The sequence below is a fragment of the Musa acuminata genome, chromosome BXJ2-5 (genome assembly GCF_036884655.1).
Source record: "Musa acuminata AAA Group cultivar baxijiao chromosome BXJ2-5, Cavendish_Baxijiao_AAA, whole genome shotgun sequence".
NCBI lineage: Eukaryota > Viridiplantae > Streptophyta > Magnoliopsida > Zingiberales > Musaceae > Musa > Musa acuminata.
This window is the reverse complement of record NC_088342.1, coordinates 39,299,496-39,439,765: the sequence shown is the minus strand read 5'-3', so window position 1 is coordinate 39,439,765 and position 140,270 is coordinate 39,299,496. Positions and strand designations below refer to the sequence as shown.

The 140,270-nt window shown below is 36.6% G+C and overlaps 14 protein-coding genes and 1 long non-coding RNA gene across 21 annotated transcripts in view; 7 read left to right on the top strand and 8 right to left on the bottom strand.

Annotated features, from left to right (window-relative positions):
• The window catches only part of LOC135584281 (phosphoinositide phosphatase SAC6-like), a 34,340-nt gene extending 13,059 nt beyond the window's left edge, over positions 1 to 21,281 (bottom strand). Inside the window, exons 1-14 of one of the 2 annotated variants that reach the window (XM_065109392.1) lie at positions 21,165 to 21,281; positions 20,731 to 20,864; positions 20,571 to 20,660; positions 17,218 to 17,382; positions 14,837 to 14,920; positions 11,300 to 11,427; positions 11,132 to 11,223; positions 7,081 to 7,138; positions 5,029 to 5,085; positions 4,907 to 4,940; positions 4,727 to 4,807; positions 4,430 to 4,536; positions 2,553 to 2,639; positions 2,353 to 2,430 (exon numbers count right to left, since the gene is read on the bottom strand). In XM_065109392.1, coding sequence (XP_064965464.1) covers positions 2,353 to 2,430; positions 2,553 to 2,639; positions 4,430 to 4,536; positions 4,727 to 4,807; positions 4,907 to 4,940; positions 5,029 to 5,085; positions 7,081 to 7,138; positions 11,132 to 11,223; positions 11,300 to 11,427; positions 14,837 to 14,920; positions 17,218 to 17,371 — 960 coding nt within the window. In that variant the 5' untranslated portion in view covers positions 17,372 to 17,382; positions 20,571 to 20,660; positions 20,731 to 20,864; positions 21,165 to 21,281. Of the gene's footprint in view, positions 1 to 2,352; positions 2,431 to 2,552; positions 2,640 to 4,429; positions 4,537 to 4,726; positions 4,808 to 4,906; positions 4,941 to 5,028; positions 5,086 to 7,080; positions 7,139 to 11,131; positions 11,224 to 11,299; positions 11,428 to 14,836; positions 14,921 to 17,217; positions 17,383 to 19,851; positions 20,140 to 20,570; positions 20,661 to 20,730; positions 20,865 to 21,164 lie in introns of those variants that run through there. The other variant, XM_065109391.1, reaches the window with a different exon arrangement.
• A 2,928-nt stretch (positions 21,282 to 24,209) lies between these two features.
• On the top strand, positions 24,210 to 27,251 carry LOC135612756 (G2/mitotic-specific cyclin-2-like). The gene is made up of 12 exons (XM_065109390.1): positions 24,210 to 24,493; positions 24,605 to 24,668; positions 24,748 to 24,838; positions 24,924 to 24,980; positions 25,068 to 25,113; positions 25,192 to 25,344; positions 25,454 to 25,594; positions 25,785 to 25,874; positions 25,978 to 26,199; positions 26,303 to 26,401; positions 26,482 to 26,660; positions 26,769 to 27,251. The coding sequence occupies exons 2-12, from the start codon at positions 24,614 to 24,616 to the stop codon at positions 26,917 to 26,919; spliced, it is 1,284 nt and encodes a 427-aa protein (XP_064965462.1). The 5' UTR covers positions 24,210 to 24,493; positions 24,605 to 24,613; the 3' UTR covers positions 26,920 to 27,251.
• An 884-nt stretch (positions 27,252 to 28,135) lies between these two features.
• On the top strand, positions 28,136 to 40,657 carry LOC135612755 (uncharacterized). The gene is made up of 10 exons (XM_065109389.1): positions 28,136 to 28,292; positions 28,397 to 28,455; positions 28,525 to 28,565; positions 29,575 to 29,606; positions 30,737 to 30,765; positions 36,354 to 36,390; positions 37,610 to 37,666; positions 37,998 to 38,074; positions 40,042 to 40,115; positions 40,360 to 40,657. Exons 1-10 carry the CDS (start codon positions 28,209 to 28,211, stop codon positions 40,377 to 40,379), a joined length of 510 nt encoding a protein of 169 aa, XP_064965461.1. The 5' UTR covers positions 28,136 to 28,208; the 3' UTR covers positions 40,380 to 40,657.
• A 753-nt stretch (positions 40,658 to 41,410) lies between these two features.
• On the top strand, positions 41,411 to 53,723 carry LOC135612754 (probable serine acetyltransferase 2). Its single transcript, XM_065109388.1, has 10 exons — positions 41,411 to 41,869; positions 42,470 to 42,667; positions 42,775 to 42,834; positions 43,089 to 43,184; positions 43,297 to 43,321; positions 47,992 to 48,086; positions 49,867 to 50,033; positions 51,746 to 51,819; positions 51,909 to 51,968; positions 53,381 to 53,723. The coding sequence occupies exons 1-10, from the start codon at positions 41,660 to 41,662 to the stop codon at positions 53,425 to 53,427; spliced, it is 1,032 nt and encodes a 343-aa protein (XP_064965460.1). The 5' UTR covers positions 41,411 to 41,659; the 3' UTR covers positions 53,428 to 53,723.
• Positions 53,724 to 59,792: 6,069 nt separating this feature from the next.
• LOC135612752 (protein ROOT HAIR SPECIFIC 17-like) lies at positions 59,793 to 67,206 on the top strand. 2 transcript variants are annotated; one of them, XM_065109384.1, is made up of 11 exons: positions 59,793 to 60,169; positions 60,245 to 60,307; positions 60,406 to 60,496; positions 60,716 to 60,792; positions 62,752 to 62,840; positions 62,991 to 63,177; positions 64,243 to 64,424; positions 65,375 to 65,477; positions 65,672 to 66,003; positions 66,092 to 66,669; positions 66,809 to 67,206. In XM_065109384.1, the coding sequence occupies exons 1-10, from the start codon at positions 59,996 to 59,998 to the stop codon at positions 66,543 to 66,545; spliced, it is 1,752 nt and encodes a 583-aa protein (XP_064965456.1). In that variant the 5' UTR covers positions 59,793 to 59,995; the 3' UTR covers positions 66,546 to 66,669; positions 66,809 to 67,206. The 2 variants fall into 2 exon arrangements, with proteins under 2 accessions (XP_064965456.1, XP_064965455.1); XM_065109383.1 differs by having other exon boundaries at positions 59,863 to 60,307; positions 66,809 to 66,948.
• Positions 67,207 to 68,033: 827 nt separating this feature from the next.
• Positions 68,034 to 69,363, top strand: LOC135612753 (NAC domain-containing protein 22-like). Of its 2 annotated transcripts, none has more exons than XM_065109387.1 (3): positions 68,034 to 68,329; positions 68,400 to 68,677; positions 68,764 to 69,191. In XM_065109387.1, exons 1-3 carry the CDS (start codon positions 68,164 to 68,166, stop codon positions 69,049 to 69,051), a joined length of 732 nt encoding a protein of 243 aa, XP_064965459.1. In that variant the 5' UTR covers positions 68,034 to 68,163; the 3' UTR covers positions 69,052 to 69,191. The 2 variants fall into 2 exon arrangements, with proteins under 2 accessions (XP_064965459.1, XP_064965458.1); XM_065109386.1 differs by having other exon boundaries at positions 68,035 to 68,329; positions 68,400 to 68,680; positions 68,764 to 69,363.
• Positions 69,364 to 71,436: 2,073 nt separating this feature from the next.
• On the bottom strand, positions 71,437 to 72,585 carry LOC135612750 (basic endochitinase-like). The gene is made up of 3 exons (XM_065109382.1): positions 72,268 to 72,585; positions 72,036 to 72,192; positions 71,437 to 71,954 (listed from the first exon to the last, which is right to left on the bottom strand). Exons 1-3 carry the CDS (start codon positions 72,551 to 72,553, stop codon positions 71,588 to 71,590), a joined length of 810 nt encoding a protein of 269 aa, XP_064965454.1. The 5' UTR covers positions 72,554 to 72,585; the 3' UTR covers positions 71,437 to 71,587.
• Positions 72,586 to 73,104: 519 nt separating this feature from the next.
• LOC135612749 (serine/threonine-protein kinase BSK1-like) lies at positions 73,105 to 82,479 on the bottom strand. 2 transcript variants are annotated; one of them, XM_065109380.1, is made up of 9 exons: positions 81,746 to 82,472; positions 81,497 to 81,632; positions 80,590 to 80,723; positions 77,632 to 77,737; positions 76,116 to 76,201; positions 75,067 to 75,255; positions 74,079 to 74,243; positions 73,847 to 73,960; positions 73,105 to 73,626 (listed from the first exon to the last, which is right to left on the bottom strand). In XM_065109380.1, exons 1-9 carry the CDS (start codon positions 82,094 to 82,096, stop codon positions 73,372 to 73,374), a joined length of 1,536 nt encoding a protein of 511 aa, XP_064965452.1. In that variant the 5' UTR covers positions 82,097 to 82,472; the 3' UTR covers positions 73,105 to 73,371. The 2 variants fall into 2 exon arrangements, with proteins under 2 accessions (XP_064965452.1, XP_064965453.1); XM_065109381.1 differs by lacking the exon at positions 75,067 to 75,255 and having other exon boundaries at positions 81,746 to 82,479.
• A 5,409-nt stretch (positions 82,480 to 87,888) lies between these two features.
• On the bottom strand, positions 87,889 to 89,362 carry LOC103985784 (expansin-like A2). The gene is made up of 5 exons (XM_009403614.3): positions 89,182 to 89,362; positions 88,981 to 89,090; positions 88,738 to 88,916; positions 88,504 to 88,636; positions 87,889 to 88,436 (listed from the first exon to the last, which is right to left on the bottom strand). Exons 1-5 carry the CDS (start codon positions 89,303 to 89,305, stop codon positions 88,188 to 88,190), a joined length of 795 nt encoding a protein of 264 aa, XP_009401889.2. The 5' UTR covers positions 89,306 to 89,362; the 3' UTR covers positions 87,889 to 88,187.
• A 6,886-nt stretch (positions 89,363 to 96,248) lies between these two features.
• LOC135612747 (protein S-acyltransferase 10-like) lies at positions 96,249 to 103,660 on the bottom strand. 2 transcript variants are annotated; one of them, XM_065109376.1, is made up of 11 exons: positions 103,355 to 103,657; positions 103,156 to 103,270; positions 101,104 to 101,178; positions 100,923 to 100,994; positions 100,696 to 100,830; positions 99,732 to 99,765; positions 98,727 to 98,836; positions 97,856 to 97,942; positions 97,536 to 97,619; positions 96,616 to 96,681; positions 96,249 to 96,516 (listed from the first exon to the last, which is right to left on the bottom strand). In XM_065109376.1, exons 1-11 carry the CDS (start codon positions 103,437 to 103,439, stop codon positions 96,342 to 96,344), a joined length of 1,038 nt encoding a protein of 345 aa, XP_064965448.1. In that variant the 5' UTR covers positions 103,440 to 103,657; the 3' UTR covers positions 96,249 to 96,341. The 2 variants fall into 2 exon arrangements, with proteins under 2 accessions (XP_064965448.1, XP_064965449.1); XM_065109377.1 differs by lacking the exon at positions 97,536 to 97,619 and having other exon boundaries at positions 103,355 to 103,660.
• A 230-nt stretch (positions 103,661 to 103,890) lies between these two features.
• Positions 103,891 to 105,304, bottom strand: LOC135612748 (uncharacterized). Its single transcript, XM_065109379.1, has 3 exons — positions 104,818 to 105,304; positions 104,547 to 104,732; positions 103,891 to 104,459 (listed from the first exon to the last, which is right to left on the bottom strand). Exons 1-3 carry the CDS (start codon positions 105,244 to 105,246, stop codon positions 104,163 to 104,165), a joined length of 912 nt encoding a protein of 303 aa, XP_064965451.1. The 5' UTR covers positions 105,247 to 105,304; the 3' UTR covers positions 103,891 to 104,162.
• Positions 105,305 to 106,606: 1,302 nt separating this feature from the next.
• LOC103985786 (ubiquitin-like domain-containing protein CIP73) lies at positions 106,607 to 124,839 on the top strand. Of its 2 annotated transcripts, none has more exons than XM_009403618.3 (18): positions 106,607 to 106,787; positions 108,222 to 108,342; positions 109,483 to 109,600; positions 111,630 to 111,737; positions 113,358 to 113,476; positions 113,600 to 113,680; positions 113,767 to 113,916; positions 113,989 to 114,058; positions 114,145 to 114,299; positions 119,892 to 120,056; positions 120,141 to 120,212; positions 120,287 to 120,404; positions 120,470 to 121,117; positions 121,215 to 121,339; positions 121,418 to 121,663; positions 121,828 to 122,463; positions 123,685 to 123,837; positions 124,354 to 124,839. In XM_009403618.3, the coding sequence occupies exons 2-18, from the start codon at positions 108,223 to 108,225 to the stop codon at positions 124,426 to 124,428; spliced, it is 3,159 nt and encodes a 1,052-aa protein (XP_009401893.2). In that variant the 5' UTR covers positions 106,607 to 106,787; position 108,222; the 3' UTR covers positions 124,429 to 124,839. The 2 variants fall into 2 exon arrangements, with proteins under 2 accessions (XP_009401893.2, XP_009401892.2); XM_009403617.3 differs by having other exon boundaries at positions 106,608 to 106,787; positions 121,412 to 121,663.
• On the top strand, positions 109,609 to 111,049 carry LOC135612746 (uncharacterized). Its single transcript, XR_010487074.1, has 2 exons — positions 109,609 to 110,199; positions 110,534 to 111,049. It is a non-coding gene; the product is annotated as an uncharacterized LOC135612746 (long non-coding RNA).
• An 830-nt stretch (positions 124,840 to 125,669) lies between the features above and the next one.
• Positions 125,670 to 132,685, bottom strand: LOC103985787 (uncharacterized). Its single transcript, XM_009403620.3, has 12 exons — positions 132,499 to 132,685; positions 132,179 to 132,398; positions 131,578 to 131,778; positions 131,431 to 131,501; positions 131,153 to 131,315; positions 129,978 to 130,571; positions 129,289 to 129,669; positions 129,084 to 129,159; positions 128,940 to 129,003; positions 126,596 to 126,731; positions 126,001 to 126,114; positions 125,670 to 125,930 (listed from the first exon to the last, which is right to left on the bottom strand). Exons 1-12 carry the CDS (start codon positions 132,618 to 132,620, stop codon positions 125,865 to 125,867), a joined length of 2,208 nt encoding a protein of 735 aa, XP_009401895.2. The 5' UTR covers positions 132,621 to 132,685; the 3' UTR covers positions 125,670 to 125,864.
• A 7,568-nt stretch (positions 132,686 to 140,253) lies between these two features.
• The window catches only part of LOC103975170 (E3 ubiquitin-protein ligase ATL23-like), a 414-nt gene continuing 397 nt past the window's right edge, over positions 140,254 to 140,270 (bottom strand). The window contains exon 1 of the mRNA XM_009390080.3: positions 140,254 to 140,270. This exon is cut by the window's right edge and continues 397 nt beyond it. Within this exon, the coding sequence (XP_009388355.3) occupies positions 140,254 to 140,270 (17 nt within the window).

Sequence of the window (140,270 nt, the reverse complement as noted above, 5' to 3'; positions counted from 1 at the left end):
CATAGACTATGATTAAACCAGCAGTGTCCATTACAAGTTTTAAAGTATTCAATCTAAATTAAACTCCCACATTAAACCTAAAACTGAACATTCCAATTTCCACATTTTTTGCCATCTAAACACTCAGAAAAGAATATCCACTAGTCCTCCACAGACCAAAAAAATACACAACCAAAAATCAAACCTGAAGCTTCACAAAATAAAATCCTCATATCAGTTGGAATCCAAAGAAAAAACTTAATATTCAGTCTATATTGGCAACTCACAGTTTTTAGAGTCAATTTGAATTCATGTTCTCTAATTTGCTATAATTTCATAATTTTTCATCAGTAGCATTCTTGAAACCTGACCTGATAACAATTGTTTTGTCAATCAAAGCACTTCAGGTTAGTTGGTTCAGTAATTAATCTAATTCTGGCTGACCCATAAATCGCCGTTTCCCTAGACCAGTACAAAACGGGTGGAATGTACCAGTCCAGGCATGAACCGGTACATGGATTGCCACCATTTCAGAAGGTCTGGTCCAATCCATTTAAAAATAAAAAATAAAAAGTTACTGCTTCAGTTAAGGCTTGCAAATGTGAACCCTCTTCTCCGTGCACAGGTAGCATGGAATCACGAGCAGTAGCGGTCATCCACCGCCACCTACCTCCCTGCTGTTGTCCTTTGCTGCTGCATAATGCCTCGCTGCCCACAGCATGCTGTTGACCGTGGGTACACTTTCTCCTCTTCTCCTCATCCACCACTTCCTCTTCTTCCTCCTCCTTTCTCCTCATCTTCCTCCACTGCTTCGTCTTCCTCCTTCTTTCTTCTCCTCCACCTCAACTTCTTCCCTCCTTTTCCTTCCTCCTCTTCATCCACCGCAATATGTTCCTTCCTCTTCTCCTTCTTCTTCATATTCAAAACTCTGGTATGTACAAGTTTACATACCAATAAGGAACATATTGCCAAAAACTTACCTGATAGTCCTTGGTCTGACAAGTAAACAAGTTTTAGTACCAACTGCCAAAAACTTACCTGATGGAAATTTAGACCCATCTGACCCAATGTTAAACCCAAGTTATTAGTAATAGACACATCCAGCCTTGTGAGCCATCACAATTCTTCTCTCATTTCCAAGTTATTAGTAATAGACACATCCAGCCTTATGACTTCAAGTAGCCTGACAAGCTCTTAATAATGTTATGGGCATCTTATGACCTACAATTAACAAACCAAACAGTGTGAAGAGGAAAATCAGATTAGCACAAATGATAGCCACTTATCAAATAACAACTAATAGATGCACTCTACGACAGATACATAAATGAAGAATTCCTGTAGATTCTGCCAAATCCACCACATTCAAGAAAAAAATTAGGAAAACTAGACTACATGATTGTTTTCCTCAAAGGATCGACAAGTGTGAAGGCCGATACAACAAATTATTTTCTACATTCTCACTGCAATACTTTAATGGGTTCAGCATTTTCTATTATTTGTAAACTTATAGATAGATGGTTCAACACCAAACTTCTACATGTGCTTTCACAACTGAATGGTGACCACAATAAGATCCAAAATCTGCAAAAATAATGTCATGTGTGCTATTGTAAACCACATTGTCAATGGGTGCAAGCGCAACTAATCCACCCCTGTACTAGTCCATATGAAAGTTTAAAAATACTACTATAAATAATAGAGAAGTTGGGCACTACGATATGCATTTCCATCTACTGCATCACAAAATTTGAAGGCACAAGAGTGTGATCCATCAGATGTTGTGTTAGCCCACAACAGCAGGATCCCACTATGTGACTGGTTACCAGTAGGAAAAAAAAATTTTGAGTATTTGCAGCTCAATGGGGCCAGCAATAGACCAAGTATATAAATTCATCACCAATGAGACTGAGTTTATTTATATGGACACCTAGGCTTTAGGACACGGTCATCTAAAGTTTTAGACCCAACCCCATCAGATGTTGACCAACTCTTAATGAACTGATGAGTACACCATCCTCATTATGGCATCTCTGTTACCACTGACATTATCCATTCTGGGTTCATGCTGGCATCCGTATTCTGGATTCATGCAACAGTCCCATGCCAACACAGTTCAATGGTATTAATGTATGCCATGATGCAAATTCCATTATGCTAACCTAAAACAGAAAAGAACTACTACTCTAACAAAGGCGAAAGGCCTACTACTTTTAACAGAAAGATTAAGAATGCGATATTTAACTACAAAACCAAACAGTTTGAGTTCATGTTGCACAGATTATCTTATTCTTTGACTGCATTTACAGATTTTTGACAAAAGAAAATGATTAAATATAAAATTATAAGATAACTATGTTACAGTAAGATTACCTTGTTGACAAGATCAACAGCTAAGACTGAACCATATTTATTACTCAAATCCAAGAAGTGACGTTCAGCAACACGACACTGTCAAAGAGAAAGGATAGGATAATCAATGCAGATTGCATTTCATAGGCAACATAATATGATTCCTTCTTCCTAGAGAGCTAAATGTAAAACAAACAGAAACATGGATATATAGCTCTTACCGCTTCCTCAGGCCTAACAATCTCAAACTTAGGTTTATATGTCAAATCAACAATCTGCTCCCATAGAAATGGCATGGACCCTCGAACCTACAAGCATGAGTTACAGTACAAATCTCAGAAAGTATGTAAAAAATTCAAATGGTATAAAATAAAAAATAAAGGACAGACAAATAAAACTAGGCATATGAAGTAACTAGATAGCTGAAATCAAGTTCTTTTCCACGAAGAATTCTGCATAAGATACTAATTGATTAGCCACAAAGAAGAAAGCCTAACACCTAAGGCTAATCTCAAAAACTTTATCTTTCGACATGGAAATATCCTGGAGTTTTATGGCATTCTTGAGTTGAAAAAGAAAAAAAAAATTGTATCACCCTAGAACCTCATCAATTGTTTTTCATGCTTTTAGGTAGGGTTCACCATACCAGCCCATACCACTCAATATGAGCAGTTCATACTGGTCTGACAGAGGACTAGTACACAGATTGCCCTTTAATGGTCGGCATCATAACCTGACCCCCTATCGAGCAATACAGGGTTTGTATCGAGCAGTAACAGTCAAAATCTTACCGTTACTGACTTATACCAGTCGATAATGATCGGATTTCGATCGTTACCGATCAAGGGCTGGCATCGCCCTATTTCAGACATTCAAACTGACTATTTGAACCACAAGAAAGGGTTTTTAATCCCTTTCCTCCCCCCTCTTTCAACTCATATCACTCTTTCAATATCTTCGACTCTCTCAAATTCATTCTCACTCACATCTCTCTCTCTCTCATTCTCATATTTTCACTCTTCTAAACTCAACAAAGCAACGATTTTTAGATTTGATTAAATTTGAGAAGATTAAGAGGAAGATCCCCCTCGATCAGAACATGGCGGAAAGAACCGAACAACATCGAGTCAGACCGCTCGAGGAACTAAAGACACCTAACCATCACAGTCGTCCGCCCAACGTGCAAAGGCAAACGGGAAGGAGAAGATAGTAGCATCAACCACACCGTTGGAAAGATTGAGTCAGGCAACGAAATACCTTCTCAATCGCATTCAACAACCTGCTCAATCCAGAGTCATGGCAACGACGTGCACAACAATGCCTCAACCCGCTCAATCACTATTCTTTCCTAATTTAGATTATTTTCGCTAAAATTATACTAAATTTATATTTATTTCCAACTTAAAAACCCTACTCTAACTTTTTTTCTATTTTTCAGGTATTTTGGAAGCTATTTTCGATGTTTTTTGGGTGTACCATCAGTACCCCTCAATACATACCATTGGTCGGTACATCGGTATGAACCGAAATTACGAACCTTGCCTTTAGGATTATATGTAAGCACTGTTTTAATGTAATGCTTTTAAGATCGAGTGCAAGTGCTAAATGCAGTGAAAAGTACAACAGCACCACTTGAAAGTACCGCAACTTTCGTACTCAACCAAGCTGCCTGAAAACAAACCTGAGAAAACATGTTCTCTTTGACCCAATTTAGTTTCACTTTAGAGTGGTTGGTTCACAGTGGAATCCGATTCTGATAGCACCATTTGTATTTTGGAATAACAGACTGAGCCTCCATGGCATGCTGCAAATCTGGTTAATGACACCATTCATATCTTGGCTAATTTTTCTTATGTAATACTCTCCTGTACATTTAGGGAGAGTAATCAATGTACAAACTGACTAGAAATATTTGCTAGGACTACTGAGTCTTCTTTTGTTTAGGGACGGGAAGGAATTCCCTCTTTTCAAAGGTTTTTGATGTGCTGACCTCTAAAGCACAGGATGTACCCACTTTTTGAATTAATATAGCCTCTTTCTTTTTTGGAAAAAAAAAAATCACTTTAGAGCAACTAAGACAAAAGAAACTTGAACTCACTTGGACAAAGGATGCTGTAAATCCATTTGATTGCAATATCTGTTCAGATTCAACAAAATTTGCAACATAGCCCTCCATGTCGGCTCCTCTTCTCCACATCCGAGTACCTTCAAACAAAATATAGCTTTAACAATATATCATTTTATTGCAAGAGAACAAACTAAAAATTGAGAAAAGGTTGAGCCCATTAGATAATGTGATAAGATTACTGCAATTTGATCTTTTCTTCTTGGTCAATTTGTTACAGTTCAAATAAAAATTCCAATTACAGTCTCACTAATTATAAACAGCAAAAACCTGTTCTCCTTGTGCATCTACGTGCAATTAAGGTAACATCAACTACTTTTCGACCAATAGCTGCTTGGAAATTTTGGTAACCTGATACACAGTTAAGGCTACTGAAAGAAAATATAATAAGCTGCTTTAACCTTACAGTGTAAAATTAAAAAAACGATGATCAAGAAAATATCAGGATACTTCCTTGAATGATAGGTAGCACATATGAATCCAGCTGCAGGAATATTGTCAAAGTATTACCATTTGTTTGTTGAAAGGAACATGCTAAATCATTGAAGAATTAGTTAAGAAATACATATTACCTTGTTATCAATGAGTGCTTCCAACATGTAGCTATTCCAAAGAAATCTAGGTTCTGCCTGCAAAATAGATTTATTAAAGTGACAAAAACAGCAAGTAAAATCTATTGTTGCTGACTGATATACCTAGAACAAAGCAATCAAATAGCATAGACTATAGAGAGTGTATATAGAGCATTCATATATACAAAAAAAATTAATAATATGTCACCATAAGGATTTATACATGACAAATATCTACCATTGCTGCTCACGAAAGACCAAAATAAAGATTATGATGAAGCCCAAGCATAAGTTATAGATTTAAAGATCATTTAAATTAAACAGATTAATTGTTTGACTGTTTGGCCCAAACATGTTTTTTTTTCACACCAAAGAACCAATTTTTGAATAGGCTTCTGTTGTCTGTTGTATACTGGTAAATACTGCTCATACCGGGCAGTACACACATGACTGATGACACAACAAATTTTAGTTCATGATCTCAGTTTTGATATGCCAAATGGGATCATTCCAGGCTTAATCAGTTAGTAGCAATGACAACGACAACAAACCATAATTTTATTATCTGAAGTCAGCTACATATACCTTTTTTTTTCTCATTGAGCTCTGTATATAGCAATATCCTTGGTTGAATCAAGGGCATTTAAATCTTTATTTGTAGCTTCTATTTTCTAGTAGCTTAATCAGCTAGTAACACTTACTGAAGAATTCACAAGGACACCCAATCAAGGAAGATGTTGAAATCCAATTGACCTTGTATGTAACTCAAGGACATCCTAGGCTCCTAGCTTCATTTCCAAGCACTTCTGAACTTTGATGATTCTAACCTCTTTGGCACATCTGAAGTTTGTCAATTTTTTCCCTTTGTTGTTGAGACAATTGTTGTGTCCATGGATTCAGATAACGGTCAGCATCGGATGTAACAAATATATTTAGTAGTTACTAGTTACTCGATCGATCAGATTGATATTGGATCATATGATTGAATACTGGTCAGTCAGTAATTTTTTTAGTATTTTTCTGGTGATACAGGCAATATATTGGCCAGCTAGATTATGAGAACTGGTAGTTGACTGAGATTTACATTCCTGGTTACTAACTGTTAAGAAATTGCATTGAATTGAATCTCACGTTATTAAGTGCATTGGTTAACTAATTGTTAAGAAAGTGCATTGAATTGCAACTGATTAAGTTTTTTTTTTTTGTATTATTAGTATTCGATACTATTTAATGGTGATCAAGGTGCTACTCACACCCTGTACTTGTCATCATCTACCATGTTTCTAAATTCTAACTTTCTACTATGATATTTATTGATGGTAGCATGAGATCATAGGAGAAGAAAACGATGCATCTTAATTCAGCATATTTCTTCACTTCAGGATTAAGCAAGATTGTTGAAAAATTGCAAATATGATGTTCTTCACAATTCTGCAGGTCTAGGTGACAAAGAATGTTTAGAATACTATGTAGATCAGTTCAGACCTGGCCTAAATACGACCCATGGACCTTCAGGCTGGTTGCTAATTTGCACGTGGTCTTCAAGATCTCTAATTCTGACTACATGGAATGAAAAAGCAGGCTGTGCATAGCCTGTGTAGCTAATAAGGTAGGAAAAGGCGTGTGATTAGTAGAGAAGGATTAGAAGAAGAGGGAAATAGACCAGGTTGGCCAAGGTAAAAAACAGCTACTAATTCTTTCCCCTTTAATTCCCCAAATATAAAAGAAGTATTTACAGAACATCCATAGACTAAGCAAACATCCAAAGACCATTCTCAATCACGACCCTTAGGATAGAAAATATTTCTAACTTATTACTTGAGCTAGCTAAGCTAAACAAAAATGTCCTAATGGCTAATTCAACTCAACTCCTAATAGAAAAAGCTAATAAATGCTCTTTACAGTGTCAAAAATCAATTTGCTACAATATATAACACTTGTCGCCATAAAACCAAATCATAATAAAGATTGTTAAAGGAACTACAGTAAAACTAGATGAGCTGAAAACCATTGAAATTTGTAGGTTATATATCAGGGTTCAAACATCCAAACCTGTCTCCAAAGAGGAAGCAGCTTAGACTCATTGCCTAACTCATGTAACCTCTGTAAGCTGTAAGTAAATTACAAAACACAAGCATTACAAAACATCAAAACAAGATCTAGTGTGGCTTTGGTTGGTTAAAGTCTAAACTAAAAAAAGTTTGAAAAATTAAAATTACTATAATTAATATACTTAATATTTAATAAGACTAGTAAAAAAAAATGCAGGACAAAGCACTATTGTTGTATACATTGCATGAATGAGTTTTTTGGGGGGAAGCATAACCAGCATGGTGATCACTATAGTCAAAAGCACATTTGTGGTTTAGCCCTTAAAAACATGAACACCAAATCAATTTAGGATTTAGGACACCATATTTTCAGAACATAAAATTTATGTGATTCAGTTAATTGTAGTGTCAGTAGGAAATGACCATAATTCAACTAGTTGACCGCTTAGTGGTAAAAATATTCAAACTATAATTTTCCTAGGAAGGCTCAAAAATCTCAAATGAAAACATACTTATTCATCTGAATCTGTACCAATATTCAATACATTAAGAAATCCATTTTACTTGTTAGCCTAGCCTCAAATTATCTAGATCTCATTCATGGTTGCATAATGCACGAACACAAACACCCCCCTTAACCTTTTTCAAATAGTCTCCTGGTATAAAAGTTGATTAGTATATACTAATGAAGCAAAAATACTTTGTGTCCAAGAGTTAACCTGATAGCAATCATCAAAATGCTGACACTAAAGAAACACCAAAGTAGACAATGAGGACACAAATAAGCTAAGTAAGAAGTATAAAACCATAGTTGAAAAGAAAGAAGATTTACAGTATAATGCAAAAGATTAGGCTTATCCAAGACTTTGACATGTTCTAGACAAAAATAACAAAAAATGATCACAACATTCTTGGTGACAAAGCATAAATTAGGATAAGATGAGAGAAAATCATTCAAGGTGATTCAACTCATCTATATTTGAAAATAAAAGAATCTCAAAATGTATCAAGGATCAGCAAGGAACTTCAAAAATTTTGAAAGGTCCATTGCTTTGTTAGATGAAATATTCTTACTAGGAGATAATTTTACTAAGGGCGAGCCTTGGTACAACGGTAAGGTTGCTACTTTGCGACCCGAGAGACCAAGGTTCGAGTCACAAAAATAGTCTCTTTAAATATTTAAAGGTAAGACTATGTACATTGATTGACTTAGTGCATGAGGCTCCATCACTATAAAGAACATAGATGAACTAAAACTAAATATAAATTAATCAACTCTTGACTTAACTTAGATACCTGGGCTACATCACTATAAAGACTAACACCTCATTAAGATAAGACCTTAATGCCAACACAAGAGATGACTTTCAAAAACTTATTAGGCAAAATAATCTCATTTTGGGGGTGTTCTAGATGGTGTATATCAGTACCATTGGTTGTTATAGTTCATAGGATCTATCAGATTAATCAGAAAACCATCAAAGGTTGGCTTAGTGTCAAAGATTACTGTTAGAAATGTAAAATAGAATCCCCCACCTTTCTAAGGGTATATAGCACAACAGGGATTGAACAAAGAAGAAACTGAAGAAATTAGTTTCAAATGTCCAATAAATTGACCACCTCAATCTGAGATATCTGATATACACCAAAAAATATTGTATCTCTGGTTTCTTTAACTTTGTTGATTGAGGATTGGTGAGGTTCTTTGGATCATGACCAATCTGAGAAAAAGAGAAGAAAAATGAAGAGAAGACAAAAGAATGTGGAAACAGAGACATAAATTCATATGTAATATATTAATAGTTGGTAAATAGCATATGATAAAACAATCAAAAGACACATAACATTGTGCAGAATTATCTTCATATTAAATAATAGCATATATAATGACACATAACAAATAGAAAGCAACAAGTTAATAAGACTCTAAAAGTCAAACACCATAAATATATAATAAATAGAATAAATTAGAGCATAAAATAAAATCATGAAAGCACATACAAAAAGTTAAATTTTTATGTAGTAACGAGTGATCATGTCATCAAATTTTCTAAATACTAATACAAATAAAAACAAACAACTTTAAACTCAAAAATATTTTTATACAAATTAATCAAAAGTTTAAAACATTGAACAAAATAACCAAACATTTCCCCAGAAACCCAACTCTCCATATCACTCACATCCAACCTATCAGATCTGAATTTAATGTGTTATTATGAATTATCATGTTGTCAGTCCCAATTATCAAAATCTTGCATCCAAAAGAAATGGTCAGCTTACGATTGGCTCAGAACCCAAAGACCTTCCACTCATTCTTCCACACCAAGTCAAAGAAAATAAAAAAATAATAAGAAAGGCCAATCAAGGAAGTGGATAGTTGCCTCAGAACCCACAAGAGTTCCTTAATACAGACAAGTTTCTTTTTTGCCAATCAGTATCAACTATCAAGTATATACTCTTGGAATTAATAGGTTTCAACTTTCAATAGAACCATCCCTAATAGACAAGGAATTGAAGGAGCATACTATAAGCAAAGAAAAAAAAAAGGACTGTGTTCATTCTTCCCTTACTTTTATGGTTGGTCTTGTCTTAGTCCTATAAATTCAGATAAGTGGTCATGTCAATGTATCTTTTTCTTCCGAGTTCTGTCCACTCTTAACAGTTTTCCTAGCTCTTTAGTCTAACGACTTCTGATAACTTGCTCAAGGAACACCTTATCAGTATCGTGCAGGCCAGGCATACCAGTAACTGTGCAGACTGGCACACATACCTATTGGTACCAGCATGCTGTACTACAGTATGGTATGTTGGTGCATACCAGTTTTCCCACGAAAAAAGCCAGAAAAAAAAAAAAAAAAAACCTTTTTAGTATTTTTCTCCTAATTTGTTGGTATATAAATTATATTTAGATAAGAATTAAGTATATTAAAACAATAAATGAATAGAAAATCCAGGTTATAAGGGGGCAAAATTAAATTTATATTTTTTATTAGGAACTTTAATCACTAATCTAGAGCTTGATTACCACTAATTGATGATTAGGTACTTTATTGATTGGTAATGATTTTCGATCGTATTGGTTGATACCAATTATTCCAACCGATAACAGGCCAATTTTCTGCATATCGTACAAAACAGGATGGTCCAACCCAGTAAGGTCAACCGATGGATGGTACGTACCACCTGCTTCGTACTGTTGCAAGTGGTACATCAAACCTTGAACTTGCTATCCTCTTCACTGAACCAGCACGACCAAGACATATGCTACCAATTCTGCTACCATCTAATTATATACAAACAGATCTGACACATACAAGTATACAAGACGAATTTTTCACAGGTTGCTAAGCCAAATTCCAAGAAACACTTGCGTCTTCCTTGCATAACTTAAGCAAGAAGTTATTTGGTAAGCTATTTAAGTCAAGACAAAAAATTAAGCCTTGAACCATGGTATGGTTGCTCATTGACAACCTAGATGGATAGGGTGTAGGTCATTGAAATGGTTTATCAGCAAGTAAAGTTAAGACTAAATTGACCTTTCCAGAAAATGCATTGGCAGGAGCCTAATGTATCAAGGCCTGCTGCTGAGGAGGGGCAATTGTCACCACCATGACCCTTGCTTGGGGAATGACAATTACAAGGACTCAAAGAACACTAACTAAACTATCCTTGTTACTTCCAAACTCCCAAAAATCCCACTTCAAAAAACATGAAAAAAGAGTGGAAAAGGAAAATCTTAGATAATTGGGAAAACTCTCAACCTTGTTAAACACAAATCAATGAGCCATGCATGTCACCCATGTATTTTTTATCATAAAGTGAGATAATTTTGCATATTCTGTTTGTCACCAAAATTCCAATAGAATATACATTAATCAGGAATTGGTTTCTCAAGTGATTCATAGGTGTGTCTTAAACTAGCTCTTTATGTAGAAACAATATAAAAGAGATTAACATGTCAACAATATTACAAAGGAATTATTTTATCCAGCTCAAATAAAAATAAATTAACAGCCACATAAATAGAATTAGTTAAAAAGAATACTCACCAGAGTGTTAAATTGACATCATAGGAGAAGTACAGACCTGAAGTCCCCTCTGCAGCATTTAGAAGAACAGAGAACTCAGCTTCCATCTTTTTCTGTCAACATACATACTGACTAAGTCAAAGATATATAACGTAAATAAATCAAAGAAACTATAAAAATGTTTTCAACCTGCTCAGCAGAGGAATTATTCAGAGAATGATTGCATGGAAGAATTTGCATGCCTGAGACCCTGTAAATAGCATGCCCTAGGTAAGATCCAACACTTTCAAGCTCCGTTATAACCAATAAGTATGTTCCTGCAGCATGCAAATTGAGTAAGTTAAAAGGAATTTCTTAATGTGACAATTGCAAGTTAGAAAATAATTTTATAAAAAGAAAATTGCAGTTAATACAGAAAACAAGGGTGCAAGACATTATGAAAATATATCCATACGACTATCTCCCAACAAAATAAGGAAGAAAACAAATTTTGCAAAAAAAAACATTCAAGAAATCATAGACTGACGTTACCAATGAACTGGTACATAAGATTGGTACTACCAGTTGTTACACCAGGGTTTACCACATAGTTCAGGCCCTAAACCAGGCCTGAACTGGGCACCAAGTTCACCCGGGGTGTCCAAATTCAAAAGAGGACTGTATAGCCCTCTTAATCTAGTCGAACACAAATTAAGTCATCAAGGATAGAAATAACTTTTGGATTTACCTAATTTTGAAGAAATATCCCATCTTCAATTCCAACTCTCTCCCTTAGAATTTGAGCTTCTCTTTCGACAAATTCTTCAACTTGCAAGATATTTGAGTGGGATTTGGAAGGGTTTGGGGTAGATTAGATGAGGGAAGAGGAGAGCGGGGAGGGCGGCTTGCTGGTTCGGGGAAAAAGGAGTAAAAGAGGACAGAGGACTGTTAAGCCACCTTTTACGGCTCAAAAGATATCCATTCAGTTAGACCTAGTTCCATCCTTAACGATTATGGGTTCAATTAGACGAAGAGATTAAAGGGATTTCTACAGATCGTATATGATCACCACCCAAGTAGGGCTTCGTTCACAAAGATCAAGCCCCAAATCATGCGGATCTAGGCTTAAGTAATATGTAGGAAACAACCATAATATAGGTCTTGTTTAGGATTCCGAATGGCCAAAACCATGTAACAGACCCATGCCAGTGTACCATGTGTATGACCAGCACTTGTTGGTCCAGCCAAGGACTGGCACAGGCCCAGTACCTGATATGTCAAACCATGTGAAAAAAATGAAACCATCTCTAGACAAAATGAAGAGAACATTATCAGCAAGCAACATATGATCAAAACCAAAACAGTTTACCAATAAAAAGAAGAGGATCTCCAGTGATGGATTTGATCAGCACCTTCCATTACATGGTCATCAGAGACCTTTGAAGATTTGCAAGCAGCTAATATGCTCATAACATATATGAGTTGGATTAATTACAACCACGGTTTTCAATTTCGATGTGTACCGCCCAGTACGGGCGATATGTCCCAGTTCAAGAGGATATTGGTACATGGATCATCCTCTACCGGGAGATACCAATGTTTTGACTGGTACCGAGGCATACCGACCAGTACCGCCAAAATTTCAACTAGTACAGAGGCATATCGATCGGTACGCCCTGGCATGATAGATGAAAGTATTTTTAAGGTTTTATAGTGTACCGTCGGTACGCCCTAGTATACCAACGGTACATACTGGTATGTATCATACCGAGCAGAGCTCGGTATATCGATACAGACTAGTATTCAAAACCCTGATTATAACCAAGGTTTTAATTTTTAAATACCTATCGGTGTTCCAGGTCAATAACCATCATATCAATTGAATGCGGTAACTCAAAAAAATATTGAATAAAATCAGGTTCCACATCACACATCTATCATTGATCAAGGGTCACAATTACAACCACCAGTGACATTGCTCATGTTCAGCAATATACTACTATGCTCCAACATTCTTACCAGCTTTAGTCAACATGTGATCTGATCTAGAACTACGGCCAAGGTAACCATAATTGCTAAGGATGATTCATACTCTAAACAAAAGTGAAAACAGTGAACATGATGGTGTTACATGACCAAGAATTTAAATTCAATTTATTGCTTATTTCAAGAACCTACCTGACTGGAACAGTAACATTATACATACTGATACTGCCCGGTATCCTTAAATGAACTAAGAAAAATAAAAATTAATGGTGTTGTACTAGTATCTAGCTCAATAAATTCAATACCCATACTTGGTTGGACCAGTAAATATTGGTCCATTCTTGTCGATATTGTTGATCATTGAAATCTTGAGCATGACTACCACATTTGAAAGTAAAGATCAAGATAGCTAAAAAGGAATTTATCCTTTACATTGACGTTAGTAGCAACAACAACAAAGCCGTAAGTCTCAACTATTTGGGGACTTAGTAGCCATAAGATTAAATAATCCACATCTAAAGAAAAAAGACAGTAATGCAAGTTAGATGACTGATCCATTATATAGCATGCATCAGGATATATTCAAATGTGCAGCATGATAAGGTATGCAAATATTGTAGTAAAAAGGATGTCCACTCAGTCATACGGGAATTGAAGTGCAAATTTGAGCAGCAGTTATAATGCTCTGTGTAAAGGGAAACTGCAAACACCCGTTCAAAGGCTTAGTTTTTCAGGGGAAGCCCACCAAAGCAGGATTTCGGACAGTAGCAGGGGTGTCGAATCAAAGAATTTAGTTCAAGCCGATGATAGCATGTCCCATGCCAGTCATGTACTGACATAATACAGCATGGCATCCTTACCAGCAGCACAAACCAATATTGTATCCAAGATCATACCAAACAGACCCCTTGATGTAACTGTGCTAGCAGAAAAACAAATCAAAAATCTCTGTAACTCAAATCGACAAAATGTATAGTGCTGTAAACAGTTCACATGACTGCATCCTACAATATCACAAAAAAAGTTTTAGCAGATTATTTGTTGATGTTGATATTGTCTGAAGCGGGTACTCAACTAGCTAAAAGTTGCTTTTAGACCAATGTTGGTCCTTTACAACTGGATGTATGATAGCCTAGTGAAGTTGTTTTTCAATAAATTAACAAGATATGTATATTTTTTGGCACTTTCTACTGTTCATTCTCCTGTTGGAAAAAAGAATGCACAATATATATTTTAAACTTCCATGAATTGCACTGATCTTGGCCCAAATTATTTTGCTAAATGAAATTCTTTGTTTTTGTTTATTCACTACATCTAATATTTCCCTTCTTCATATTGTCTTTTTTTTTTTGGCTAAAACACTAAATCAACAATCCCATCCAACTGGTCCCTCTAAGTCTCAGTCCTTTATGTCATTTTTGATCCAACACTGATCCTATCCCTGGAACATTCATTAAAACATGCAATGCTTTTAGCCGACAAGATTTGACCATGTGCTTTGCCATAAGCACATTTTCAAATCTTTGTGGCACTTGAGCTTCTATTAACTTCCTGCTTAAAAACAATGTCCACTACCATGCAAGAAGAACAATTGACACTAACTGGATGTCCACACCAAGTATTCCTCAGACAGACATAGAATCTAAGTTGTACAATTCTTTTATATTATGCCATCCTACAATGAAGAAAATATTATGAAATAATCAAATGCGCATGACAAGAATAGCAAATAGTCAATGCTAGTGATGGTAATGCACATACCTACTAAAAGCTTAAGCATGCCAATCACACCAAAGATAGTACGAACATTTGGAGATTCCGTCGCACTGCATTTTGAAAGCTCACCTGTTCATAGCACGACATAAATGAAACCAGATGAACCTTTTCTTTATTAGTTTAAACTTTAAAATTTGTAACTTCCTTAGTATAACCCAAGAGCCATTAAAAAATTTGACTAATTAGTGATACATAATAAGATCAAAATAATTCCAGTACTAATTAGTGATAAACAACTTGGTAAAAGAATCCTTGGATGGAAAAAAAATTATGACCATTTTTGCTATCAGAGATGATATAGGCAGACGAAGATGGAGAATTGGAGAAGCTACCGGATATCAAATAGAACTGATAAAACTCAAATGCAGGGCCACCGCAATGGATGACACTTTTACTCAATCATGTAATTTGACCCTAAATAAAATGACAATGCACAATTTAACAATTTTACATGATATACATGTGCGCATATGGACATGGTTCACAATTTCATATAGTTACAAACTTACAATTGTGGCATAAATGTCATAGAGAATTGTACAGCATATATAGAAAGAAAGTTTTGATGAATACATTGGAGCAAAATGATAAACACATCATGTTGAATGTGTTTTCAAGAGTTGGAATAAAAAAATAAAAAGAAAAAATAGTTGAACATTAAGTGAAGTATTTCATTCAGTGAATGATCTTCACCATTTCTTAATCTACTCACTCTTTATTTCATATCATAGTGAGCAGTAATATGCTATATAAATCATATGGGGACCAAAATTTGATTCTTTCCGAGTAGGGAAAAGATCAAATAAAGAGGCAAATAGTTATTAAGTGATATGATGAATATCCTATGCCAATCGAGACCTGACACATGGATCCGATAATGACAAAAAGCCAATGGTGCCTCCCACGTTAGCATAAATCATAATGGAAAGTATCAAGTATCAACTATACTAGAAATAATTAAAGGATATTTTCCCAACCTTATATGGTTAAGATGTCTAAGACTTTATGTAGAAGCCTCTCCGGGTACGAAATGAAACAAGTTTTGACTCCATAAGAGTCCCTCAAACCACCTTGGTCTTTCAACCCTAACCTCTGGTACACACTAACTTCAATATTGGAAGGCCCTCATTTGGCATGCCCCTGGCACAAGGTTTGTAGGAAGCATCCAAGTCAAAATTTCAAGTCGAGGTCTAGACCAAGAGCCTGGCAAATCATCTACTTCAAGAGAACTTTATCTCAAGCCGAGCTTCCTCAGGAGGTTGGCTTGGATTTCCACCATCCGAGTTCTCATCAGGTTTTCCACATTGGGATTTGACCAGATATATTCATATCTTAAAAGCAATAGGAATCAAAGATGAAAGCCAGGTCAGATCAATTTCTATGTATCAGATTGTCGATCAAATTTGATACTAACGGTCAGATTTATAAATCTACTTGAATCTTAATTGAATCTTTATACTAATCATGTCTAGATTTAAATAATGTATCAATTTCTTGAGCAAGCATTAGTCACATTTTATGGTGGTGTATTCAATTATTTAAGGACTTCTAATTTACTTTGATTCTTACTCGACCATTGAAAGCACCAAAAGATGATTTGATAGGATGAATATCCATCTCAAGTACAAAGTCAGTAGGCTGGTTATTTTCCACCCAAAGTAGAAATAACTACAGCTATTATAACTATCTATGTTGGTTGCTTTTTCTAAATTTTATCCTTATCTACTATTCTAAACAGGTTAGCATGCATGAGATCAAGTCTGTAACAGCCATTACAACTCGGGTAAATCACTTGGATGCTTGTTAATGAAAATAAAAGTGCTTTATATAAGTTGTATAACAAGACTACAGACTGTAATTTTAAGTTCTGAATTCCTCTATATTATTGCTCCACAAGAGCATGATTGTTGTAGTAAAGAAGAAATATATCAGAATATACCATGTCTCACTTGGTTTACTTCCAGTAGTTTCCATCATTTAAGCTCTTGTTGCCACCAATCAAAGACACACAGCAGCAGTTTTCTCACAACATATATAACTTCATCGATGATTGAAGGTCAAGAGTTTGCTATCTGTAAAATTTTCCTCACATCACATGGATAGTGAGGTATAATGGTCAAGCTAAAGAACAGTTATACTATAACGAATCACTGTCTTCCCATATTACAAAGACTCATATGGTTTGTGTATTCATCAAAAGTGAAAAAGAATATTTCAACCATCTCTGATGTGGGCATATATGCACACATAAGATGATAAGGGATTAAAAAAGGAAGTCCTGTTACCATGCTTATGCTATTTCAAACAATATTAGGGAGTGAAAATAAAGGAGTCAGCAGAACAACAGCAGGGCATCAAGAACAAACCTATTAAGTTAATTGATCCGTCAAAACGACTGATTGACAAAAATGACTCGGCAGTGCCATCGATTGGTTCAAGTATATACTTGTCTGGGAATTGCCATAACCTCAATCGTGTGTAAAGCTTTTTCTCAGGAGTGCCCCTATTTGTATCATTCATGACTGGATATGCTGGAAAGTAAAAGACAAGGCATAGACATCTCAAGTCATTTGGTTACACGAGGTCCAAAGACTCCAAACTAATTCAATAATAGCATAATCCATTGAAGAGGAAAATTAGTACATGAAGAAAGTAACACTAGAATAGCAATTCAACTCTGCATATATCAAACTGCAACTGCAACGACCTAGTCAGGGCAAACTATGAATCTGAAATTCCAACCCGAAACGCCTATCAATAAATACTGTTTGATGAATTAGCACATATAAATGAGAAAAATATACAATCAAGACTCCAATTTGCACTTCCATTGTTTCATGACTAAAGAAAAAATAAAACCACAACAAATATATGATTACTTGATTGTTAATGTAGCGCATAAGTAATTGGAAATATTGGAGAATAAAATGGTGGCATTCAATAATAAAATAATAATGATCTTAAGTTTTAACTTTTAAGACACTTGAATCTAATATAAGTTACCAATCTCCAAGTCAATGCTATCATATTCCAAGGCAAGACATCAAATTTCAAAACCAAATTCTCAAATTCCCAAACAAGTTCTAAGGCACCATAAATAATAGCATTTTGTAAATTGTGTCCTTGTAAATTGAGGTCATTCATTAATTAAGGTTGTTGAGAGCCAAACTAATTAATAAGATAGGAGATAGTTGAGATATTATATGTATAAATCACCCATAAGATGAGAGAGGGAGAAAGTTTGGGAGGTAAATCATTGTAATTGAGCTTTTAGCTCTTTGCTATCCTAAAAAACGAAAAAGGAAGTTCTCTGTTCTTATAGCTTAGATTTCCTCTCACCCTCTTCCCCTTCTTGTTCCACATCATTTGCTATCAGAACCTTGCTATTCTCCTGGTCTACTTCCCACTTCTTATCGGAAATAGAGAGGACAAAGGGCAAGGTGGCAAAGGAATGATGGGACATGATAAAGATGAAAGGGATGAATAAATTGAAGCTCTACAAAGACAAGTTGAAGACCTTAGAATGCATCTTGAATGTCAAGAAGACCATGGCTCTAGAAGCTCAACACATGACCATGCAAGTGACGGGTCCAGGATCGTGAAACCCTTTGCATATAAACAAGCTACAAGAGTGTCAATTATGGCGGGATTTCTACATACAAACATCAATATCAAGATTGATTTGCTGGAGTTCCTTGGCCGATTTCAACCTGAAAAGTTCTCAATTGGCTCAGTGACTATGAGAAATTCTTTAAGTACAGGAAGTTGTCAAATTCCAAAGCAAAATACTAAATTTCAAAATCAAGTTATCACGTTTCCAAAGAATCAAGTTGCATGGCAAGTTTGGTTATAGACACGCTCCATTGTTCATTATCTGACAGGGGCAGAAAAAAAGTTCAATGTGATGATATCTGATGTTGCACAATTTTGACATCGTTCAGTCTGATGTTGCATAATTTAAAAATGTTTTATAACTTGTCCTTGTAAATTGAGGTTATTAACTGAGATTGTTGAGAACTGAAGTATTATATTCTATAAAATGTAGTTCAGAAAATTGAGATCCTAAATGTACAATAGAGGAGAGGAGGGGAACCTGGGAGGCAACCTTGAATTAGCATATAAATCATTGTAAATGAGTTTTAAGCTCTTAGTTATCTGTTATCCTAGGAAAAGGAAAAAAGAAAGTTCTCTTTTCCCTTATCCCATTGCAGATAAATGCAAATTCACACTTCAAGAATTCAGACAGCAAACCCAAGAAAGTAAGAGAAGATAAATCCCTAGAGACTAAAATCTAAGAGAGGAAACAAGAAATTCTAGCAAACATATGATTTTTTTATCACAAACATAAAGGTTCAGCGAGCGAACCCACAGAGAAGAACAGAAATCTCGACAAATCAGAGAGAGATCCCAACATAGACAGCATAAACCCAAGAGATGGAAAATTTTATATAAGAACGAATCTCCGGCAAACATACTAGTTCTTGATCGCAAACAGAGAGACAAATCCCCAAGAATTCAGAGGTCCGACAAGAACCAGAATCAGACAAATTCCAATAAAATAAACCGTTAAAGATGGAAGATCAAAGGTCCGACAAGAGCAAGACTCAGAGACACACATAAAGGTTCAGAAAGCGAACCCATAGAGAAGAATAGAAATATCGAAAAATCAGAAAGATGTCAGAAAAAAGAGGGAAAATTTTAAATAAGAACAAATCTCCGGCAAACATACTATTTCTTGATCTTAAACAGAGAGACAAATCCCCGAGAATTCAGAGGTCCGACAAGAACGAGAATCAGACAAATCCCAATAAAATAATCAGTAAAAGATTGAAGATCAAAGGTCCGATAAGAGCAAGACTCAGACACGCACACACGATTTCCCGATCTTAAACAAGAAGGCAAATCCCCACTTCAAGAATTCAGAGAGATCACAAACCCCAAAAGAATTTGAACCTAAGATAGGAGGAGATCAAGATCGAGGGTTCTTAATCGTTGGTTACCTCGAGGGCGAGAGAAGAAGGCTTAACGAGGCGACAGTGAGGGCGCGGGGGGCTGGAGAGGAGGAGACGAGGGAAGGGGAAGAAGTATAAATAGGGGCGGGAGAGGCGGAGTTGGAGGGATCTGAACGTGCGGGTTTCGCGGTGGGGAGGGCCAGCGATCCGCTAATGGGAGCGTCCGCTGCGCAACGCCGCAGTCCGCTTCAACGGAACATGGGAACGACGACGGCGCTGAACGAAGGTGAAGAGCTCACCAAGTGCCGGTCGTGTCGTGTGCGTAGTCGGATGCCACGTAAGAGCTCCGAACTAATTAATTATGTGATTGAAATTGGGTCAGACGTCAAACCGATGAAAGCCTTAATGGATCAATTAATTAGGTGATTGAAGGTTCTGAGTTTGTTGTAAACGCTTAGTGCACAAATTATGTAATCTTTGAATCTTCTAAAATGAAATTGATTGAAACGTATGTTGAATTATTTATCTAAAAAGAAACAAATATACGAATAAAATGAAGAAATTTGAGTTTCTTTATTTTTGTTAACATTCTTAATGACAAAATCAACTTCAATCAATTACTGCCGCAAATAAAATGAAGAAATTTTTTGGGAATATTTGAAGCTATTACATTTGAAAAGAGAAATATGGGGAAATACTTTAGAAATCAGAGTAACACTAATCGTAGAGAAACAGGGAAGTCGCAAATGTACTTAAAAAGGACTCACTTTCGCACGCCTTGCATTAACAACACAGGTGGGAACTGGGTACCTCTCTGCATGTCGAACAGGATCATACCTGGAAGGGAAGTAGTTCACCTGAAAGCAACAATCGCATGAAACAGTTGGACAGAATACCTTTCGAGGAAGTAGAAGAAACTTAGATTACCTCCTCATCCCTGTGCATGAAGTTCCTGAATCCATCATGGTGGCCAGAAGGCATGAGGCCAAAACTCCAGTCTGAAGAAGCTTTTCATCTGAATCATGGACTTCAGGCACTGTAATTGCTGGACAGAAGGCAAGCTGCTCATTTACAGAACCCCAAAAAGAATCATCAGCAACGACTCGAACGATCCAAACCTTCCGCGATACCCAATAAAGAAGGAAGATCAATGAGAACAGGTGCACGGATTAAACAAATCGGTAAAAGATCAGAACCAAAACAATGAACTCGAACCATTCGATTTACAGCGAAAGATCGAGAGAAAAAAAACCAGGGAGACCAAAGATTCGACGATCATTCGACTTCCTTAGTTTGGGGAAGAAAAGAAGAATAGAAGATTAGCTTTGATCCCTCATGGGTGGACGGAGTTGATACCCTACCGTGCAAGGATCCATCTCAATGCCTAGTGGTTGCTTCCCTCGGACAAGAACGAGGGGGAGAGACGAACCCCGGTGTTGTCGATCGCCAGCTTCCCAAACGGGGCAGGCGAGTTCGTTAAATATGTTATCTCAAGTCACTCTGGGTCGAATCGAGCATGGGTTGGTGATTTGCGTGTCCTCGGATCGGATTCAGGTTTCAGGACAAATCTGGCGGGGCCCACGCTTAAAATATTGTCGATGAGCAGTAAGGCCACTGGCACGTGTCAGTTTTTAGTGGGATATGGTAGCCGTCTTCTGTGCATGAATGCCAGTATCGGATTTGCCTGGTTTAATATACTTTGTTCGAGTGCCGTGCGTTGGGTCGGACCGCGTGTCATTTGGACGCGTTTCGCTTGATAGTGGGCTCTTGCTGCCGTATTTTGTGTTGGCTCGCGCGTACTGGATCAGCTGTATTCGCTTTGCGTTGAATTGGATGTGGGTTTGGTGAGTTGTGTCGGGTAGGGTTCAGGATTTAACTTAAACAAGTGGGAGCATGAAATGAAGGAAGTCGATGAGGTAATCCATGGCATCACTCGACGTGGATGGAACCAAATATGGCAAAGTAATTACGTCCGTTGAATGTGCCATCTGTTGGTGGTTTTAGCTCTTGGTTCTAAGTGCGTTTGAGAGAGGTTGTTTGATTAGGTAATATGCTGTTTTTAAGTGTACGTAAAGTCGAGATAAATATATTGGGCTAATTATAGATTAATTTATATAATTAATTATCTTTAGCATCGATCCATGTACTTTTGAAAATTACATTATAATTCTTACAAGTGAAATATCATAGAGTTTGTTACTGAACACATGTAATTAATTATCTTTAGCATCGATCCATGTACTCTATCTCACTTCGATTTTTTACTAACCACATGTGACATTTTCATTAATAGAATCGATCGTGTGAGAAAAAATAAGATTAAATATTTTATTTTTTAAATATAAAGATCCTAATGTAATTTTTGAAAATACAAATATTAGGATCTTAAGGGTAGCTAATTATAAGAGTAGTTTATAATTAACTTAATTATATTATAATAGATATGTTAAATTATTAAATATAAAATATATAAATAGATAAAAATAAAATAAAAATGAGATAGAATCATATAAAATAGCATGAATATATTTTTCATGCATTTATGTATATATATTATGATGAGATAATGTATTTATGTATATACATTATGATGAGATGATGTGACTTGATAACACAACCAATATTTTTTGAATATGTAAGATAATTTTATTGAATAATACAAAATAAATTCTTAGTGTCACGATTCACGATATCTAAAATACTTATGTTTGAATTAACTATAATACTTAAGTGTTTGAAATGGAATCATTACTCTAGAATAATAAAAATATCTAAAATACTTATTCTCTTCCCCTCTCAACATGGGATCAAGTTTAAGATAATGACATTTCAATCAAACTGAATTAACAACAAAACAGGAAGACGAAATTTAGAATTTTTCTCATACTCATTTCAAAAATGCATCAACTCTAGCAAAATTTGCAAGAGAATGAGCGTCTCCTGAACACATTCTAATTGCAATGCAGTGGGCGTAAGATGACATTGTCAGATCTGAAAGAAGCATCACATTCCAATTGCACTCCACTGTTTTGAGTGTGTTGGCTGCAGCCATTGGGAGGGAAAGTTGTCCACTGTGCAGGGAACACAGGCTCCTCCTAACACTTCCGAGTCCCAAAGCTTTTACTTTCCCTGGTCAGCTTTATATTCTGGTAATAAGATCTTTTATTGGTGCCTCTTCATTTAGTATGAAGAGGTTTTCCCATTCTCTTCCGCTTTATATATATATATATATATATATGTATTATTTGAGTGAAATTCAAAGAAAAAGCCTTTTCATTTTGAGATTTTGCATTGGATTGGTCGGTCCGCAAAATTTACCGATCCATAGTTTTAGTTTTACAGTATTTTTTTATAGATTTATGATAATTTTTAGAGAGGTGGTAGGTAATATAGATTTCAAGTTTTTACATATATTATTAATCATAAACTAATAATAATATATATTTAAAATAAACTAATTATATATTATTCTTATAATTAGTTATTTTTAACGATTACTTTTCAAAAGTTACTTTGAAATTATTATATTTACGAAAGTGAAATATTTAACCCGTTACTCCAACAAAACATATTTTTATCCCTATGATATTATCTTTTTAATTTTATATGGAGATATCAATATTTTACTTTCGTAAATATAAAGATCTCAATATAATTTTTGAAAATAAAAAATTTAATATGATTAAAATATTTTTTATAAAGGTTTTAAAAATATTATAATTATATTTAAAAATATGATAATATTATATAAAACTAATATAATAGTGAAAAATATTATAGATGCTTAATTATCACTATTATTCATGCTTAGTGCAAAATTAACCTAAATATTCTAAACATTTCAAGGATAGAAAGGTAAAAACAACTTTGATGTTATGATTACCAGTTTGACATGAACAGTTGCTCTGCCCAATGAATTCAAATCACCATATTGGCCCCACAACTTTGTGGAACTTTTCTCATTAAAAAAAATTGTTTCATTTATTTGATGAATTTAAGTCAACAATAACAGTTTCATCTGATCCTGAAATGAATCTTTTTTGGATTTGTTATAATTAAAAATATTATTTTTGTTCTTTTTGGGATGCGTGAAACAATTTGATATGCACAGTTGAACTGCAGCTTTCCGACACGCTCCTTGGACGACCGGGACAGGGCATCAGACGGCTGTCAGTGAACGGTAAACATCGATTACCCTATGGGACCACCGAGCCATGGCCGTCTGATGGACCCCCGAATTCCCCTCACAGAAAACCATTAAAGAAGGAAACGCCGAACCGTTGCGTGCGAACCCATGAGAATTCGAAACGCAACTAACCGTTGGAAGGTCGAGTGCGGTGTATCCGTCCAGATGTGATCCGACGGCTTTGATCTACCGGCCGTTGGCTTTGATCGCCACCGGGGGAAGCATATCCGGACATCGGCCCCTTCTTCACGTCCAAAGGTTCCTTCTTTTCCCCCTCGACCCTCTCCTTTTTGTTCTCTTCGAAACCCCATCGAGGAGAGAGAGAGAGAGAGCGAGTTGTCGAGAGCGGGATCATTAGGTCGGCATCGATCTGCCCGATCCCAGGGGGACGCAGCTTGGTTCAAGCCCTCGCCCCCCAATCGGAACTCACGGCGAGCTGAGGGCTGGGACCTCGGAGTCGCGAATTCTACTCTGTCGATCGCAGCGAGGAGGGGAATTTGGAAGGTTCCCATTCGTTTCTTGGTGATGGTTTTGTTGGTTCTTGGCGGATCGATCCGTGAATCTTCGAGCTGTCTTGGTTTCTTGGTTTATCTTGTAGTTTCTTTTGGTTTCCAGGTGAGGGAAATGGATAGAGTTGACGAGAACAGCCGGGGCATGATGAAACCAGCGACTTTCCGAGGTTCTTGCTAGAATTCACTTCAAGATTCTGATGTTTGGATTCGAAATCTCAGCTGAAGATTTTCCTTTTGCCGTCACAGATATGGGCGATCGAAGAGCGTTGAGGGATATAAGGAATTTGGTGGGAGCGCCACCGTATCCTTGTGTGATCAACAAGAGGGGATTGACAGAGTAATGCATAAAAAATCGATCTTGTCTTCGACTGATTGTTTTCTCCTTCCTATCTAATTTCTCTTGCACTCCTTCGATTCCACAGAAAGAGTAATTTGGATGATAAGAACCCATCGTTCGTGGCTCGACGGCCAGTGACAAGGTTGGTCTGAGACCGAGTTAATTTTTCTTTCCCATCCTCTTATGTTCCCTTGTCTGGCTTTAACCGGCTGATGTGTTCGTTTCCTAGAAAATTTGCGGCTACATTGGCAAGCAAACCACAAGCTTATCGCCAGGTAATTTCGCGCGATTAAATGATCAAGAAATGTACTATTGTTGCTCTACAGAGATGCTTAATTTTGTTTGTGGGACAGCATGAGCAAGTGGGAAACGAGAGCCAGCACGAGATGTTGCCACCATCTGTATCAAGTTCAACTGCTTTGGATAGTTCTATTGCCATCGATGTGGATAATTGTAGCTTAAGTGACGACATAGAGTTGCCCACGGTAGAAGAGATGGAAGAAATGGTCTGTCCCAAACTGCTTAGCGTCTTTTGATGGGAAGAATTTTAAGTTCATGCAATTGCTATAAATGTACTTCATTTATGAGCCATTTTAATTGCAATTAATGTTGTAGGATAACTGCGATCTCAAGGAGGTCGAAATGGAGGATATCGTTGCTGAGACTGTTCCGGATATCGATATCTGTGATTCAAATAACCCACTTGCAGTGGTTGAATATGTAGAAGAGATATACAACTTCTATAGACAAACCGAGGTGAACTTTGACCCCCCAGTAATATGAAAGTTACTTGCAGTGATTTATTTGAAACAATGCATTGATCGATCTGGGATTAAGACTCTAAATGCTAATTATTCTCACTTGAAAAAAGCTACTAATCGAATCATAGTTCTTTTGCTGACATGATTGCCATTACCTGACATGCAATGAATGCATTCCTATACAGGTTACAGGTTGTGCGAGTCCCCAGTACATGTCCCACCAATTTGACATCAATGAAAAAATGAGAGCTATTCTCATCGACTGGCTTATAGAGGTGAAACATGACATTGAATATATACTATATCCTCAAGAATCATTATGTCATTGGTCACTAATTTTATATACTCCATGATTATTCCTGAAACTTTCCTCCACAGGTGCACTACAAATTTGAGCTGATGGAGGAGACTCTCTTTCTAACTGTAAATATCATAGATCGGTTTTTAGCGAGACAAACTGTGGTAAGAAAGAAGCTTCAATTGGTGGGAGTTACAGCTATGCTTCTTGCTTGCAAGTACGAGGAAGTCTCTGTCCCAGTGGTAGAGGATCTAGTGCTCATCTCTGACCGAGCTTACACGAGGGATGAAATACTTGATATGGTAATAGTCTTTTTCATGCTTGTGCAGTCATGGCAGGCTGGCTGCCATAAATAAAACTCTGGAATAGCTGAACAATTGTTTTTTATTTAACTTTTGCGAGCAGGAAAGGCTGATCCTCAATACATTGCAATTCAATATGTCTGTGCCAACTCCTTACGTTTTCATGAGAAGGTTTCTCAAGGCAGCCGACTCTGACAGAAAGGTAAAGACTTTCTTTTGTTTGGGTGTTAACACATGTATGCATGTATTGCACATATGGATGACACACTTTCGCAAATCCAGCTAGAGCTTCTGTCATTCTTCATCATAGAGCTTTGTCTGGTCGAGTACAAAATGCTCAAGTTCCGCCCTTCTCTGTTGGCTGCTGCTGCAATCTACACTGCTCAGTGTTCTCTTAGAGGATTCAAGTATTGGACGAAAACTAGCGAGATGCACACTGCCTATTCAGAGGAGCAACTCCTGTGAGTTCCCGTCTGTGTCCCTTGTTCTTCATTTGATTGATCTCTTTGTGTTCCTCCTGGATTCCAGTTCTAACATGTTTATTTCATTTATTGATGGTCGTGTCTCAGCGAGTGCACTCAGCTAATGGTGGATTTCCACCAGAAGGCTGGTCTGGGGAAGCTGACTGGGGTACACAGGAAGTACAGCACCTTCAAATATGGACACACAGCAAAATCAGCACCAGCTCTCTTTTTGACGAACACTGGTCTCCAGTGCTAATTCTCCGCTGGCGAATCCTAACTTTAACATGACCGATTTACATGATGAACCCAGTGCTGGGTGCAACAGAAGTTGCAGAAGCTGCAATCGAACTGTGGGAAGTCAGTTCATCCCATGAATTCTTCTCTTATTTTGACTATGGGGAAGTCAGTTCAGCTGATAACTTTTAAGTGCTTGTTCTGCTTTCTACATTTGATGTTGAGACTGTGCAAAGATTTCATTGCCGAATGGAAAAATAAGATAATTGGCATTTGTAAAATGTCTTCGACTTTACAGATACATCTTGCTATTTTACTGCGAACAACAATTAGCAGGAAATATGAACAAATGACCAAGTGATTTTTAGGTTGCTTCTGATGAAATTTAGTTCTTGTTGCTCGTTTGTTTGGATGATTAGTTTTTGTTTGCTATGTTCTGAGCTAATGAATGGCCATTGATTGCATCGTCCCGCTTCTAAGAGAAATGGGTTCTTTCTCTCCTCGTATATATACATATTTTGATAGAGAAGTAGAGAGAACAAAATTTCCTCCTCTTCTTCGGACAAAGGAAATTGTAATCATTAAGATTTGGAAAATTAAAGAACTTTTAATTGTTAAGCTTTGGAACTATAAATCACATTTTCATATATTTCTAGCAGTTTTCTTTTTTATTTAATATTTGGAAAATCCTTGATTTGATAGTCAACACCTATTTTTTCTCGTCCTATGGACTTATTTATTTATCGGATGGATCTAATTATAATATTTATATAATATATTATAATATTTACAGTAATACTAATATAATATTTTTATATTTTATTATAATATTTTTATATTATATTATTTGTAATAATACTATAATATAATATAAAATATTATGATTGGATCGGTTCACCCGTTAGTTCTAAAGGTATTCCTGATATTAAACAAAAAAGATTGCATTTTTAGAGAATTATGAAAATAGGATAACTTTTCTTGAGAAATCATCCTAAACTTAAAATAATTTGTGATGGTAAAGAATAAGCTTGCGTATTTATTGTCTAAAAGGAAAGCTTTAATCTTTTTTCCCCAAAAACAACCTCGCATGTTTGTCTGGGTATGTCCACCACGCTTTAACAATCGCACAACATCACATCTTTATGCTTCGCACAAGGACCAACATCAGGGACGTATAAGCGCGCGATCACATTTCTTTAGGATTCGCGCGTGGGTCGACACCCAAGGCAAGAACCCAAGGAGATTGGACCGTCCCCTATAACTATCGGCCCATCACCACTCTCTCCCGTATTCTTGTCCTCGGGGAGCGGGATGGAGAACGCTGCGGTTCTCAGGGAGTGGTTCGAGCGAGTCGATTCCAACCGCTCCGGCAACATCACCGCCCTCCAGCTCCAGGTCCGTCTTCTCCCTCTGCGCTCTCTCCCCAAACCGCAATCGCCTCCTCCTTTTTCGCTTCTTTTTCGTACCCTAATCTTGATCCTGGATGAACCGCCGGTCAGGGAGCACTCTCCGTCGGAAACCTCGACTTCTCCCTCTCCATCGTTCAGCAGATGATCAGGTCCTCATCTCGTCCCCTTTGGTTCTAGTGCCTCGCTGGGACTTGGTATTGATGTTTCTTGATTTGCAGAATGTACGACTTCGATGGAAATGGGACTATGAACTTTGAAGGTGGGTTTGATCCATGCACGAGTAGAATTTCCTTTGCCTTTTTTTCTGAATTGATTAAACTGGTCATTTCCATGGGTAGAATTTTGTTTAGTTCCATGAGATGTTCTACTGCTTAGCATCTAATTCGATACTGCAGTGACCAACTCTGGGATCATGCTTAGTCATTTAATTATCAATTTATTCACAAAATCTTTAAGGACACATAAGTCAGTTGTGTTTTCAATGCTGATATGGTCTCACTTACAATTTATATGGCTTGTAAAGGGACACTTTGTAGTTACATGGATGTAGCCGAGGACCCTTTGTAGTACATGAGTGAGAAAGGATTTTTGGTGGTTGTTGGGTTCTTAGAATCAGGATCGAGTTTGATCGGTGTACAATATGAATTGTAATGAATCTAATATGATTGCATATGTCACAATCAGATTGTTATGGATCAGAATAAAATATGTCCATAGTTGATCTGAATGAGAATCAGAGTTATGTTACAATTTGTTGTTACCCCCAAATCATTACCTTGCAATTTTGCTCCATAGCTTACCACTATCAGATTAAATTCTATACTTATTTGATGTATACATTTTAAAAATATGTAAGACTATATATTTAAGTTGCCTTCGAACAAATCGGATTAATGTTGATCATATCTGGCCTAATTATTGGTTGGAGAATTGGATCGATCAGTTATAGGGTCAGATCCATATTCATGTTATGCTGAGTCAGATTTTGTATTCAATCGGGTCATGTCTGATCAATTGACAAGGCTACTCAGAATTTGAGGATGTTAAATTTCACAAACTACTGAATTTATTTTTTATATTCATATGTTGATAAGATGTTTCATATTTGAGTATGCTAAATTGTACAAACTACTGAATTTCTTTATTGTATTCAAATGTTGATAAGATGTTCCATAAGTTCCATGGTCTTGCTCACTTAATGTTGATATGGCATATTGATGTTTGAAAAAGTTCCTTCATTAATTGAATCCATGATGTTTGTTTCGCAGAGTTTGTTGCACTTAACAAATTTCTTCTCAAGGTTAGTTCTTCCATCAGTTGAGTTTACAAAAAGTTTATGGTAGAATTTCTATGATGTGAAATTGGACAGGACATAAGGCTTTATATCCGCAATCCTATGTTTTTGTTCATGCGTTTTATTTTTATGTATCGTAACATGTATCAAACCTCTTTTGCTGATTTTTAGCATCATTAGGCAAAGAGGGACAGTATCTTGTGGAAAATATAGTTAAAACAATTTTTTTCTAATTCTAATTATTAGCTTCCCTACATTGGCATGGTTTGATCTGAACCGTAGGACATGCTTGACTCATCTAAGGAGACCATTCCTGTTTCTGATAAACCTTAGGAAAGGACTTCTAAATCAGATGGTTACCACTCGCCTAACTTGAACTAACAGGGTGTTTCAGTAGAGTTATTGGGCTAGATTACTAAATCATGACTTATATAAAATCATGTGTACTGGCTTTGTTTACTAATTAAAATTGTTTTGGAGTGGTTTACCTCTTTCCTGCTTTACTAAAGAAGAACTTGTCCAATGCACACTCTCCCCAACGTGGGGTTTGAGGATAGTTACTTGATGCAGTTAAGCTACTTTGGCACCAAGGCTTGCCCTCTGGTTTCCTGCTTTACTAACTTATCATTTTTTACATTTCATATTGTTTTCTTTTACAATTAATGTGAATATATATTTTTTTGTAGTTTTGACTGGACAATGAATGTCATGTACTTCAATGAACATTTTGAGTGCTATGGTTTCATTAATTTTCGTGAAAATCTCCAACTTAGTTCATGACAACAGATTATCAAATCAAAGTTTTAAGCCTTTGATTATGAAATGATAAACAACAATAAAATAAATCCACTAGTTTTTCTTCAACGGATCTTCATTTATTGAATCAAAATTGGGTCTATTATTAGAAACATTGATGTTGCTATTTATTCGATATTTTCTTTACTACTAATAAGTGATCATAATTTATTGTTATTTTGGGCTAAATTATCTTGTCTAGTCTGCATATCTAACAGAAGATGTATTGTGTCTCAAATATGCCTCATGACCTTTTTGTGTATTATTTGGGAACATCATAAAGTATTTTTATTGGCTTTGGTGCTTCTGTGTTGATTGGCATTGTTTCAAATCTCTTGTAGGTCCAAAATTTATTCACAGTTCTTGAAAGGTATTGTACTTACCCTTCTACATGCTGTTCCCTTTTCAGTACTGTGGTTGGCAAAGCCTTAACTGACCATGCTATAATTTTTTCAGTCCCATTGTAATAATATTGCAAGCTGCTTTGATTCTCCTAGATCTCTTATTGGGTCCATTAATTTGCTGCAAAATACTGGCCTTTTTTAGAAGAAAAGTTTATAGCTTTTTTTCTGTACTTGTCAGGTTCTTTATACTGTGGTGAATAAGTAATATGGTTTTAAGTACAATAAGGTATGATGAACTGTGGTAACCTACACATATGTTCTTTGAGCTGTTTTAGGTGCAAAAATTGAAATTCAGTTCTTTAATCAAATTATCAATAATGGAAAAACTCTTAAATGGCTTGTTCCAGTAAATTTCTTTTGGGTTTTAGATGTTTCCGTGTTGGAAGGTAAAAGAGCTTCCATGTACAAGACAACAAGGTCGAAAACTTAGAGGGAAAATAAAAAAATCATTTCGCACTCTATGTTTTTAGGCATTTGACGCAGTGCATAATGAGCATTGAATGCTCCCAAGTTCCAAGATAATATATTCCAAGTTCAATCCTATCAAATTTCAAGAAAATGGTTCGTATCTTGAGATAATTATGAAAATTCAAAACCATCAAAGTACAATGCATCATGAATTTAATATGTATTGTAATTTGTGCTTGATTTATAGCAAATTATGACTTATTAATTAGGTGGTTGAGGGATTCAATGTATAAGGGATCTATAAAAGGGGAAAGAAGAAAGATTGGTGGGGGATTCTAGTTTTTGAAACCTTATCAAACTTTTGTATTTTGAGTTATTAGCTCTTAGTATCTTTTGAAATGAAGAGAGTTCTCTTTATCCTTCTATATCTCACTTCATTTCTCACTCTCTCCTCTTGGAGTACTTCATTCTTATGGTAACTAGAGCCTTGGTTTAGCTCTTAGTTTATTTGTTTCACATCATTTGGTATTAGAGCCTTGCTACGCTCTTGGAGTACTTCATTCTTATGGTAACTAGAAAGGGCGATGCGGCGAAAGAATGATGCAACCAAATAGAGATAAAAGGGATGCAAAAATTGAAGCACTACGTTGATAAGTTAAAGAGCTTACCATGTGCCTCAAACATTAAGAAACCCATGGCTGTAGAGGCTTAAGCTATGGTTATGCAAGTGATGGATTCGAAGATATAAATCCCCTTACATCTAAATAAGTTGTAGGAGACTTATCCATGGAGAGGTTTTTTCGTGCAAATGACAACATCAAGGTTGACTTGCTGGAGTTCCTTTGTCGACTTCAACCTAAAGAGTTTCTTGATTAGCTTAGTACCGTTGAGAAATTCTTTGACTACAAGGAGATACCTGAAGACCGAAAAGTAAAATTAATTGCTATAGGCTTTAAGGTTATGCTTCAATCTGGTGGGACAAGGTGCAAGAGATGCGCCTTCGGAAAGAGAAGATGAAGATTTCATCTTGGGAGAAGATGAAATCTTGACTTTGTGAGAATTTTCTTCCATTTAATTATGTTCAAACTCTTTTTTCACAATATAACAATCTTCAGCAAGGTAGCAAAACCGTCATCAACTACACTGAAGAATTTTACAAGTTGATGACCCGAAATAACACTTAAGAGACAAAAGAACAACTTGTTGCAAGATCTGTCGATGGCCTACGAGTTATGATTCGAGATGAAGTGGAGATGTAACGACTATGGAAGTTATCTGATGCTTATCAATTAGCGCTAAAAGTTGAAGCAAAACTTGCTAAAAGTGGAGCAAAGAGGCATTCTAATGTTCCTCTACATTCCTCTACTAAAGCTAACTCTTCTCGTGGAACAAAAGCTAGCGGAATTTACTCCTAAGCCTTTAATCCGAAGGCAAGGAAACAACTTCCTTACTTTAAATAAGTTGACAAGAAAAAGCGAAGAAAGTGGAGTTGTATTTATGTCAGGTACTAAAGAATGCATGCAGCCCATAGAATTTCTTGGTAAAGTAGAAGCAATTTTGGAGGAATTCAAAGACATCTGCTCTGAAGAACTTCCTAGTGGTTTGCCTCCTCTTTAAGACATTCAACATCGAATCAATCTAACTCTAGGAGCAATCATTCCAAACAAATCTCATTACTGGATGATTCCAAAAGAATACGAAGAGTTGAATAAATAAGTTATGGATCTACTGCACAAGGGTTATATTGGGGAAAGTTTAAGCCCATGCGTCATTTTAGCTCTATTAACTCTAAAGAAATATGGAACTTGGCGGATGTGTGTTGACAGTCAAGCTATCAATCGAATTACCATCAAGTACAGATATTCTATTTCATGTGTGGGGGATATGTTTGATATGCTTACTGGTGCTAAACCAGGATATCAATTTTTTTCTAAAATTGATCTTCGAAGTGGTTATCACAAATCCGTATTAAACCATGAAATGAATGGAAAATTGCATCCAAGACTCGAGAAGGTTTATATTAATGACTAGTTATGTCATTTGGACTTTCAAATGTTCTGAGCACCTTCATGCGGGTAATGAATCAAATTTTATGTTCTTATATTGGGAAGTTTGTTGTTGTTTACTTTGATGATATTATTATTTATAGTCTCAATAAACTTGATCATATTGAATATTTGAGAACTATCCTATCAACCTTGAAGGTAAAAAAGTTATATGTAAATTTTAAGAAGTGCTCTTTCATGACCTCTAGCCTAGCTTTTCTAGGCTTCATCTTAACCCTTGTAGGTATCCAAGTGGATTCTGAGAAGACTAAAACTATCCATACTTTGCCAACACCAACATCCCTACAAGATGTTTGGAGTTTTCATGGTTGGCATCCTTTTATCGTCAATTTATTCAAAATTTCAGTACTATTGCAACTCCTTTAACTGATTGCATAAATAAAGAAGTATTTCAATGGACACCGGAGGCAAACAATAGTTTTGAACTACTAAAGGTGAAATTATCCATTGCTCCTGTTCTTACATTATCGGATTTTCTAAAATATTTGAAGTTGATTGTGATGCCTCTCATGTGAGTATGGGTGGAGTACTTAGCCAAGAAGGGCATCCGGTTGCATTCTTTAATGAAAAGCTTAACAATACAAGAAAGAACTATTCAACCTATGATATTGAATTTTATGCTATTGTTCAAGCACAACAATATTAGAGACCTTATTTAATCAAAAGAGAATCTATCTTAAATTTTGATCATGAGGCTCTTAAACATACAAATTCTCAAGCAAATCACAATAGGTGACATGCAAGATGGGTGACATTTTTACAAGAGTATACTTTTGTCTTAAAGCATAATAATGGAATATGTAAGAAGGTTGCAGATGCACTTTATCGGCGATAGACACTTCTTAATACTATGTGTGCCCAACTAAAAGGATTTAATGCAATAAGAAATACTAATGATGAAGATTTTGAGAAACATGAGAGTTATGCACGAAGAGTCATCATGGAGATTATGTTATTGAAGATGGTTTTTTCTTTCGTGGAATTCAACTTTGTATTTCTAAATGTTCTCTAAAATAGTATATTATCTAAGAACTACACTTTAGTGGATTAGAAGGTCATTTTGGGAGAGATAAAATAGTATTTCTCATCAAAGTGAAATGTTTTTGGCCTACAATCTACGGAGATGTTACACATTATGTGAAAAGATGCAAAATATGCCAAACTTCAAAAGGGCAAACTCAGAATCTTGGTGCATATACTTTTTTACCAATTCCTAATGCTCCCTGGGAAGACATTAGTATGGATTTCGTGATTGATCTATCGAAAACTCAAAGAGGTACAAATTCTATTTTTGTTGTTGTTGATCAAATTTTCAAAATGGCACATTTTATTCCTTGCAAAAAGACTATGGATGCTTCTTATATTGCTAACCTTTATTTCAATGATGTGGTCAAACTTCATGGAATTCTTAAATCTATCACATCACATAAAGATATTAAATTTCTTACTCATTTTTGGAGAAGTTTATAGAAGAAATTTGGCACCAACCTATTATATAGTAGTGCGTATCATCTTCAAACAAATGGATAAACTGAGGTTGCCAATAGAACCTTGGGCAATCTGCTACGATGCTTTGCTGCAAAAAGATCAAAACAATGGGATCTCATGCTACCTCGTGCTGAATTTGCTTCTAACTCTATGGTTAATCGTTCTACGAGCAAGAGTCCATTTTAGATTGTTTATGGTCGTATTTCACCTTATTATCTTGATCTTGTTAAGGTATCTGAATCACCTTTATCAAGTTCAAAGGGAGAGGATTTTGCTATTATCATGACAAAAATTTATGAAGAAGTAAATAAGAAGCTTGAAGCTATCAACCAAGTTTACAAAAAAAAGGCCAACAAGCATCGTTGTGTGCAGATCTTTGAAGAACGAGATTTTGTTCGGGTCTTCTTGAAAAAAGAATGTTTTCCGGCAAGAACTTACAATAAACTCAAAGAGAAGAAAATTGGTCCTGCTGAGTTCTCAAGAAAATTAATGACAATGCTTATAAGATTGAACTTCCTCCTAACGTTCGCACTCACTCCACATTTAACATTTAGGATTTATCAGTTTACTATGAAAATAATGATGACAACTCATGGACGAGTTCTTTCTCACATGGGGAGGATGATGCAGTGCATAGTGAGTTCCTAAGTTCCAAGACAATGAATTCCAAGCTTAACCCTATCAAATTTGAGGAAAATGGTTCATATCTTGAGATAATTATGAAAATTCAAAATCGCCAAAGTACAATGCACCATGAATTTAATATGTATTGTAATTTATGCTTGACTTTTAGTAAATTATGATTCATTAATTAGGTGGTTGAGGGATTCAATGTACAAGGGATCTATAAAAGGGGAAGGAAGTAAGATTGGTGGAGCATTCTAGTTTTTGAAACCCTATCAAGCTTTTGTGTTTCGAGCTATTAGCTCTTAGTATCTCTTGAAATAGAGAGAGTGCTCTTTGTCCTCCCATATCTAACTTCTTTTCTCATCCTCTCCTCTCTTCCTATTTGTTTCACATGAATATTATAATTTACTATCTCATTTATTGATAATGACACTTCATATTTCATATTTTCCAACACATAGGGATGGTTATGCAATTATAAAGACTGTTTAAATCAAGGTATGCAATTTCGAATAATACCGCCCGTACCAGTCCGTCAGGTGATCGGTACACGGACCTTCCGTTATCGGATGGTATATATATATATATATATATATATATATATATATATATTTTTTTTTTTTTTTTTTTTTTTTTTTTTTTTTTTTTTTAAAGGCGACGTCGCTTCGCCTCGACGACGTCGCCTTTTATAAAAATATTTTATATATAAAAAATTATATATATATATATATATATATATATTGAGCGGTATACCGCTCGATATACTGTATCGTACCGTATCGAGCGAATGTCGAAACGTTGGTACGGTACGATATTTCAAACCTTGGTTTAAATGTTATTGTTTGTATTGAAGATTGAATTATGATTAATGAAACAAAGAATAGAACTATTTTATTTTATTTTTTGTATCCGTACTTCATGGTCAACTACTCGTCTTATTTTTCTTTTCTTGCTTGGACTTATAGGGGCCGTGGATATCTCAATCCTGATGATGTTTACGAGGTTTGTTCTTGTGAATCTCCTATTCAGAGTGTCATTCTTTTTATATGCATCTAATGTTGTCTTACAACTTTCTATGAATCTATAGCATGTATGCTTCTTTTCTTTTTGCTCAGGAAATAGTAATCAGTTTTTGAAAATCTTCTTTTTTTCCGTCTTGAGTTATGTTGATTTATTGTGGAGTTGTAACTTAGCTTCTTTCCTAATGTCTTGACTATCAGGCAACTTACTTCTGTGTTCATGTATACAAACTTTTCTTAATAATTTCATAGTTTATGTTTGAAATTGTTACAGGCATCCTCTGCTATTTGACTTGATAGTTTTCAGAACTCAAGGTTAAATAAGTTTCAGGATACAAAATTTGGATTGTGTTTGTTGTCACTTATGAGTTCTGTTGTTTCACTTTCACTCATCAATTAAATAACAGACATTTATATCCCATATCCTTAGTGACATGTTTGAAGGCCATTGTTTCGACCTCATCACTAAGTTGCTACTTCGTTTCAACCTCATTACCAAGTTGTACTATTGTGGTTATTTAATTACTACCTGAATTCAGTTTCAATTAGCAGTTACCTTAGTAAATGCTTGGGTTAACTTGCAAGTCGTAGATTTTATTTTTTTTGTATTACCATGACAGTTCACAATGTCAGGAAATTTTTTTATTCAAATAGTTGGGATTTACAGTATTGTTAGTTTTTATTTCTGGATATTATTTTGAGAAAGATCCTCTAGGCTACATCATGCTTTCGGTTAAATAACAACCAGACATGTTTCTCTTGCTTAAGTTTAACAAAATAGAGTGGACACCAGGATCAAAATAAAAATAAAGCATACAATGATGAGTCCCTGCTACATTCACAAGATAGTCTTGATCATGTTATTCTCCATATGGCCAAAGGTATACCTACTTTTGGAATTTACGTGGAGGAAACAGATTGGAAAATAGTTTTAGTGTGATTGATCAATAAAGATGTTATATGCGACCAATAAATTTTATGTTTTAATATTAAATTTTCAAATCTCAAAACCTCTTACATATTATCAGTAATGCAATGAGTGAAGATTAACACTGTTCATGACCATTCTCTGCAGTTATTTACACTTTCATCAGCATGCTATTTAAGCATTATATTTCATTTATTTCTCGAGTTGTTTTCACCTTGAAACAATGTATATTTTGTTGTTCGTTTGTTATCATTTGTTTGAAACATTCTTGTAGGGACTTGTCAGACTTGGCTTCTCCCTTGATTCACCTTCTTTTTTAACAGTCTGTGAGGTACAAAACATGCTTTATTTAACATCTTTGAATGGTTGAGAATATTTTCAGTTAACATTTTTTTGACACCAAATACTTTTTCACTTCTTTTTTAACAGTCTGTGGTGTACAAAACATGCTTTATTTAAAATCTCTGCTTGGTTGAGGAGATTTTCAGTTAATATTTTTTGACACCAAATATTTGTAGACAGTCTTAGGTGTGTAGGTTCTTAAGGAGCAGAATGTCTAGTTTGAGCCACTGATGTGAAATTTTGTTGTTGATATTTTGTCGCTGATATTTTGTTGCTATATATATTTTTTATATTACTTTCTGCTTGATCATTTGTTTCAGAGCTTTGATAAGAACAAGAAGGGAATGGTTAGGTTGGATGAGTTCATCTCGCTTTGTATATTTGTACAGTCAGCTCGGTATGCATACTCTTGTAACTGTTATGAATTTAAGCAGTTTGATAATCTTTTTAGCATTAGTAAAGTTGTTTTTTCTTGAGCAAAAAAAGTTTGTCCTGCTTATTTGGTATACCAAATTATGAATCAATTCTGGAATATTAATGATAGCATGACTTATTTAATTTGACAAATATATATATATATATATATATATATATATATATATATATATATTACTGTTTTGGTGCATGTAAAGTTCCAATATGCTCACTGCCTGTCTTTGCTAAATGTCATAATGGAGATAACCAGTTGACTACCATGTATGTTGAACTTGCATAATGGAAAACTCATGAACTAGTTATGTACAGTACATTTGTACCTAGATATGATGTCCAAAATTTGAAATGTGTTAAATCCTGGCAACTACAAACAAAAAATTATGTATGATAACATATACATGTATATATATGACAATTTTTAAGACCTAGAGATGTTATTTAAATCTGAGTTCCAAGCATAAATGGTTAATGTTGTTGTTTCACATTAGCCATTTGGAGTATAAGAATCTTGCTGAAGGAATGTTATTGCATTATATTTAACGTGTTTTTTTGTATGCATGTGTTGTCTATGAATCAAATTGCAAGTTCTGTGCCTGTTTTCTTCCATTTGAAACAAATTTGAAAGATAAATTGGAGCTACAATGAACTTATGCTATAAAGTAACATAAAAATAATATTGAAAATTTAATGGCACTGAAGTTGTTGAATCAATAAAGCTAAATGGTGGGAGACATTTATGTTGTTAACTTGGAATGGTTTGGCTTATGGATTGTTTTTCTGGGTTGAACTTGTATACCTGGTATCATAGTATTCTTTTATTGATGAATTAACATAATTAACACTAAGGAATATTACTGTGCCAAGGACTAACATGCACAATGAAGGATGTGAGGAACTATAAGATTCAACAAGAAAATTTACAATATTAGAGGGGGCAAATATATTGAGGAACATAGACGCTAACATGGATAATGATGGCAAGAAAAACAAAAGATACTATAGTGTCATGTATACAATAACTATGAAATAACTTATATAAATAATGTATATATTAAGCAAATAATTTCCTAGAAAAAATTTTGAGTGATTTCTACACAGACAATAAATATTTGAGAAACTAGTTAATAAGTAAAAAATTATTAAAAGCTGAATTTGAGAGACCAATGTGCAGAAAACTCAAATTGGCTTTTTGGGGCAGGGGGTGAGGTTATTACTTGAATCACGTACTTTTAGAACAACTAATGCAAAAAAAAAAGGAAAAAGAAAAACTGAGAGTGGTTGGTTGAATTCGAAGTCATTAGTAGGTTGAGGTACTAATGTGCAAAACAATCAAAAAAATGAAATGGAGAGGTATTACTATACAAAACAAATTTCTGAAGAACAGACTACCATTGGTGAATCTGAAGTTAAAAGCCATTTGAAGCCTGAACCTTCACAACTATATATATATATTTGATGATTCATTTTTTTATACTGTTCCACCTCAAGAACCAAGTGGAAGTAATTCTATGTTGCTATGCTGCCTTACGAAACAAGCGAAAAATATATACCATATAAAAATATTGCATCTGGCAGACTGCAAAGAGACTATAGAGTTTCATTCTGCTTTTAATAGAAATGATCATTTGTTAGAGAGAGCAGGTTAACCTAGATATGTGCATGATTGATTATTATTCGTTAGTCTGGTTCATTTGAAAGAACTGTTTCTCAATTTTAATGTTGATGTCTTCTTTTCTAAAATAACTCTCATCATCTAATGTCAGCTGTTAAAGCTTCCAGGGTCTAGTGGCACTCTCTGTGCTTCTTTCTAATTAGATGGGACTCTTTTGTGTGTGCTCCATCAGTGCGAGGTTTTGCTATAAGTTTATAGCATGTGGAGTGGTATTTTATATCATGCAGGTCAGCTAATTCATTTGTTTTCTGTTGCAGTAATTTGTTTAACTCCTTTGATACAACCAAGCAAGGCAGAGTAACATTGGATTTCAACCAGTTTGTGTACTGTAGTGAGTAATTCTTTTCTTGTTATTTAGCATGCAGGTCAGCTAATTCATCTGTTTTCTTGTTATTTCAACCAAGATTAGAAATTCATAATTTTATGGGCTTGAAAAGAATGTTATTTAGGTATGTGTATTAAACTTACAAATGAAATTTACTGTGAGCTAAATAAAACAGAAATCGTGCACCAAGCTTCTTCCTTTAGATTGTATAGCACCGTCCTCATTGGTTTCATTGTGCTTTTGTGCTCAGCCGCCAATTGCCGGATATAAAACTTGCTGATGTGGCGAAGGTCAGTTGCTGGTTGTGGTTCAATCTACTGCATCTCCTTGTAAACTTCTTGTGTATCATTTATCCAACAGTGTAATATAAATGCACAGCTTAGATTCTTGTTTGTCAACATGATGACAGTAATGTGGGCGGTCGAAACCTTTATTTATCTCGTAGTAAACTAAACTATAAACTAGGGCCTTGTATTTATTTCATTGCGGCATCAACAATCTACTCCATGTGGCGCCACTTGGATAAAGGACCAATTATATTTCTGCTATTTGGAATTGGCCCAAAGGACTATTACTCTTGTTGGACATTGTGAATTGTTGTTAGCAGGGTGTGTTCTATTCTTCATCGGAGGTCAGAGTGGTCATCCATCGACCATCCATCGTAAACGATGATGGTGATGCTGAACTTTCTTCGCTACATCAATAGCCAAAGTACCTGTGCATACAGTGGCGCGACGCCGTGGCTCGCATTAATTTCTTCCTGGCATGATCATGCATCTTGGAATCCCTCGATAGGGGCCGGTACCATGGACTAATCAGAAAAAGGAACATATATGAGACAACTCGTCCCCTCCTCCACCATCAGCCCTTGTCTTATTGTTCCTCCCTCCCCGCTTACCTTTCATTCTGATGAAGCGACAAGCTCGCGGGCTTTATGTCGATTAAACGAATCTCCCTTTGTCGATAAAGGTTGAGAGATTCCCGCAAGTAGGCTCTCCTTTCCCATTGATCCCTCACACGAATGATTGCGGTGCGCATGAGGACGTGAGGCTGCAGTTTAGTGTATTTGTTGCGTTCTACACCGCTACTTTTGTCTTTTCGGCTTCTTCCCTCCTATGATTGTCCACAGATCGGGTGGGGTTGCGCAACAGAGATTCGGGAATCAGACGGCCCTCGTCACTTCTCCATCACAAGAGCCGCGATGGACACATCTGATGCAACCGCTTCGCTTCTTATCGCCAAGAGATGCTCGTGGTCAAAGATCGACCGCGCCGGGGCCCGGCCCGTGCGCGGGGGTATTCACGTCACTTAACCACGAAGGTCGGGGAGTTGAAGTCGGTCGGGTGCGGTTTCATTACCCGCAGCTTCATTTTCCTCCTCGGCTTTCGCGGAAGCGCGCGGCCGTGCGGTGCGACGCGACTGGATCTCCATCCGCTTCCTCCCTAGTGGGGAAACCCTAGAGATTTGGGGGAGTAAGCCCGAGCTCTTCCTTGTTCTTCGCTTCTTCGTTCTTGGGGCTTGAGGCCTCCGTCGCTGATTGGTCTCCGAGGATGGCTTGCCGATGTGTTGTTATCCAAGAAGTGGAGGAAGGGGAGGAACTGAAGTCCAAGGGTAGGGTTTCATCAAGAAGATGCCGCACGGAGATGATGTTTCCGATGTATGCGATGGGGTCTTTCAAGCCGAATTCCATTGCTCGCACGATTCTTGATACCGCCGGCGACCCCATCTGGGACTCCGTGAGGGCCGCCGCCAGATTCGAGGTCATAATTATTAGCTCTTTTTTATTTTTTTTCCTTTCTTTTTGGGGGTCTGGTACGGTGTTTTAGACTTGAAAGTGGGTAGAGAGAATAGAGTTTTGAATTCGAAATTAAACTTTCTGATTTACGCGATTTCAGTTCATTTGGACCAGTGAACTCACTATCTTATCTTCGTCCTAAGGGTTGATTTTGTTAAAGGAATTGTTTTTTAAATGGAAAAATGATCCCAAGTCCACGTATTGCATTGTGTGTTGAGTCCTTTCTGGGTTCAGCAAGTAATCATGATTGTATATTGTCATGACCAGTGAACTAGTTGGTGAGCGGCTCCCTAAGTTCCAATTGTCGTTCCTTTTCAGTCTGTTGAATCCCATGACGTTAAAGGTGAACGGAATCCATCTACTGCTGTCATAACTCTAAACGTATGTGTTTAACTGTGAGCACACTAGTTTGTTTCTTGGGCAAGAATCTTCTTATGCTTCTAGCTTCTGTTTCATCTGTACTCACTGAATATTCTTCTTATGGTTCTTATATATGTTCCTGTGGTGCATTGATAATATCAAACTGTCCTTGTCACAATTATGAGTTTGTTTTGAAAAATTTCAGGCCGACAAGGAGCAAATTTTGAGCAGTTTCTTGTATGCTAGTGTCTTGTCCCATGATTGTTTGGAGCGTTCTTTGGGTTTTGTGCTTGCCAATAGACTTCAGAATGCGACACTTTTGGCTACTCAACTAATGGATATTTTTGATGATGTCATGATGAATGATCGAGGTATTCAACGTTCAATTCGCCTAGATGCTCAGGTGATCCCTTTATGGTGTGATGGAAGCATCTAAGTTCGTCTTTTTGTTTATGTGACCATGTGAGAAATGTTTTGCTGACAATAAATAGCTGTGATTTTTCCTTGTAGGCATTCAAGGACAGGGATCCTGCTTGTGCATCATACAGCTGGGCATTATTGTACCTTAAGGTAGAATGTTCTTCTATTGTATAAGTGAAGAATTTTCAGGAAGTAAAGAAGAGTAAACCACATATATTGGTTTAATGATTAATGGGTTGTTCTTTGTCATTTTGTTTTTGTGCCTTTTGTTGTGTTTTGCTTTATCTGGTTTTGAACACAGGCTGATATACAGCCATGTAATTTTGTTTGTTCTACTGTACTAAGTACTTTTCTTTATCAATATATTGCATTAATGACTTTGATGCTTGCTAATTCACTTTCAGGGCTACCATTCTTTGCAATCATATCGGATAGCACATGCTTTATGGAACCAAGGGCGCAAAATTCTAGCCTTGGCATTGCAAAGTCGAATTAGTGAGGTGATTCATACTACCTATTACTATATTCTTTTAGATGCATTATTGATACCCAAGATGTTATTATGGTTTGCCCTCCTAATAAATTTCTTTTGGATGTGTTGTCCTCCTCTAGGTTTTTGCTGTGGATATACACCCAGGTACTGATCAATTTTTAAGATTATTTTGTGGAAGCCATTTCATTTATTTCTTTTAATTATTTGCAATTATTAGGGGTTATGAAGATTAGATTTCTTACCTAGATCTATGTTGGTTCTTTTATTTTCTTTTCAATTTATAATTTTTATGCTTAACATTATCCTGTGTTTTTTCTTGTATTCTCTACCTTTTGTTCCCCTCTTTTTTGTTTATTTTTTATTTCATTTTTGTTTTCCATTAAGGTGATTTACATCTCCTTTCTTCTTCTCCTTTTTGCTTTATTTGGCAATCTTTGCCACCCTGTTAAGGTGATTCATATCAGGCTTCGTAATTTCGTACCGTACCAGAGTATCGAGATCAGCTCGATATGGTACGATACGAGCGTACCGAGCAGTATGCATACGCTCGGCACACACACACACACACACACACACACACACATATATATATATATATATATATATATATATATATATATATATATATATATATATATATGTGTATGTATATGTATGTGTATGTATATGTATATGTATATGTATATATATATGTATGTATATGTAAATATATGTATGTATATGTATATATATATGTATATATATGTATATATAGTAAGTTAAAAAATAAGAAAAAGGGTGATGTCGTCGAGGCGACATCGCCTCGTTTCTTCTCCCCGCGAAGCCTCGGCGACGTGCTTCTTCTCCCCGCACAGATGAGAAGTCGCTGACGACGCTGAGGCCTCGTCGCCGACGATGTTGAGGCCTTATCGCCTCAGACGAGGAGGAGGCGTCATCTCATCTGCGGCGTCTATCGAGGGAGAGCAGCGCTGGATCTCTAGGTTCCCTCTCTTCTTTGACGGTCGAAATCGATCGTTACCGATCGATTTCAGGCGGTAACATGGCAGAAATAGCCCCAATCGACAGTACCGTCCCCAATCGACAGTACCGCCTAGTAGCGGGCGGTCCGCATACCGGTCTACTGGAGGACTGGTACGTATCGCTCGGTACCGGCAGTATCTTTCAAAATTAAAATCCTTGATTCAGATAACCTTTGTTACTTCATTTTCTTGGTGAAACCATGTTCATCCACACTAGTGTTACTATCACTAGTGATGCTATGTTATGTGAAGCTTTACTAAGTGATATTGGATGGGAAATGCTTAAATTGATAGACATTCTTATTTGCTATGCTATTTATCCTATGGTATAGTTTCTGTTTAATGCCAAACACGAGTTAGCAATTAGATATGAGTGGCTTAAGTTGAACAATGCCACCTGATTATGTTTTTTTTATTAATCTATTATTGTCTGAAAACATTGGATATCAGTTAGCTGCTAAGAATACAAGTGTGATAAAGGAGATTCTTGGAGAATCTAAAGGTAGACGTGTAGCTTTAAGAGATGGTGGTGGTGTAAGGAAATTTAAAAACACAACTATTAAAAGATCTTGTTTATAGAACTATATAACCTAGGAAAAGTTTTTAAAATATATAACAACTAAAAAAGGAGTACAAGAAACTTTTAGTATGATAGAATATAAGTCACATGTTAATTTTTATAATAAGCTAGATATTAAGGATGGGGAAAATGATATTTCTGAATCTCTGAAAATAGAGAAAAGGCAAAGATTTAAGTAATATTAGGTGTATAAAAGATGAAAATTAAAAATACTTGTTAATGATATAGAACCTAAGGATTGATGGAGAAATTATTTAAAATATTTAATCTGCATTCTACAAACAACTTAGCTTTAGAGATAGAAATAGTAGTCGGTTTAGTAATCATATAATTGTCCACAAAATTAGAGCAAATGAGATTAAGGGAACTTTGAGAAGGATTAAAATACATAAGAGTGTACCTGATGACATTCCTATTAGAGTGCTAGTTTAGAGATAAAGTGATAGTTTCGTTGACTAATTTATTAAACAAAATTTGAAGTATTAGAAAGATGCATGATAAATAGAGGAAAAACTTTCTAGTACTAATTTGTAAAAATAAGGATGACATGCAAGGTGTCTCTAATTGTAGAAGAGTTAGGATATGAAACTAATATTTCCAAGAATCAATCTAGTTTTATATTTGAAATGAGAACTATTTATTTAATAAGATAATCAATGAGAAAGTATAGAAAGAAGAATAAAGATTCATAGGCTGCTTTTATAGGCTTAAGAAAAGCCTACAATAAAGTTCATGGGTTTTAGAAAAGAAATATGTATCTAACTAATTTCGTATTACCATAGAATTATATCAAGGATTTACTTTTAGTCCTTATCATTTTGGCAATAGATAAATTTGTTATTTATAGGATAGACCATTGTGGTGTATATTATTTGCCAATGATTTAGATGGGTGCTTGGGCACTCGGGCGAGACGAGGCCAGGCCCAAGCACCTCATGTGTAGACTTAGGTGAGGTGAGGCTCGAGCGTCTCATGTGTGGACCAGGCGGCACACTTCAATAAGGCGCTGCTTGGGTGCTCGTTGGAACCTAGGCGTCGAGCACTTCGGGCGAGTGTCTGGTTCAAATAAGCGAATCGAACCAGACTTTATGCAGTTTCTTACCCCACCCTTCATGCTTGCACGACCCCAAGCCAACCCTAGCACTGCTTTTGCCTTTGCCGTAGACGCAATGGACCGAGCCTTCCTCTGTCGTCGACGGACGAGTCTGACAACCTAGCAAGAGCCCATAGCTTCCGTTCGCTGTCGCTCCGTGTGCAGTTCCTTCCATTGTCGAGGAAGAGGACTGCAGGTTCCTTTGCCACCGACGAATGCCCTTTGGAGCTTCCGCTCCTGCCGCTACTATTGTCCGCAGCCTCCGTCGTTGCCACTGTTGTTGTCTGTAACTTCTGTTGTCATCGTTGTTGCTGTTTGCGGCTTTTGGCGTTGCTGCTACTGCCATTCGCAGCATTGCCGTAGATGTCTTAAACTAATCCTTTGTTGTTGTTGTTGTCATCTTCTCACCGTTGCCTTTTCACCACTGTTGTTGTCACTTTCTGTCGGTTTCCACGGTTACTGACCCTTTTATCCCTTTTGTCACTATTAACAGCTCTTTTCTCTCCTTTAACTACTATTAACAATAAGTAATATACTGTTAACAGTATATTTTTAATTAATATCATATTTTTATTTAAATAATTATATTTTTAATTATATTATATTTTATATTTTATATTTTAATATTTCAGAGTGTCTCTCTTTGCTTGGGCGAGCGCCTAGCGCCTCAGACGTTTTGGAACCTTGGCACCTAGTGCTTTTTAAATCGCTGTTATTTGCCGGTGATATTGTTTCATTTGATGAGATTTTAAATGAAACTGATTTAATACTTGAGTTATGAGACAAATTTTATAAATTAAATGTTTTAAATAAAGTAGAATTAAGACTTAAACATATAGGATGTAATTTCGGTAACTAAAAGGAGAGCAAGAATGTAGTTGGATGAATGGACAAGACGTTCCTATCCTGAATCAATCATTCAATATATAAAGTACAAGCTACGTGGTTGATTGGAGTGACATTGGGACATTCTGTGAACACTGGTTTGGACTTTAGATTATAAGAAACTTTTTATAAGACAACATTAGACCAATAATGTTTTGTAGATTTGAATGTTGGGTGGTTAAGAAATTACATATACAAAAAAATTTGTATTGCTTAAGATGGTAATACCAAAGTAGATGTGTAAGTTACTAGATTAGTAGGAAGAATCGATTAGACGATGTGACTAGTGTAGTGGTGTTAAAAGAGGTAGATGGAGACCTAACAAGACATTATTAGAAACTATAAGTAAAAATGTGAATCAGGGAAGTCACTGTGTGCTTGGGCGCTCTCCTAGATGCTTGAGTCTTTCCTTGCTTGGGCCCCTTGATGGTGCACTAGGCAGGTGCCTTCAACTGGGCACAGCCCAGATGCGCGCCAAACCCTAGACATTGGGTGGCTCAGGCATGTGCTTAAACATTGGATTGATTGAACCAGATGATACTGGTTTGATTGAACCAGATGATTGATAGCTTAACCCCACCCCCCATGAGAAACCTATTGCTAGCTAGCGATGGTGAACGACTTGCCCTCGTGACACGTCGAACAACTTCTGTTTGCAGCGAACAACATAAAGCCGTTATGCTGTGGAAGATATAAATCTCAACAATTTCACCATTTTATATTTTCTGTACAACAACAACCAAGCCGTGATGCTCCGACTATTTGGGGTTATGTTTGTTTTCATAACAGAAAAAATATTTGATGATATGTATTCTGATAATGCTTTGTGTAAATTCATTTACTTTGGATCAAATGATGGAAATACACTTGTTATGACACAACAAAAGATAAGAGGATATCAAATGTATCTCTATTGTTGAGTTAAATTTGTTGACTTTATCCGATACAGAGTTCTCTTATAGATGAGTTGCCTAATATTCAACTAGAAAACTGAGCTTAGGTACCATGTGTGTAATGGAAGTGGAATTTGTAAATTATTCCTTTTAAACATATTGTAGCTTATCTGGTATTATGGCTTTTTATGTTTACATCAAGGAACTCCAGACAACTTTGCTTTATGCTATATGTGATGGATGTTTCTTGTATTTATATTTCCTTTGATTTCTCGGAACTTTGCTTAAAAAACACAGTTCTTTTAGCTGCACGTGACCCAGTTTCCATACTTATTTTTTTTCAGCTGCAAGAATTGGTGAGGGAATATTATTGGATCATGGAACAGGTTTAGTCATTGGGGAAACTGCTGTTGTAGGAAACTGGGTTTCTTTAATGCAGGCAAGTGTGCAATTCCGCCCATTCGCTAGCTTGTGTTGATTGATGTATTAGGCAAAACAATTTTGCTTATCTTCTGAGTGATGCCTCTCTACTTCTGCATGTGGTTGTCAAGCTGCTCATTCTAAATAGACTGATATGTAACTTGGAGAACTTTAGGATCTAAGTCTCAGGCAAAAAGTATTATAATTCTGTTGTGGTAATGCAAAGTTTGTTCCAGGATCAAAACTAGATGACAATGTTGTAGCTTGATTTAGCAACAATTTAAAGAAGCTTGTTCTTTTGGTGACTCAAGTGCAAACCTTTTCCTCACGTTGTTCATTTACATCGAATGCAATTTTTCTTCATTTTTTTTAGTAATTTTCTCAATACGTTTATCGACTTTATACCATGTAAAAATTAATCTTCTCACATCAAGTTGACACATTTAGGTGCTTAGGCTTGCTCAAATATCCTATGGCTTTATTCCAGTATGATGACCAAGAATTTTATCATTATATGGTAGAATCTTTGATCAAATGTGATGAGAAGCAAGAACCTAGAATATTACACCTGAAAAATATAGGTACTGAATGATGCCTATGATTTAACTTTGTACTTGGATCTTTTCTTTGAGCGGACTAATTCTTTCAACTTTGAAATATAAGATGTTAAACCATAAAATGTGACGAAGAGAGAAATAAGATGTGCCTAATAAAATGTAATCAATAGAACTCGGTGTTTTTGTGTAACATGCATTGATAATATTATTTGAGAAGAAAAAGAATATGGTCCATCAAACCACCATATGATTGCAGTCGGGCATGTCTGTTAAAAACTTGGAGACTGTTAAATTATAATTTGATTTTGAACTTGGAAATGGAAAATAGCTTTTTGGGCAGGATAACTGGGTTAACTGTAGGCCCTTTGCTATGCAGAACAAACAAGGAAAGGGGTAAGAGTTAGGATGTTCCCGAGCATGGATAGATTAAGGATGTGATTATTGGTTCTTCCTGCAGTGAGCCAAAATATTGAGCCCATTTGGAAGGTGATTAGAGTTTATTGATATAAACAAACTGATGATGAAACCCTTTCGATGACCAAAAAATATAATTTTAGTACTAAGAATTCTGGGAGCTTGTAAGTGGCATAAGATGGTTCTGTTTAGTATGAAGGCTCCAAGGCATGCATTCATTCTTTTGTTGGCAATTAGAGGAAGAAATTTGTGTACTTAGGTTGAGGAAAATGTTTATGCAGATTCAGTCAGCTAGTTTTTCCTGCGAGGAATGTACTGAAGGCATATGTCATATATTTTTTTGTCGTAAAAATCTGGGAGCTTGTAAGTGGCATAAGATGGTTCTGTTTAGTAAGAAAGCTCCAAGGCATGCATTCATTCTTTGGTTGGCAATTAGAAGAAGGAATTTGCTTTCTTAGGTTGAGGAAAATGTTTATGCAGATTCATTCAGCGTGTTTTTCCTGCAAGGAATGTACTGAAGGCATTTGTCATCTATTTTTTGGTCATGAAATCACAGGAAGAATTTGAAAAACTTGCTTCTGGCTGCCAATATGAAGAGGAAATATATGTGATTAGTTGATCAGATGTAATGGTTTGAGGCTAAATGGAAGTTGCCACTCACATACCAAAAGACTACAGTTTTGAGTGTTTGTTATTACTGGTTCATTTTTAATTATTATGTTCTCTCTCTTTATAGTTGTTACTAATCTGCTTATGCTTAAAATAGTTTAGTTCTGTTGAAGGCTATCTGTAAATTAATTTATTAATCTACTGCTTATCTGGTTTCAGGGTGTTACATTAGGGGGAACTGGTAAAGAAGTTGGTGATCGTCATCCCAAAATAGGTCAAGGTGCTTTAATTGGAGCTAGTGCAACGGTTCTAGGGAATATTGTCATTGGTGAAGGTGCTATGATTGCTGCTGGTTCTCTTGTGTTGAAGGATGTACCTGCGCACAGGTTTCCTGCTTCATTCAATGTGGATGTCTTTAATTACCTTCTTTAAGCAATTAATAATATTGTAATTGTTTAGAAGGGAATTTTTGTTCTAATTTAGTTTTATTTTTTTCTTCAGTCTATTCCAGGCAACAAATTGACTTAAGTGTTGTTAGTAATGAACCTTTTGCTCATTTGTCTTGTTCAATTTTGTTTCACTACATGGTATGTCATATTTACATTGTTATATTTGTTGATTGATGTGTATTTCATTTGAGAGCTTAAAGTTCGAAAGGCAGAGGGAATGATACTTCAGGAATTGACAGAATAAATGCCAAAGCATTGTTCAAAATTTTTTGATGGATTCATACATTGCTGTTGGTGAGCAATAAAATTTATGAGTTATATTAACAACATATTAAATCATTCATTTGTTAGGTAGAACTTCATTTGTGTCTGTAAATGCTCAGATTCAAATTTACCCATCAAAAATAGGAATACTTTTAGTTAGCCCTTCATGGTCAGATACTAATACTATTAAAAAAAACCTTTAGGGAGGTATCTGTGAAAAATGTCCTATTAATAGCACATAAAGTTTTCCCATTTAGTTGCTTGCTTTATTTTGGTTTTGAATTCTTTTGTGGATCGTATTAGTATTGTATACATGATTTGCATGTCTCTTTTTATATTTAGTTTTTTTTTAACTTTCTGAATAAACATTTATATCAGTAATATCCTCTAAGGTTGTCATGCTTTTAATGCATTTAATGTTTGGAAAAAAATTTGAGGCAAACAGAATATTTTATTTGATGAAATTTTCAGCATTTAAATAAGTAAAATATTTGGAATTATTATGAAAGTCATGGGCCTTGTGCAAACTTTGATCTAGCCAAAAAAATCAAGAATTCACATTCTTAATTTTCAATCAGGACAAATGATGTCATTGGAAAGCAGTGAGGATAAGTAGGTGGGACATGTATCCATATAAATGTTGTTCCCTTCTGGAATTTCAATTATGGTGTTTCTTCTATTGCTAATTGGTTTCCAACATAGCCATCCAACCTGCACATGAATTTTGAGGTTTGACCATGCATCGGATTCTGAATTGGAACTTGTCAATCTGATATGCATCATTGTCAAATGTTCCATCAAGTTCTAGGTGATTGTTGGATAAGAAATATACTTTCATAAAGTTTTCTAGTCGGATCCAAATTTATAATAAATAACATTTATCCAGTAGATGGACATATAAAGCAAAATTATGATAGTTGAAACTTTTGATTTCTTATCTCAGAGGCAAATTTTGTTTGTCTTTCGAGATGGCAATTAGCTGGTAGATTGACTTGATTTGAATGCTCACTGGTTGTGTACTTGACCTACAGAAAAAAACTAGTTGTACTTTACTACTTTTTCTCATTCACTTATGACTAACTGCTATTACAGATATTGGAATTCAGTTGGTTATTCATTTGCATGACAATGATTTGCATTTCTTGGCTACAACTTGTATATTATGTATATTTTTGGCCTTACAAGTAGCAATTGCCAGAAATATAAGGTTGATATGTTCAAAGTGTGTTTAACAAATGCTGCATGTCAATGTTACCGTGTCAACAATCTTATTTTGAGAATATGCAACATAAAATTAGTTTGGTTGCACTGTTTTTTTTTTTTTTAATGTATCTAGCTTAATGTTACTTGAAAACTTGATACCTTCTGGTTCTCATGATCTTAAGCATGGCTGTGGGGAATCCAGCAAAAATTGTTGGGTATATAGAGGATGAAGAACCATCTCTAACAATGAAGCATGGTAATAAATAAAAAATGCATTCTTTGGTTTTCGAAGAAGCTGAACCCAATTCTGTGTTATAATGGTGATGTTACTTTCTCTAACTGCAGATGCTGGCAAAGATTATTTCGAACATGTAGCTGCCAGTTCCAGTGATGGACTGAATAATGGTATTTTTTTTCCTTCAGATTGTAGTGTGCTTTATTATTAATATTGTACTTGCATCTTTCTGCTTGTGTCGAGTAAAAACTGAAGTTTTTATATTACAGAACTTGTTCAAAACTGAAGTGATATGATCATCATGACATATTGATGTCTGTTACATGAAACGTTGTTACTCATGAAGTAAGAGGTATCTTCGTAGATTGAGTTTTTATGACAGAGAAATGACTGCTTTGGAGAACCTGACAGTTTTACTAATAACATTACATCTGCATTGGTGCATTTTTTTTTTTGCGTAGACATTTTGATCAAATTTTCTGGTCCTGTCCATTTAGTGTGATGCAGCAAACTTACCTTACTGTGGTCTTGTTTATAGCATGAATATGTAAAATTTTTATGGAAACCTGTTTCATAGATCAGGAAATGCTTATTATTTAATTTTTATTCCATAACAATTGCACAATCAGACTCCAATTTTTACCCAAAGTTTTCCTAATGATTTATGGATTGTAATCAGATACAACTTGCAGATGAATCTCTCCTTTTGAAAATTGTGTTGACATCCTAACTTAAGTTGTTCCAATGACATCCTAAGTTACTTTTCATACTTCATTCGGATGTAACATGTCTGAACTTTTTTTTTGCTTGATAATTGTGTGCTTGGCAGCAAATGTTTGTTTACATCTATATTACCATATATTATGAGAAGTGAAGCATACATGCCCCAGGTGTATCTGGCCTTACATCTCATGCCGAGGCAGTAGAAACACTTCCATCATGTGATCTCATTTTAATGTATTGTAATGAATAGAATTGAAACACAGAACAAAACCAGTAATCTAAACAACCATGAATGCTTATTCAGAATTTATAATGTACGGAGAGTATAAGCTTTCATAGTATTAATCATTTTTAATTATAGGAAACATGTGAATAACCTTGTGATGCCACAGCAGGTTATAGCTTAATAAGTAGTGCATCTTATCATGCTTTCCAGAATAAGTATCAATCATAACACGATCAAATTTAGCATCACATAAGATTCTAGACCATATAGGAAACAATCATAATTTGGAAATCATAGAAAAATATACAGGATAAACCAAAAACTAGATCGGGATGGCACATAAACATGACAAGTTCTAACCTCATTGGACTGCCTGGATTGTTCAGGATAGGCCATAAATCAGCCAAGACGTTCAGGATCAATCCTTACAGCCGATTACCATCTGCAATCAGGATCTGTCAATAGGGTTTTGTAACAGCTAGTTGCACGATCCATGATTTAAGCTTCGTTGAAGACATGGAAGTTATAATATTTGTTTGACCTAGTTAACATATTTGAACTATTATCACAAGAAAAAGCTATATGTTCATTTTGCATAACTATTATTGTTTGCTTGCTTTCACTTATTGGCAGGGATCCATTGCTCCGGAAGAAAAAGCCAAGTGGAAATGCCTTTGTGACAGACCAATATTTCCAGCCAGAGATCAAGGGAGGAGTACAGCCCCTTGTATAAATCTTACAGGGGATATGTTGCTCTCTCCCAGAATTGCAAGCTTGGCTTGGCGTAGTTACTTCTCATTGGCTGTTGTGCTGAGGAAGCAGCAGAGTGGTTGCTTGCTTGTCTTCCATGAGCTCTGACGCTGAAAACAATGTAATTGATAGTTCACAATGTTCAGGCAGCAATGTTATTGCTATTAGTTAAAATAGATCCTACGTTGTTCAAGGTAATATATGATTGTGCCATGCATGTTTCTCCCGTGAAAACGGTAATAACCTGTCTCAGAGTGCAGATTAGTTCGATACGAGGTTGAAAACAAGTTATATAAGCTGACTATGGCATGGTACGATCAAGCCATTCATTTCTTGATTTATTTATTTGTTTGTATAAATCTTATGGTGAAGAGAAGAATGGTATCTATAAGAACTGTGTGTATGTGTGTGTGTGTGTGAATATATATATATATATGTGTGTGCGCGCGCGTGTGCGTGTGTGAATATATATATATATATATATATATATATATATATATATATATATTATGGTGCAGGAAATGGTTTCAGTCTGTGGTGCAAATGCTTGTCACGATGGCACATATCAAATAGCTTTATAATGTTAGCTAAGGTTCGTAATACCATACCGTACCGGTATTTCGATCTGGGCTTGGTATCGGTACGGCACGGTGTATCGAGCACAGTAACACTGTTATAGTGCTACAGTAGTATTGTTACAGTATGGATCGGTACGGGTGGTCCGCGTACCGTTGGCCTATCAGATCGGTATGGCAGACACTGATGTTAGCAACAAAAGAAAAAGACAATTGTGCAGAAAAGGATACTGATTAGTGTTGGAATGGATATTCCACCAAACCAAAGAAGCTATGGGGGAAGAAAGATGATATTTGGGCTGTGCTGTAGCATCTTACAAGGCTTCCTTGGCCCATCTGTGCTTTCTTGAAATCTCATGAGTTGCATTTAGCTAGCTAGCTAGCACAATAAGCATCAGCATCTCTAGGTGTTCCAGAACAGATATTAGCAACTCAGCATGTAGGAGGAATTCGAATTGAATTAATGACAAGAATCATCTTTATTGGGCAATGACCATGAAAGATTAGAATGATCGCTGCTTTAGCATCTCTAGGTGCCTCAAAGCAAACAGTGTGAACCCAAAAGTAACCAGTATTATCAATCTAGCAAGCAGGCTTTGGAACAAATGAGATGGATACTCTTTATTGAGGTGATTGGGATACGTATACCACAAAGAGATACAATGATCATTGCTTGGATTGGGATTTGATGAAAAAGAGAAGATAAAATTCAGTAGTTGAATCTTTCAGGGATGATGAGGCCACTGTAATTTCTTGGAATTACTTCATGCTTTTGTTGCATAGGACATTAGGTGTCAAGATGGTGCCAAATGCCTTTAGTGTGTTACTGAAACAGCTTTATCCTTCAGTTTCTGCAAACTCCTGCCCAGCATTCCCCTTCATCCACTTGTCTGAAAGTTTGATGACTGATGTTTCAAGAGATACTTATGTCTTTTTTTACTGCAAGAATCTCTCTCTCTCTCTCTCTCTCTCTCTCTCTCTCTGTGAGATGGTCATTTTGGTGTGGGGCTTGGCATTGGGTTTGAGATGTGAGATGGTGGCCACAGATTGCTGTAGAAGGGGACCAATCGTTGACAAAAATGAAAGGGGGAAAAATAGCACAGCAGAAAAAAAAAGAAGGTTTGGAAGAAGCTTTCGAGTAAAGCTTCTCCTACGATGTGGTTGCTGAGTGCACTGCATGTGTCTCACAGTACAGTTTTCTTGGTTCGCTCTGCTACATCGACACCCCCATCATTGATTCTTGGTGAAGAGTTCCTTTGGCAGTCACATGCTCATGAATATATTTGATCAATACATAAAGATAGTATTTATCGGTCAGACAGAATATCGATAATATAGATGTCACTCGATTTGTCAGTAGATACTTTGTATCATCCGATACGCCTAATATAGTATTGACACTAGTCGATATAGGATTGTAAATATCGAGTTTTCCGAAAACTCGATATTTATTGACGTGCTAACACTCAACATGTCGGTATGAACTGATATCCGAGCTTTATACAGTATGGTATCGGTACGATGATAGCCAACCTAATTTATTTTATATTAAAGAAAAGAAACAAAATAAGTTGAACGTTCATAAAGAATACGTGGACCACAATGCAGAATCGATGATTATGACATGAAAGTTGCTGGAGAAACAAATGGAGGTAGAGAAGAGAAGAAAAAGGAATAGAATCAATGGGTGTGTTTTGGATGTTCATCCACCAGCCATTGTTCTGAGCAATACTTTGATGGCAAGTGCAGGTAACACAAGTTGGCATGCTCCTTTGGATTCTTACGACAAGCAAAGGTTACTACAAACTATACTTGGAATGTGGAACACGCCACCATCCGTTTCTAATGGTTGTTAGCACTACTCTTTCTTCCTGTTGGTGTGATCACGACTCACCACCACCTCATTCTTGCTCTCTCTGTCTGTGGTCTTCATTCCTCCAAACTCCAAACTCAAGCAAAAACAAAAAAGTTCCTCCATTTTTTTGATTGAGATCACAAACTTCTTCTTTAGGTTTTTAGGTGTCTTCACAATTCGTTGAGTAGTAGTATCCAACCCCAAAGGTTTCTGCTAAGTTTTTTTCTATTCCATAATTTTTCAGGTGAGCGATGAAGATGAAATTCCATATTTTTTTTTATTCCATAATTTTTTAAGGTGTCTTCACGAGCATTTTTTTTTTTAAAATAAAGATAAGTGATGAAGACGAGATTCGAATGATACTTTTTTTTTCTTTTTTTGCTAATACATGTTGAATTCATACCTAAGTTTTTTTTTTTTTTCCGTAAGTTTTGTTTTTCAATTGAATGATGCCTCGATGATAATTGAGTCAAATACATCAAACTAATATCTTAAGTATTAATTTATCATATAAAACTTTAGATCTCAATATTTGGAAAGTGAATCATATCATATCCACCACCAACAATCAAGTCTTATTTTTTTTACTTATAATAATAATAATAATAATAATTATTATTATTATTATTATTATAATATATATATATATATATATATATATATATATATATATATATATATATATATATATATATTGGAGTTATCAATTAGTTTTGTTGATAAAGATCTTAAAAATTTATCGCAATGTTAATGAGCTCAAATCTCATCTTTGTCCTTTACACTTTATAAATAATAATGATAATAATAATAATAATAAATAAATTTATTTTATATATATGATAAAATTATTATACATACATACATACATATATATATATATATATATATATATATATATATATATATATACATGAAAGAAAAAAAAAAGTCAACAAAAGGAAATATCTCAAATGTGAAAAGAAATCAGTAAATTAAGTGTTCTGATTTTGTTTTTAAGAAAATTAATTTTACCTTTTGATAAGAAAGCATGGTGTTTTTTTAATAATCCCTGACTTAAAATATTGCTATTTAAAGAATCATGGAGAAATGGAAGCACTGTGCAATATAGAGAGATTCAACTTTCAAAGTCCATGGCATGGGCAACTCTTGATTTGACATTGGACTACTCTACATGTCTTCACGTTCGAGAATTATTATGCTTGATTGGGATGTGGAAGGGTGCACGAGCAGCAAACATAATTTGCCATTTCTTCAAGCACAATCTTTTATCCTTGTGCATGAAATGAGAGTCTTTTGTCTTCCTTGTCGCTTCCTACACCACCACAACATGCATGACAAGAGAAAGGAGTCATCTCTCCACTATGTGCTGCTGCTCAACAACACCTGTATGTGAATCGTACTGCAAACTATCATGATGGGTGAGTTGGATGTTCCTTTTTGCAGTTCGTAGCCTACAAGTTTGTGCCAACTACAACAACATGTTTCTCTGAGTACAAGAAGACCTCCATTTGGCACAGCTGGGGCCCTCCCTTCTCCCTTCATCCTCCACCCAGTGATGATCTCTGCAGGTCTTCTTTTTCTTCCCTTAAAAGGCAGTGTCCTGCATCACACCTCCTCTTCTTTCTTGAGGTGCATCACCTCATCTTTGAATGATGATGCACCCACTTGCTGCTGCTGCTGAGTCCCCATGGAAGCTCTTTTTCCTTTTAGAGCTAGACATTGTCTGGGGATCTCTACCGGATACCAGTCTAACATCACTCTGGTTGCAACCATGGAGTCATTTTAATCCTCTGCAATGTTAGCTGGCGAGCTATGATAGCGGGAACACGATGAAAAGTTGGGGAAGTAGCCTCATGTGGGATGAACTGTAAATGGTTTTCTTCTCTTACACATAAAAGCGTATTTACACACAAGTTGTGGCATTTCTCTCTGTCTCTGTCTCCTTTGTCGTTTGCAGAACACAGGAGAGAGAGAAAGAGAGAGAGAGAGAGAGAGAGAGCTGACTCTGTCATCTTCTCCTCATCATGTAGTCGATTCAACTCAAGAAAACAAGTATTAGTCGAAGTCACACATGTTGATTTCATGCTCTAACCACTCGAGGAATACCTGCTCGTTTTGGATCCATTCCACATGTTGCCTTCAGCTCAGCTGGTCAATGGAGGGAGTGGTTGTGAGGCACAGCCCTCAGATGATATCTACTCCCCATCATCAATCACTACAGTCGCATCTCAAATCGAGGAGTATTTTACTGCATTCCGAAACCTTCTGCTCCTACCAAACCCAAATCAAATCATTAACAACCAAACATGTCGCGATCCTGCCTCTGTTTTCTCAGAAGCAGCCCTCCTCGGAAGCTCTCTGCTGCCTGCATCGGTAAATGGTGAGTTACATGCTATGGTTTTCTCTCGGGGCGATCAAACTGGTATTGTAATTTGATCTGAAGCTATTAAATGCATTATTAGATCTTTGTGCCTGTGATCGATTCATCATCACCCTCCAAAAGTCAAAGTCACCCCCCGAACAACTCCTTGGGGTTTGGTTTGGTGGTGTTGACAAGCCGGCATGATCATATCTATTTTTCCGATCAATATATGGAAGTATAAACATACATGCAACGCACCCATGTTGTACTCGAGAATACATACATACATATTAATGGAAGGTTGCAGGGATTGGGGATTATTTTGTCTGCGTAAAAGACAACCACCATCCTTGTCGAATGGTGAGGAGTCATAGGAAAAGGTGGCGGTGTTTCCAAGGTGGGTGGGCGGGCGGGCAGCTGAAGATGAGAGGGAGGGAGGGAGGGTTTGGGGAAGACAACAAATGGGACTTCCAATTCCATTCCCCAAATATCCCCTTAGCTCACACACACACACACACACACTCTCTCATCATGCTGGATTCTTAGCTTGCCCTTTAGGTGAAGAAGCTTTGTGGGGGTCCCATGCATGCATCTGATGCCCAATCCATTTCCTCTTTTCTAAGATATGTACACTGCTGAAGTCAGATGACACCACTCAATCTCTGGGTGAGATCTAATTCCTTAGAACATGACATGAGACTTTTGGGTTGCTCATGAGAGTCATCTATGCAAATGGTGTCATTAGTTACAACTAAGCCACATGAGAGGTTGATTCTCCTGTATTATTTTTTTTCCCCCCTATTTTTATTTATTTATTTATTTTTATAAAAAAAATTATATTTAAAGATAAAACGGCATCCTCCAAACCTCAAGTCAAAAAGAATATGCTTTACTACTTTAGAGAAGACAACTCGAATAATATTTATGACATATCTAACTTTTATCATTTAATTGGTAATAAAATTGATATAAAGTTTGGATGTAAATAATTAGCTATGTGGTGGCATTTTTTTTTTATAACATGAAGGAATGCATAATAATAATAATAATAATAATAATAATAATAATAATAATAATAATAATAATAATAATAATTCAGCAGCATCATATCAATCACATTACAACCATTTCAACAGCACCATCTTATCTCCCCCCAACTAATCTGAGACAACAAAGGTTCGATACACCATCATTATTAGGATGTGGACTGATGGATGGATGGATGGATGAGACTTGGAAAACCAGTCTCATTAACTGAATGAACCATTAAAATTAGCCCACATTATTCTATGATTCTTAGCCTTATTAACTGTTTGTTTGTTTGTTTTCATGTTCATGATTTATTTTTATTTCTTTTCTTCATTATCTGTTTAATTAAATATTGTTATAATGTCGAAATTGTATATCTAATTAGATTTACTATCTTTCGCTTTCTCGTGTCTTCTTCTTCTTCTTCTTCTTCCATTATTTACTCTTATCGCTTCACCAAATCGCAAATTCAAAATTTGTACATCGATTTCAAGTACTCGTCTTTCTCTCCGTCTCTTCTTCTTTTTCTATTGGGTATTCTCATTGCAAGCTGTGCTCGTGGGTTGGTTGGTGTCAACTCCTATGAGGATTGCACGAGGAGTTGCAGAAGAGCAAGTGTAAGGAATCGACCCAGTGTCAGAGAAGAGAGAGAGAGAGGAAGAGGCGACAGAGCGCAGATGGGGTTGCAGAGGCGGCGCCGCTCGGAGAGGAGGGTGGTCCCGTCGGTGCCTGTGCCGGCTGCCCTCTCCGCCGCCGCGCTGCTCCTCCTCCTCGTCCTCGCCTCCCACTCCCTCCTCGCGTCGTCGCCCACCGCCGTGCCGACCCCCCGCACCAAGCCTTCCTCCATCTTGGTACGGTCGTCGAAGGCTCTCGTTTTGACCCGTTCCTCCTCGTCGTTCCTCTACTCTGACATCATTGGCTTGCAGCTCAAGAATCCGGTGGAGGTACGGAGGAATGCCGCCGGCGCGATCGATGTTTTCCGTGTCCCGGTGCGTTTTCTTGGTGCTTGATTTGCTGCAAAGTTGGATCTTTTGCCTCTTTTGATTCTTCCATGGTATCGATTCGTTTGGATGGTATGACTTCGTAGAGTGGAGGAGGCGGCCCGGTGGCTGACCTTTGGGGTTCGAAGCTCTCTAAAGATTACTACGGATGCAGCAACGCAAGCAGTGGCTTCGCGAGTACGTGCTGTTCTTGTTTTGGTCTGTTTTGTTTCTTGGCCGGCGAAACTAGTTGGAGAATGATGTTTTGACTTTGTTCCGATTGAAGAGTTCTTCTGATTTGTTGGATTGATTCTGCATTCGTTTTCTCAGCCTCCGATCGCGTTTATTCGGATTGGTACGATATTAACGTCTCATGAGATTTGGTTGTCTGATATTGATCTCGATATCATTTTGCAGCAGCTGAATCCAACACTCTGCCCAATAGGTACTTGATGATTGCAACTAGTGGAGGATTAAATCAACAACGAACGGGGGTGAGTTGACATGTTCCAACCTTTTCTTGTGTGTGTTGATGGGTACATCTTTTCTGGGGCAATCGTCAGACAAAAAATATTTTCTTTCTTTGTTTTTTCTTTAATTTTTTATGAAGTTCAATGCTGTGCAAGTTTGGGAAATTTAGGACAAATTATTTCTGGGTTTATCAAAAAAAAAAAAAAAAGTGGCCTCGAATAATTCTTCTCATGTAATTTTTGCGGACAAATTACTTTCGGAGTAGACTGGATGGTCACATCTCACAAAAGAGACAATAAAAAGTAGTAGTTTATCACAATGTCTTCTTTGACATGGGAGATGTCTATCTGTAGGATTTTTTTTTTTACTATTGAGAAATCTTATAACACTTTGATGCAAAGAGCATCTTTAAAGACTCCATTAAAGAAATTGTTCATTGTCCTATTTCTATCATATCAATACATCTCATTCAAATTGAACACAGTAAGATTGGCCTTAAGTCGCTCCGTTTTGCTGTTAGCATGTGGTTAAACCTCAAATCTAAGAACGGTAATGCAACACAGAAACAACAATCTAGCCTACCGTAGGGCAAGAAGTTCCAACAACTAGTCAGACCTTGGTAAAGTTTCAGCTGTTGTCTCTTAAGATCTGCTGCAAAATACCAACCAATAATGACTGCAGTAATTGACTTTGGTTCATTAATTTTACCATTGTCTCGGTCCACCTCTTTTCACAAGCTTCAAATTTGCATTATAGTTTTACAGCATGTTTAATGAAATCTTACTAAAATCAACTATAAGGACCATCTATTTAATGCCATAGCCTCTTTTTCAACATTTTAGCTGAGATCATACCTAATGCTCAATGGCAAGAACAGATTTATGTAGCCGACTCCAAATAGTTGGTGCATTATGTATGGCCTATTATTTTATGATATCATACCTAACGTACTTGAGATATTAACTCATCACTTGTCTACTTAAAGACTCCCTGTATTGTTTTCCTAGGTAGAATATAAGATTTGTCTTAATGATTTATTGTCTTTCCCTCATAATGATGTCTTTGTTTCATGATCATGCCAAATGATTATTATGTGCCCTGCACAAACAAATAAATACTACTTTCTGTGGACAAGGGCAAAAAATCATGCTTTTAACTTTAGTTTATGTTTTTACATCTGTCTATGTTGAAAAGCAGGTTTCATTATGTGCCAAAAGAAACGTTTTGATCGCCTCAATCTATTAGGGACTTTTCTTGCAATATGTATGTTCATTAGCTGTGTTTCTGATGCACATAAATGAAAACTGTTCTGTTCTTCCTGAAGTTATTGTCAATAGAGATACATCTAGGGTTAAAATCCTTTTGTAGCTTTAGAAAGTGGTCTTTCAACATGGATTATACACCTGAACAAACATCCACAAGGGGTTTCATATATGCATGGACAAGGAGAGTACTGTCTGGCTTGTACATCTGCTTGGTCGCTTGTGTACCAGTGAATAAACATAGTTTGTGTGGCCCATCTGGATAAGCACATCTTTTGCTGATACGATAGTGAGAGCATATGAGGAATGCATGAATGAGCAGGCATTCTTTAGTTTCACTAATGGGCATAAAGATTTGAGTCACTGAATGAACCCCTTGATATGTAGATGACGCTCAAAACAGTTTATCTGATTTCGGTTCTTTGATTACATATAAGTGAAGCATTGTATAAAAGCTGACAGACCTGTTCTATTGTTAGGGGAATATGATGGCGTTCGATTGATGGAACTAGACAGCATCAATATTTTGTTGATAATAATCTTCCAGTATAGTATTCCTACCTGTATGATTTGCTTGCGAGATGCTGTTTGGTGTTACTTTCATGGAGTGTAGATTTGCTAGTTTATCCTCCTGTAGATTTCCTAGTTTCCTATGTTCAATATGGAAATAATTGCATAAGATTACTAATGTAGAAAATTTTGAAATACTGTTACATGCAGATAACTGATGCTGTTGTTGCAGCTCGAATTTTAAATGCTACACTTGTTGTTCCTATCCTTGATCAGAAATCTTTCTGGAAAGATGCCAGGTCTGTTTCAAATAGTCTACCTTTCTGAAAGCAAATGCTGTATTTTTTTTTTTCCTTTTTCAAATTATCAACTACTAGCAGACGAATTGCACTCATTTTTTTTAATTGAGCACTGAAGTATTTTGTTCTCCCATGATCTCTATGTTACAGTGATTTTGCAGACATCTTTGATGTTGATTGGTTCATTGCAACTCTCAGAAAGGATGTCAAGATTATTAAACAACTCCCTGAAAAGGGTGGGAAGATAATTCGGACTCCTTATACCATGCGTGTTCCAAGGAAGTGCACCCCGAGATGCTATGAAAGTCGAGTGCTGCCTGCACTTACGAAGAAGCATGTGAGCTATTTGCAATAAAATAGACTATTTTTTCTTCTTTTATAGATAAGTGAAATATTATTTTCTTTTTTTATCTTTATCTTTTAATTTTTTGAACTTATTAAAAAGTGACATTTGTATGTTATGCACATGGACTTTAATTTCAGTAAATAGGAAAGGGTAATATGCTGTTTATCTAACTTTCTGGTCTTGAAGTTCTCTAAGGATCATCTTGAAATGTCCTAAAAGTGAATCCTGAAGTAGGATCTAGAAAAAAATTAACAATATTAAAGTACCAAACTAGATTGGGGGATTTATAGCAGAATCATTGGTTATACTTGAAATTTATCCTCTTTTGTTATTGTAAGTTAAATTTATTAGTATTGTTTTATTTCTTTTTAACATTGGCAAGCTTATGTAAATATACTCGAGTTTCAGATCCTTCTTTCAGGAATAATTGTGTTTGCTTCAAAGAGAACGCTCTTGTATGAGTTCTACTGGAACTAGCTATGCAGATTCCATCTCAGGGATTAATTGAGCTTATAAACTATCTTATGTGTTGATGCATGTGGAATAACCTGTGTCAAGTCTTTGTTATATTTCCTTAAGAAGTATTGCTCACTGCCAAGGTTTATCAACATTGGGGTTGCTATGTCAAAGATGCATTAGAATTCTATTTACCAGGGTTGACATTTTGAGATTTGTTAACATGTTCTGATCTATTTTAAATTAACTTCATATAGGAATATAATTAGATAATCTTTTGCTGTTTGTAATAGAACTTGTGTTGATCTGGCCATAAAGCCAACCCCCAAAGACAAATGTGTTAAATTAATGCTGGTAAACAACTTCTGCCATTAATTATTTGTTATCAAGAGCAATATCATGAATATATAGCGCCCTAAGTGATGAAAATTACCAATGTCTCTGATAATTATTTTCCACACATAAAATTTCTTTACTGATTTCTGGTGCATCTATTTCATTAGCATGTGAATTCCATTTGAGAAAGAACTGATTTCTGGTGCATCTATTTTTAGGTTGTCTTTGTTTGCAAACCCGATTCTCATCTTCCATGAATTGCAGGTTGTTAAGCTGACAAAGTTTGACTATAGGCTTTCAAACAAGTTGGAGACCGATCTTCAGAAATTGAGATGCAGAGTAAATTATCATAGCTTGAAATTCACAGATCAGATACAAGCAATGGGTGATACGCTGATCCAACGAATGAAGGCTAAAAGCAAACACTTTATTGCCCTTCATCTAAGGTAAGAGCATAACAGGGTGGTCATGTCTTTGATTGTTATCTTTGGATCCAGATACATCTGTTTAGCTCTTCTTAACATGTTTCTACTGTGAGAGTATATTTCCAGATTTAGATACAGAATAATTTCATAAAATATGACCAAAATGTCAAGTGCTTGCTTTTATCCTTCATTCTTTGGAAGCTGTGCTAATTTTTCTGCATTCATTCTCATTCTTATCATGTTAATTCGGTGAATTCTTATATAACACTTGGAAACTGTGTGCACTAATTCTCATTCTTGATGTTATAAGCATTTTCGAGACTGTAATCCAGTTCCATTTCTGCATCAAATTTGAAATACAAATATAGTCAGACATGACATTCCATCATTTGGGTGACCTTGAAACTGCTGGTTTATGAACTCGTATATAGTTGAAATGATGCATCTGATTTGGAAATTTTGGTGCACACAACTTGCCTTAAAACTCATTCCTGTGTCTCTTGCACTAGCTTTAGAATGATATTGAACCTTCTTATCCTATTACGGTCAAACTTTCGAGAAAACTTCTTGTCGAGTACTTATATATTCAGTTATTATTTGCCATCTCCATTTTGTTTATTCTATTTCTTCTGTCTATGTCGCTCATAGTCAAAATTCATTTAAAAAATAAAAGAAAATGTTGCATGCATCCCTTTTTCACGTTGAAGAATTGAGAATTTGTCATGTTACATTCAAAAATGCAGGCAACCTTATGGTAGCATGCTCCTTTTCTGATACATGTTTCAAACAATGTGGTATTTGGATGAAAAATTCTCAGATTTGTAATTAAATTATCTGAACTTATGCACACATTTTTTTTTATCTATTACTGTGATTTTAAATCATAGAACTAGCACAATAACTATTTTCTGTAGTTTAATGGTGGCAATATAGAAGATCTATGATACATGTGTCATACTGATAATTGACAGATTTGAACCTGATATGCTTGCCTTCTCTGGGTGCTATTATGGAGGAGGAGAAAAGGAAAAAACAGAATTGGGTGCCATACGCAAGCGGTGGAAATCCTTACATGTAAGTCAGTGCTTTTCAGTCCCTTGTTTTTTTCTTTACAAAGGGTAAGCGATGAAGACAAGATTTGATAGCAGTAGTCAAAATTTTTACCAACCAAGCTAGCTAACATCTTCTGCTTTTGAACTTATTGAATAGATTGCAAAAGCATTGTTTCCTTGTTACCTTTCATTTTAACGTCCAAGTTCTTTGTGCAGACCAGAAACCCGGAAAAGGAACGCCGACATGGGAAATGTCCACTTACACCAGAAGAAATAGGTCTTATGCTTAGGGCTTTGGGCTTTGGAAACGATGTTCACCTCTATGTGGCATCTGGTGAGATATATGGAGGAGAGGAGACATTAGCACCTCTAAAGACACTATTTCCAAATTTTCATTCAAAAGAAACCTTAGCAACCGAGGAGGAATTGGCACCATTCTCATCGTATTCATCTCGTATGGCTGCGCTTGATTTCATCGTATGTGATGGCAGTGATGTATTTGTGACCAACAACAATGGCAACATGGCCAGGATATTGGCTGGTCGAAGGTAGCTCTATTATTCATAGTGAGTGTCTCATACATGAAAGGAAAGTTCAGGTTCTCTAACTCCATTTGCATTTGACATCTTTCAACAGGAGATATTTTGGACACAAGAGGACTATACGACCAAATGCTAAGAAACTCTACTCCTTGTTCCCGAACAGAACCAACATGACTTGGGAAACCTTCTCCTCCAAAGTCCGCACTTTTCAGAAAGGATTCATGGGAGAGCCCGATGAGCTAAGACCTGGCAGAGGTGAATTCCACGAGTACCCTGCAGCATGCATATGTGAAGGTTCTAAGGTGGCAGCACATTCTAATTCTAATGATCGGACTGAGGTTAGCCATAAAAATGGAATAAGCAATGTAAGCAGAAGTGCTGGAGAAGCGATAGACTACCATTCTAGCAATGAGGACTCAGACTGGATTGACTTGGATTATGGAGAAAATACACCTTTAGGTAGAAGTTTCTCCAATGGAACCGAATCAGAGTATGATGTCTTCATCAGACAAGAGGATCCAGAGTTGGATGAAGTACTTTCAGATTAGCAGAATGTTGTCATAACTATTCTATAGTCCAATTATTTTTACATCTTCAAGAACCTTGCAGAAGAACTGCTTACAGTAGACACACAAGGAGGAAAGGAGAAGCCTAAAGGACTCGGACAAAAAGGTAAGAATAGAACAAACTGATCCAGATAAATTGGAATCTGTAATTGCAGATATCTTCTTTTTTTTTTCAATTTCTTCTGCATGTTTTCTTTGTTGCTGATGTTTTGTCTTAACATGAATTCTTTGTGCTTTGATCTTAGGAGACTAAATACAAGATTCAGACTGTATATAAAGCCTCAGATAACAGAAATGTACAGTTCCTTTCATGTACCTGATCGATTGAAGGAGCGCATTCGGTGCTCTCAAGATTTTGTCATAGTTTCTTGTACATTCATTTAATTTCTTCTTTCTTAGGTTTGTTCAGGCTGGCATAGCTTGATTTATCAATGCTTGGTTCGTCTTTGTACTCCTAAATTTATTCTAGATCTTAACAGTGCCACCAAAATCCTTGGGGACACATGGTTGTGTGAAAAGACATGAAGAAGAGAAACAGATGTGACTCGAATGTTTTGTCAATCAGGACAATTGTTGTACAACTGTTTCTTGTACTCGTCGACAATCTATATGGTGCTTGTGATTGCATATATTTTTGGATTCACTAGTGTGGACTGAATTCAACCCATGAAATCATCTACTATTTTGGTGGATCTGACTGGATGGTGTTTAAACTTTAAAGAACAATCTAAAGGTTTGATCTGATGATCCCTTCCTATGTTATTATCACATGAAAAGATCAAAGTCAAATGACATTTCTTAACAGGACATCACCTGGTTTATAGCAGGAGGCAGTCATGAAGGAGTGCCAATTCCTCCAATCTGAGCCCTTCTTCATCTCTTCATTCCTTTTTCCATAAAACAATAATTTATAGCAGTCTAAATTATTGTTTGATTGAAGTCACAGAAATAGTGCACCAAACTGAAGGAAGTTAATTGTAATAGTATTCTAAGATACACCATGGTGGGTCTTCTCAGGATTCAATAAATCTCTGATAGTTATAGAGTTTGCGTCAATCTGGATTTGGGTCTTCGTCAGTCGACCACTACAAAGACTTCCACATTGACTTGGACGCAGGGACGCGGAAATTGTCTCCTTGGAAGATTGATTGACTCACTTGCAGACATTTCAGGACACCACAAAGTCGTGAAGACTTGAGGAGGACTCGGGAAGTTGTGAAGCAGTAGGGGTGTGATTCGAAGCATTCTATCTCATCCCCCTTCTCACCTCTTTTTGCTTCCAAAATTGTTGGGTGCGTGTGAAGAGTCAACGCATTTAGTGATAGAGTGAGTCTACATTCTTCGGATCAAAGTGGAAGGACTTGTTTTATCGATCTACTGTAAGTAAGAAGAATTGCATAGAAACTGCACACAAAGTAGATTCGATCGAAGGGATTAGGAATCGGTCAAATTAAGGACGACGATAGTTTCATGGCCTTTCCGACTCTATAAAGACACTTGAAGAAACCTACCATTCTTTCTCGTGGGAGACGCACACAAACTGACTTGTAGTTTAGTTGACAGTGGCGAAGAACAGCAGCCGTAGCAGCGGCAGGAATCAATGGAGAGAACAGTCCTGGGATTTGAGCTACCTGGTTTCCGGTTCCATCCAACGGAGGAGCAGCTCTTGGATTTCTATCTCAGGCGAGTCGCCACCGGCGAGAGCGCCAGCTTTGACATCATTGGCGTCCTCGACATCTACCGCCATGACCCATGGGAGCTCCCAGGTTGGTCTACCCACCCATTGGTATAGCTCGGCAAGTAGATCAGAGGTCATGTCGTGTTGATTGGCTTCAGGGTTGGCCAAGATCGGGGAGAGGGAGTGGTACTTCTTCGTGCCGAGGGAGCGGAAGAGCCGGAGCGGAGGGCGGCCGAGCCGGAGGACCGAGGGGGGGTTCTGGAAGGCGACAGGGTCGGACCGAACGATCCGGAGCGCGGCGGAGCCGAGGCGGGTCATCGGGCTGAAGAAGACGCTGGTGTTCTACCGGGGCCGCGCGCCGCGGGGCACCAGGACCGACTGGATCATGAACGAGTACCGGCTGCAGGAGGACTGCACCTCCGCCGGCGTGCCCCTCGTGGTTATACGTTTTCCTCGATGAACAGAGGCAGGGTCGAAGATCGATGGCTTTGACGCTCATATTCCATGTGGCTTTCGTTGCAGGAGCACATGGTGCTGTGCAAGGTGTACAGGAAGGCCACATCACTGAAGGAGTTGGAGCAGAGAGCAGCAAAGGAAGAAGACACCAAGGCATGCAACTCTGATCAAGACAACTACCACAGTCCATCGAATCCATTAGATTCCGGCGAAGTGAAGGAGACGAAGGAAGAGGTGGTAAAAGAAGTGGAGGTGTCTTCTTCCTCGGCCGGCGTGGAGTGGATGCAGGAACCCTTCATCACGCAGCCATGGATGGACCACTGGTCGCCATATGCCAACACCCTCAACTTCTAACTACACCATGAACCACGTTGCTGTACAGAAGAGTCATCAGCATTGACTCGGGAGCATTAATCCTGCTTCAAGAATATGCGCCAGGGATTCAACAACTCTGCTTCTGATGCTTTGATCTCAAGTAAACAGACTGTTCCTCCTGTGTGATTCAGGAAGAAACAAGTAGGAGTAAGCTAATATTAGATTTGTGCATCTTATTCTGCAAAAAACAAAAACAAAAAATCATGCAATCTATCAATCTTTTGGTTAGGATGGATGAGGCAATTTCCATGTTGATCTAATCTAATCCAACCAGGGAAAAGCTTAGTCCAATTCAATCTCGCTGCTGTTCCCCTTTCGTATTCGTACAAGGTTTTAAGAACAGGTCAATCCTCACGTCCAACCCCCAGGAAATAAGAGACAAGACAGAATATTTGACTTGGGAGACAATATATGAGCTATTTTGGAACTTCCAAGTTTCTTAAAGAAATATATATATATATATATATATATATATATATAAAAGAAAAATATTAAGAATCTTTGAGGTGATGTTGAAATTTTTATCTCCCTTTGGTCTATGTATATGTAATTTAGGTTATAAATTCATGAAATAAATATTGAAATAGTTGATAGTAATAATATTAAAATATTAAAAATATAGTATTAGAGTTTATATATGAAAGATAAGAAATGATATATTATTAAAATATTAATATAATATTAGAGTTTTATATGACGGGTAATATTAACTCAAACCAATTTGGTTCTAATTCGATATTAATAATATTAAAATCTCAATATAGCACATGATATTAAAAGAATATTCGTATGTCGAATAAATAATCTCGCATGATTATGAATTAAAAATTGAATATATAGAATGGAAAGAACGCAGCAAACTCACAATTTCCGAGTCTCGAATTCACCGGCCGTTCCAAAGCCTGGAAGTGAATTGGCAGCCTGGACGAAGGCTTCGTAGGTGTAGAAGCCCATTGCGGCGCGCAGATGGCATCGTTTCGATGCTTCAGCATCTCGTCGGAGAGTGAGTAGCTGATGATGGAGATCGCAAGCCGGTCATGAACCCTCTCGGAGGAGCTCAGCAAAAAGGCCAAGCCGACAATGGCCACCTTCCACACTCCCATCAGAGGGACACTAATGAAGCATGTATGGACTTGGTAGTGGAGAAAGAGGAGGGCGAAGTGGTGTTTATGTAGAGAGAGAGAGAGAGAGAGAGAGAGAGAGAGAGAGACAGACAGACAGAGACAGAGAGAGAGAGGAGCATGGCATATAAGTGTTTTTTTTGTTTAAGTAGTTATTTTTAATAATTTAATTTTTATATTTTTAAAAATTATATTGAGATCTCTATATCTACGATCGATACGAAAGTGAAACATTAATCTCATTATTCTAGTAAAATATATCTTTTTTATTTTTAATTTTATAAAATTATTTTTAAAATTTATATAGTAATTTTAATGTTTTATTTTCGTAAATATAAGGATCACAAGTAATATGTAATTAATCCGAGTGATTCTACTTTTGAGTCCTATCACATCATTTATAGCTCTTTCTTTCTCTCTCTTATCATTAATACTGAGTAGCGATGATATAAAATTTATAATTTCTTGAGAAAAATTCCATATTTTATGTCTTTTTCAGAGTAAGCTTTTTTTCTTTTCTTTTTTTTGTACCTATAGAAAATCATTTTTTTCCTTTGCAAAATGATCAAGATATCCTTACTATCACAAAATAAAGAAGAAAAAAGAATTTTCACCGAACCTATCGATCTAGTCCATATTGGTTACAATATTTTTTTTAATAACATTTACTAAACATAAACATTGTAACCCATTCAAGAATACTATAATTGGGTATTACCTCTTTTTTCTTATTATCGTTCGTCCGCAAAAAAAATTAATAAATATAAAGACTACAAAATTTTTCAATACATTAAATCTAGATTTTAAGACTATTAATTGATAAAAAGTTCAAAATTTTAGCATCATTTATGTTAGAATATATCTAAAATCCTCAATAATTTCTATCCAAGACCACTCAAGTCCTCAGACAAATTATTTTATGAAGGCATTTTGGTTACTTTAAAAAGGAAAAGCTCTATGTAAGCTAAAAGAAAAAAAAAAAACCATAAAAATGTGAGGTTTTTTTCTCGAGAAATCGCTCTGTCATAATTGTGAGAAAAGGATAAATAGACCATTGATTGTGTTCTCTTTCGATAATAGCAATTATAGGTTCTCCTGCACATAAACATATGTTCGGATATAGCAATCATAGACATACTTGTCTCATCTAAATGAAATGTCATGGCATTTAGTGACATCCATGCATCAGCAATTTATCTATAATAGCCAGTAATTCTGCTCCAAATATATGTATATATATATATATCGATAGATCAGTAGCATAGCCATGCATATGATTTCTCCATATTAAATGGCAGTACATGATGTTCATATCTGTCATCTTTTATTCTCTATGTAGATAGATGTCCTTATAGGACAGAGAGTACTCCGCATGGACTTCATTGAGTGGAAGCTCAAGCAAAAGGCTTTTGCTTGCCGCAGCCAAGATGTTCTCCGGTGGTCACGCCAAGCAACATGCAGTATCTCTTGAAGTACTCGATCCTGTCTGTGGAAGCCTTAGAGTGCTGCCCACACTCGTGTGCTCCATTGATGATGTTGGTCGTCACGCCAAACCCTGGATGCCTTTCCGCAGCCTCGTCCTCCTTCGACGGCTTCCACTTCCCCGTCATCACATTGTGGCACGACGGCTTCGGCAACTGCGGTGTCATCCAGAACCATATCGCCGTCTTGAACGAGATCACCGGATCCTTCGACACCAGATCGGGGTCGTTGAGGAGATCCTTGCCTATAGCTTTCCCAGCTTGGCCGTAGTTGTAGTTGCTGCAGTCGCGACACCAGAACGAAGGATAAGCGCAGTAGCAGATACAGAGATCGTGTTCGAGATTCGACGAGACTCCTTACTATGAGATCTGAATCGGTCCTCGACCGTAGTAGCGTTTCCCCGGAGCGCATGGCCATTGCGTTGCTTTCTTGTCGCAGTAATCCTTCTTTGGATCTTTCTCTTCCTTGTAGCAGTAGCCATAAGAGAAAGGGCCATCAGGCGCAGTCTCCCATCCGCCTATAGCAACAACAGAAGACAGATGATTCAGATAAGAAGAGGGAGAAGCACCAGTGATCGTTAGAAGAGATTAACCTGTGGTTTCATGAGAGGTCTGCGCAAAGAATGCAGCAAGCTCCCGTTTACGGGTTTCATTCTGACCGTAGGTTCCGAAGTGTGGGAATGAAGAGGCGGCCTTAACGAAGGCATCGTAGGTGTAGAAGCCTTTCGCAGGGCACGAAGCATCGTTCCGATGTTTCAGCATCTCCTCGAAGAGAGATTTGGTGATAATGGAGCTCACAGTACCATCACCATGAACGTTCCCCACGCAGCTGAGCAAGAAGGCCAAGCTAACGATGGCTGTTGTCTCCCAAACTCCCATCCTTCAAATATCGGGCGCCGTCGTGGAGAAAGAGCGAGGAAGGTTGCATGCTTATATAGAGAAAAGCTAAGGGCTTTTGGTTCCTTCTTCCTCTTTAAACCAACCAGTCCTGTAGATTCTTTTGCATGCTCTCAAGAACGTATGCATCACAAACACAGAACGTGAGGAAGAAGGTGAATAATAGCCATCACATGCAGGCTTGACGTACAGGAGGGTTCGTATGCCAAAGACGTGGGTTCTACGTATACGAGAATTCTGTCTTCATGCATGCAATGATTCCAAAGAGCTGCTTACGTTAACTTTCTCATCTTCCTCGGCCACTCGGGACCATGTCGTCTTGGTGAAGTCTTACTGTCTCACTAGGAACTCATGGGGCTCGTTCACTGTTCTTCCTCGAACCTACCAATCAAAACACGAGAAGATTTGCTGTAGAAGGTGTAGATCTTCTTGTTACAGGTTCCAAAGATAGTGTCATAAACATGTGCCAAGTTATACAAGGAGATGACTGGAAATGCTTTGCATGATAAGGTAAATATACGAACACACACATCTAAGTATTGGAGGGTTGCGAAGCTCCAATGATAAATGAAAACATAATTTCCTAAAAAAAGTGCAGCCAGTCTGTTTTGGCTGAATGTTCATATACATTTAGGTCAAAAAATGCACAACAAATGGCACACCAATGTATTAATATAATCAGAGCGAATTCGATATAATACATTTACTCCGAAAGGCACAATAATCACAGGAATTGACACAATAATTTTGTCGGAAAAAAAGCCAGTGGAAATTTGTAGCCATCAGATGTTGAACTGCTCTTAGGAACCTTTCCCACCCTTTTGCCTCTTCTCTTCTAGCATGGAGGCTTCCTGCAACATATCGACCGCATCACTTTGCATGTTCAGCTTGGCCAGAGCAGCTGCCTGCATGTAGAATGCTGTGGGCCAATCGGGGTAGACGCACTGTGCTTGCATTGCATCCCGCAATGCAGCATCATGGTGATCACACATTAGATGGCACAGGCTACGTCTTGCGTAAACCGTAGGCGAGACCATTGTTCCCACATCTATGAACTGTATAAGCAAAGCAGGAATGATAATAAATACCAACATTCATCACCAAAATGCAAAACCAGCCCCCAAATAGCATTAAAGCTTCATTTTGTTGAGACACAAAGCAAGTCAGATGTTTAGTGCTGGTGATTCGGAGAATATGACGAGTAACTTTCAAGAACTAAATATACCACATAACCAGATAATATAGTTAAGTTACAGACCACAGCACACATGGTACCTGAGAGTAGCACTCAATTGCTGTCTTAAAATCTTTATCACGGAATGCAAAGTCCCCCTGTCTTCTGGCCTCCAGTATATCCCTCATCTGCTGTGTCCACTCCTGGAATGATAGCTATTGCAAAAGGAAAAGAAAATGCATTATTTTCACTTTTTGAGCAGACTATGCGGGCCAAATATAAATTGGTAAACATAAACCAGAAGTCGCATATAATTCTAAGTGTCATATTTACCTCGTTGGTCCCTTCATCGTCTTTGTAGTGTGTCATTACCAAAATCTGATGGATGGCGGTGAGGTCCATTCTACTGCAAGCTTCTCCCATTGGGGAAAGTGGGTGCTGCGGTGTGGCGGGTGCTTCCTCGTGCTTTTGGATCCCAAGCATAACATAAGATGGTGTCTGCAATCAGAGACACATCATTGGATGCAAAAGATGCACATCAAAAGCCTAACAGTGTGTGCACATTTCATGGCAACACAAGTACAAATGTATCTCCATACACCAAGATGTCAATGTTATTTTAAGTCAAAATAATAATATTACAGCTTTTTAAGCATTTTTTCTAATTCAAAGAACTAATGCCATAGTTCAAACTAGTGACTAATGATAAAGCAGAAGATCATCTATTGTATTTGTGAAAGAGCACAGAACCATAAAACTAATGAGTAATAACCAACACACCAGGCAGACTTTGTTAAGTTGCAAGTATAATCTATCCTTATTAAGCCCATCTAGAAAAGTTCAATGATTTATGCCTACAAGAAAATGCCAAAGATGAATGGCAGTGTCATTTCTACAATTCGACAAGAGGATTAGAACTAGTAGACGAAGCAAATTTCATAAAACCAAACCTGACTTGTCTGCAAGGGTTATTAACTAATAGTCCCTAATGCTTTGAGTTAATTGATACAATGCTAGCAGAATAGCCACATATTGGCATGAGGGACAAAAATGATATGGATCCTAACCCAGACCAATAAGGTACCTGATTTATAGTGGCATTGGTATCCAACTACTAAATTACCATGCTACACTAAGGCATACTTGGTTTAACAACTTTCTTAACACAAACTATACTAACAACCAGTACTATTTATGCCTTTGATTGGTGTCTCAATACATGCTTAATGTGTTTTTCCCATCATACTTGCTAGACAGCAAGTTACGAAATGTTTCCAGACCCATATACACCGTACCAATAATAGTCAAAATAAGGCCTTACCTCTGACTTGGTTTGCAGTGGTGCAAGAGCAGCCACCAGCTTCTTTGTGTTGGGCCGATCCCTAGGTTCATATTGTAAGCACTGAGAAGCAAGGTCAACAAGTGTAGTTGCCTCCTCTGTTGAGAAATTCCCCTCCAAGTGTGAATCCATTAATACTAAGATATTTTTCCCTCTTATCATGTCAAGTGCCTGAAAGCAAGAATTACTCAAGCTAATGCACCTTTATATACGCAATAAAATGATCATGATGAATAAAAACATATTGCCAATGGTACAGTTTTCTGTTCAATGGCATAGCCACTTGTAGGTAACTTGTCAGCACAGTACATGCCGATTTGGCAAGAAAATTGTACAAGTGCTATGTTGACATGTGCATGACTTGGTGCAGCTCTTACGTGTAAGTATCATATGGATCATTATGGTCACTAAGTGAAATCATTGGCCTAAGGTTTTTCACATTTGTCCAAACAGTTTCTTAAAAGTTGAGTGAAACCCATATGTTAGTTTGATTATCATGGTCCCATCAATATTGCCTCAGGTTAGTCACATGAGTTCGTTATTGCTATTCTGTCCAATGATGGACAGACATCTTGCCAACATTGGATCTTTGGATGCTAACTATGCCATCCACTAAGCCATAAAAGTTGAGGAAACTAATGTTGATAACCTTTTTAGGTTCATTATAAAATAGATTATCTTTGAGTTCTAATATATCAGCAACAATATATTATAATGCTTGTAAAGAAGTTAAAGAGCCCCACATCTGAAAGGTTCCAATGGGTGCTATATTTTGTGTTATCCTACAATTTTACCCTCCTTTTTTTTCTCTTCTCGTGTTTTTAAGTGGTTACCTACCTGTTACTCTCTCCCTCTTTCTTTCTTTCGCTCTTTCTTTCTTTCATTCCTCGATCTGATTGAAAAATCAAAGGTCAAATATAAAATTGAAGAAAAGAAGCACAATTTGATATTTTCGAATACTGGAAGACTTTTTTGTCATTTCTGAGAAGAAGGGGCTTTTCTAGGTAAATTTCCCAAGCTAAAATGCTTACATGAGTTGGAGGAATGCGCTTTCCACTGAGAAGGTCCAACAGGACAGTACCAAAGCTAAATATCACACTTTCCGGTGTAACTCTCCCTGTGGAAACAAAATTCTGATTATTTCTGGACTGGCATTGCAAGTTTCCATTTCGTATAAAAAAATACTGTATTAAATTAATAAAATATATCAAATAACAGTAATTTCAATATTATAACACAAAAATACATTTTTTAACAGTATTAACCAAGGCATGTTAAAATTATTAGGTACTATTTGAAAGCTATAATATTAATCATGCTTGAAATTCATGTACAAATAAAATTTCTAATTCAGACAAGTTTTGGTTTTTCAATATTTACTTAATAGGGGTTGACCTTGGAATCTAGACATATATAACTGGCCAACATCATCACTTCCACATCACAGACACATGATTCAGAATGGAAACTCATAGAAACTGCAACTCCTGACAATGTGACATTGACAAGAGGCAATGGTAGCAGGCGGAAGAAGGTCAAGAGGAGGATGAGGAGAGGAGGAAGAGAGGACAAGTCCAAGCTACCTGAAACTGTTGGCCTTCTGGTGTGCAGCTGCCCACATCAGTCTTGCCGCATGCTGCTGCCATGGCATATTGCCATTGTTGCCATTGCCCTGAAAGAGGGGGGAATTGCGAGAGAAAGAAAGAGGTCAATGGATTTACCAAGGTTTGAATCAGGCAACTGAGGATGCCATCCAAACCATATTTAACAGGTCTTAGAAAAGGAGATCAGAGAAAAGGAAAAGACGAAAAGGAGAGAAGTGAAGAGGAAAAAGAAGAAGAAAAGAAGTCTATCTAAGTTCTCCCTTCTCCCTACCTTCATATTTTAGAACATAAATGCTTCCTTGGATCCACACCCACACATGCTTATCTACTGTTGGCTATTTTTAAAATGTATCTTGTCCCAAAAACTTCTTCGTATCTTGGATTTAAATGTGAGTTTAGAAGAAGAACATTTTGCTATCTAGTCAACTTATTTACCTTTTTCCATGCTTTATGGTGCTTTTCAGCGCATCAAGATTAAGGTGCTCATCTCTTTTTAGTAATCTCAGCAAATTATCGGTTCTCTTAAAGTTCCTCGGCATCTTGACCATCATGAGACAACACAAGATCATGCAGAGTCGTGAATGTGTTTTCCTAAACTCATCAATTGATATGGAGTTTTCTGATTCTCCCAGACCCATTAGTAGTAGCATTCTAATGTATTTTACTTTTCACTCAACTTTTAAATTGATCACAGGGCAACATATTAATTGTCAAATTATAAATGCCAACATATGCCACGATGACCCCTATAAGTTCATCAAATTTCTTAAGATAATTATGCACTACTATGATTTGTATATGGAGACAAAAGCCATAACAAGTAGCAAACATAAATGCAGCAAAGTCTTTCACCAAGCATAAACGCATACACTTCAACTGAAATAATTAACTAAATATCCAAAACCTTTTTTTTTTTAAATCCTATTGGTAACAGCAGCGATACCATTTCTCAAATACTCTGGTGGCGTGTAAGCTAGGTTTGTGCTGTAACTTTTCCCATCCCGGCTGTTTTTCATGAGACCAAAACAAGAAAGACGGGGATCACCATCCTGCAAAGTGCAAATATGCAGAAAAAATTTTTAGTCACCTTTTGACAGTGAAACTTCTGAAAGAAAAATGTAATCAAATCAAATAATTAAGTTAGAAATTAAATTTTTCCTTACTTGCCATTGTAATTAAGGAAATCTTAATCTATTTCTTTGTTTGTTAATACGAATTACGAAATAACTATTAGCATTCCAAATAGGGTGATATCATATTTATTAGTATATTAAATAAAAATAATTCATATTAAATAAATATAAAAATAAAAATAAAAATAAAATTTCTTTAATGGAAGCTCACCTCCTCTTATTTAAGGGGAGGGATTTATCTCATTCGTTCCTCACTTAGCCGAGGCCAATAGCGGGAGGAACGATGAGTTACACCTTGCTGACGAAAGGTAGGTTTCCTACCTTTCTTGAAAATAAAAGTTTTAGTTTTTATTTTGATTCTTTAAATGTTGAAAGTATTGTAGTTTGAAAAATACTTATCAATTATTTAAATGTCAAAATTTTTATTATTGCGTTAAAGTCAATCAGTTGAAGTTTTTATAATGTTCTTTGACCCATGTTTAAGGTTTTTATTTTTAGATTTAAACATGTTAAAAATTTACATGTTTTATGTATTAAATATATGATATTTCTTAACATTACAACTTATCTTTAATCTCATCTGGATTAGAATTTCTGTTAGATTAAAATATGTTATCTAAAATTTTGATATTCTTTTATCTGAAATTTAAAATGTACTATTCTGAATGATTCAAAATTTATTTGACTAGAATCTGTTGAGATTATACATGTGTTAGAAAGTATGATTTCTATTTGAATTTAGAAGATTATTTTTTTGTATTAAAGCTTATCTCCCAATCTATTTTTTAATGTGTTATTATACTTTTGTTTATATAATTGTTAATAAATATATTTTGTGGTATGAAATTGGATATGAATTGGATTGGAATTGCTTACAGGTCAAGCCCAACCCATAGGTCAGGCCACAACCCACTGGCCAGGCCCATTTAGTAGACCAGGCCTAGCCCGTAGGCCAGGCCCAACCCACAGATCAGGCCTTAGCCCCTAGGCTAACCCAGTCCAACCATCATGGGCGGTCATATGCGACGCACATGACCAGTCCATAGGCTAGGGCTGGGCCAGCTTTGTGTGATGCATGCCCAGTCATATATAATGCATATGACCAGTAGATGGGTTGGCCCAATCTAGCCCAATATTGTTGTTGGATTTGAGCTCAAATATTGATTGAACTAAACTAGGCTTGATTAGTCTAGATTGATTCACGGTGATTCCCAATTGATTGACTTATTCAAGTCAGTTTAACCTAAATTAAACATAATCTAATCCAGATTATACTAGTTTAGGGTGGTTCCTGACCAGTTAAATGAGGATTAGAGATCGATTCAATTAGGTTCTAGTAAATTGAGTTCAATTGAATCGATTGAACTAGGGTTCAAGTCAATTGAGGGCTAATTTGTATTATTTGATATTGATGATATTTGAAAGAGATGTTTTAAATGTGTTATTTCATTCCGATATAGACATGACCAGTGTGAAATTATGTTATTTCCCTACCGAGAGCAGGTAGGGCGATTCCCTTCGGGGATTAGCGAGTCGTCAGACGTGGTAGTTGGACGGTTCCTCCATTCGCTGTTGGGAGGAACGTGTCCCCACTTTGGCAAGTGAGAGACACCATTTCATCCGCTGTTGGGAGTGCGATATGAGTTTGCCTCCATCCACTGTTGGGAGAACACAAACTCATCCCGTAGGATAAAGCCTCTTCATCCGCTGTTGGGGGAGTGCTCCTTCGGGTATTTGAAATATGCCAATGTGATGATTGATTGAATTTTGATCATGTATTCATTTTGAGTTGACTTTTGTGGTTCCTACTCAGCGCTGCTGAATTTTCTTTGTTTTTTATTTTCAGAGCAGCCTCCCTCTAGTACTAAATCGGATTCCAATGAAGAGCAGACCTTCCTCTACCGCTAGGTAGAGCTACTTGGATTCTTCTTGAAGTTGACATCACTATGCTTACTTTTCTACTTGATTTAATAAATAAATATAATATAATATATATTTATAAATGATGAATAAAATGATGTTTATCTACTTGGCTCTGAATGTAAGGAAATATATAAAGAAAGAAAAAATTCAGGATGTGACAAAAAATACAACTAAGTTAACCAGACAAAAAAAGACATGATTCTCGAATAGATACTGGGACTGAAACTTTTCTTATCAAACTCTAGAAAAATACTGAAATGCCTTAACTCAGGTTAAGATAATTGTTCGAAGGCATGCACCTTCTTGATGCCCTAACTACAGTGTATATCAACTGTACCCATATATTTCCTTAGACAAGGTACATCTTTCTTTTGAGGTTATTATTATCTGATATGAAAAATACAAAACATATGACAAAACATATAAAGGAGGAATCACAAGATGGAGATGGTTCACTGTGACAAAAAGATGTGGAGTTCAAAAGGCACCTGTTTAATCATAACTTTAGAATTGCCAGTAACCTTGGACTACAACAAGGAACCATAACAGGAAAGGAAAGAGGAAGGAACAAATACAAAAATCACGGTATTGTAGGATTACCAAAATTGGACCTAGTCCATACCAGAAAAATATCTTCTGTTCAAATCAAAGTTTTTGCTACCTATAGTCATTATCAAGACATGTCACATTAACCAGTACGCTGTTGTGCCAAATACACATACATGTAATTGCAATTACTGTGATTAGTACAAGACATGCAGTCGTAACCATTAAACTATCTTGCCAGAGCATACAGAAACACCTAGTATTAGTCAATTATCAAAAGAGAAGAAAAAACTTGTCACCTCATCAAAAAGGACTCTGTATGCGTTTAGATCATGATATAACGGGTGTCCCTCGTTGCTACAATATTCCAAGGCTTCGGCAATACAGAAAGAGACCCTGAGACGCATGGCCCATCCAATAGACTGATTTTCCCCTATTGAAGCAAAGAGATTGAAAAAAAATAATCAGCTTCCAAATGTCACAGGCACCCTAAAAGCACAACAGAAGGAACTTAAAAGTAATGATGTACAAATCATTCCTTGACAAATGCATATTATTTTTTTTTAATCTATACTAGAGCTTTTATGGCTGTATCTGTTATGTTAAAGACTATATATCTCACAATATTAATGCAAATCTTGCATTTTCCAAAAACAAATTTTCATTAAATAAGACATATCCTTGATGGTGATTCGCATTACTGCTGGTCAGTTCTGATTATTACAGGTTGCCGTAACCTTGTACTCAAGGATGGTTGATAATTAGGTCTGACCTAATAAAGGCAAAGGAGGCATCTTGACTCAAACTCCATAACTGCTTAAGGAAGAATTGCCAACTTTCCTTAACCTTGTATTCAAGGATAGGTCTGAACTAATAAAGGAAAAGGAGGAATTTTGACTCAAACCCCATAAGAACTTATGGAAGGATTGCCGACTATAGCTACAACCAATTAGTAATACTTGCAATGTGGAAGTAGGTACAAGCAGATAATCTAAGACCAGCTGACAAATAAAGGTTTGGCAACATTGCATATAACAGAGGCAGGAATCTGAAGCGTAGAGCTTTCTTTACCCAACACAAGCTTCCATTTCCATATCTGAGACTACTTTTTACCTAAATGATCAAGATGCAACCATTTTACACAATTATTACAGAAGAAACATAGAATAGGATCAACAAGGAAAAGAAAAGCCTGAGGAACCATACAGTGGAAAAGATGCTTGGCAAGGGTGTCATTGGGCATATACTCGGCAACAAGAAGCCTCTCATCACCTTCACAGCAGTACCCAATCAAATTCGCCAGTCTCCGGTGCCTCAGTTTACCGACGCCCCAAGCCTCCTCCTGCAATCTCAATCAAAAGTTCCTCTTTTTTGTTCTTACAAAGAGCTCCAAAATATCAACCAACGAAACAGAATCCAACGAGAAGCAATCGATGTGGGGGGAGAGGAGCTAACAGCGAACTGCTTGGGATCAGGCCAGGCCGTCCTGGTGAACTTCTTGACGGCGATCCACCGCCGGTTCTGCAACCGGCCCTTGTAGACGAGGTTGGGAGCCTTGTCGCCGCTCTCGGACACGATGTTCTCCGCACTGAACCCGTTCGTCGCCGCCTTGAGCTCGGCCAAAGAGAACTCAGCGAAGGCCATCACCTCCCCACCGCCGCCGCCCTCTCCTGCTTCGACCGAGAACGACCGCCTCTGCTGCTGCTGGTGGTTCGAATGGAGGTGATTGTTCTGCTGCTCCGCCGCTGCCGGCGCCGTCGCCGGTTGGTGGTCCCCCGGTAGCAGGGACGAGCAACAAGACCCCATCGCCAACCCACTCTGTCCAAGAAAGAGAAAAAAAGATCTCCTTTTTCCCCTCTCTCTCTCTCTCTCTCTATGCTTATAAGACAACAACAAATAATTACACACACTAATAACAACGATACAATAATTATAGTGTGATCGGTGGAGTTGAAGTCGGCGGTGACTGAGAGAGAGACATGGCTCTTCCTTTTAATTGTGGGCGTGTGGGGGAATAAAAAAGAAAGAAATAAAAAGGAGAAGAAAGACAGAGAGAGAGAGAGAGAGAGAGTGTGTGTGTGTGTGTGTGTGTGTCTGGACAGCTGCTTTTCTCTCTCCCGGATGAACACGGCACTCCTTTTGTTTCTTTGAAGAGTTGGCAGAACACAGAGAGAGAGAGAGAGAGAGAGAGAGAGAGAGCTGTAGGGGACAATTCATGGTAGCTTTCAGATGCTGGCCATCACTGCGCCGCAGTTTTGACAAGGAAGGTTGGCAAGAACAGTCTTCTTGATGCCAAGAAGAAGCAGCATTAATTATTTTAGATTTCACCAAGAAATTTGGATATCTTATCAAAAAAATTTCTACAATTAACTTTTTACTGGATGAAGTTTTCAATATTCGTTCCTAACATCGAGTATCTTCGATCTTTTATTAAAATAATTTGATCACATATGCTATTAAAAAATCAATAATTAATTATTTAAAATATAAAAAAAAAAGATACTAATCATCTTAAAATTATTAGAACAAGTTTTTACTTTTTAAATTTTATAATAATTAATTATTTTTTAATAATATTTATGATTAAATCATTTAAATAAAATTATAAAGGTATTTTTATCAATAAATAAAGATATAAATAAGAAAATTACACTAATATCTCATAGCTATAAATAAGGAAGGTGAGGACTTTGTTAGAGAATGGAGGCAAGGAAGAGGGGTTGGACCTCCCAGTCTCCAATCATTGAGCTCACTACTACCTGGCCATGCACAGCCTGTGATGGCCATGTTGTAGTGTTGCTGATCGATGATTGAGTCATTCCGGCATTCCTTGGCTGTCAATTGATCCTTCCCAGCATTGAAGTGTGCATCGAAAGCTTCTTTTTTTATTCTTGTTTCTTGAAAGAAGAGTCGGCACCGCAAGAGGATTCACAAACCGAAGCAGGTTTAGGGATCCACAAGATTCATTTCGCCGTGTTGGCCTTCAATGCTTGGAGAAGCAAACGGGCAAAGTTGGAAAACAATAAAGACATCAATGTCAATGCTTGATATCTTTATTGTTTTCGACTTAGGTTTCAGTCCAGCTTTCGACTTTAAGTCTCAGTCCAGCTTAGGATGTTGGGATAATATTGTAATACAAGAAGACTTTGATGCCGATGGAGATGGTGGGTTGCTGGCTTCACTCACTGTTCTCATCGGAAGCATCAGTTCAGCTACAGAATTTCGGATGAAGTTGTAGCAGAAGAAGTTTTTGGGATAATGTTTGTTGGATTTGCTGGGTTGCGTTAATCTGAAGATTGGTCGATGGAGTTAATCTGAAGATTGATGTCTTTGCTCTTCGAGTCAAAACTTTGGGCTCAGTTTGAGATTCGGAATAGAAAAGATTATTTTTTATCAACTCCCAAAATTAAGCCTCATGAAGGAAGGACCAAATGGATGTCAGAAGCATTGAGCTCTGAGCCATGGAGCCCAGTGCAGATAGCAGACACCATGATCCTTGGTAATTGTGGTTGATGTCAGAGGAAGACAACAACAGGTACAGAGTAAAAGCTAAGTGGCAGTAAAAGACCACCTACAGTGGTTCTTACCCTTTTTTTTTCCTTTCCTTTTCATCTGCTTCTAACTGGTACAGTTTTTATGGCCCCTGCTCTGCTCCTGTTCAGCATTTACTATTGGAGTCCTTTCACTACTTGCTGCTGTGCAAAGCTCACAATCAATGATTGTTCTATGTAACCTTGACAGAGAAATTGATTGTGATTGGAAAAAAAAAAAGTTGTATATGAACAGTAAAGCAAGAAAAAGAAAATTTCTTGACTTCTCTGTCATGGAAAGAAGCCAAAATTCTTCTTTCAACTGCTTCTGTTCTGCTGCTGTTGGGCTGTTCAAAACTATCAGCATTTGCTTTTGAATACTTTCACTATTCATGTCCAAACTTTGTAGTCTTCAGTTCTCTAAAAAAGGATGAGGAAAAAAGAAAAGAAACATTAGCTTCTCTGAGAAAGAAAAATAATCTATTCAAGAAAGGTCTTTACAAAGTGCTAAACACACTGATTTATGGCTTCTGAACAGAATGTCAATGTATGATGGTTTTATGTATGCGCATAAGAAAACAATAATTTGCAAAAAGAAACAAATGTTACATCATTTGTTTTAATATTGATAAGGTCCATCCAATTTGTCACTAATCCCAACTCTTTAAATCATGAGGAATTATCAATTCTATAATATATTTTATATAATTTTATCTTTTATTGTGCCAAGAAGGTTAAACAAGTTTTATGTTTTCAAACTCTCCGACCAAGAAAAGATTCTTGAATTCTCAAAAATAAAATTATTTTTAAAAAATTAGCATCTCAATTTTTTAAAATTTCTCAAAAAACATCTCTTATTGTGTGAAAAAAATAATTTTATTCTTGGTTGGTCGAACTCGCCTCCGCCTTTGCCATCACCTCTCCTCCCCTTTCTCCTGTCGAATCAATAGTGACCTCTATAAATCTTATCGGCTCCCGTTGGACCTGCCTCACCCTGGCACAAGAAAGGAGGGGCCACATAGGTGATGCGACCCTTGTCATTCTCGCTCATAGCTTTTGTGCGAGAAAGAAGGGGACGCAAGGATTATCACTGTCATCATAACAGACCTTGACCCATCGTCACATTTGTGTCCTCTCCTTTCTCACACAAGGGTTATGAACAAGCACAACAAGGGTTTTATGGAGTTCGTAGAGATGACAACAACTCTCGTATGATGTTCATAGACGACAACGCTAGCCACTTGTGCAGTAGATATAAACAACAAGAATAAAATAAAGATCCAAGATAGAGGGGAAGGGAGACAACAACTAAGGCGACATAAAGGATGTTGGTTGCTTATGCAACAAGTGAGGATAATGAGATCAGGTGATGGAGCCAAGGATATATATATATATATATATAGAGGAGAATTTTCCTTCACTTCCTTGTCAACAGTAGTTCTATAATCAATTATTGTTCAGCATATATAACATAAATTATACTCCACCGAGAATGACTTTTTTATACTGTAGGAAAAGGTAACTTTTGGACCAACCAACACTGCAGAGTGGGGTGATGCACTCAAAAAAGTTAAATCTGGACCTGTTATTCCACTGGGCACACACAACTCATCCATGGAGAAGATGACACCAAAAGGTTCCATGCCTCGCGTGTGAATGGCCTCTTCCAAGTTATTTAGTAGCCCTGCTTTGATGGTGCTGTGGTTCCCAAATGCCAGTGGAGATCATGGTGGCTGTGGTTCCCAAATGATGCAAGAAAAGTAGGGTTGCCAGTTGGTGCCTCTGTGGCTGTATCTTCTTCAGCTTCTGAGTGATTTAGGAGCTTTTGGTCTCATGGAATGCATTCATGAGAATATGTTTCACTCCCATTGCAGACAATTTTAGTCAGACAAAACTGGAAGTGAGAATTTTAAGACTGAGCTTCGTATGATCCAAGCTGAGAAGTTTGTAAGAGTGCGAATAGGATCAACACCAATCCATGGAGAGCAAAGCTTCGGCTGTGGATGTCATAGTAGAAACTTTTGGCCACATGCAAACCCTAACCTTCTACTGGTTATGGCCAGCATATGAATTTTCATGCTGATAAATTCCATTCCTAAACTGTGCTGATCCTAAAAGATCCTTTTTGGTATGATCAAGACATGCATATGAGCTTATTCTTATCCATTTTGGTAGCTGAATAAAATGCCTTGTCGACTTGAAAGAAAACATCATCAACCTCAGCTTCAATGAACATGTCTGAGCATCAATGGAAGTTGCTGGAACTGGCATCAGAAGAAACTTGTGTGGAACTTTTGCATTCTCTCTGGCCATTTTCCATCCTTGGAATGCTCAAGTAATTCCTCATGAACTTCCACTGAACTAGCTGTATCCGATAATTAATGTTCTTGTAATATATACATGAAAATATCATAACAAGTTTACAGAACATAGTTGACACAGGCTACATTGCAAGTCTAATGGTGTAATAAAGATGTCAAGAAAAGGTTCATATAGCTAATGCAGATTAACCAACAAAGTAAAGGAAATAATCTACTGTTAGATCCATAATGCTCATTTCTGTATCCACAGCTAATCAGATCCAGAGCTCCCAAATTGCAGGGTGTAAAGCTTCCAAAGATTTGCCGATGATTATGTTTACGGAGGTCAATCAACTGATGCAGCTTAAGCAAGATTCAGAGTCATATCGGCCGATGACAATTTGAAGTACCCAAATATGGATTGGACCTTTCAATCGAAGTTTGGCAGTATGTTTGGTTCATGAATTCTTCCCCAATTAAATTTGCTACAAAAGCTTAATATAAATTGATAGGAAATATAAAATCAACTAATCACCATTCGTCATATCAACGACACGCAAGGTCGATAGAAAGATAAAGGCCCAAGAAACCCAACACCCTCCTACCTGTGTGGATAGAATTCTAAAAGGTAGCTCGGCTTAGTTACTAACCTGTCAAGCTGCCTCTCTTACAAAATATTCGTAGGAATATTTTCAGAGGTCTAGCGGGTAGCTCGGGTCGGTTACGAACTATCTCTCATGCGAAATCTTTATGAGATATTCCTTCTCTTTAAAATCAGTATAAAAATATATCATTAAATCCATATTAAAAGGGAGGGGACTTCGGTACTAACTTAAGCATCGGAAGGATCGACTCGAAAAGCAATCTTCGACCTCGGTCTTTGTGTAAGTAACGAGCCTAGAAAGATCATATCCTATTCTGGATGACTCATTGCATACAGATTAGGACCACATTGTGCTTATGAAAATATCAACGATATTTTTTCCTAAAACAAAAATAGTAAGATAACACCCACTTCTATTTATTGTGAAGTAGAGCAAGGCACCTTTCCCCTTCCACGGGTTTAGAGAGATGAAAAGAACTCCTCCACAAAAGGTAACAATTAAAATGATGATCTCTCATTGAATTCTTTCTTCTTCCAACTTCTGAGAAAGCCATTTACTATAATCTAATTCCATCGTTATGGTAAATCATGTCACCTATCTCACACTCTTTTTGTTTGATCGACAAAAACCAAGATTATTTCAGTCACAGGTGATTCCAAGAGCACCTTCAGACGATCGAATTGATCACTAGGATAAGTTCTTCACGGTTGAGTTCAACATGGCCACAAAGTTTCAGCAGTCGTTCACAGATCTCAATCAGAGGAAGACAGGGGCCGAAAGCTGGTCCCTGCTGTATCACGATGGGGCCTTACATGATCCATATTATCCCTAACCTGTAGCCTACTCATATCATCCCTAAACCTCAAATTCTCATCACTGTGAAGTCTGAGGTCAGTCAACGTGAACAAATTTCAAATGAAGTATCTGAATATTAAGTTCTACTTTATTCGATTCAGTATTAACATACACAATCTATAGTTATGCTTATAATTTCCTTTCAGAGATGAATATTTCTTTGCACGTTTAACTAAATATTTAGTTCCTATGTCTCCTTCGTCATCCTCCCAATGACATGGACCAAATGAGGCTACGACGACACACCACCACCACCACCACCACCACCACCTACTGCAACTCGCTGATACAGTGTTGACAAACTAATGTGTCCAAGAATCATGTGCGAAGGCTCCCAAGCTAACCCACCACTAACATCTCAAATGTCTAATAGTACCCACATCTGATGAAGTAAGCATCTAAATTAGGAACAAAGTTGCAGCTTGAAGACTGAAAAGGAATCAGCAATAGACCAGCAGGTGGCAAGTCATTTTCTTGTGAGCAATCTTGGCACCTTCTTCTTCGTCTTGACACCAAACCACCATCACATGTCTGAAGGAATATCCCCATTCCCCAATAGGTTAGGCTACTCTTCACCTGTTTCTTGTAGGACACAGGCTTGCTTGCCTCACTTCCATTCTCGAGTGTCACAGGGGTAGCAGCCCTCTTGAGCAATGTCAGTGAGCTGAACCCCCAATTCATAGATCGAACCGGTCTTCCACTCGGCCGGGAGGACCGCCTTCTCGGCCCACACCCACTTGCCGTCGTAGCCGCCCGTCACCACCATCCGGAACTGCAGCGCCCCGGCCGGCGCCCGCCTCGTGCTCCATACTGGACCGTATTCCCGGCTCATGAACCGCCAATTCCACGATCCGACCTGCCGGTTCAACACAAAAATTGGATTCAGCCAATTGAACCGGACCGAATCGATGCTAGCTCGGTACCTGGGCTACGTCGACCGCCACGATATCGGTCTGGCCTCCCTGGTAGAGGAACTTGATGACCAGCTGATCGGGTCTTCTGCTGCTCTCTTCCACTCTGATCGATAGGTTCTGCTTCTTATACTCGCACGGGATCCTGAAAAGTGATTCGGTGGGTTGCTTCGTGGTGAGATGTGACTGCTTGATCATAACACAGTGTGCAGTTCCCGGAATTCATAGCGGTGTGCCTTCGTCTACCTCTTGTATTCCACATCCAGAATGCCAAGTCTCTTGAGCTCCTGCGCCGTGCCATCTCGTGCCATGGCGGTGAAGGCTCGGGGACTCAACACAAGATCCGTGGTGTTGCTCTTGCTGAGGTCGGTCAGGATCACCCTTACGCCTCCGGTGCTACAGAGTCTTCTGTTCTTGCATCTTACCTGCGTGGTGAAAGAAAAGCTCAACCATTTATGATTGCAGAAGAGAATAGGTTTCATCTCTAACCTGGAAACAAGCTCCACAGCCAAAACCCTCTCTGTGGAGGGCAGAGCTCCCAGCTGCAATGTAACCTCCATTGAAGCTCAAAGCCATGGAGCCATAGCCACAGGCTCCGACTGTAAGCGAAGTTTAGCAGAACAAAAGAGATCAAACGATGACCATTGATGCGGCTTCTCAAACAGTAGCTCTGTTAGTGGTAGAACAAACCAGAGAGGGCAGAAGCGGAGGGGGAGTAGGCTGCCTTGGAATGATGCACACACCGATCACATGCTGTAGCAGAAAGGATAGAAAGGGAGAGGACGAAGAAGGCAAGGACAGTGCCACCACCCATGCGGACTAAGAAGTCGGGAATGGGGAAAGGTGAAAACCCTTGACACTATATGAAAGAGAAAGGGCGACGGACATAGCTCACGGGTTGGAGTTATATGAATAAAAATTATAATTATTTTTTATTATGTGAAAAAAAATTAATATCTAAATCGAAATCAAATAATAACTTATTAATACTAAGATTATATATCTTTGGATATCATTCAGTAAAAATTTTATTTGATTTATAAATATACCATTGTCAAGATTACATTGATGTTGAAGAGAACTAAGATCATATTTATCTCTCTTCCTATCATTTATCGGACTACTACTATCACGGATAAAAATAAAAATTAAAAAAATTAAAAATAAATCTATAATTTTAATTTCTAATTATACATCCCTATAAGATCTTGTTGGTAGGTGGGAGAGTCCTTTTCATAAATGTCATCTCATAAAGAATCCTCTCATAATTGAATTTCTTTTTTAATGATCGATAATTATAATCATAATTCAATCATATTTATAATATATTTTATATAATTAAGTATATCATATAATCTAGTATTCTCTCACTTACCTATTAATTGATAAAATATAAAAAATTAAGTGAATAAAATAAATATTTATTTAAAAAATAATTATACATAATTTGAAAGTATTTTATACATGATCATAAATTTTTAAAACAAGCTAATAACTCCAATATGTACAATAATACTATAATAAATCTGACTATCAATGAGCCGGTTATATGTTATCAATGTCATATTCTTTTTATGTATCATAATATTATTAGTCTTTCCTTATATAGTTTATAATGATTCTTTAATTTATCTTATTAAGATAATCTTATTATTACATTCAATAATTATATATACATAAATATAAATATGATAATAAAAATAAATAACTTTAATTATGTAAGAAAAATAACAATAAGAGTATCCACTTAATATACATCACTATATTTTTTATGACTTGCTTACAATCTAAAAATATATTGTTTAAATATTTTAGGTTATAATATTTTAACAAATGGATTAACAATCATCAAAGTGATCTCAAGTTCTTAATTAATACTTATTGTTTCTAGGCTCTTTCTTTTATCATCTAGTTTTATCTTAAAGCCACTAAGGCACTTATCATTCTTAGAAAAAAAAAATACTACGGTATTATCATAAAATATCTTTAGTGACATGATAATTTAGTCAAGCATATCAAGTTGAAAAAATTTCATAATCATAAAGTTTGGATTTATGATCTTAAAGCATGTCATAAATTAAACTTTTATTATTTATGATATAATAAGTAATTATTTTATATTTTTTAAAAAAATTATCCCTCCAACTGAATATTATGAATTCTAAAATAGACTTTCTACTATTGAAGTAATTTATAAAATCAGTATCTAAATATCTCGTCACTTTAAGTTGATTTAATCTCCAATATATGAGTATATAATATTTCACTTCCTTTATATATCTCATCACAACTCTAGGTATGTCTTGATATGTCATCTATAAATATAATGAAATACCTCTCAAACAAGGAATATAAAGTGGTTTACATATATCAATATGAACAATCTCAAATAAGTTTTTACTTCTTGTGTTATTTTACTTTATATACTTAGTTTGCTTTTCGTAATATATGTAAATATCAAATCTAAATCTTTCAAAATATTAGTCTTTATTAATCTTTTAATTTTTTTTTAAATATATACCTCAAACATTTGTGCCATAAAAGATTTCTCATCATTGAAACTATGTTTCGATCCAATATTTGTTTGCAAGGTCACTAATATTTTTACGAACTCAAGATTCAAATAAAAATTAAATCATAAAATATACTAACTTTATTATTACTAAAATAAAGATAATATACTATTTTTAATTCTAAATAGAGAAACTAAATTAAAAAAAAAAATAGAAACATAGCATATGCTTGTAAGATCTATTAGATGACTTGTCTCTAGATGTATCTGATAATTATTACTTTTATCACTTTTACTCTGAGATAATTCTTTATAACAATGAATCTTTTATACTTTTTTGGTTTACAAATTATAAGAAATCCCTACACAATATTAGAAACATGAGTTGAAATATCAGAATGAATCCAGAAAGAACTTCTATAATATTTGATTTAAAAATACAAAGGTTAGGTTTATACATTTTACTATGAAGGCTTTCTTCTAATTAGTCTACTTAGTATTTCCAAACTCAATAAATTTATTTGGTGGATGATACTTAAACTTTCTTTTTGTACTACCAACTTCTCAAGTAGTAGTCAAAATATTATAAAATCTTTTATGTCTTATCCTTAATTCTTCATAAATACATATACTAGTTAGTTCATTCAAATCTCATTTATCTTTTTTTGTATTATAATAAATCTTGAATAAGCTAAATTGAGGAGGAAGAGAATTAAAAATGAATTGTATGAGAAAAGACTTATCCACATTTATCCTTAATGTTTTGATTTTCATAGTTTTATCAATTATATTGAGGATGTGATCCTGAATCCAGTCATAGATAGTTTCTTTATTAATGTGCTAACCCATGACTTATCGGTAGATAAATATATCTTTTGTAGTTCTAAAAAATTCCTATGCACTAGTTGTAAGTGGTAATAAAGTTTTTATGTTATTCACAATTGTCATTCTTATAAACATTATACTAAGTCTATTAAATATTTTTCCAAATATTCATTTTATTAACTTGTTCTATAACATTTTCATCAATTAAGTTTATAGGCTTTTCAACAAACAATATTAAGTCAATATCTAATAAACTCAATGTAAACTACATATACTTTGACCATTTTGAATAATTTAAATCGGAGAGTATAGGGACACTAGAAGCATTGGAGTGTGTGGAAATAGGTATCATCATAAAATATAAAACAACATTAATATTTTGAGTTTTTGAAATATGATAAACTATTGATATCATTAATATTTCATCTAAGAGTAAAATATTGAGTGTTCACTAAAAATTATTTATGGAGAATGAAATACATCCTTGTGGAATAGTATTATTATTTTTGAGTATACATTCTTAAATTATAATGATATTTAAAATAGTATTATCCTACCCCATTGCATACTTATTTAAAGTAAATTCTCTGATTATCTAAATCTCATAAATACATGTGTTATTATGAATATTTTTAATATTATTTAAGGCTAATTCTTTAATATAATTTTATGAGTCAAGTCTAGGTTATCTTGATGGTTACAAGACTAATACAATAATACAAAATATAGTTTAAAATATTATATAAATTATAAAATATTTATTATAATTTATACCTCATAAGTCTATCATCCTAGGTCATTTTAACAACTACTAATCCAATAAAACTTATGGATATAAGTTATAAATAATATTTTTTAATATTTTATTATCTAATTTATATAAAAATAGTTTAATAATAATTAAATATTAATCAATATAAAAAAACTTACATAACAATTATAGTCATGATAAAACATAAATCATATCTTTGTATAAAAAACAAATATTATTTCATAATTTTAAATATATGTATATGAATAAATACACAAATATCCAAGAATAATAATTAAAATTTAATTATCACAGACAAAATTTTGTTTAATATGTTATATGAAAAATTATAAAAAATTATAATTTATATTTTTTTATTTCATATGGAACCCTATTAGACCAATCAACCTTATTTAATTGAGCAAGTCTAGAATTAAGCTACCCAAAAATAGGCTAACAGAATTGGGCTAAACATCAACTCAATTATGCCAATCAAAATTAAATTAACTAAAGTCAAATTTTAACTTTTTCTAAATTTGGTCATGAGATTCATCAAATCTAAATCTAATCAAATAGTCAAAATATAGTTAAAATAAAGTTTGATAAAAATATTTAATTAAAGAAAGTAAATTTAGTTAATTTTATAATTAAGGATATAAGTAAAAAATATTTGATTTTTGAACGATAAAATTATAGTTTTGATAAGATATATAGTAAAAATATTTGATTCTGAAAGGCAAAATTGATAAGGAGACATCAACTAGAATTAAAAGAATTTAAAGGGTAAAATAGTCTTCTAATGATTGAAAAACACTTTTTCTCCTCAACCGTTGTTGCGGGAGGCATACGGTCACCGTGGTGCATGATTGCTTGTCGCTTGTGCACTATTTATGATCGTCGCGGTGTGCAACAGTCCATTGCCTACAAACTGCCTATGGTCATCATGATACACGGTTGTTCTCCGCTTGTGCGCCGCCTACTGCCATTGTGATGCATGGCCAAGTGGTGACCCCTATGGTCGCCACATTATGCTATTGGCTCGAACTCTCTTCACAATCGATCAGCAACCCCTACAACTATCGTAGCATGCCATCGCGCCCACGCACATCATCGCAATGTACGACCAATCCGAACTATCTCTGTGGTCGACTGACAACCACCTATATTCATCGTAGCATGCCATCGCGCCCACGCACTACTATTCTCACTACGCACAGTATCCACAATCGACCAATAACCTTTATAGTTATTGTATAGTCATTAGGAACTGCAACCTCCGATGTCTCATTTGATGCACATTGCTACTAGCAATACCGCCACAACCTTTGTGAACTACGACCTGTTTGCTTTGTAACCAGCGATCAAAGGTAGTAGTGTTGTTGCTTTGTTGTGCACATAGTGACATTGTTGCGTGTGCAACGTTGGTGACCAAGGCAGGTCGCCATAGCATCGCCTAGGTTGTTGTACACAAGCAATCGTTGTTGCATACAATGATGCTACCATCTGTGTAATCATTACCCACGACTAGGTCGATGACTAATGGAGGCCGTAATCGCATCGCTCAGCCTTCTATGACCTTTGGCCTAGACGTTCAACAACAATCTACCAATGGCAGTGTTGCACATCCTTTCATCCAACACCCGTATCCTTCTATCGTTCATAGATCACCCATGGGAGGAAACGTTCATCGCCCACAAGCAGCCAATTAGGGCAAACATGACAAATGACTAGATCGATAACATCCTTTCACAAGTGAAGAGTGCTTATAAACATATATAAATACAGATATGATACTTTTCTATGATCAAAGTAGTTGATTTCAAAATACTAGCTTTGATACCAATTATAAGAATAAAAACTGTAATTATAATATTGTTATGCGAAAACTTTAATACCAAAATTAAAATTAAATAATCATAGATGAAGATCAAAATTAAATACCTTTTGATATCATTTAGAAAAACTTTATGTGATATGCAAACGCACTATTGTTGAATCCGAAAACTATGGTGATGTTGATCTACTAAGAGAACTAGATTTATCTTTTCTTCTTTTTTTTATTATTTATGGTATTACTATAAATAATAGAATAAAGACTAATAGAGGTTAAAAATAGATTTATAATTATAATTTTTAATGATTCATTCATAAAATATTTTATCTTTTTATAAACAAAAGTAGATGGTCTATTATGATAATTAAAAAAGTTCTTTTCATCAAGATCATATCTTAAAAAAATTGACTATATATATATATTTTTATTAATCGATAGTTTTAATTAAAGGTTAAATAAATTTATAATATATTTTTATCTAATTAAATTAGATTACAGAGCTAATTATTACACTGGTAAAAAAAAAAACGTCCTGAGAACTTGTAGAGATTATCTTATTGCTGTGGAGGATCCTTGGCACGGGTCAGAAAGGGTCACGAAAACATGTAGTACATGAGAATAATGGAGAAGAAGACCATAAAGGCTACAAAGGTTAATGGCAATGACACCACTCTCCTGCACAGAACCCAACATCTGGTACGTCCCAAATAATGTAATGCAACGTGATGGAAGACGTGGGTGGGTAGGGGCTGAGAAGCTTCTGCATCAATAAAACCCAGTCACTCCAAATGAATGGAGAGAGAGAGAGAGAGAGAGAGAGAGAGAGAGAGTGTGGTGATTGAGTTTGAGTTGGCAAAGTAAAAATGCCTGGACAGCACATCAGGCTCGATGACTTCGGCAGAGAGTGGATGGACGAGAAGAAAAGGTTTGGGTTCTGCTTGGTTCTTCTGCAAGATTACAAAGGCTGGATGGGTTCTGCGAGATTACAGTCGCGGCAATTACGGCGTTTCGTCTGTTGTTGTAGTTTCTTGTTTGTCGCGTTCATGCTCGATGAATTGTCGATGAGAATCCAACGTTTCTATTGGGAGTTCGTTTAGCAGGCAGGCAGGCTGGCTGGGCTCGGTGTCGGCACGCGATGTCGGCGTCGTCGTCGTCCTCGTCACGCACGCTCAGCGGCAGCGGATCTCATCTCTACTATAATAAAGCCAGATCTATAGTTAGGCCTTCTTGAGTATTTGTCGGATGCCACATCATCATTAACAAGTAGACCTGTCGATTACAATCTAGTAAAAAGTTAGTATTTAATTGGTTTCGATCACCGGATTAATATATCTAAGATGGCCCACTACAGTGATCAATGATAGCTCTTTAGCGATCGACAAATAATTACATTGACCCTCCTTTATCAAAATTACATCATTAACATGTATAGGTTAAAATCTACTAAAACTCGAATAAAAAAAAGTTCAACCTTTATTGGATCAACTTCATGAATCTTTTATTAGATATTTTTATTATATATAAATATATATAAATAAATATATATATATATATATTTATTTATTTATAAATGATCATATTCATACATACATAGACGAAGACGAAGAGATCAATGACCAGGCCAAACATAGAAATGATCAGAAGCAAAATCACTGGTAAATGACTCTTTTTGTTGTGCTTTTACTTCGTCATTCAATCTATGCATAGTCTTTTTTACTAATAAAAGTATAATGGGGGAAGAGACAGTTATTTGGCTAACTAATCCTCTCACCCATTTTGAGAAATATCTAATGTGGTACACATTCTAACACTGCAAGCAGATGTTTACCAAAGTGTTTCAAAAACACAAGGAGAAGAAATATTAAATGAGAGAATTACAGCATTTGATACAGCAAGTGCAGGCCAAAGAAACATCAAACAAGAATTCATCAACAACACTTGCAAGAAATGATGTCCACACAAGTGTAAGGTCTGGCTCTTGCTTCCAATTCCTCCATTGGTGGGACAGCTTCAAGAGTGTACATGCTGTCCCTGGAGCAACAAGATGTATACAGGTTGTTGCAAATGCCTCTGCTAAATGGATGAACCTTCTTTGGGATTCCCCTGCAAATCATAAACATTCAGTATCTGCTTATAAGTACAATTAGCAATGAGATGTCATCATGATAAGCTGAGGTATGGAAACCAGAATAGTGCTCATACCTTAGGTACAAAATGCGCCGCCTTCTCGCCATTTCATAAGTAGTTTGATTTGTTATCATTAGGTAGCTGGACCAAAGATCATCAAAAAAGAAAAATTAGTGAAACATTTGGGTTTATGATGCCATATAATAATTCTTCCACAAAGTATTATATGCAGATGGTAAGTGTGAATATCAAGTGAAATCCTGATTTGAACCAATCGTCAACCTGGAGAGAAAACCTCATCCAAATTCACCACGAGGTGCCGTCACAATCACAACAGACCAAGACAAAGCAAATAATTAGGTCCTAGTAAACGATTTTGAAACAAAAAAATGAAAAAAAAAAGCTAACTAACTTCTATGGTAATGTGTCATTTGGTCCAAGTTAACTGTAAGGAAAAAATCTAAGACTTGTCACAGGACCAGATTGATAAACATGGATATTGATCAAATTCCATGGGTAACACAAGGTCCATAAGAATCTAACTTCATGCCTCTCATGAAAGTAAATATTGTTATAATCAATGGGCTGCAGTGATCAGAGATATGTGGAACTAAGTTGAAATTGAAAGGGACCTTTAATGAGCAGAAGAAGAAATATGTGCAAAGTTGTCGATCATTTTATTGAGAGCATACACAAAGAAGTGGAAGGAACACGACATGGCTGAAAACCTATCTCCCAAATAGAAGTATCCATAGCTGAGAACTTTGATTCCTTTACATGGCAAAGGGAACATATTTCAGGGAGCATTTTCCTTTTGCAGACCCAATCTCATTCACCTAATTCTACAAAATACTAGCTACATAAATCACTAAGAACCTTTAGTATAATATCGGATTTTGCTTACATGGAGAAAAATAGGTTAAATGCATACTGTGATGAACTAAAAACACTACAATTAAATGTAAAATTCCAACAATCATGAAATCTGATCTTACCTGTGGAATAGGAGCAGTACAAGAAGAAAGACGACAGAAAACACCAATGCAGTTAACAGTACTATGGCAATTAAATCCTTCCACCTGAAAAGGCCATTTTAAGCAGATGTTGTGCTAATTTTCCAAAGTACGAGAACAAGGGCTTAGAACACAAAATTAATTGTCAGAACCCTCAAATTCACATTTCTCCTGTTAAGGGACATAAACTAATTGTTAAGGTCAGCAATTGTTAAGACTTTTAAGGACATGCAGTTTGAACAAGGGCTGAATCAACTACTCAATTTTAGATACTACAAGTTATTCGATGGGAGAAACCATACCATGTCTTCATGAGTTTTGAGCGCAAGAATGTGATATATAATACAACAGTCCAGATGCAAAGGATTGTTTCTTCAAAAATGTACCACCTACCAATGGATTCCCAAAACAATTCATTAGTTTTCCACCTACAAAATCTCCATAAAAGAAAATAATACAACAACCAGACAAAATTACATATATACATCACTATGTATTTCTTTAGAGAGTAAAGACGCAAGCAAAACAACCAAGTCCAGCAAGGAAAAAAGTTATGTATGAAGTAGAAGAAAAGGAAAATGCTGTATGCGGTTAGATGATATGAAGCATAATCCCAGTAAGCTTTGCATGCCATAAGGCATTTAAGATTAGAAAAATTAACATGGAGACTAAGAAAGACAAGAACAATATTAAAAATAACAATTTATAAATATGAAAGATGATCTACTCACAACCTAAGGAAACAGAGTCCAAGATACAAGTCAAATGATGCTAGTATCAGAGGTCAGCATTTGGCAATGTGGTGTTAAATAGCCAAGTTGTTCACAGGAATCAGGTCACAGGACTCGATTGTGGATGCATGATGGCAGCAGTTGCAATTCCGATATTCAGTTTGGCAAAGGATTAATCAATCTCAAAAAGTGGCTTCAAACATGCACAAGAAGCATGCAATTTTATGCTTTGTTATCATGTAACTAACTTACAGCAAGACATGAATAAAAATATAATTGATCAGCAAAAAAACATTAAATTAACTGGGCCAGAAACTACCACAAGTAACATTCTTTTTTTCAAGTAATAAAATGTTCTTTTTAACATAGAATTCCAGATACAATGGCAATCAATGAGTTTACATGATAGCACCATAAAAATCCACTTTTGGAGTGAACTCACCAAAACCGGCAGTGATTCCTTTGCCCAATGCAAGTTCCTAGCCAGACGCAGTGATGATCAAATTGAAGGACACATTTATCACAATCATGACAGTGTTTTGAGCGTGGAGGCTGCACATATGTAGCAAAGCATTTAGTATATATTGCAAACTTAAATAGAAAGTACAATTGGATGAAAACAGAGATGCTAGCTTGGAACATGTAGGTTAAATGAAAATATTTCCATGGATATTAGCTTAAACACAGATCAGTGCTACCTTTGTTCAAAAAATACTATAGCAATGTAACCAAATTCAGAAGTCTCGGGCATAACCAGGCATTTAACTAATACAAATCAAGTACAAAGCGAATCTGTTTACAATTGCCTGAATTTCATCATTTGAATCCAGAGGCAAGCTTAAGTTTAATATCTAAATAACTAAATAAATATAAACACAACATAGAATAAAGAGAGAGAAACAGAGAGGAGAGAGAGCTGAGCTAGTATTTTTCTAGAAGAATTGATGCTTCAATTCTTCGGTTTGAAAATCAAACATGGAGTTCAATATAGATGATCAATTTAGGTGAACATGATTTATTATATAATAGATGTAAAGGTCTTTTAAGAGCACAGAAAACATTTGATATTGTAAACAATTTATAAATATCAAAATACTTTAAATTTTAGCATGCATGCATTTAGTATCAATTGAAACAATTTCAAAATAGAGTCTAGTTTAGAATGGACTAGAATATGATGACTTTCATCATACAGTTGATCAACAATATCGATTGACTAACAGACAAAATTGACATTAAGCACCGGATAAGTTTGCATATTTATTACGTGTGCAAGTGAAGTGTAAAATAGCGACAACAAGTTTGGAACAACTAAAGGAAAAGAAAGCACTGATAAGCAAGTACCAGTATTTTATACAGATATATTAAATAAAAAAGCAATCTAGAGATTGATTTTCCAAAGCAGACTTCTTGTCGAGTGAGGTACTATAAAAAAATCAGATATTACCTGAATGATATTACAGTAAGTGCAAGTCCAGTTCCTGTAAAACCAAAATGATAATGCATAATGAAATTGAAATTGGTCAATTATTAAATCTTAAATAAGAATACAAATTATGTAGACACTTCACTTTACATACCATGGGCTACAGTATTACAAGATGCCACTCACACCATCTATGTAATGTTGTTGACCAATTTGGACCAATACCAGTCAACTCTCTAGTGAAACAACTCAAAAGTCATTAAATCTAGGTCAAAAAACTAGGGCTAGAAAAGGACACTGGTTAGTCCATTTGTCTTTGGAGCCTTCCCTCTTTTTTTGTACCTAAGTGGTACAATTCAGAGCAGCATATCATACAAGTTCAAGAAGGGAGTAATATGAGACCAATATGTGAAATTTCAATCAAGGTTCGTCGTACCGCAACATACCGCTCAATATGAGCGGTGCATACCGATCTGACAAGGGACTAGTATGGACGGGACATCAGTATGCTCCCATTTACTGTGTGTCGATATGCTCGATATGGCTCGGTACAACTCGGTATGTACCATACCAATAACTGATCAGTACACCGATATGGACTAGTAAGGTGAACCATGATTTCAATATTTCATAATAATTATAAATCCTCAAAAATATTAAAAAATTACAGATATTCTAGCCAAATTTAAGTAGAGAAAAGATTACTTATAAGTTATATCAATTAATCTAACATTCAATCTAACCATATTTGGTCATGGTTTGTCTTTACACATTCCACTCTTCTCCATTGTTGTTTTCAGTGACATTCCCTCGGCGAATAGAGGGTAGTGACATCAGATCCAGTTACATGTATTGTACTTTCGCTAGTGGGCCTTTTCTTTTTTCCTTTTTACAATTAGTGATCTAAGAATATAATATAAAGATGAGCTTGAAATAGTTATTATTGTAACATTATATGCTTCTCATTGCAATAATAATAATATACCTGATGGCTGATCCAGGAGGGTAGAGTTCCATAACTAGCTTTTCCCATGATAATGAAGGCAAGCGGGAATTTTGCCTTTCTAACTGATTATTCCTTGTGGAAGAAACTAAGTTCCCATTTCTTGCATTAGACTGTCTTTGCTTGAACATTAGAAAGATAGAAAAAATAAGATGCCAACAAAACTTCAAGTCCATATTAATACAATCATGAAATGACTATGATCTTACTCTACAATTGCTGGTGAGTTTATAAATGTAGTGTTGCTGCCATTTTTCACCCTCATTGCATCAATGATGTATCTAACAAGCAGGAATGTAAAAAAGAGGCACCCATAAGGCACTTTTGCTCTGATGGAAAACAGTATGTGATTTTTCAGAGGACAAACATGATAAGCTTAGATGTCATTACCCTGGGAATGAGCCAGATGTAAAGAAATATTGAACTAGAGTAACCAGAAAAACCATCAGATAAACTGTGATATACCTACAAATGGACCACATTCAAGGTAAAAAATGGTAAGTAACATAAATTAACTAAAGCAGCAAGCAAGAAGTGTAGAGAATAAAAGGTAATACAACTAGAATGTGACAGCTATAAGTATTTTTGACCCAAAGAATATTACGATAATAATGCAGATGGCCTTATCATTAAAGATTGAGAGACAAGAAATAGCAAAAATGACAAAGTTCAGATAATAATGCAGAAATTTTCATCAAACAAAATAAAATAAACTAATTAGTAAGAACACATCAAGCTTATTTATAGCATCAAATAAAAATCACTACCAAAACTTATGTACAAATTATAGTTGGAAGGAATCAAAGATAAATGCATGAGATTCAACACAGTAAACTTGCAATTTGCATTCCAGATGAAATGCCATCAGTGAGAGACACACAAATAAATAATAGGAGAATCAATTATTTGTCAAGCAGGAAAGATTCACTACATTCTCATGCTGAAAACGAGGAAAATAGAACTCATACAGACAAGTGGCGATGAGGACCTTACAAGGAGCAGGATAGAAAAAGACCATGGTTGAACATAGATAATATCAATGTATTTGTGTAGTGCACAAGGCAGATAACAAGTATCAAAATTCTAATTCATCAGAAAAGAAACAAGTTAATTTCTCAGTGGAAAATATTAGAATTCCAATCTCAGGGAGAAAACAGCTTTTAATGAAAATATTAACAGCCTTCTGAGAAGATAACATCAAAATGCCCACCATGACATCCATAAAGTGTTACATAACAGAACATTACAAGTGCAAGCAGGAGAGATGCTTTATTGGATGTTTTTTAAATTTTATTAGATGTTGAATCATGAATGCATGTTCACTCATCAAAATTATACTACAGTAGGACTCTTATGCTTTCAACTTGATTATAGGGTTTTGACCTGTTATAAAGTTTGCTCTCATTACATTGCTTTAAAAGGAGAAGAAAGAGTTCTCTAGATAGGTTGTTAGGAAATTTTGAAAGAAAAGCCTAAATCTTGAAGAACAATATAATATTTGAGCCAACTCTCTTCAGTTATCAATGCAGAGGTGGCCAGCTGGTACAGCATTGCCAACCCCAGATGATATGAAAATATTAACAACCCCGTCATTGTTGCCTCCTACAGTGCATGTGCCTCTCTGTGAATAAAAGAATGACCATTATGACAAATTAACAATCATATGAATACCATATTTGCTCACAAATTTACTGTCACTCATCATGGTCCACATGGAACATTTAAAACACCAGTTAACATCATTGATGCATGCAAAAAGACAGGGAATATGGTGCAGTACGCGGAACTAAAGAAAAAAAAGATTTCCATAAAACTCAGATATCTAGGATACTATAATTGTCATCACCTGATTGACTTGCTAATCCAATAATTTCCACAGAATGGTCCTAGCCATATACGGTGGCTGTTATTAGTCAATCAAGTTATAAATAAGCTTATTCTTTCTGTACTTTCCCAAGGGAGACAATGCGATGCTACAATCTCCACTCAAATGCCTCACATTCTCAATGGGACATCACATTCAGAGATACACCAATTTGGCATTCATTATATATACCATCTTGATACATGCTACCCAAGTAAAATGCCTATTAGGTCAATCAAAATAACCATTCACAGAGCCCAAAACTACTTGACAACAGTTGAATGGTCAAAACACAGAGAGTCTTGACAACACCCATCTTCGGTGCAACCTAAAGCTCAAAACTAGCGAAGAAACGGTTTCGAGCTGACAATAGTTGACAAAGACAAACGAGCTCCTAAAATTTGAGCTTCATTTATCACAAAACGAAATCTACAAGTCCGCCAACTCAAAACCTTTCTTCTTCTCTTCCACATAATATCCACAAAAATTACATCTTTGCTACACCTAAACTGACAATCTAAACAGCAAAAGAAATAATGATGATAGCAACAAAGAGGGAACGGGATTTCATAGACTACCAGGGCTCCTCCCTTGACTTGCGTATCAAATTGGCATCGAAGAGGAAGATAACGCCTACGAACGTTATATGTAGCAGCACTATCACCGCCTTCAATCCACAGGAAGATCTACTCGCTGCAAAATACCCCAAAACATTGCCAACCAAACCAACAAAGAAACCCACAAAGATGGGGTCTTTTTGGGAGAAGCAGGTCGTACCGCGATCGAAGAGGCCAGGACAGAGCAGAGAACAGTTCTCGGAGAGCGTCTCGCGGGCGTAGGAGAAGACGCCGACGGCGGCCATCGGACTCAAAGCAATCCAAGATTCGCCAGAAGAGGCGACAAATCAAGATCGGGGACGGCACGGTCCGTCCGTTGGTTCACGTGCTGGAAACCCAAAACAAAAGGGTGCAACGGGAGCCTCGTGAATCGAGGGCCCGCGCAAAACAACTCGTCATGGGGACGTGTTAGTTAGACTTGTGGTACCAAATGGTGTTTGGTGTTCGTATAAAAATAGAATACTCTAGAAAACGGGTCCGCCCTCGCGTCGGGCCGGATGACGGTGCGAGCCGGATCATGTCTTCAAAGACCACCAAGGGTGAAGTACTAAAGCCAATGGAATCAATCCACGTTTACGAAGAGAGGAAACATAAATTTCATCAGCTGAAGTGTACGACGAAGATGAATGCTTCGAGCTAATTTTGCAAGTGATCGTTGCACGGGATCCTAATAGGATTCTAAAGTAACGCAAGAAATAAATAAAAAGATAATTTTCTTTGTTTATCTCATCTCGATTACTATTTTACCATGATGTGTAATAGTGAAAGTTTATTAGGCGTGTCTGCGTAGAGGTTGAAGAAGCATGCAAGCGACGCTGAACTAGACGACAAGAGAAACGTCACGGGTTTGGAATGGCCGACGTGCCAATTGCCCGACGACCTTCGATCGAGGAAACTCATGCCCCACGCCACCCGTTCGATTCGGATCTCTCCTTCCCGCTCTCTCCAGAGTGTTCGAGCTTGGGAACTCATCTGTCACGGTACTCGCAGGCCTTGGCGAGCGTGAGGGGCTTGCCTAGCCGGTCCTCGCGGAGGGTTACGGAGCACCGGACGCGGTGGTAGAACTTGACCTTGACCAGGTGACCGAGGACGTGGGCCCGCGCCCGGACCGTGAAGGACAGCTCCAGCGGCACCACCGCTGGGGCGCCGCCGCCGTCGGCACGGCTTCTCAGGCTCGATCCGCCGCCGTAGAGTGGCACATGCACGCCGGCCACTGCCACCACCACCACGCGTCGGCTCTCCCGTGATAGATAGAACTCCTCCATCTGCATGCGCATCGGAGAACGCCTCGAGCTCGGTGCAACTTTGGCCTTGATTCAAACAATGTACGCGAGAGGAGGAGGAAAGCTTACGTGTCCGGAGGCGACCTTGAACTCGGAGTAGTATATCTCCAAAGGCGTGGACGAGGCTTGAACGCCGAAGAACGTGGCCGGGTTGCGAAACGCGATCCGGACCGTCGAGTTGATGGAGATCATATTGGTGGGCACGCCCGTGATGTCCGTCCCCGCGTGGAGATCGTAGTTCCGGAACACCACGTCCTGCACATCAACAGTGTGGAAGACGTTGTTAGTGACGGGGAGCGAGTTCCGGTTCCAATCGGGATCGGCTCGGGCGGGCAGGGACCTTGACGATGACTTGGGGCTTGTAGGACAAGCTCGCGCCCCAGAGGATGAGGGAGAAGAGGGTGAAGAGCAGGACGAACGCCAGAACGAACCAAGTCACGTAGCAGCCCATTGAGCCGCGAGCGTTGTCGTCGTCAGATTCGGAGGGGCCGTGGTGGTGGGTGGGGAGCTTACGCCAGGAGGAGGAGAGGCGGGCGTTGGACTCGCGGTAATGGTGGATGGGGGAGCTGCTGTACCGCTGGTGGTGATAAGGGTCGTAGTAGGGGTGGACCGGGGAGGCGCCGGGCGACGAGTGGGAGAAGGAGATACGGATAGCGTCGTGGTGGGAGTGGACGGGACTCGTCACGTAGTAAACGGGCCGATGCAGCGGCGACTGTGTCGCCGACCACGACGTCAGGCTCGTCGCGTCCGACTCCCTCTTCGGCATCATCGCTTCGCCTCCTCCGCTCGCTATCTGCTCATCTCTCCCTCTCCGTTCCCCTTCTTTGTTGCAGTTGTAGGAGATAGCGAGGAAGAGGAAGGGAGAGAGAGGTTTAAATGCTTAATGGCTCCAGATTTAGAGGGGTTTGACTTTGACAGCAGGGACAGTAAATATCTGGTCAACGGTTTCTTCTTCAGTGCAAAGGTGCGTGCGATTCGCGGGTTTCAGTGCGGCGCAGAGAGTCGTACGCAGTTCGGCGCGCCACATGTAACCCCTTTTATGGTTGAGGAAATGCGGGGTCCATCGGTGACTTTGTAGGTAACGGATTTTGCGTCAAGGTAGAAGAGAGCAACGCAACCCTTTATCAACGCTGGTCCACCACTGGCAGAGTTGGTCAATCATAGTGGGTGTTTTAACATCATTAAGACTTTCTCTTTTTTACCACCATATGCATGGGCTACTATTCTATTTCCTCTTTTTTTTTTCTTAACTTTATAGAAATAAAATATATTTTTTTCTATTTTTATTTATAAAAATTGACCACTATATTCTCTTATAACGACATTTTTAAAGTTTGTAAATGGTAATATATATCTTCAAATATTTAAAAGTTATCAATATATAATTATAATTTTAAATATTAAAATTCTCCATAAATATCACTCTCCATAATATTCGTCCAGCTATTATGTTAATCTTTACTAACTACGGTTACCAATGTGTTTATAAAAATTTTTTGATTCGACATATTTCAATAATCTTAGAAATAGTAACAATTTGAATATTTTTGAATTAAAATAATACCATTTGAAAAAAAAATATTTTAAAAAAGTTTTTTTTAAAGATCTCTAAACTATTCATTTGTTAATATATAAATATTTTTTTCTTCAGCCTCCCCTCATCATCATTACCTTATTCTCCTCCTCAACGATAACTAATAAGAGGTTATAGAAAAGAAAAAAAAATTGATATTATAAATAGTAAACTAAGATTTTTATTTTTTAAAAAGGATTATAAATAAGAAAAGGATTGTGGATAATAAAAAAAATATGAATAATAAGCTTGAGAAAAATTAAAAATAATAATTACCCTATATATAATATATTTGAAAGAATATGAATGTAAAATCCCATTGGGCTGACATTAAAATAATAATTATATATAAAAGTTTCATAGCAAACCATAAAGGGATATATTTATACACAATTGCGATTGGCGGATCCAATATGTATCGGAGCGGATACGATCCGCTTTACTGGACCCACGATCCGACCCGGTCCAGGACACATGCTTGAGATGCTCCGCATTTCCCGTATGATATAAGTATGCGGTGATAATGGTGTGGGGTGAGAGGCCCGCAGAGTGCGTATCGTACGAGCGGAAACGCCTTTTAGACCCTTCCAGAGACACCGGTGGCGGTGAGAGGCGGGCGAAGCAAGGCATCAAGAAGAGAGGCGGAAGGAGGAGCCGATCCATATTGCGCTGCGGCGATCCAAGCAAGAACGAAGCGGGGAAGGAGGTTCTCAGTCCGTCTGCAACTGCGAAACAGGGTTCGATCCGCTTCTCATTTTCGATCCGGTCTACCCCTTTTTCTTTGGTAGATACCGATACGATTTTCTTGGTTCTTATTGTTTATCTTCCTATGAAAAGACCAACTATTCCAAGAACGTGGAGCATGTTCCTCCCTGCGTGTTTTATTCGACATCTTAGAATGAGTATCTTTCGTCGTTCGATCCAAATGCGATCGAACGTACAGCGTGTCGGTCGCGTTTTCTTGGGAAGGAATCGGGATGACGGCGCGTTTTGGTGTATCGAAGAATCTTTTGGGTGGGTTTGTTAAAGAAAAGGGTTGCATGTTCTTGAATCGTGTTTCACGGTTATGGAGATGTTTGTTCTGCACGACATAACAAAAAGGCTGGGTCTTCAAAGGCTGGATAAATATGCGAAGCGGGAGGGTAGAAGATTATGGAGCTACGTTTGCGGGTTATCCCACCTTGCAAGAACGCTTAGCTGGAAATCTTTCTCGAGTTTTTTCGGTGATGGTAATGTTTTTTCGCAAAGGACGTTTAGGTAGGGTTGTTGAGCAAAGGGTTGGATGGTTTCGAGTTGTGTTTATTTGAGAGGTTTAATTTGCAGAACATAAAAAAATGTTTGGTCTCGGAACACTTTCTTTGGGTTACATATGCAAAGCTGTAGGGCATGGTATGAATGGAACATGGTTCTCCATTTTCAGTTGCTCCCACTGCACCTGAACCACAAGTTTTTTTTCTTCTTATTATTTTCCCACGAGGAGCTCTTTTTCTTGTCTTGGTTACCTAATTTAAAATATGTGCTGATTATTTCTTGAAGTTTTTATGAAAATGTGATGCCATGTATTGTTCTGACTCTAGAAAATAGCATCTTGAATTGGGATATTTGGATTTTAGAATTCATATAGTGATAATTTTGGGGCCCCAATATGTTAAAAGTGTTTTGAAAGGCAATATAAGTATTGTCATCTCTTGGAGTTTACGGATGTCCATCTACTGGAGTCTACAAATCTTGTCACTTGTAAAGAAAAATGGTTAGTCATAAATATTCATACACTTATTTCCATTTTCTGTCTTAGCTTGCTAATTGTGACATGTTATTGCCTTTAGATATAAACTCAATTTCTTATTTAGTTGGCTCCAAAGTTTGTGGCAGTGCATATATTTTTGCAGCTGTAGAAGATGTTTTTGTTTTATTTTTTTATTTTATGTATCTCCATCTGTAAACATATGCCCTCGTCCGGAATATCATCCTTGAACTTGGGACCATAATTTACTTGATTGGAATGCGAAATGCACAAAATAAGACATGCATCATATTTGTCATGCGTAACGGATTATGTGACATTTGTTTATGCGCATTGTATGATATGATTTATTTTTGCACAATTGTCTGTTCTTCTAGTTGTGAGATTTTTTAAACATGTTTTTTCCCCCCCCTTTCACTCTGAACAGGATGGCTGGTGACCAGGGCAACTGTTCAGTCCAAGGAATTGGTGAAAGTTCGGATTCAACTATAGAACTTAATGTCAAGATGCTAGATTCACGGGTCTACACGTTTCGTGTAAACAAAGATGTAAGGCTATTGTAGGTGTCTCAAGTAGTTCCTCTTGAGGTTGAAACTTCTGTGCTGAATAACTCCAAACATAATATATCTGTGAAACTGGTACCTGTTGTTAAACTGGTTTTGTATCGAAGATGATGGTAGTGCATGCTCTGACAATCTTGTTATGTTATTTTTTTGTTGTGATAATGATTTAATTTATGTGTAATAAAATAATCTTCTATCACTTGATGGTTTTGTTTCTGCTAAGTTTTTTTGGCCTTTCATCACCTCAAACATGCTTAATTCTACATGTGCTGGATCAACTCATTTGGTTGAATGTGGTTGAATCTTCTTTATGTTTAGGTTTAAGATTAGGAACGGCAGTCTAGTTTGTAATGCATATGATGTAGTTGAATGTTTCCTGTTTATGGTTATTTGTTGGTTATCTTTGCATATTCTATGAGTTAAATAGTGTAAATGAAGGTCATATGATCTCTTTTCCTTCTTTGTGACACACATTTCATACATGCTCACAAGTGCCAGTGCAAATTACTTTCACACATCCACCCTTGTGTTTTGTGTTGGAATACTCGATGTTGTAAAATCTGATAGTTATCAAATTTTCTTATTGCTTACATTGAACACAAGTATGTGAGGGAAGCCGCCTTGTTTTCTTTTAGGTTGTGAGGCTTCTTAAAGAGTCAACTTGATATTTCTTTTTGCATTCTTAAGCAATGAAAGATAAGTGTCGCAAACAATTAATCATAATCTTTAAAGTATCTGTATTACCTTTTGTCATCTTGATGGTTGCTGCATCAACGAATGCAAGTTGATTTTGAATCTTGTGCCCATGTGTGTTCAATACTTCTTGAAATTCTTATGAAACTAAGCTGAGTTTATTAAGGACTAGGAAAGAGCTAGTTGTTATTTGTTTTATTCACTTGAGGACATATTTGTCTTAGTTTAATGTAAGATATTAATTAGTATCAAATGAATATTTTATATTTAAGGGGTTAGTTTCTGTATCAAACATTTTTATGCTTATTGCAAGTTCTTGTTTTTTTTTTTTTCATATTGACATGTACATGGAGTGTCTAGTTACTTTCTTGAGGGAACATGTTTTCTTATGTTGGTATAGCTGTCTTGACGTTATTTCTGCTATCCTTTTAGACACCAGTTCCTTCACTGAAGGCAAAAGTAGCAAGTGCAACAGGTGTTCCTGTGGAGCTGCAACGGCTAATTTTTAGGGGGAAAGTCTTAAAGGATGACCACCATCTTTCAGATTATCGTATCCACTATCTTAATTTTTCTTTAGTTTCAGTCTTTGCCTCTTTCACATAATTTTACACAAGCTAAGTGCTTTACATTTGGACATTGTAAAAGCCTTTCCATTGATCATCCTGGAATTACAAATAGGTTGATGCTTATTGCCATATGTGCTCCATTGGAGTATGATCACAAGAAGGTTTGAACTCGACATGGAAATCATTTTTTTACTAGTTTGGTATGAAAGTATTTTCAAGTACATGGTTTGTTGTAATTTAGGCACAATGGATTTGGTAATGCCATTATGAATGAATTTTTTCCAAGTGTGATTTTTTTTCTTATTTGAAAATCAGCTTATCTACTTTAATGCAAGGTTTTTAATTTCCACTGGTTTGGTATGGTTCAGTGAGTATTACCTGTCTAAACAGTGACTGAGGCATGAACCACTTGAAATCGGGCAGTCTGGTATGCTTCACTTAATTTTCTTTTCTTTTAAGAACGTACTACTCATGAGGAGTTGCACTGTGCTAGGGCTCATGGAGTCATGCGATTCCTCTTCACCATCACTGCCCATGCACTGTGGCCTCAGCTGCCCACACGCTGCTCCCTTCACCCATTCTGGTACATCTCTTTCTTCACCATCTCCTCATCTTTCTACCTTCTTTTTTTCTTCTCTTCCTCTTTCTTCTTCCTTTTGCACATTCTTTCTCCTTTCTTTTCTTTCTCCTTTTTTTTCCTCTTTCTTCTTCCTCCTCCTCTCCCTTCTCAGCGGTATCGCTGTACATTCTTCGTACTATGTGTCAGTATGCTAGAACGGACCAGATCCATGCTGGTCGGTTCCAAAATTGAAATCCTTGCTTTATGATATTATCAATTTGAAATTTTGGATTTTAGAGATGTTTGGAAGATTACTCGAGTCCTTGAGCTTTAATCGATACTCAAATTTGGATTTCAGAGCTGGTCTGGAATATGCGTATACAGAGCTTCGTTTTTCTTCCTGAAAACCATGATAATAATAAGACTAAGGTAATCCATGTGATGACTGTCATCTGGTGTAAGTCATTGACATTAATTGGTTTTCTTGATCCATTTAGATTAACCTTTGCTAACAAGTGTGCAAGACATCTTGTATATCTCTTTTCTTATGTACAGGCTGTAGGCCTATCAAGCCCATCTTTGCCTTAGTTTGAAAGGGTCAATTGGTCGTAAGTTGCACAGATGTTGACTCACTCCCACTACATAGATGACAATCTAAACACTGTGCTCAGTTGTTAGGTGCCACCTGCAGAGATTAGAGTTGCACAAAAATTGTTTGTAAGATAATTTTCATTATTTTGATGATTCTAAATTTGGGTCAACTTCTTTTTTTGGGCTTGATCTTCAATCCAGCACATTACTTGTATTCTTCTTTTGGCTAATTTTCTTATCTATTTTTTCTGATAGATCACCTGAGGTAAGTCACATTCCAAAATTATTCCAAAGACAAACAAAATGCTAAATGAAATTGAGATGTCGTGATTCTTTGTAGTAATTAAAAAATCTTAAATGTTAAAGATCAACATGCCAAATACGTTTAAGTGACAATTTGTCCTAATTTATAAGGTTACTACATGTTTGAATTAAAATTTAGATAGCATCAAAATCTCATGCTTAAATATGCTTTATATTATTCACGTAAAGAATCTTGTATTGGATGCAGAGATCAAGCAGGGAACTGTTCTTTCACTTGAAATATCATGTAGCTTTTGACTGTGAAGTTTGGATATTTCATGGACAAGATTACTATTCCTGTTCAATATCTAGGGGTGCAATATCTGGTTGATGTTTGGATATTCTAATGTATAAAGACCAATTGAACTGCATATGCTCAAGTACTTTAGATTCTTCTTTGACTTCATAAACAACTCAAGTGGATGGAGGATAATGATGCTGTAGCTGATTCATAAACAAACGGTCTTAGTATAAGATAGTGATCCTGTAGCTCTTCATATATAAGCTACAATTTTTGTGTATACTGGACCTGCAAATGTTGTACCTTCACCATTATATAGATTTGGATGATGGTCATACACTGCATTTGGTTGCTAGACAGCCAGTTCAGGCACAAACTCAACCTGGGACAGTCGCAGGGGATTCCTCTCGTGTTAACGACAACCAAGGTATGAAGTATTTTGTATCTCTTCATATTGTTGGCCTTTCTATCTTCTGCTGATACGGCTTAGGATTAACAAATATATTTTGTAATGCCTTTTCTTAGCCAAAATGTTGAGTAATTCATTTTTTTATTGATGTTTTATGGAGTAAATGTGTAACTTTAATTGTTACAATTCCTGCCTGACAAAAACTTCATGCTAGTTTTATATTTTTCAATCTTTACTTTCGATAACACCTGACTAACCTTTATTTTTCTGTGAGATGGTAAATGCAAATACCCCTTGAGGTCTAATGCTAAATTTATTAAATGCTAACCTAATAAGGAATACAAAGCCATGGAATGATTATTGACAAAATCGCTTGTTATGAAAGTGCATCATGCCTATAAGATGTTAAGTGTTGCATGCATTATGCTGGATAGTTTACTGTATACATATCAGATTTGCAATTGGAGTTGCCCAAATACATATGGAGATGTTCTTTGAAGAATCCTTGTGGTTTTTAAAATTATACTGAAGATGCTTGTCTGACTTTGCAGAAATTTTTTGAAGATGCTTCTTGACTTCTTGAGAAGTTCTTTGTTTTCATGTTTTCTATCTTTTAGTGATATTGTCATCTCGATTTTTTTATTTCTTTTCTAAGCTTTGGTAGTGAAAGTGAAAACAGTCCTTTTTTTTTGGGTTAAATAAAGCAATGATTATTGTTACACATTTTTGTTTGTCGAAGTTGGAGCAAGAGTTCTGAAAAAGTCACAGATAACATGATGTAAACATTATATATCTTTGCAGTGTTTCTTCTGTGTTCTTTGGAGATTATTTGTGTTTTGATGAACTCAATTAACACATATTGGGTCTGGCCAGGATCGATCTTGATATGCCTAAATGTTTGGGTTGTTCCACTAGCTTCCACCAGTTAGATAGTTGTATAATGGCTGAATTTGGCATACTTTTGCCAATCTAGATTATCAAGATTGGTTTCAGGCTCCTCCCAGCCCATTTTCTATCATTACAAAAGAAAATCCTTGATCCCACAATTCAGTTGATTTGGATTATCCTGATGATAAAACCCATGGCCAACACTGAACCTGATATCGATCCTGTTAATTTTGCTTCATGTTACCTGCACTTCTGAGGTACAAATATCTACATATTTGTGTCCTGTGCCAGTTGTTTTTTTTTTTCTGCTTATTATTAGTCAACAGGTGAACTTGTTAACATTTGCACTGTTGTTTATCGATGTTTCCTCAACTTCTGCTATAGATTTTTTTTAGATTTTTGCACTAATGTCAATACCTGCTTCCAGTTTACTCTTCAAAGTTTTCTTTTCCAGATCCATTATGTTCTTTTGTCTACAGATATAGGCTACCTCATTTCTTGCTTAATAAGCATGCCCTTTTTATTGAATATGTGTCTACCGAGGGAATTTTTATGTTATAGCTTATTTTACTTTAAGGCACTTCGGTTTAGATATGATGGTCCATGCTTTCCATTTCTCACCTAATTTTAAGTCTTTTACCTGTGGATGGAATGGTAAAAGGCTGTTTGGCCTTTTGTTTTTGTAGTATATGTAACCATTTTTTTTGCAGTTACAACTTACAACATACAACTAAAGTTTCTGTTTTGCAGGAAGTGACTCTACCAGCAATGCTCCTCATAATAGGATTGGACAAGTTTCTCACAGTGTTGTTCTTGGAACTGTTAACATTGGTGATCAAGGGGAAGGGGTGATATCTGATATTGGTCGGGTATTTTCTATGCTCTGGAATTTGTATAATTTTATCTCATAATAGTTAATTTTTGGAAGGAAGTTCATTTCTTGCGTTGGGTTATATTGGAGGTTTACTTGTAATATGCTTTATGTTCTGAAGGTTGTAGGGGCGGTTCTGCAATCTTTAGGAGGAGGGATTCTGACTCCTGGTGTCGGAGCTAGTAACACTCCCTCTGCTGCTGTAATGGACCTTCTTTTTATATCTAACATATTTCAAATTTTGGGTTATCTCAAAGGTTTAACAGGGATGGATTTTCCTATTAACAGAATCAGGTGTCCCCAGGTGGTGAAACAGAAGGCTCCCGTAATGTGAATGGCAGAAACCAGTTAGGTAACCAAGCACAACCAGCAGTTACTGTTGTCAATCAGCCTTTTCAGGTGCAACTTGCTTCGCCAGGGAGTGTGCCGCGGAATATGGTAGAATTGTTATTTATTTTCTTTGGTGCCAATTGTGCCTTATGCCATCTCATATTTTGGTTTGTGCTTCAGGTCATTCCTGATTCTATGACGACTCTATTGGATTTCATTAACCGCATGGAGCTAATTCTGCAAAATAGTGGTGATTTTTTGCTATCAAGTTTCTTGATTTTGTGAAAATTTACGACAGTGATTAACGGTTCTATTCACTAATATTGAAATATGAAGGTTCTCAGTCATCTTCACCTAGCAATCTGCGGGACCCTCGAAGATCAGATAATGCATCCTTGAACCTTAACAGATTACCAACTCCTGATGTGTTGGCTTCAGTAATCGAGCATGCTAGACTACTTCTCAGTGGCAATGCAGCAGCTGCCTTTTCTGTATGTCCTGATTTTTGTTCTCAAATGATCTAAGTACAATCATCATTTCTTTTGATCCATACAACATGTTTGAACAGTTACTTTATGAAAGAGTTTATAAATGGACAATCAATGTTGTCCACCATCTTATTTGGTGAGTTTAAGATTCTTGTTTGCTGGAGTTTTTAACTTCGAGGCAACATCCATAAGATTTACATTAGTTGGCTCTCTCAATTGGGCTGCTCTTGATTTTGGACTACAATTAGAAAGTTCCTCCAATTTGTAGTCATCTTTTTCTGTTTCAAATCAATAATTTTTTTTTGAAAATATACTTAGAGAGAGCAAAAGAGTCATTAACTTGAGGCCTTTGGATAGTCTGGGTCAAGTCCTGGAAGCCCCTGCTATGTGGACTGAATCTGAATTATTGTTCAGTCTTTTGGGTCCACTTGTATTTTAGATTGGTTCATGAGAGCCCAGTTAAATCAGTTTTAGTAGTGAGTATGCGGGCCTAATTTGTTTATTCTGTCATTTTTTGCATTTTATTTGAGTCAAAATATAAAAATTTGGAAGGTAATGATTTGATTATCTGATATCTAGTTGTGGGCACCTAATAGATCGTTTTTTGCATCGCATTTAAGATTATTTAACAGTTGAATTTATGTAGAAGGAGGTGAAGTGGGGCTATGCTGATTCTGTTTACAAGTTTTTTGGGGGAAAAGATTTAGCGTTTTCTTAGGCTGTTGACCTGCTTCCCCTTGTTGTCTATATGTTCCTGATGTTTTTGATTTGCTTACTTACATTCTCTCACTTAATCTGCTGTAGAGTGATCAAAAACATCTTTTACTTCTTTAAATGATCTTGAAATTATTATTATATATATATATATATATTTATTCCGAGGGACACATCATGATCACACAAAATTCTTATCGACTTGTTTTAAGCCGTCATTAATCACTTCTTTGTTGACTGTTACTTATAGTATCATTTTGTTCATCCTTTTTAATTATATTATCAATTCTTCTCTTAATATTGTAAAATTGCACTTCCCCTTCTCCGTCTTGGTCTTACCTAGTATAAATCCTATAGTTTCTAGCATTTTGTCTCTATAATTTGAGTTTAGAGTTGATCTTAATTAAACTCTCATTAACAATATCAATACCATGAACAAACACTATCCACCATCGTGGTCCATCTTGTATATAGACTAGTAGTATGTATTATGCCAAACGTATGGTCTTAGGAACACTAATGGCTATGTTATATTAATATAACTATTATATACTCTTCTTTTCTAAAACATGCCATAATGAATCTCTAGGAATACTACTTATGGCTTTTTTTCACTCAGTAACCAAATTTATGAAAGTCATCCTCTTTTACCCTGATTTTTTATCAATTGTTTCAATAAATAAATTACATATATGGTTAATCATAATGGATAAATCCAAACGGATTCATGAAAATATTATTTTTGCATCTTTATTTTTCTTCAATCATACTTTCATGAAGTTTTATAGTAGTTTAAATTCTTTATAACTAGAGCAATTTTGAGTATTATACTTCCTGTGTGGATACCAAAATACTTATCCTTCATCCAACAGAGTCTAATTCTTAAAATTTTATAGTTTATTAAATTACATTTTGATCTTTAAAATTCTTCTAAACTTATATAGGTATACCATCACTTTTTATGATTTGAAAATTGATCCCTTTTTGTGCATGACTTTGACTAGTCATTGATTCTTAAGTTCTATTTGTTGATTCATGAAACAGAAGGGAATATTAGAAGAATTTCATTTAGGAATATATTTGGTTGATTCTTTTTGCAAATATTTCTTTTTGACCTTTTTTGTTATTTTTAAAATTCTAATGTTCTAAATCATAAGCCAAATTCAATTGAAGTCAATCCAAATCCTAATAGGTTGGTTGCAAGCAGAAATTTTTTTTACCCAATTATAAGAGACATGTTTGTGTGAGTACCTTTGGTCTTTGGGTCAACCAAAATTAACCTGACAAAGCCAGGTCAACCCAACCCACCTTAATGGCCACCAGTATGTCTCGTGGGATGTAACTTCTTGTCTATTTTTCTATTTTCCATAGCTACTACTCTTGATGCTTCCCCCTGTAAATTACCCAATTGCAGTATCTTGATGGGGAAAAAGAAGTACTAGGTTTGTATATAGCAGATTTTATTAAGAATAAAAGTATACTGTTATTATTATTATTAACATTACAGGGAAAATGTTATATCAAAAGATCATAGATAACAGACATTTCTTTATATCTTGTGTATGCACATCTAAAGTTCAGATCAACGGTTATTGTGCTGCTCTGTGTGCACATGTTGGGTAGCACAAGTTCGGTTGCCACTCAAACATCAATTCTATTGCTTTCTGTCGCTCAACTGAAAGAATCAATGCCATAACATTGGTTTAAGTGAAATTGGATCTATCCATCCTTCTGCTATTTAATGATTTCTGTTTGGCTATAAACCAGAATGGAATAAGCTGGCTTATCCACTTTCCACTTTTCAGTTAAGAACTGTGTTGTGGGTTAAGGTAATGCACTGCTACAAAATATTTTGCTTGACCTAGATGATGCTTTCGAAGATGCAAAAACTTGACCAACCATTCCGCATATCACACCCTTGCTCAATCGTAGCTTAACCTCCCATTTATGTAGATCTGACACCTAAAACCAATGTGGTCCATCACCAGTATTTAAATTTTAGCCTATTATTCTTGTCCCTTCTTGAGGCTTCTTTGGTTCCCTGCCTGTTTAACTGTTCTTTCTAATATTGTCATGTTGGCAGAGTAGGCTAAATTCTGTGGTTATGATGATAAAAAAAGGAGGTTCATATTACACACCATTAGTCCCACATTAGCATTGGGACGAGGTTGTATTCTTTGTAGGGCTACAGGACTTAGGTTTAAGTATTTTGAGTTATCTATCGTTTTGCTACTGATGAATGATAGGACTAGATATATACGACTAGATGCAAGCACTATCGTTAACTTAAAGTTTAAGCATTTTGGATCATTTTGTTCTAAGTAGATCAAGTTATTAGGTTAGTTGTCTCAGTGGATTGAGTCATGATAACAAGTACTGAAGTAGATCTAGTACTAGGTATATCTGGTGACAGTGATTCAAAAAGCGCTAGGTGTTAAAAGGCGCTAAGGTTCCAAAACGTCGAAGGCGCTAGGCGTTCGTCCGAGCAAAGTAAGTCGCTAAAATATAAAAAATATTATATAATTAATCAATATAATTATTTAAATAAAAATATGATATTAAATTAAGAAAATCTTAAGTATAAAATCATAATATCACATTAATAAAAGTCTCAAAATTCAAAACAATAAATAAAGTTAGCAGTATTAAAATCAAAGTAATATATTATTAATCTAATAAATAAAAAATACTGTTAACAGTATGCTGATAGTGTTACCAGTATACTGAGTCAAGTGTGAGAAGAGAGGAGACCAAAATAATGCAATTGTAATGCCTGATGGGGGTGATGGATAGTCCATGTAGGAACCATCGAGCAATTGGCAGGTAGTGTACCGAGCAAGAAAAAATAAAAGTAGAAACAGTTGAGAGAAGGATAGTTATGCAGTGATGGTGCAAGGAAGACGTTAGGTGAATACTATTCTAGCAGGTGTGAAGAGAAAAGAGTACTGCAAGCTAGCAACAGCTTTGGCATGGGTAACAGATTTAAGAAAATACGATTTTATTTTCAATGCAATTGTAATGCCTGATGGAGGTGATGTATGGTCCATGCAGGAACCATCGAGCAATTGGCAGGTAGTGTACAGAGCAAGAGAAAATCAAGGTAGGAACTGCCGAGAGGGATAATTATGCGGTGATGGTTCAAGGAAGAGGTTAGGTGAATATTATGCTAGAAGGTCTACGATGGGTGTTTTGTGAACAGAAAAGAGTGCTGCAAGCTAGCAACAGCTTTGGCATGGGTAACAGATTTAAGAATATAAGATCTGAAGTCTGGGAGCATACAACAAAGTTGCTAGATTTTTTTTTTGTTTTGGTGTCTTGAAGACAATGACATGCAAAGATATTTCCTGCTGCAAAGAGTGTATATTAAATGAATGTCTACACAAAAATACATAGTGTATGTTCATACATACACATCTTTTTGAATGCTTGTGTTTGAAGTTCTCCACATGGCAATCTTGTTCATCTAAGCTTTTGAAATATCATCAGAAGCAAAATGAAAATATCAAATTGGTTGATCAAGTGCTGCAAAGGATTAATGGTGACACATTAATTGGGTTCTTTGCTTGGCATTGTTGTCCCCAAACTTATGCTTAGATGTATCTGTTTATTATGTCTGTTATTGGTTGTCCAGTTTGGCTTTTGTTAAGGAAATAATGTGGATCAAGAGTTGTTTCACTCAGATCGTACATGCCTGGTGGTGCATACGAGTCTGGGCTTGATCTGCAATGTGGACTGCCACTTTTTGGGCGATCCAGATACATAATAGGACGTGCCACTCGGTAAGCCCTATAAATTGAGTGCCAAATGTGGCCTATTTTGTTAGATTAACCAGTCATGCCACTCAGTAAGCCCTATAAAATGAGTGCCAAATGCGGCCTATTTTGTTAGATTAACCAGTCATCCCTCCACTCAGTAAGCCCTATAAAATGAGTGCCAAATGCCTGCCTCAGGTCACCTGCTGACATTGATCTGACTGGTACTCCTCTCCTCTCCTCCCCTTCCCCTCTTCTTCCTCACAGCTGCCGCCTACTTTTCTTTTTCTCTTTTCTCTCCTCTCCTCCTCTCTCCCTTGGTCCACCACCCTCCCACAGTATGTGCCAATGTACCATGTAGTGGACTGAGATTGGCATGGATCCAGTTGCCAAAATGTAGAATCTCGATGTTGTTTGGTGTATTTTGTATTAAGATCCTTGAAAAAGGGAAACAATACTGGATAATGTGTAGAAATTTTAATTTAGTTCTTATTACTGCCCTCACCTCTGGGAAGGGTGTTTCTGTGGTATTTTCTGTAATAACTGGATTTACCAATATTGTCAAGTACCTAATTGAAATCCTATTTTCAATGTTAAACAAGTGGTTGGATGAAAACCTATCAATTTGCCAGGAGCCAGTAGTAAAGTTGGTAGGCTCATTAACCTTTCTGTGGGGAAAAATGGAGATTTCGTTTCTTATAATTTATAATACCTTGTTTGGGAAAGCTGTGAATTTATTTTGAATATGTTCATTTGTCTTGTGGGAGGGTTTGAATGAGAACCTTATGTGTTTTCTCTGCTTAGTGCCAAAAGGACTCCTGGAGCTCTTTGTAGTACATAAGAAATTTGGTTGTAAAAATACATGTTTTGTCATTGATGCATGGATCTATTGATCTCACAAGCATCAAGTTCTTTGTTTTGCGTTAAATGATGGGTTTGAGATTTTGTTGATACTAAATGTTGTCCTAATGTAACAGAATATGTATAAATAGATTGAGTGCTTTCGACGATCTTTGAACAATATGCCATGAGTACCAGAATATTTAGTAGAATATTTCTTGTAATGTTCATTTCTTTCATATTCTTTTCAGTGTCAGATGAAATAAATTTGTCGTTTGCTGCTTTGTAGCGTATGGTTGAACGCCTGAGAAGAGAAACCACTTCTGCTGATCCAATGATACGGAGTCAGATACAGTCTGATGCAATGCATATGGGTTTAGTAATGCAACATTTAGGTGCTATGCTTTTGGAGCTTGGTCGTACAACTATGATGCTACGGATGGGACCATCTCCTGTATGTTGTTTTTAGCTTGTTATGGACATTGGTGATTGGGCTACAAGTTCAACTAAAAATAACACAATGCTACATGTGATGCAGGATGGTTCTTTTGTGAATTCTGGACCAGCTGTTTATATATCTTCCACAGGACCAAACCCCATAATGGTTCAGGTTACTTCAAGTTCTTTGTTGTGAATAAAGTTTTTGTTTGAGCTTTTGTGTATAAGCAGGCTTTTTTGTTACAGCCTTTTCCTCCTCAAATGAGCCCTCTTTTCACTGCTTCCTCCCCTTTGGTTAATGGGCCTTCTATGCCACTTGCTGGTGGGGACCCATTGAGAAATATCAACATCCATATACTTTCTGGTAAGAGAGCATAATTTCACCCATTTTCATTTCTTTGCAATGGCTAAACTTATATCTGAAATCAGGGACTTCGTTGGCACCTGGTGCATTATCTTCTGGTGGAAGGGCGAATACAGGGGATGCAAATCGTAGTGAACGCCAGAATGTGGAACAACCAAGGCAGAATGGCAGTGGTTCAGGCAATGCAGATCCAATGCGAGGAATACCAGCAAGAACAGTTGTTGCAGCTATTCCAGCACGTCCCTCTGGTGAAACTGCAAGTCAGGTCCTTAGTGTTGTTTACCCTGTTCATGTAAGGTCTCAGCAGTCAGGTCCTCCACATTCAGGTTCATTTCAAGGGTCCCATCCTCCTGTGGGTAGCGGAATGGAACCTAACACATCAGTCATTGTTCCACATCCTTCAGAATCAGGTAGCATCCCTGCAATAGTAGCACAAGTAAATGCGCACATTGATGGTGCATTTGCTGCCAATGCGCTGGGTCAAAGTTCTTCATTTACAAGTCACCAGTCTGCTGCAGCTCAAGGTTCTCATCCAGCTATGAATAGTGAGTCACAATCAGATATGAATGTTCAACTTCCACAAGGCTCTTCAGGAATGGATTCTATTTCTGCAATTGTTAGGCAAATAAATGAACAAATTGCTAATGTGATCTCTGGAAATTCCCCAAACCAAAGCTCGTCAAGCACAGCAGGGCAGCAGCAAGTTGCTTCAGGTAAAATATATACATAGGCTTAGTGTGTTTTCTACATGTGCATGAATACTGTGCTTATAAATCATTGTTCTCCTTTGTGTCTATTTTCAATTTGGAGGTTCGTTATCAACCGATACTGATGACAATTCTGCGAGTACCCATGATGATAATGATCCTGATTCTAACAACAAATTGTTTGAGTCACAAATTTCTGATACCACCACGCGAGGTGATGGGAAACAGGTAGTGTTCCATGGCATTTATTGTATAATATTTGTCAGAAGGAGATATTCACTGTACTTGTTTTGTTTCTAGCCTCAGCTAGAAGGGAATGGTTTTTCTACTACTGGGGACCATCAAAGAAGTCCTAATTTGGAGGAATCTTCGACTGCTGGTTTGATAGGACTCACAAGCTGTGGAAGTGACACTAATTCAGCTACACTGGGGAAATTCGCAGAGAAAACACTGATGTCTGGTGTAGCTTCACATGATTCATCATCAAGCCAGGCTAGTGGGAGTGGTAGGTCCACACCTTTGGGCCTTGGACTTGGAGGTCTGCAACCTAAGGTGATATATAACTTGCTTTATTACACATAGGAGATGTACTGATTTCTTGCTTATTGCAGCTGAATCTCTGTTTCCGTTGATATATATATATATATATATATATATATTATAATATAATATATGTACATATTAACTAAGTTGATTATTTTTCAAATTTTACTTAGAGACGGAGTAAGTCAACAAAGCCTGTGGGGAAAGACAGAATATCCTGTGATGCGACTTCAGTAAATCAGAATCAGGAATCTATTTCTAGGGGCCAAGAAATTCTCAGATCTATCGTCTCTCGGAGCTCTGATGTTAACAGAGTAAATGTAAATAGTCCATCTACTTCATTGCCCTCTGTTCTTGGTCAGTTTGTGGATGGCATGTCTTTGGGAGGGCAAGGTTCCCAGGAACAAGTAGATGCTGGCGGCATGATCTCTCATGTCCTTCAGAGCCCTGTGTTTAATAATTTATTGGCCAATGTGGCTGGGCAGACTGGGCTAGGTTCCCCTGCTGATCTGAGAAGCATGATGGAGCAATGCACCCAGAGTCCAGCAATGAGGAGTGCCCTGAATAACATTGTACAGCAAGTGGAAGGGGAAGGTCAAGATCATGGGAGCATGTTACTGGGGTCTGGAAGTAGTGAAGGTGGAATTGACTTTTCAAGAATGATTCAACAAATGATGCCCATGGTATCACAAGCTCTTGGTAGGGTGTCATCTCACTCTCCGCCTGTTACTGTCATGGGATCTGAACATCAGCCTCAAAGTAATAACGTGACCCACAACGTTGAGAGGATGCAAGATCGAAATGTTCAGGTGCATGCTTGTTATCTTAATGTCAAGCTATTTTTCTAAGTCCTTTTAATGTTTTTTAGATGTACTCAATGCATGATATGCCTTATATCTTGTAGTGACTGAAAAAAATGTGTGATGGTGGTTTTATTTGTTCTGGAGTTTCAAAAAATCTGTTTGATGTATTGTTTCTACTAAACAGGATGTGGACTAGAAATTGCTACTGCTGTGTCGAAACATGGTAAAGACTTAGAAGAGAAGTTGGTATAAAAATAATAGTCAATCTTCTTTTGCTTGTAGCAGGAAATTTTTAAATGCTAAAATTTGCTGACATTAATTAGACAGTTAGTGTAAAAAATTAGCCAGATTTCTGAAACAAAGCCAAGGGATTGGTGATACGTCTAGTTCAAGTGGCATGTTTTATTATACTTAACCCCTGATATGTACGATTGAGGAACCAAGTTGTGGATATAGAAATTCCTGCTCTGCTTATCATAATGATTCGAAGCCCTTGCTTTCATTTGTTTACAACTTTTGCCATCTTGCATTTTCATATCTAAAATGAAATACCACCTCACCTCAGAATGTAAACAAACTGAACATGAATGTATTGACCCTTGTTGGTGATTGGCATAAGCTTGGGAAGGTTTTTCATTATCTAGTAGTCGAGCACAAATTGGATATGAATTTAAGCTGAAGCTGTTAATTATCACCAAATAATTTCGATAATTCTAACCAGAGCAGAGAGGGGAAGAGATTGGGGACGCTGTTCAGCAAAGATGGTGGACAAGAATGGAGGACGGGGGTGAGTATTTATTTTTGAACAATAGGGAAGAGCGAAGGATAAAGAATGGATGGCATAAATGGAAGGGGGTTTAGGATAGGAACTTAAGCTACATATATATATATATATATATATACACGATTTTTGATGAATTTCATTCACTTGATCATGAATGATGATCTTTAGTTGGTGCTTCGGTAAATGAAAGTGTTAAGATATACTTATCTGATATACTGTATACATTTTGTTCCTGTTTTTGATTAATGATTTTGCTAGTATGATGATTTCTGGATTATATTTCATTCTGGAGCTTATAAGGGATGATCGTGCTGACTCAAGTAAACAGTCATACAAATCCATATTATGGATCTCAGTACTACAGAACTCTACATGCAGCTTAAATTGTTTCCAAGGATGGAACTGATATATATTTATTTTCTTTTGCTTATTGGATTCTTCAGATTGATCTTCGTGAAGTGCGGGAAAGAATTGAACAATGTGATTCTTCTGGAAATATTTTTCGTGCCATGCTTGAAGGTGCAGGCAATCTGTATGGTGAAGAGACGAGTTACGAAGACCTTCAAGAACTTGGAGATGATGCGGAGCTTGGTAATGTATGTATTCTGTTTTTGATTAGACTTAATGCTAATCAAACTAAGTTTGACTACGCAAATCTTAATAGATCAATGAATCATTCTGTAGATATTATAATTACTGTGGATGATAAAGTTTTTTTATTTGATTGCGACTATTATAAACAAATTATTCTGATAACCTCTATCCACTTTAACTGATTTTATTAAGTGGTCAGTGAAGAATTGGGATTCAAGGAAGAAATACTGTATATGCCATGGAGATGGGTAAAATTGTAACATGCTGTTTAAATTTTGAGTCTTAAGACTTCAAGGTTCTGTTTACTCATTGATATAGTTGTCAATATGGAAAAGTTTCATTTAAATGTGAGATTAACCTTGTAGTTGTTACAACTAGCCTTTGGGAATTTAAGATGAGAGATTGCATTGGAATAATATCTGCTGAATCCACAAAATGAGGTCTAGTTGGTCCAGCTATCAATGATCATTGATGGTTTGAATTTTATTTACAACCCTGTCGTCAATCATGTTTTGCAGGAATATTTGGAGATGTTGCAACGTCATATTCGTGAGAGACTGCATAAACAATCCAATTCGGCGGAGAAGTCCTGAATCGACCAGGTGGAGCCTCCAATGATCTGGGTTGATAAATGTAAAAAGGCATCCGGCTCCATTTTGCGTTTTAATGGCAGTGCAGTCCACTATATTGTTCATGGAAATTTTATAGACCGATTGATCGTGTACTGAAAAGTCTCAGCTGGTGGTGTCCATGATTTTGAAGTCATCCTGAAACCACGAAGGTGACTGATGTTGTCACTTCTCACTACACATTGCCATTATTGTCGTCACTTTTGACACAACATTATGTTGTCATATATCCTATACCCCGTGCTTGGGAAATGCTTCCCTGTTTCATGCTTTTTGTGTTTCTCTCTTTTAATGTATTCTATGACTTTTGTTGATTGTATTACCTTTCTCCTTTTTTGTTTGCTTTGACACGGTGATAAGATTGTTCTTTTATTATTATCATCTAGCATGCTCCCTTGTCATTGCTGCTGCGATGGTGGTTGATGTGGTCAGTCGCCGTTGGTGCTGTCATTGGCAGGTTGATTACCGTCACCTTCACGTTGGAGACTCGGGTCTCCCACTTGTTAACATCAAGAATTTTTAAAAGATGGTGAGGGAGTGGGCCTCCCTCGACGTCTCCTTGTCTCTTTTCTCGATCAGCACGGGGAGCAAACGAAGGAGGTTTTGGATTCGTTGGTGGCTCTCGCCTACTGGGTGTTCACCGGGGATAGCATCGACTGATTCACCTGTCAAATCTCGTGGACGAGGAATCCCAACTATTTGGTGAGATGATTGAGTTTAGATTATCAAGCTCGTGAGACAGTAACGCGGTTGGGTCTGATGTAAGAATTCGTGGTTTGAATGGACCTATTAGAATGGTTAATACTATTAAGAACAGTAGCCCTGTTGTGAATTATTAATACTATTAGAATGGTTTGAATGGACCTAACTGTTTTAACCTGATACCTGCATTTGGTTCTCCACATGTATTTCAATCGCACATCATAGTGACGTATTGAATGATCTAATTTTTGATAGGTCTGATTTGATTGAAAAACACCAAAACAGATCCATTCTATTAATTCTTTTACCAGTAAGCGGAAGACATCAATTTTAGAGTGTCCCGAGCATACAAACAATAAATAAAAGAAGAGAATAGACTCTACAAGGGGTCTTATCACTCTGAAATAATTATCTCTAAATTATTGTCACAAATCAAAATGTCAACAACAACAACAAATGTAATAAGAAAAATGCATGCAAACATTGCATTTATTCATAAATAGCACCATTCAATCGATTCTCGGGGAACCCTCAAGTATTTATTTTTCATATCACCACAAATACAAGAAGCTGATTGGATTACACAATTGAAGCTAATTGAATAATTATTCTAGAAAAGAGATGACAATATGGTAAAAATAAAAATACAAATAGCATTTCCAATCGCACGAGGAGTTCATCGATGCCGAGCAATATGCTTAATCGATCCAAGAGACCCCTAACACCTTAGCCATGAAGCTATAGCGATCAGCAGCTTCATCGATCTGAGCAAATAGAAACTTGTTAGATTATGATACACAAGTGGAAGAACTGTGGTAGAGTACAATGACGAACCAATTTCTGAGTAGGTCGCCCAGCTCCATGTCCTGCCTTTCGGTCAATTCGGGCAATTATTGGGTTTGTCTGTGGACTGTTCTCGACACCGTTGCACAGTATATACTGCATAGTCTGTCCATGACAAGACATACTTCAATCATCAGAAAATAACATAATTTATTAAAACACACTGAAGAAACATTGTTATCGCTGCTGCCACAATGCAAGAGCTAAGGAGCATTTACTTGTAGTTTCTTTTGCTTTGTCAACACAGTCATGCTTTGGCAATTCGTATTGGCAGGTGATATTGTCACATATTGTTCACTAAAAGCTATATTATATGCACTATTGCCGTTATAGTAGAAGCTATCTGGTTCACATGATATTTGACATGTATACCAAAGAAGCTGATAATAGTTATTAGAGTAATGACCAACTTCAAAGTTCAAAGCACAATATAGTTGTTTTAACTGCTCTCCTACATATTTAGAGTGTACAACTGGACAAGTATATAAGATAGGGCACATTTAATGAAAAAAAAGAAAAACACTGAAACATAATAAGGATCAACAAGATGCAGAACTACCAACTACTACTAAATAGAGTAACTTACTGCTAGTAATTTCAACGAGTGCAAAGGCACAACACGATCATCATGATCAGCCGTCAGAAGCATGGTTGGTGGGTACTGACAAGATTGGCCAGAGCCTTTTTCCCATGGTCTTTTTATGTTATGCAGTGGAGAGTATCTGAAGACAAACATGTATGTGTGTTGGAATGCAATGAATGAACCTGTATGTATATATATATATATATATATATATATATATATATATATATATATCTGTGATTGACTGAATCAAAATGTTAATTGGACAGATGCCATTAACAACATCCAACAAAAAAATAAATAGAACATCCCAAGAAAATGTTAGTTGTGAATCCTTTTCCTCTTTCAAACATCAAAAAGTCACAAAAGTGGTGACAACAGCATCTGAAAAGGCATCCAGCACAAGACTCAGTTGCTAATCCTACAGTAGAATGGCAAAACGAGTCTGTACATGTTATTGAAGAAATTGTTCCAATCAGTATGTAATGATAAGGAAAATAAATAATTTCTAGAAAAGAAAGTAACAGATAACATCAGAGACCAAGTTTAAAAGACAATAGAAAACTCAACATAAGTTTAGGCAATACGTCAAACTCCAATAACAATATGGCCTCAATTCTTTGCTTGTAACCTCATAACAAACCTATACAATCAATTCTTTCTTACTGGTATACTAGGACAGAATGAGCCATCTACCTATGCTGGCAGGCATGTACCACACTAACAAAGCATCAGCATCGAGCATGGTGGAATCCAACACACCAATGGCTGATGCATTTTAAAAACGTTCAGAGCATGTTAGTATAACAACACATCAATGCATGATACCCTTTTGGAAAAGAGGCACACTCGATCCCTCATAGACCCTTGCTCCATCCTAATTTTATATTACAAGAAAGATATTGATGCCTTCCTTAAGTGAAGTAACAGAGGCGCTTCTACTGCAGCAAATATTCTCTCTCGTTGGGTCAATAAATGATAACATCAACAGAAAAGATAATGAGTTTTACTGATTAATTTGAAACAAATATAACAGTGACAATATAGCTAGGTGAAAAAGCTTTTAGAAGGAATATAGGCCACAGTTTGTGACGGCAAAAAATTTCAACTATAAGAACAGTATCAGAATAAGGCATTTTGGACAATTTACAAATGTTGAAGAGGGTCAGGGATGAGAATGGCTTGCAATAGACAACTCTCATGCTATTTCACTTTGTTTTCCTTTTATAAAACTGAAGTTCAAAGTTCAAACAACAAAATCATCCAAAAAAGAATGATCGCAGAACAGCATTAATTTAATTAACGAACAAGATATAGGGTTAGCCATGACATGATACACTGTATAATATGAGCAAAGCACTATCCAGAATGGCAATCCTTGGTTTATAGGGCTATTGATATCCAACTGATTTCAGGGCATATCTACATTTTAAGAAAATTGTAGCGAAAAGCGTAACAATATAAAGCGGTAACAGTATAAAGCATGCACTACATTTTAAGAAAATTGTAGTGAAAAGATCTCTCTTCAACTGCTGAGCATTTTAAACAAAATGAAGAAGACATGGTGCAAAGAACACAACATTCAGGATCTTGTTTACTTTTGACTCATATCAGGTATCACAGAGAAAAAGACAATATAGCATGGTGAGCAGCAATCAGAAAGTAGGTCTTATAAACAAATGGATACTCAACTTTAATAAAAGAAAATGGCACCAATTTCTAATCTTATACATATAGCATTATGATATTTATTAACAGTAACCTGAGAATGGAAAACCAAATACACCAAGTTAAATAATATAAAGCCATTTTCACTATTTCATTGACCAAAGTTTCATGCACATACAGAAGGATCAACACTGGCAATCACTGAAGTGGTTATCAAGTGCTTGTTAAGAGGTCAAAGCATGCAGGAGATGGCCTTATTGAGCTTTAAGTACAAGCCATCATTAAGGTGATGCATGCAGTAACAACTATAGGTATGCTGTATGCACTAAACAATTTATGGCAGGCATTAATAGAAATATTAAATAAATACAAAGAAAAGAGATAACTGCATATACTATTATTTATAGTTGTATAGCATGTCACGAACTATACATGTTCATAGGTGATTAAATTCTATGAACTTTGATAATTGTGATGTAGGAACTAGGAAGTAATTGTCAGATAATAACACGTGTTATACATTAAAGCTGTTAAAACCTCATAAGCAACTAGAGACTCTGGCTCAACCAACGTACCATAAATATTTAACTAAAACCAATAATCAACACAATTATGATGTTGTGGCACAAGTCGAATGTCAAAATTCAAATTCTATAAATGAAGGAATGTTGTTTCATACTTAATAAGCCAATGAAACTCTTCCTCATTGTCTGAGCAACCATAATCGGAGGTCCAAGCATGACCTGAATAACAAGTATATATGAATCAGCAGAGAGACAAGGAAAATGCATAACCACCAAGAAGTTGAAAAAATTGGATTAACCAATGGTGAACTTGTGGAATCGAAGCATGTCCATAACGCCAACATGAGCAAGCACACACCCAAAAAGATCTGGACGCTGCCATTACAATTTTATGGTTAATACTTATAAAAGATAATAAACAAATACAGAAAGCTCCAAGAGTACTCGAATAGTTTTGACATGAAGCTCACAGATACAAGCACGAAGGTCTTGAACTACTTTTACCTGATTCATGCAAGCTGCAACGAGAAGTCCACCATTGCTACCTCCCTCGATACATAGATGTTTAGGGTTGGTATAATTATTTGAAACGAGAAATTCAGCAGCAGCAATAAAGTCATGAAAACAATTTTGTTTCTTAGAAAGTGATCCTGCTTTATGCCATTCTTCCCCATATTCTCCACCACCACGAATATTGGCTAAACAGAACACAAAACCTAAGTTCCTTGCCAAGACAACACGACTCACATGAAATGAAGGTTTAAGGCTAATGTTGAAGCCCCCATAGCCATACAGTAAAGTTGGATTTGATCCATCAAGTTTAAGATTCTTCTTTGACACAATGAACACGGGTAACCTGGTAGCATCCTTGCTGGAAACAAAAACCTGAGAAACAAAATAAATTAAGGGAAAGAAAAATCATAACTTGATGATCCAACTATTTAAATTGATCTCTTCATATGCATGGATCATCAATAACAGAAAGGATTATAATAGCTAAAATGTAACTTTTTTATACAAGTCATTTGGAGAACATATTTCTTTAAAGTATCATATAACAAAACCTATCCACAAAATTTTAAAAAAACATTGTCTTAACAAAACTTAACATGAAACAATTAACAAGTCTTAATTTTTGCCTCTAAAAATAGCTCTAAATTAGGTAGACTGGAAGATTTTTAGTGTAAATTTACCTGTTTAACATCAAATTCTGTTCGATCAAAACCAGGGATAGAAATTTCTCGAAATATTTTCATCTCTTGGACTTCGGTTGCTAAGTTGCACCTGTAGATGATTCCTGGAGAAAGGAAGCTAGTGAAGCTTATAAAGATCTCGCTATTTTCACGTCTAGCAGAAATCCCAGAGACACTACCAACATCTAATGGTAAACAATGTAGCAAATCTCCTGTACTCATGTCCCTTATCTGCAAAATATGCTTGACATCACGAAGATAGCACACTAAGATCTGGTTGCCATTGACAGCATAAGCTGATTCCAGTACATCCCTTTCATGCTCTGGCAGAATGTCAGTCCACAAGTCTGGCTCCTTGAGGTCTACCCTTACTAACTTACATCTTGGAGCTCCTTTGTTCGTCAAAAAGGTAAACTCACTATCATCATTTGCCACAGCACTATAGCGTGCTTCAAAGTTATCCACAAGCTTGACAAAAGGAAGCATTTCATTGCTTCCTCTAAAACCTTCAAGCCCGTTAGGCAAAGAGCACAGATCACAGTAGTACAACTTGTTGACAGGATCACAACCTTCCGTAATGTGTAAAAGAGCAAACTGCAGATAATAACAAGCATTGACAGCTCAAAGAAACTGATTTGACAAACTAAAATTTCATAAATTATTCATGCTAAAGCAATCAAATTCTTGACCTCACAGCATGAAGAGATGTCAAAATTAGCCATCACTATACATGCTGATCAGGGTGAAATCAACAGTTTACATGAGCTTGATGCCAAATTAGGGTGATGGCACTACACCCTCGGTGCACGCAACCCCTCGTGTTAATATGTTACCAACATGAACTTGAACTTAAATACATGAAAACAATAACAATAACATATGATGGACATTCCGATGGGCAGTTCATATATGTGTTTCGAGTTAACACATCACACATTTATAATCATATTATACATACAAATGGCGTAGATCACATAGGTGTTAGTCAATAACATTGTGAAGTAGGAATCAGAAATGTGGTGATGAATGGATATAAAACTAGAGCAAGGACTATAATATTGTATGCAACAAATTGTACAACAGCTGAGAGTTGAATAGTAGTTAATTGAAGAGAATCAAGAGTATTTTCTACATTGCTAAACAATATAGAACATGACAATGAGGCAGCATCTTACCTTTCCATCATTAGTGACGGAGACTCCAAAGATATACTTTGGATACTCCGGGTCTCTCCAACATAATATGTCCTCTGACTGATGCGTGCCTAAAAAATGATAGTAAAGCTCATGATTCAGATTGATTTTTGTCTCTGTCCCCGCATCCAATTCAACCCCTTCTCTATGCATTAACAGCAATAAACACAAAATACAATTGACAGAGCAATTACAACTAAAGATTTTTTTTCTTCAATAAATGAAAGTAACAATTAGAATAAGGAATCTGCTTCACTTACTCAGGAGGTGGATACCGGCCATAAAAGAATCCTTTTCCATCAAGGGTCCAGCTAACTGATGAGAACTTCACCTATAGTTGGAAAAGAAAACATCGGGAAAATTGGAGAACTAACCACAAAATGCATGGAGTATAAAAGGACTCTCACCCATGATATTGTGTCAGATTCTGGTGTCTTATCATCAATCCTCATCACCTTGATTGTAACCCAATCACTTCCACTCTTGCTAAGCCCATAAGCCAAATACCGGCCATCCTTGCTGACAGAAGCCATCGAAAGTGCAACAGTTCCATCCTCGCTAAGTATATTAGGATCCAACAGAACCTCTGCCTCTCCATCCAAATCTTTCTGCAGCAAAGCAAAGGGTTCATAATGAAATCAGTGTCAGAAACGGAACCATTCAAATCTAAACGATTCTACAATAAATTAGGACATTCAGATTTAATTTGGTAATCTTATTCCAAATTAAAAAGAAAAAAAATCCAAAACAAAGTAGCAAGCATTTCTAGGGAAAGAAAGATCTAAAATGGCAAATTTCTACAAGAAATTCATATCATTTTACATGTGCCTTAACGGATAATTGATGCATAAACAAATCAAAACAACCTATCAATCACACATAAGTCAACAAACAAAGATCATGAACTTATTTAGCCTAGTTTTACGAATCCTTACCCAACCAAAGAAACAAAATGGAAAATCCATTAGCACCACCATCATGATCTAGACATAAGATAAAGGAAACAACCTGAACGTAGATAACACTTTGCGCCTGCAGACCGGTGTTATGATAGTAGAAGTACTTCCCGCCTCGCTTGAACGGCGTGCTATACCGGGGGTGATCAAACAACGCCGTGATCTGGCGCCGCAGCCTCTCCCTCTCCTCGCACCTCGCCAGCACCGAGTCGGTCAACGCAGCCTGCCTCTCCACGAACTCCTTCACCTCCTCCGCATCCGGATCCTCCAACCTGGGTACCCCAAAAGAAACACAATCTTCCTCACAACGCACCGAACTCGAAAAGATTCGATCTGATTGGGTTTTTGAGCAAGACGGGGCCCGGGAATCACCATCTGTAGGGGTCGGACACGCGGACTCCATGGTAATCGTCGACGACCGACTCGTCCCGCCGCGCGGGTGGGTAGGGGAGGGGCGGGAGGGACTCCGACGCCGCGGCTGAGAGGGAGCCCATCGTGTCGATGTCGGCAGCAGCTCTTGAATTGGCTTCGACGACAAAGAGATCAGCGCACGTGAGGACCGCGGGACGAGCCAAGCGAAAGCCCCTATATATATATATATATATATATATATATATAAGCATTTTTTAATTTTAAAGAGTTTTTATAAAAGTAAGTGATGAAGATAATTTTAGTATTTTGTTATTTCTATTTTTGAGTATTGGTTTTCAACATAAATATATGCTTCATATATATATATATATATATATATGTATTTTTTAATTTTAAAGAGTTTTTAAAAAGTAAGTGATGAATATAATTTTAGTATTTTTGTTATTTCTATTTTTGAGTATTGGTCTTAGGACGGTCTCCAATTAATATGGATCCCATATCATTTTAACATATGAATATATGCTTCTTTGTGATATATCCAACGATAAAAAAGAAGACGATAATAAAAAAAAAGAAAAAGAATAAAATATAGAGAACGAGGGAACTCCTCGATGAGTCATGAGCCCTCGTGAATCATAACAATTAAAAGAGAGAAAAACAAAATTAAAGAACCAAATTGTATCATCCACTTTTAAGTGATTTGTATCTGATCGATAAATATTGATTGAACCTTATCAAATTAATAATTTTAAAAAATAATAAATAAGATTTAAAACCATCAACCGATGGTTCAAATTAGTGTAATGTTTGTCAATATTCTAAGGTTATAACAACTACGGTTGAACCGAAGTGACAACTTCAGTCAAAAGCTGATCTAAACTGATTTATTTTCGACTATAAGAAGATCTCTTCCTTGACAAGAGTTCAGTTCATGGCTCCCTTTTAAGAATACTACCACAGTTGGATGGATGCGGCACAAGTCAGCCTTTAAGAATACTAATGCGGTGTTGCTTTCTCTTGAAGTTTTCTTGGTCTTATATTATATCTATTTTGGATTTAAACTAGTATGGTCGAACCATCTAGAAGATATGAAAGGCATAACTTAGTCAAAAGAACGATCTAAACTTCATGGATTCGGTAATTAATTGTTCTATTCCTTGACTACAAGTCATTGCCATTACATCACCTCCACAGATACTATTTATTAATATCTGAGTTGGATTGGCTTTGACCTTTACCGAGTCAGATGCCATACAAGCTGAGGTTGCACTAGTCAATCTTGATAGCTAAGTTTTGGGTTTTTGCGTTCACTGGTTTGCATTTATCTTCATGTTGGCACTAACATTTAGAATATAGCTTGTCTTTGTTAATTTGATCCAAATGCTTTATTGTGTTTAATTGTTCCATGAAATTAAAATTTCGATTCAGTTCTTATGATTATGTTTATGCTATGAACGATCTAATCTGGAAGCTCTCACAAGAAGTAAATGTTAACATTTTTGGCACTTGTTTCATATTCTTATAACTCGGCTGATTCATGACCTCGAAATAATTCCATTTAAAAGCTTAAGCTTACACTAATGATTCATATTCTTATAATTAACCTTATACTATGAACCATAAGATCTTGTCCGGAAGCTCTCACAAGCAGCAAACAATTATACATTTGTTTCTCCTTTGTCATTCTTGGATTATATTGATGCTTGGAAAATATGGAGTGTTTTTGTCCCTCCACCAACTCGTACAGTATCACTTCTTCAATGCTATGTATATGATACATTCCATATCTATACAGGATGTATTATAATGCTTCCCGATGGTCACATACATCAGATGACAGGTAGCTGTCATTGCTTTTACATCTGACGGTAAAAAAAGGGAAGGAGGAAAGCTGTAGAATTAATGGAAAGCTCGTAGTAAATGGCGTCAGAGGAATCAAACGGGTGGGGAAGACATTAATATGGGAATCTCCGTATGACTGTCGCGACGTGAAGACGAGCATTTACGTGCTTAAATGCAGCTTTACTGTTCAAATGCTTTGATGTTTGCTTTTCTCTCTCATTTACGTACGTTCAGTTAATCCTCTTGAACCACTTGTTCTCCTTCCTTGGTCATCTGTTCCTCTTGCAGGAGATTAAACCCAATGAAGAGATCCATTCCCATGCATGCAGTGTGATTAGCAACAGTGCTTTTCTCGTGCACAGATTAATTGGCTGGCATGAAATCCCACCTTGTTATGTTTCGTGATGGTAGTGCTATAGTGATCATTGTATCAAGCCACAAAGCTAAGAGAAATAGTTAGGGTTATACCTCTTCTCCTAGACCTGCAGCTTTCACGTTGCCTTAACTTGTGACCTGTAAATATTCGTACAATAACAAAGAGAGAAGTTGTGATCAAGCTTGGAGAAGAAGAAGACGAGAATGAGCAGTTTACTGTTAAAAGTAGGCAGTCTTGACTGGGTGGGATGAAAGAGTGCTAAGATATTGGCACGGCTCAATCAGATAACAAGATCTTAGGGCTTTGCATTGCCCAAAAATGGTGCACTCTGAGTGAGCCGGGCCAACATCATAGTAACTATTTCATGGTGATCTCGTCCTCCTCCATTTGCAACTGCAGACACTGCTTTCTTCTCCTGGCGAGAGGTGCGGAAGAAAGAAAAGAAGGAAGACGACTGCAAAATTGAGCAGCTTCTCTCTTCTGACGAGAAGATGGGAAGCTTGAGAGATGAGAGAGAGGTGGTGGAGGAATGGAATGTCTTGGAATTTAAGGAGGTCGAAGGGTGGGGATGGCATTTAAGGCTCCCGACAACCAAAGGAGATAGACAGGCTGCAGCATTAATAGTAAACCTCCCTCTCGATATTATTCTCACCCTCCAGTCTCTCTCTCTCTCTCTTCTCAGAAACATTGTTTACATCTATGTGACTTTTCTTAATTAATAAGATGACATTTTTCTCGTGACGAGAAACGAGCTTTGGTTTCCTTCTCTTACTTTTCATTTATATACGTGCATCCAAATGGTACACGAAGGTATCACTCCAGCAACAGCTTTTGAGATTTAGCTTCTTCAGACATTAACTGATGTCGTCTGACCATTGAAGGCTACATCATGTGAAGAGAGAGAGAGAGAGAGAGAGAGAGAGAGAGAGAGAGGGGGGTAAAACTTGTTGCGTGCATGCAAAGACAATGGAGCATAAATGTTCAGATGAGACGGTGAGTCGACTAATTAAATCGCTCTTTCCATTGAAGCTTTATATTATGGAGAAAATGAACAGACACCATATAATGTATACTCGAGATAAACACATATACAAGTGGAATCAGCAACAACAGCAGCAGCAGCAGCAGCAGCAGCTGCTGCTACTGGCTTCTGACCCCCTCTCCCTGTATCACATGATGCTGCATGTTGTATGCAGATCAATTAAATGAAGGAGTGGCTCTTGGGAGAAGAGAGATGCTTCATCGCCTGAGGTGTGGAGTAACTAATGGTTGTAGATTTCAAGAGGGAGAAGGAAGGAAAGGCGAAGGTGTGGGGTGGCGATGGGAGGAGTAAATGCGAGAGGGGGAATGGGGGGGTTCGGAAGAGGAGTGAATGAGGGGGAATCTTTGTCTGACGCACCAGCATCGATGTGTATAAATGCCTCCCCTCTCTTGTCAAACCTGTTTTAGCACGCTGCAGCGACCTCCACCTTCTCTCTCTCTCTCTCTCTCTCTCTCTCGCGGGATCATTTAATCCTTGCCAACAACCTCTCTACGGGCCAGGAAGAGCACTGCTGCATGTCTCGGCTTCAGCCACGGCTTAAGAACTGGAGTGGTGACATGCATGCAACGCACATTTCCTCATGTCTCGACTTGAGGCACCACAGGCTGATATAACATGTCTGTGTGAGAGATCTCAAGTATGAGATACGTATGCCAAGCAAGATACAGGGATCCAACACATATATGGATATGAATGTATAGAAATATATACCTAAACCATTAATTTATACTTAAAGTTTATTTAATTTAAGAGTTCAAAATTTATTCGTGTAAATAAATATTTATATATAAAACGTCTTAAAATTTGATTTGATGATGATATACTAGACTTACATACCGAAGATTGTGATATTAGCTAGTATACATGGTAAAAATTAGTTTGATGGTAATATATCGAATCTCACCTTCGTCATATACAAATATTTATATACTAACTCATCTTAGATTATGAGTGTAAGATCTTATTTTATAAATTTTATATACCTAAAATTTTAGTATGATGAATAAAGTTTGAGACCTCATCATAAAATTTATCACTTATGTTGGTTTTGAATAATGTATATATAATTTTTTATATAAAAATATTAGAGTTGATAATGCACTTGATTCACTTTCCTAATATTATATATGATATACTCTCTTAGCTTTTAGGTCTAAAATCTCTTTCTCATAATTTTTTTTTATAGGTGCTATCTGTTAGAGCTAGCCCCAAGAAATTTACCAAAGGATAATTTTAGCAACTCAACAAAGATAATAAAGCGAAAAGATAAAAACGACAAGAACACCAGATAAAGCGAAAATCACAGTAATCAGCAGGAGTACCTAACCAAACTTCCTCCGGAGTTTTAAAGTTAAGTGTTGTAGAAGGAGCGCGGTTGACAACGTAACATGCCATATTAATTGCCTCTGCCCAAAAGTCCTTTGTCAACCCTGCATTTGAGATCATACACCTTGCTCTCTCCAAGAGTGTTATGTTCATACGTTCGGCCACACCATTTTGCTTAGGCGTCATCCTAACAGTGCGATACCGAACGATTCCTTCATTTTTGTAAAATTCATTAAAGTCATCTTCACAAAATTCCATGCCATTATCTGTTCGAAGCCACTTAATATGTTTACCTGTTTGTTTCTCAATCAAAGCCTTCCATTGTTTAAAGGTTAGAAAAACATCATTTTTATTCTTCAGAAAATAAATCCAAACTTTCCTGGAATAATCGTCAATAAAAGTCAACATATACTTGGCACCACCCTTAGACTGAACATGAGCTGGACCCCAAAGGTCTGAATGAATATAGTCAAGAGTACCTTTCGTTTTGTGAACTGCCAGAGAATTGAAGCTGACTCTTTTCTGCTTTCCAAAAATGTAGTGTTCACAAAAATCCAGTGGCCCAGTACTCTCTCCACAAAGTAGACCCCTTTTGCTCAATATACTCAAACATTTTTCGCTCATATGACCCAAACGCATATGCCATAATTTGGTGATGTCAGAATCAGACAATGATGATGACAAAACTGCAACCGAACCTATGACAGTAGTTCCCTGCAGAATATATAAGCTACCAGACCTACAAGCTTTCATAACAACAAGAGCACTTCTAGAAACTTTCATAACTCCACATTCAGTTGTGTATTTACACCCAAGGGCCTCTAAGGTGCCTAAAGAGATGATATTCTTTTTTAAATCAGGAACATATCTAACATTAGTGAGCGTCCTCATAATACCATCATGCATTTTAAATCGGATTGTTCCTCTACCAACAACATCACATGTTGCATTATTGCCCATCAAAACAATTCCACCATTACAAGATTCATATGTGGAAAACAAATCTCTATTAGGACATATGTGATAAGAACAACCTGAATCTAAAATCCATTCATTTTTAGACCTTATCCTGTCATCAATAGAAGAGAAAATATTTTCAACATTCTCATCAGTTGCTACACTAGCTTCAGCAGACTCAGTAGTTTTCTCAATAATTTTTTCCTTTTACTTTAATTTATTTTTTAATTTAAAGCAATCAACCTTAATGTGCCTCATCTTATGACAATATCTGCACTCCAAATTTCTATGTTTGGATTTAGATCTACTACTGTCAAATTCCCTTTTATTTGTTCTCCCCCTAACAATCATGATTCTCTCTACTTTCCCTAGTAATATCCCTGTCTATCTGCTCTTTAGATTTTAGTGCAGATTTAATTTTCTGATATGAAATTGTTTCTTTTCCATAAATCATAGTATCACGGAAATGCTTAAAAAATTGGGGAAGAGAACACAAAAGTAATAGGGTTTTATCATCATCATCAATTTTTGCATCTATATTCTCCAAATCTATAACCAAGGAATCAAATTTATCAAGATGTGAGAGTATAGATGTATCTTTAGTCATCCGAAGCATATACAAACTCTGCTTTAAGTAAAGACGATTCTCTACTGTCCTCTTCGTATACAAGGCTTTAAGCTTGTCCCACATGCTCTTAGCCGTAGTCTCCGTAGCTACCTCGCGTAAAACCTCGTCAAAGAGATTTAGAATAATGATGGATCGGGCCTTCATGACCTTCATCTTAAGTTGCCACATGCCGAAGTTGACATTTCTATCGAATTTCTCGACAACAATCTTTGTTATTGTCATCGTTGCCAAAAGATCCCGAAACCAGGCTCTGATACCAGTTTGTTAGAGCTAACTCCAAGAAATTTACCAAAGGGTAATTTTGATAACCCAACAAAGACAATAAAGCGAAAAGATAAAAGCGACAAGAACACCAGATTTACGTGGTTCGATCAATTAACCTTGACCTATATCCACGGACAAATGAGGAGCAAATCACTACTATAAAAGAGACTATTACAAATGTCTTAGGAAGATGTTCCTAGGCCATAAAACACCCGAAAATACTAAACAAGAAAAAACCCAAATTATAAGCCCAAACTATTTAACTAAGTGTGGATTTAAACCCAAAGCAAATACTTAGGTTTATCTTATGGTGCCTCTTGTGGTACATCTGATTTCAAAGCCCAAACCCTTATTTATAATTCCAATAAGAGATAATAAGCCTGATTTTTCCGATGTGGGACTATGGGACTTGCCAAACTGTACATACCATCATAGGATAAAATGTCATCGTCACCACTGTATAAGTATACAGAGACGTAAATACTGAGGATATTCCAGAATACCATCAAAGATAAACACCGCAGATATTCCAGAATACCATCAAAGGATGAGCCTTTGGTTATGTTGTGAATTAGGAGGCTAAGTGGGGTTTGAGGTACGTAAGCACCTCTTTATAATATAATAATACACTGACTCTTCTAGACCCGTATGCATACCACAGTTATTTGAACCATCCAAATGCTATGTTATTTGAAATATACATTGTCTCTAATCTATTGAGGCATAAAATTTTTTTTCGTATTATAGATAACATGATTATAGATTTTATGATAGCAATATATTATCCTTAATCTTTTACAAAAACACATCCATTTTAGGTTTGTAAGTAGGCAATGCATGTCCAGGTATCATGGACAAGTGGATGATGATACTATAGAGGCTTCCATGACCATAGAGAAGATGAAGAGCAGTATATATCATGTTCTGATTGGTTTACGTGTGTTCTTTGCACAGATTCATTCGAGGGCAGAAGCTGCTAAAGAGGCTATCAATAAAGCTAACACAGTTGACGCCCCGAAACAAGAAAGCTTGGATTCAGTATCATTCATCTTAAAGAAAATTAAAGCTGATATCTCAACATTTACTTCCTAGCAAAACCTCATTGAAAAGATTAGCCAAACATTTGTACACCAAAAAAGAGGAAAAAATCAATAAGAAAATCTAATAATTGTGTTTGCTTATGTATAGCTTAATAGCTAAACCTACTGAATCAAAATTTTCAAATAGAAAAAGGCCATTAACTAACCTAAATATAAAAGAAATAATGTATTCCTAACGAAGATTAATGCAAGAGAAGACGCGAGCAAAGCTGGAGCGCTCTCATGCAGCCACGACCA

What these genes read in the sequence shown, in the direction of transcription:
- LOC135612750 (XM_065109382.1), bottom strand. Translation starts at nt 72,553, where the DNA reads ATGGGAGTTTGGGAGACAACAGCCATCGTTAGCTTGGCCTTCTTGCTC. An exon ending in GACCTCTCATGAAACCACAG is followed by an intron (nt 72,193 to 72,267) that starts GTTAATCTCTTC and finishes TTGTTGCTATAG; the next exon opens with GCGGATGGGAGACTGCGCCT. An exon ending in GGACCGATTCAGATCTCATA is followed by an intron (nt 71,955 to 72,035) that starts GTAAGGAGTCTC and finishes TCGCGACTGCAG; the next exon opens with CAACTACAACTACGGCCAAG.
- LOC103985786 (XM_009403617.3), top strand. Translation starts at nt 108,223, where the DNA reads ATGGCTGGTGACCAGGGCAACTGTTCAGTCCAAGGAATTGGTGAAAGT. An exon ending in GTAACACTCCCTCTGCTGCT is followed by an intron (nt 113,681 to 113,766) that starts GTAATGGACCTT and finishes TCCTATTAACAG; the next exon opens with AATCAGGTGTCCCCAGGTGG. An exon ending in ATGATGCGGAGCTTGGTAAT is followed by an intron (nt 123,838 to 124,353) that starts GTATGTATTCTG and finishes CATGTTTTGCAG; the next exon opens with GAATATTTGGAGATGTTGCA.
- LOC135612753 (XM_065109386.1), top strand. Translation starts at nt 68,164, where the DNA reads ATGGAGAGAACAGTCCTGGGATTTGAGCTACCTGGTTTCCGGTTCCAT. An exon ending in TGACCCATGGGAGCTCCCAG is followed by an intron (nt 68,330 to 68,399) that starts GTTGGTCTACCC and finishes GATTGGCTTCAG; the next exon opens with GGTTGGCCAAGATCGGGGAG. An exon ending in CCGCCGGCGTGCCCCTCGTG is followed by an intron (nt 68,681 to 68,763) that starts GTTATACGTTTT and finishes CTTTCGTTGCAG; the next exon opens with GAGCACATGGTGCTGTGCAA.
- LOC135612754 (XM_065109388.1), top strand. Translation starts at nt 41,660, where the DNA reads ATGGCTTGCCGATGTGTTGTTATCCAAGAAGTGGAGGAAGGGGAGGAA. An exon ending in ACTGGGTTTCTTTAATGCAG is followed by an intron (nt 48,087 to 49,866) that starts GCAAGTGTGCAA and finishes ATCTGGTTTCAG; the next exon opens with GGTGTTACATTAGGGGGAAC. An exon ending in AAGGATGTACCTGCGCACAG is followed by an intron (nt 50,034 to 51,745) that starts GTTTCCTGCTTC and finishes CATGATCTTAAG; the next exon opens with CATGGCTGTGGGGAATCCAG.
- LOC135612747 (XM_065109376.1), bottom strand. Translation starts at nt 103,439, where the DNA reads ATGGCCGCCGTCGGCGTCTTCTCCTACGCCCGCGAGACGCTCTCCGAG. An exon ending in TCAAAACTCATGAAGACATG is followed by an intron (nt 97,620 to 97,855) that starts GTATGGTTTCTC and finishes TGGCCTTTTCAG; the next exon opens with GTGGAAGGATTTAATTGCCA. An exon ending in CGGCGCATTTTGTACCTAAG is followed by an intron (nt 96,517 to 96,615) that starts GTATGAGCACTA and finishes TATGATTTGCAG; the next exon opens with GGGAATCCCAAAGAAGGTTC.
- LOC103985784 (XM_009403614.3), bottom strand. Translation starts at nt 89,305, where the DNA reads ATGGGTGGTGGCACTGTCCTTGCCTTCTTCGTCCTCTCCCTTTCTATC. An exon ending in CTCCGCTTCTGCCCTCTCTG is followed by an intron (nt 89,091 to 89,181) that starts GTTTGTTCTACC and finishes CTTCGCTTACAG; the next exon opens with TCGGAGCCTGTGGCTATGGC. An exon ending in TGGCGGTCGACGTAGCCCAG is followed by an intron (nt 88,437 to 88,503) that starts GTACCGAGCTAG and finishes TTGAACCGGCAG; the next exon opens with GTCGGATCGTGGAATTGGCG.
- LOC135612749 (XM_065109380.1), bottom strand. Translation starts at nt 82,096, where the DNA reads ATGGGGTCTTGTTGCTCGTCCCTGCTACCGGGGGACCACCAACCGGCG. An exon ending in TGCCAAGCATCTTTTCCACT is followed by an intron (nt 80,724 to 81,496) that starts GTATGGTTCCTC and finishes TTGCTTCAATAG; the next exon opens with GGGAAAATCAGTCTATTGGA. An exon ending in CAATTGAGTGCTACTCTCAG is followed by an intron (nt 73,627 to 73,846) that starts GTACCATGTGTG and finishes TTGCTTATACAG; the next exon opens with TTCATAGATGTGGGAACAAT.
- LOC135612752 (XM_065109383.1), top strand. Translation starts at nt 59,996, where the DNA reads ATGGGGTTGCAGAGGCGGCGCCGCTCGGAGAGGAGGGTGGTCCCGTCG. An exon ending in CTGCACTTACGAAGAAGCAT is followed by an intron (nt 63,178 to 64,242) that starts GTGAGCTATTTG and finishes CATGAATTGCAG; the next exon opens with GTTGTTAAGCTGACAAAGTT. An exon ending in TTTATTGCCCTTCATCTAAG is followed by an intron (nt 64,425 to 65,374) that starts GTAAGAGCATAA and finishes GATAATTGACAG; the next exon opens with ATTTGAACCTGATATGCTTG.
- LOC135612755 (XM_065109389.1), top strand. Translation starts at nt 28,209, where the DNA reads ATGGAGAACGCTGCGGTTCTCAGGGAGTGGTTCGAGCGAGTCGATTCC. An exon ending in TCACCGCCCTCCAGCTCCAG is followed by an intron (nt 28,293 to 28,396) that starts GTCCGTCTTCTC and finishes ACCGCCGGTCAG; the next exon opens with GGAGCACTCTCCGTCGGAAA. An exon ending in ATCGTTCAGCAGATGATCAG is followed by an intron (nt 28,456 to 28,524) that starts GTCCTCATCTCG and finishes CTTGATTTGCAG; the next exon opens with AATGTACGACTTCGATGGAA.
- LOC103985787 (XM_009403620.3), bottom strand. Translation starts at nt 132,620, where the DNA reads ATGGGCTCCCTCTCAGCCGCGGCGTCGGAGTCCCTCCCGCCCCTCCCC. An exon ending in GTGTCCGACCCCTACAGATG is followed by an intron (nt 132,399 to 132,498) that starts GTGATTCCCGGG and finishes TGGGGTACCCAG; the next exon opens with GTTGGAGGATCCGGATGCGG. An exon ending in ATTCCACAAGTTCACCATTG is followed by an intron (nt 129,004 to 129,083) that starts GTTAATCCAATT and finishes CTTGTTATTCAG; the next exon opens with GTCATGCTTGGACCTCCGAT.
- LOC135612756 (XM_065109390.1), top strand. Translation starts at nt 24,614, where the DNA reads ATGGATAGAGTTGACGAGAACAGCCGGGGCATGATGAAACCAGCGACT. An exon ending in TAGAAGAGATGGAAGAAATG is followed by an intron (nt 25,345 to 25,453) that starts GTCTGTCCCAAA and finishes TTAATGTTGTAG; the next exon opens with GATAACTGCGATCTCAAGGA. An exon ending in TATTCAGAGGAGCAACTCCT is followed by an intron (nt 26,661 to 26,768) that starts GTGAGTTCCCGT and finishes GTCGTGTCTCAG; the next exon opens with CGAGTGCACTCAGCTAATGG.
- LOC135612748 (XM_065109379.1), bottom strand. Translation starts at nt 105,246, where the DNA reads ATGATGCCGAAGAGGGAGTCGGACGCGACGAGCCTGACGTCGTGGTCG. An exon ending in AGCCCCAAGTCATCGTCAAG is followed by an intron (nt 104,733 to 104,817) that starts GTCCCTGCCCGC and finishes GTTGATGTGCAG; the next exon opens with GACGTGGTGTTCCGGAACTA. An exon ending in TCAAGGTCGCCTCCGGACAC is followed by an intron (nt 104,460 to 104,546) that starts GTAAGCTTTCCT and finishes ATGCGCATGCAG; the next exon opens with ATGGAGGAGTTCTATCTATC.